Source organism: Glandiceps talaboti, chromosome 8 (genome assembly GCF_964340395.1).
Source record: "Glandiceps talaboti chromosome 8, keGlaTala1.1, whole genome shotgun sequence".
In the NCBI taxonomy this organism is placed as follows: Eukaryota; Metazoa; Hemichordata; class Enteropneusta; family Spengelidae; genus Glandiceps; species Glandiceps talaboti.
The window spans coordinates 26,958,079-27,085,084 of record NC_135556.1 but is presented as its reverse complement, the minus strand read 5'-3'; the positions used below and the strand labels follow the sequence as shown (position 1 = coordinate 27,085,084).

General features: G+C 35.5%; 10 protein-coding genes across 14 annotated transcripts; 7 read left to right on the top strand and 3 right to left on the bottom strand.

The window, feature by feature from the left end:
- The first annotated feature begins 10,768 nt into the window (after window positions 1-10,768).
- LOC144439448 (fucose-1-phosphate guanylyltransferase-like) lies at window positions 10,769-14,783 on the top strand. The gene is made up of 3 exons (XM_078128735.1): window positions 10,769-10,841; window positions 11,744-11,911; window positions 13,240-14,783. Exons 1-3 carry the CDS (start codon window positions 10,769-10,771, stop codon window positions 14,781-14,783), a joined length of 1,785 nt encoding a protein of 594 aa, XP_077984861.1.
- A 6,352-nt stretch (window positions 14,784-21,135) lies between these two features.
- LOC144438845 (transmembrane protein 131-like) lies at window positions 21,136-58,582 on the top strand. Its single transcript, XM_078128034.1, has 35 exons — window positions 21,136-21,271; window positions 21,546-21,613; window positions 22,031-22,086; window positions 34,270-34,350; window positions 35,501-35,624; window positions 36,196-36,309; window positions 36,764-36,886; window positions 37,700-37,780; window positions 38,454-38,610; window positions 38,896-39,014; window positions 39,809-40,020; window positions 41,000-41,153; window positions 41,558-41,725; window positions 42,406-42,507; window positions 42,844-42,966; window positions 43,494-43,685; window positions 44,146-44,304; window positions 44,728-44,803; window positions 45,247-45,364; window positions 46,008-46,143; window positions 46,579-46,694; window positions 47,109-47,172; window positions 47,650-47,822; window positions 48,444-48,583; window positions 48,767-48,959; window positions 49,603-49,962; window positions 50,560-51,220; window positions 52,612-52,823; window positions 53,353-53,480; window positions 54,341-54,475; window positions 55,347-55,637; window positions 56,134-56,346; window positions 56,741-56,931; window positions 57,193-57,357; window positions 58,039-58,582. Exons 1-35 carry the CDS (start codon window positions 21,151-21,153, stop codon window positions 58,171-58,173), a joined length of 5,661 nt encoding a protein of 1,886 aa, XP_077984160.1. The 5' UTR covers window positions 21,136-21,150; the 3' UTR covers window positions 58,174-58,582.
- Window positions 58,583-60,408: 1,826 nt separating this feature from the next.
- On the bottom strand, window positions 60,409-64,715 carry LOC144439447 (peroxisomal N(1)-acetyl-spermine/spermidine oxidase-like). Its single transcript, XM_078128734.1, has 5 exons — window positions 64,553-64,715; window positions 62,928-63,829; window positions 61,828-61,960; window positions 61,128-61,318; window positions 60,409-60,898 (listed from the first exon to the last, which is right to left on the bottom strand). The coding sequence occupies exons 1-5, from the start codon at window positions 64,713-64,715 to the stop codon at window positions 60,782-60,784; spliced, it is 1,506 nt and encodes a 501-aa protein (XP_077984860.1). The 3' UTR covers window positions 60,409-60,781.
- Window positions 64,716-65,050: 335 nt separating this feature from the next.
- Window positions 65,051-70,540, top strand: LOC144438891 (spartin-like). 2 transcript variants are annotated; one of them, XM_078128111.1, is made up of 8 exons: window positions 65,051-65,130; window positions 65,696-66,026; window positions 66,081-66,510; window positions 67,340-67,710; window positions 68,356-68,534; window positions 68,772-68,952; window positions 69,410-69,500; window positions 70,253-70,540. In XM_078128111.1, exons 2-8 carry the CDS (start codon window positions 65,702-65,704, stop codon window positions 70,533-70,535), a joined length of 1,860 nt encoding a protein of 619 aa, XP_077984237.1. In that variant the 5' UTR covers window positions 65,051-65,130; window positions 65,696-65,701; the 3' UTR covers window positions 70,536-70,540. The 2 variants fall into 2 exon arrangements, with proteins under 2 accessions (XP_077984237.1, XP_077984236.1); XM_078128110.1 differs by having other exon boundaries at window positions 65,696-66,510.
- Window positions 70,541-73,460: 2,920 nt separating this feature from the next.
- LOC144439446 (alpha-N-acetylgalactosaminide alpha-2,6-sialyltransferase 6-like) lies at window positions 73,461-78,408 on the top strand. Its single transcript, XM_078128733.1, has 4 exons — window positions 73,461-73,487; window positions 74,500-74,888; window positions 76,757-76,864; window positions 78,144-78,408. Exons 2-4 carry the CDS (start codon window positions 74,605-74,607, stop codon window positions 78,406-78,408), a joined length of 657 nt encoding a protein of 218 aa, XP_077984859.1. The 5' UTR covers window positions 73,461-73,487; window positions 74,500-74,604.
- Window positions 78,409-80,200: 1,792 nt separating this feature from the next.
- On the bottom strand, window positions 80,201-89,511 carry LOC144439443 (alpha-N-acetyl-neuraminyl-2,3-beta-galactosyl-1,3-N-acetyl-galactosaminide alpha-2,6-sialyltransferase-like). The gene is made up of 5 exons (XM_078128732.1): window positions 89,503-89,511; window positions 83,156-83,461; window positions 82,154-82,545; window positions 81,670-81,777; window positions 80,201-80,438 (listed from the first exon to the last, which is right to left on the bottom strand). The coding sequence occupies exons 1-5, from the start codon at window positions 89,509-89,511 to the stop codon at window positions 80,201-80,203; spliced, it is 1,053 nt and encodes a 350-aa protein (XP_077984858.1).
- A 128-nt stretch (window positions 89,512-89,639) lies between these two features.
- LOC144438873 (coiled-coil domain-containing protein 169-like) lies at window positions 89,640-103,314 on the top strand. 4 transcript variants are annotated; one of them, XM_078128079.1, is made up of 9 exons: window positions 89,640-89,735; window positions 90,649-90,731; window positions 91,731-91,882; window positions 93,089-93,187; window positions 93,893-93,946; window positions 95,603-95,623; window positions 97,448-97,513; window positions 100,637-100,725; window positions 101,168-103,314. In XM_078128079.1, the coding sequence occupies exons 1-9, from the start codon at window positions 89,656-89,658 to the stop codon at window positions 101,250-101,252; spliced, it is 729 nt and encodes a 242-aa protein (XP_077984205.1). In that variant the 5' UTR covers window positions 89,640-89,655; the 3' UTR covers window positions 101,253-103,314. The 4 variants fall into 4 exon arrangements, with proteins under 4 accessions (XP_077984205.1, XP_077984207.1, XP_077984208.1 ...); XM_078128081.1 differs by lacking the exon at window positions 95,603-95,623; XM_078128082.1 differs by lacking the exon at window positions 97,448-97,513.
- A 1,406-nt stretch (window positions 103,315-104,720) lies between these two features.
- Window positions 104,721-106,996, bottom strand: LOC144439078 (NADH dehydrogenase [ubiquinone] 1 subunit C2-like). The gene is made up of 3 exons (XM_078128330.1): window positions 106,839-106,996; window positions 105,558-105,701; window positions 104,721-105,151 (listed from the first exon to the last, which is right to left on the bottom strand). The coding sequence occupies exons 1-3, from the start codon at window positions 106,951-106,953 to the stop codon at window positions 105,102-105,104; spliced, it is 309 nt and encodes a 102-aa protein (XP_077984456.1). The 5' UTR covers window positions 106,954-106,996; the 3' UTR covers window positions 104,721-105,101.
- Window positions 106,997-107,238: 242 nt separating this feature from the next.
- LOC144439442 (protein arginine N-methyltransferase 9-like) lies at window positions 107,239-118,158 on the top strand. Its single transcript, XM_078128731.1, has 11 exons — window positions 107,239-107,330; window positions 108,512-108,861; window positions 109,659-109,895; window positions 111,204-111,371; window positions 111,490-111,613; window positions 112,059-112,135; window positions 112,647-112,842; window positions 113,278-113,470; window positions 114,647-115,973; window positions 117,023-117,179; window positions 117,769-118,158. Exons 2-11 carry the CDS (start codon window positions 108,527-108,529, stop codon window positions 118,120-118,122), a joined length of 3,168 nt encoding a protein of 1,055 aa, XP_077984857.1. The 5' UTR covers window positions 107,239-107,330; window positions 108,512-108,526; the 3' UTR covers window positions 118,123-118,158.
- A 1,561-nt stretch (window positions 118,159-119,719) lies between these two features.
- LOC144439116 (microsomal glutathione S-transferase 2-like) lies at window positions 119,720-125,019 on the top strand. The gene is made up of 5 exons (XM_078128382.1): window positions 119,720-119,863; window positions 121,385-121,484; window positions 123,083-123,153; window positions 123,772-123,853; window positions 124,459-125,019. Exons 1-5 carry the CDS (start codon window positions 119,794-119,796, stop codon window positions 124,607-124,609), a joined length of 474 nt encoding a protein of 157 aa, XP_077984508.1. The 5' UTR covers window positions 119,720-119,793; the 3' UTR covers window positions 124,610-125,019.
- The last annotated feature ends 1,987 nt before the right edge of the window (window positions 125,020-127,006 follow it).

The following is a 127,006-nucleotide window of genomic DNA, read 5'->3' as shown; positions in this document are numbered from 1 at the left end:
TGTTGATTGATTGATTGATTGATTGATTGATTGATTGATTGATTGATTGATTGATTGATTGATTGATTGATTGATTGATTGATTGATTGATTGATTGATTGATTGATTGATTGATTGATTGAAGGGCGAGTGGGTGGGTGGGTGGGTGGGTGGGTCGGTCGATCGATTGATTGATATATTATCAATAGATTACTGACGATGATCATGATAATTATGGTGGTGATGGTGATAATGATAATTATGATGATAGTGGTTGTGTTCTTCGTGGAGTAATAGAAACGACGACGTTTGTATGTTGATGGTGGTAGTAGCGTCACTTTGACGACGGAGGAGGCGGTGACGCTGATGGTGACAGTAGTCATATGAGTATTACGCAAACTATGTATACTCTAGGCGAGTTATCTAAATTACTGTAAATCAGTTTGTCTACAAAGAAACATCGGTAAAGCTAGATGCATTTTGTTTGTGAAAATGTGTAAATGCACTGTAATATGAACTCTATCTTATTTTGCCCTTTATATATATCAGTCGCTTAGAAAACAATTAATATAATTTTGGATCAGTAACCAAATTGAATGCTTATAAAGTTTCGTTTGTCTTCTATTTTTGTCAACAAACTATTTTTACACAGAGATAAGACATAACTATCTATTTGTAATATGTAATTCAATATTATTTTTACATGTACTAGTATTCCAATAGTTATTGTGTTATTTATATTTTACATTGCAGTATCAAGGATGGGGTCCTATTCTTATGAAAAAAAATAAACGGTTTACAAAATTGGTGTAACTAAAACGAGACGAACCTTTAATGGAAGACCAAAGAAATGAGTTAAAAATCGAGAAAACGAAAAGTTTGAGCACTACGTAAAACTTTTGTTGGAAGCCTGGATGACTTGTATAATTTACGCTTGACTTAGCATGGACAGATCATTTGTGATGACTCATGTTAACCATATCTTTAAGTTCTATATGAATTATTTCATTTCCTGTCTATTGTCCTCAAATAACCTATTCAACCCCTGCAAATTACACTCTTTGCTCAACTGGTGGGCTAAACTTGAAACTTTATATTTGACCGTTAGTAATAGACGATATACTAATAGAGTTGTATGTTACACAAGAAATACACTGTGCACCGTGTCTTGACAGAGGCTATGTATCACATCTGTCTGCTACAATAATACTCTGTTCTTATTCGACATGCTGGAGTGTAAATAAAATAGAGGAAGTTCTTCCCTTTGTTTGCCAGTAAACCTTGAGATGAACAATAGGGGATATATTTGTATAGGGGTTGCAGGATCATGTGATGTAACATATACACATAGAATTCGAATGTAATTGGGAATCTTGAAAGGACAATATGGTGATGTCTTAAAATCTCAATGTCTGAGTATCACTGGATAGGCTTTATAGTGGCCTTGAATAGAATACACAATTCAGAAACTCAGTGGTTCTTATATGTGGGTTGATGATGGAAAGAGTAAAATAATCTTTGAATCCGATTTCAACCAAGTTTGAAATAATCTATCTAATCGCTAAAATGTTATCCATGGGTGCTACAATAATTAATGCGTGGATATTTACATTCTAAAGTGAAAGTTTGGCTGGTACATGTGGCATAAGATAATGCTGACTTTGGTTTCAAAACCTTTCATTTATTGGTTGTTACAAAGGTGCTATTCTATAAGCAGGATATATGCATACATATATACGTGATGGTCAATCTCTCTCTCTCTCTCTCTCTCTCTCTCTCTCTCTCTCTCTCTCTCTCTCTCTCTCTCTCTCTCTCTCTCTCTCTCTCACGCGCAAATAGAAAATGTATATAAATGTGTTTTTATCGATAAAGCGTATTGTTGCAATACAACGTAAGAATCTAAAGTGCAGCATGACTAAGTGAATTTGTGTTTTTTTACCCTACTATGTACACACACACACACACACACACACACACACACACACACACACACACACACACACACAAGAGTTCATGAAACCGTAATCTGCAACCTTGTGCCAACTTAGACAAGTATGTAATAAAATAAAATAAAATGAAATATTTCAAAACAGGGAAAATACACAAATAGTCGAGTCGTAACTGTTTATGTATGCTGGATCCATGGAAATACATGTAGTGCTGTAGTACTGACTCAAGGTGCGGGTTTTTTTGGGTTTTTTTTTATCTTCTAACAAATTATGTATGCGGGTAACACATGTAGTACTGTATCGGTAAACTAACACTAATTGAAGACAATATTTAACTTAACAAGTTTATCTTCGACTCAAGGTGCGGGGTTTTTATTTTTTATTTCCTAACAAAATACTGTACTCTCAAGATGTATCTCATGGTTTTATTTTTGCTGTGTGAGGTTATGTTGCTTTACATCAACCATTTTGTATATTAGTCTAACTTTTGTTGTTTTATGACCGAAATCTTGCTGGATTTGTTTCAGTATTTAAGTTATGCGCGATGGTGAGATTTGAGATGTAATTCAGATTCGATTATTTTTATTGGACCAGTTACATATATTCTGCTTTGCAAACTTTGCAACTTGGTATTTAGTAAAATGTGTAACTTCAGCCAATCCAATACATGCATGTATGTGACACTCAGCTGACGTCAATGTTGCATTCACAGACAGCAATGGTCCAGGCTGTTCCGCTGTGACGAAACACAGTATTAACGCAATATGTGCGGGCAGGAAATAGTTTTCCGCTTTTCTAGGAATTGTAGGCATCGATTGGCGTGAGCAGTTTGTGGTTTGTTTTAGTATTTCAACTCATTATGTCATTGACAACGCGACAATGCATCTGATTGGTCGAACGTTCCACAAGGGTCAGTGACTTAGCCCTGTAGATTGCTAAATGGAACGTAGTAAACGAATGTTATGGTATGTGTTTTCACTTTGGAGTATTGAAACAGGAACAGAATTTGGTATTATTGTGAAGTGGCATAGTAACTTAAGCCTAGATTTAGGAGTAGGATGGCGTCAATCGTGATCTTTGAACTTTTGTAGCTGACTATATTTGATTTATGAAGTTTTCATAAAATTGGCGTCACTTTTCATGTCATATTATGGGATACCAAGTCATATGAAGTGTCAGAATTCATTATTAGCAACTTTCTCTCATTTTTTTCTGACACGTCACTAATCATAGTTGCTCATAATTCAATATAAATGATATAAATTATTACAAATATGGCACTTTTTGTTATGATTTATAATAAAGTATAATGAAATCTAAAGAAAAATGTATATAAAAAGTCATGTTTACGTGACACTTGTAAATGTTTACATTATATCTTTCCGGCCATATGACTATAAATCAACAGAAACTTACTAGGTTTATAAAAATATATGGGGAGCACTTAACTTAGCAATATAGAGTCCTTGGTTTTATGAGGTTACTTTGGTTTTGGTCCTATATCAATTTAAACCTGTATTAGCGGTAACTGGAACAACAATCAGACAACCAACAGTATATTCACTGTAAATGGTTACATCAGCAATAATTTAGACACTGCACGTATAATAACAGGTCTGTTTTATCCAAAGTAACAGGATGAAATTTTGATTGTATTTGACACCTGATTTTAGGGTGCGGACTCAAAAATCAATTTAATAGGATTTATTGTACCATTATATACATATAATGGTTTACCTAAATGTAATTCAATACTGTTGACAATGTACTATAAAGTGATTATATCCACAAAACAGTTTCACAACAAGTGACAGTAGCAGCTAGTGTAGTTATGGCCAGTAATGACAGTGACTATCTACTGTTGCACAATACAACGTAAAAATCAATCAAATGTACCAAAGTAATTTACATATTAAATAAACAACCTGTGACTCCACATGCACAAAACATCCAATTTCATATATATGTATATTACGACCTAATTTACATATTGTGAATGTAAAAACCTTTATGCAACCTATTTTACATCAGCTTATGTATACAATGTTTACTTTACTTCCAGATATCACTGTCTTTCAAATACGTTTTGTTCATCCCATCCTCCAGTTATTCAACTGGAAAATTAAAATTTCAAAGACTGATGAAATAATAGGGTTACATCTCGGGATGAGGTTTGCATAAATACATTTCATTCATATACAGTAATAGCACCTTCAAAGTGTTGTAAATATTCACACACACACACACACACACACACACACACACACACACACACACACACACACACACACCCCTTCCCATGCCACACACCCCCTCCCATGCAGCACCTCCTCCCATGCCATAAAAAACAAGGATGTATTTAGTACGCTATCTCCCAATCCAAGACAAACATTTCCATTTTAGTTTAAGAGATCGATTGAATGGATTTATTGACCATTTCATCAATCTCTACCCCCCCCCCTCCGTACTCCCCCATCCCCTCCCCCAACTGATTGAGTTTTGCTAATGCTAATACGATATATCAACTATAGACGAATTATTTAATTCAGTAACCACATTTATGAAGCATAAGCATAACTAAATTTCGATCGCGAAGGGAAACGTTTGTCTTGAATTCAGAGTTATGGCGTTAGGAGTGAGATCAATAGTTCAATGTAGGATAAAAAAATAAATTCCTTTACTGGGGTCTGGGGTTGGGGTTGAACCATTTTTAGTTCTCATCCTACAAAATCGATTTTACTTTTAAAATTGATGTTTTGTACACCTAAATACAAATATTTCTCTTAAAAATGTAAAATTGAGAAATGGAAGATTTTTCGCTATAGTAAATGACATTAAAATAAAGTAAAGTGTCAGCAAAAGAATATTTTTCACTCACTACATACTGGCTTTATACACATAGCAAAACATGTTACTACATACTGGCTTTGCATTCATAGTACTACATACTATTACATACTACTACATACTACTACATACTGGCTTTGAATTCATAGCACTACATACTACTACATACTGGCTTTGTATTCATAGCACTACATACTACTACATACTGGCTTTGTATTCATAGCACTACATACTACAACATACTGGCTTTGTATTCATAGCACTACATACTACTACATACTGGCTTTATATTCATAGTACTACATACTACTACATACTGGCTTTGTATTCATAGCACTACATAGCACTACATACTGGCTTTGAATTCATAGCACTACATAGCACTACATACTGGCTTTGAATTCATAGTACTACATAGTACTACATACTGGCTTTGTATTCATAGCACTACATACTACTACATACTGGCTTTGTATTCATAACACTACATACTACTACATACTGGCTTTGTATTCATTCACTACATACTACTACATACTGGCTTTGTATTCATTCACTACATACTACTACATACTGGCTTTGTATTCATTCACTACATACTACTACATACTGGCTTTGTATTCATTCACTACATACTACTACATACTGGCTTTGTATTCATTCACTACATACTACTACATACTGGCTTTGTATTCATTCACTACATACTACTACATACTGGCTTTGTATTCATTCACTACATACTACTACATACTGGCTTTGTATTCATTCACTACATACTACTACATACTGGCTTTGTATTCATTCACTACATACTGGCTTTGTATTCATAACACTACATACTACTACATACTGGCTTTGTATTCATAACACTACATACTACTACATACTGGCTTTGTATTCATTCACTACATACTACTACATACTGGCGTTGTATTCATTCACTACATACTACTACATACTGGCTTTGTATTCATTCACTACATAGTACTACATACTGGCTTTGTATTCATAGCACTACATACTACTACATACTGGCTTTGTATTCATAACACTACATACTACTACATACTGGCTTTGTATTCATTCACTACATACTACTACATACTGGCTTTGTATTCATTCACTACATACTACTACACACTGGCTTTGTATTCATTCACTACATACTACTACATACTGGCTTTGTATTCATTCACTACATACTACTACATACTGGCTTTGTATTCATTCACTACATACTACTACATACTGGCTTTGTATTCATTCACTACATACTACTACATACTGGCTTTGTATTCATAACACTACATACTACTACATACTGGCTTTGTATTCATAACATTACATACTACTACATACTGGCTTTGTATTCATTCACTACATACTACTACATACTGGCTTTGTATTCATTCACTACATACTACTACATACTGGCTTTGTATTCATTCACTACATACTACTACATACTGGCTTTGTATTCATAACACTACATACTGGCTTTGTATTCATTCACTACATACTACTACATACTGGCTTTGTATTCATTCACTACATACTACTACATACTGGCTTTGTATTCATTCACTACATACTACTACATACTGGCTTTGTATTCATTCACTACATACTACTACATACTGGCTTTGTATTCATAACACTACATACTACTACATACTGGCTTTGTATTCATAACACTACATACTACTACATACTGGCTTTGTATTCATTCACTACATACTACTACATACTGGCTTTGTATTCATTCACTACATACTACTACATACTGGCTTTGTATTCATAGCACTACATACTACTACATACTGGCTTTATATTCACAGCACTACATACTACTACATACTGGCTTTATATTCACAGCACTACATACTACTACATACTGGCTTTATATTCACAGCACTACATACTACTACATACTGGCTTTATATTAATAGCACTACATACTACTACATACTGGCTTTATATTCATAGCACTACATACTACTACATACTACTACTACATACTACTACATACTGGCTTTGTATTCATTCACTACATACTACTACATACTGGCTTTGTATTCATCGCACTACATACTACTACATACTGGCTTTGTATTCATAGCACTACATACTACTACATACTGGCTTTGTATTCATAGCACTACATACTACTACATACTGGCTTTATATTCACAGCACTACATACTACTACATACTGGCTTTGTATCCATAACACTACATACTACTACATACTGGCTTTGTATTCATCGCACTACATACTACTACATACTGGCTTTGTATCCATAACACTACATACTACTACATACTGGCTTTGTATTCATCGCACTACATACTACTACATACTGGCTTTGTATCCATAACACTACATACTACTACATACTGGCTTTGTATTCATCGCACTACATACTACTACATACTGATTTGAAATTGATTGTATAGTTTAAAGCAATTTTCGATTTTGGCCAATTAGTTAGTTAGGGAGTGGGGATGGGGTCTGAGGCATAAGTATTTAGTTTTTTTTATCCTCATTGAACATTTACTATGGATCTCCCAACGACGATTTTGTAACGCACACACAATTTTCTTCCTGAGCACCAAAGGCCAACAATGAATGTAAGACTTAAAAAATAATCACACGACAATATGAAATACAGCTAATCAATAATTGAAATCTAGCTGGTTCCTACATCAGACTTGAATCAGATTGGGGAAGTAGGTTATATTATTATATTTCATAGATTTATGGCCAAACTCTCACATGAACAATGGAAAGCCACACAGTGTATTGAAATGAATATGGTACCAACATACTATACATCTGAGTATAAAAACATATGGTATATTTGACGTTCTCAGTGTCTTTACGTCAATAAAGTAACGGAGACACTGCGGAGAGTTCTGGGCAACGATTTCGAGTGAGCATGCTCTGAGAGTGGGCGATGTACGAACAGGATGTCAATTTCCGCTCAGGTCACATTGAGGTCAAGCCCCGGACTCAGGACAAAATTGAAGAACGTTATTATTGAAAGTCTAACAATTCCGGCACTCCAGCAGGAAAAGACCAACGCTAAAAATAACCCATTTCTTTATACAGACACGTAAATAAAATCTACAACACAATAAGACTTATTGAATAATGATAGACGTACATTCTTTACCAGCCTCTTTTTACCGGGACTTTGTTGCGTCAGTCACGTGACTGGGTTAATGTGCCCTGAATACTTGGGATTGGAAGCATTCTGGAAGCATCCAGTAACTTATGATGGAATCTTTCTGGAAGCATCCAGTGTCTATTATCATTGTTGAGGAAGGAAAAGTGTAGGTGACCATGTCAAAGTAATTGATGACAAAGAAATTAAAAAGTGATGTGAAATTTTGAAACTGAGATTTTGAGTTTTGATGTAATTCGATTGCAAGCTTTAGCTCTGATATTCAGACGACATTTAGTTGTCTCAAAGTCCAATGTTGTAGTTGTGAGCTGTTGAAATCGGCAGAGAGAGAGAGAGAGAGAGAGAGAGAGAGAGAGAGAGAGAGAGAGAGAGAGAGAGAGAGAGAGAGAGAGAGAGAGAGAGAGAGAGAGAGAGAGAGAGAGAGAGAGAGAGAGAGAGAGAGAGAGAGAGAGAGAGAGAGAGAGAGAGAGAGAGAGGGAGGAGAGCCTCATTGAGGGGTGATTGTCAATGGGAGATAATTATAACCAATGCAACGAACATTTTGTGGTGAATGTTTGGCCTAGCGCCTAACGGCCAAATAGGTGTGAATCTCTGTGGGCTCATAAGAATTAACTTCATCAGCACTTCTGTTTATTAGTGTTTTCCGTGTAAAACTTCCTGTTTTTCTTTCAAACAAGTATCATCATATGCAAGAATTCAAACAGTAATCACAAGTGTTTGGCAACGGCGATCAAACTCAAATATATGTATACGTGTGTATGTGTAGAATGCGATGAATAACAAAGAAGAAAGGATGAGTGGTATGACCGTTACTCAGACACCGATCTGAAATAATGCATTCCTTTGTCTGTTGTAGGGAAAATGTACATGTACTTTTTTTAAAGATGACGAAAACATTGGTCCACAAACCACTTGTTATGGATAGCCCAGAGAATATAATTACGTGGTCTTAGTATCTCAAGCTATGGTTTACATATAATTTTGGATAGTGAGACTACGACAAGCCTGTGGGCTATGTTATACTAGCATTCGCACGGTGCGTCTTGGATGGTGCCGTAAAAGAGGCTGTGATTTTGATTTACGACAATATGTTATAGGTTACAAAATGCCTCCCAAGGCTTTATAGAGAAAGTAGTTGTAATCATGAAATCGGAGATATTACACAAACTCTGTTATTTGTATGTGTTTTAATAGGTTGATTCTCCGACAATTTATATTCTTCTCTTTTTCCACACCAGGTTGGTTGTTATACATTTGATGTCATCATGGAAAAATGGTGTGCCTAATTATCGTCACGGATGACTCAAACTTCGTACAACCTTTTAGCTTTGAATATTACAGCATTCTTGTTTCTAATAATGTTATAGAGTACTGTATTCTGTTCTGTAGCTATACAGGTACATAGACTCACCGCTGGTGGCTCACTCTTCTGCTTCTGGCCGCAGGAGTTTGTCAGGTTAACCGTGACTTGAAATTGTATATGACTGACATTTATACTATTGTTGTTTTGTAGTCCTCAAAGAGAATTCAGAGGAAAAGAAGCTGTTTGTTCAAAAGCGCTATTTATTTTCAATTTTCAGGTGGGAAGGGAGTGGCAGAGGAACATGACGTATCCCTGGCCATGAATTTATAGCTCAGCCGTGTTTGTAAAAAAAAATGGGGGGGGGGGGGGCATTACCGTAGAATGTAATAGAAACGGTCACCTTGAAAAATCCACATTAATACTGCTGAAGTGGGTGAAAATTATGTTAGGGAGAGGAAGATTCATGTCGACAGTGCGGCTAGAGGGGAGATTATAAGGCCGCCTTGGCGAGAGAGGGCAGTATGGCCACGTTTTGCGTATCTATTAACATTTGGGAGGCTGAAACAAGCAACGTTCATTTTCCTTTCAGAACATAACAAAAATATGTGATGATAATTTCTGAACGAACAAGCATTTTTCCAGTAATAACTTCGTAAGACTCATTACGTATACAAATGCTAGATTAATGAACCTTTCTATTGGCTGGGAGCGCCACAGAATCAAATTTGACTGTTCCCATTTCATTTTCATTCTCTACGTGTATATCACTGTGCAGACTGTGAACGGTGTCATTATCCCATGAATACTTGCCAGCATTTGATTTCAAAATGATTATTAATATTATGTATTTTTTCATTCAAAATGAAAATTCTTAGATTCCAACTCATCTCAAGATTATGAATAGTAATTATATCACCGTAGAGGGCACTAAACTATGAAGTGTACATGTTGTGTACTGTTCCCTGTCTGTACAGCGTATGACCGATCTAGAATTTGATTTGATTGTATTATATATTTACTACTTTGTTTAGCACCAAACACTTATTGCAGAAAATCCAGTGAAGAAATGTTGTTTTCTTTACAACGGATGCAATAAATTCTGTAGCGGTTTCGCTACGTTTGTTTTTAAATTAACAGTAAAACGAATAATGTTGAGCCACACAAAATAAAATATAAAAAAAGAACAAAAAAAAGTATTGTAAATAAAAACTAATCTACAAATTACAATTATTGTAACGCATGTGTGGCCTTCCCATATCACAAAGTGTAAAAACGTTTCTAGCCGTTGGTGGCGCTCTAACTGAAAGTACATGTGTAGAACTGTAGAACGGGCCATCTCTAATCGAGCTCGTCGTCATGTCGTGATAAAGTTGGCTGGAACTACACATGTATTATATCATGGTGAATGCCCTGTACGTATGTGCAATCATTAATATTTTTAATCTGGCCGAGTACCTGGACATGCGCAGATCAAAACTACACGTGTGAAACAGTTAAATATGGCTTCCTCCCTAGGAACTAACCTCGCTGAAGCTACGGGTGAAAAATTGGCGAAATACGAAACAATCCGAGGTAAGAACTGAGAATAGTAAGACTCTTGCCCACATTCAACACATTACACATGTAAAGTTGTCGAGATGAATAGTATGTATCATGCCATTATTTCGTTTACCACTACCGTGTCGTGTATACTCGACGATAGCGTGAAGGGGGGGGGGGGGGGGCTGTTATTACGTACCTGGGCCCACCCACTGCCTGTACGGGTTGGTTGGCTTGGTCCCCTTGGGGGGGGGGGAAGGGTTAAGCAACTGTCTAGGGACTAGGGTATGTGAGATTCACCTCTGAGGTGTCAGTAAATCTCTTTCTGCTATCAAAATGGATTCAATGTATTATATTTGTGCCAACAAAACGATTATGTTACTATTCAGATGTATTATTGCTGTTTGTGTTATGGAACGATCAGAATTTATGGCAGGGTGGCCTGAGGAGAAAATGGGGAGGGGGGGGGGGGCACAAAAAAATGGGGTGTGAAGGGGGGGGGGGGGTGTGAAGATTCTGATGGTCTGAATGAGGGGGGGGGGCACAAAATATTTTTAATTGTAAATGGATAATAAAAGATTGTCAATTTTTGAAAAGAAGAAGGTGGCTCCAAAATTCTTTTATAATTTGAAAAGGGCCAGAAGCAAGCTGCTACATGGCAAAGTTTGAGAACTTTAATTTTCTGTAAAATTTGTCCCCAGGCACATGCACATTCTACTATAACTCCTTGAAGTACTTTGTGGTTAATGTTTTCAGCCGACGTTACCTGAAGACTGTATCTTAGATAGATAGTACACTTTTTTCTACCCTATGATTTCTTTTTAAAACAAGGAGTGAATTTATAATTTTCAAAATTTATCATATTTCATAGGGTTGATCAGAAACAGTTTTTCTATTTATTAATTCTAAACTCTTTATTTCTTAAAATATTGCAGGGAAATTAGTAGGTGGATTTCCATTCTGGGATTTGGTAGTGATCAGTGCAGCAGATGAAGACCAAGCTAATGCATTTAAACTACAAATTTATGATAAACTGAGTAAAAGGCAATTACCAGATGGTATTACTTATCATGTATTTGCAGACCCTCAGGGTTATAAGATAGGTATGTATTATTGACAAACTTGTCTTAGAAAGTCACACATTTTGTCTACAAATAAGATGATGCACATATGTACATGATATATACCTAATCAAATTAATACACTCTATATAATATTAACAAAATTGTGTTGTTTTTAAAGTGGCCATATGGATGAGAATTTGGTATTTGTTTTGGATTTTCATTTGATAAAACAGCTTCACTATGCTTTTTTACTTGAAAAAATAATGTGAAATAACATATACCAAGTCCATGTTCGCAACTCAATAAACTGCAAAACATTAAACAATGTGTAAAATGTTTGTTATTGTACGTACAATAACAAACTTTTTACACTTTTTGCATCTATTGGCACTGTATTGAGTTATGAACATGGACTTGGTATATGTTATTTCGCATTATTTTTTCAAGTAGCAAAACATAGTGAAGCTGTTTTATCAAATAAAAATCCAAAATAAATACCAAATTCTCATCCATATGGCCACTTTAATGAACATATGTAGACACAGAACCCTTAGGATGTGTAAGTGACATAGTATACTTCTGTTATTTTCATTTGGGCTTGCAGTGTTTTCTGCTATACTTATAGCCACAGAGATCATTACAAGTACTCCTACTTATACAAATAGCCTAAGTAGCCAGCACAGCATGGGTTCTAGGATAAGATGTCATATTAAACATCATCTGAGCTTTGCTGGTTTAGTTTTGAAATTACTTATATGCTAGTAATAGGTTTCTTGCACTGTAGTCTGATCAGCTCAGTTGGTTAGCCATACATCCTCCACCAACGTTGGTGGAGGGTCTCTGGTTTAGCCTAGGAGGATCCACAATTCGCTGACCCAGGATCCCTTGAACTAGTAGGCATTTTACATTGTACAGTAGTCAATTTGTAGTTAATGAAACAGGTTTATTATGAGAAATGTATATATCAACAATCATCTGAGAACATTGTTGAAAATCTTACAGTAAAGCGGCCATATGGATCATGGATGAGGATTTGGTATTTATTTTGGATCTTTGATTTATCATGGCTTCCTACCTGAAAAATCAGTGAAAAACAACATATGCCAAGTCCTTTTTTGTAACTCAATAAATTGCAAAATATTACTGAATGTGCAAATTGTTTGTTATTGTATATTGAGTTATAAACAAGGACTTGGTCAAATATGAAGCTATGATAATTTTTTTTATAAATTAAAAATCCAAAATAAATACCAAATCCTCATCCATATGGCCTCTCTAAAAAAACAAAGAGAGTAATTATTAGAGAGTATTTTCTGATTGTGTAGACTTGTAGTAAATACTGAATTGTCTTTGTTGCTGTGTTTTAGGTAATGGCGGATCAACCTTAGCTGCATTGGCAGAATTAGAAAAGCTACACAAAGAAGCCTTGGTGAATTACAAAGTGTTATTAATTCATGCTGGTGGTTTCAGCCAACGTCTTCCAAATGCTACAGTTCTTGGTAAAATATTCACAGCCTTGCCAATTGGTGATCCTATATACCAGATGTTAGACCTAAAACTTGCCATGTATATAGATCTACCATCTCGTATGAATCCTGGTGTGTTTGTTACATGTGCTGATGATATTGAGCTGTATGATATCCGCGGTGATGAGCTTGAGTGGTCATTTCAACAGACAGGCTTCACAGCGTTAGCCCACCCATCTCCTATTGAGATTGGTACGGGTCATGGCGTGTTTGTACTTGAAGAGGGAGGTGATGGGCCACATAGTGTCAAGGCATGTATGTCACAGTGTTCAAAGTTCCTACATAAACCATCAATTGAAAGAATGAGACACAGTGAAGCAGTTATTGGTGACCATGGTGACAATGACAAGGAAATGGTCTATACAGACAGTGCTTTCTACATGGATGCTGGAACAGCTAAGAAATTAGCAACATTTTATCACCAAGTTCAACCAATACAGTGTGAAGTAGATGCTTATGGTGACTTTCTGCAGGCATTAGGAAGTAATGCCTGCATAGATTACACCAATAATATCAGCAATGTTGTTGACAACACTGATACACTTATTCACACCAGAAAGAAAATATTCCAACTTTTACAGGGAACACCACTTCATGTCCTTATCATGCGACAATCACGATTCTACCATTTAGGAACAATGAGGGAATATATCTACCACTTTTGTTGTGATCCAGTATTTGCTGAGGAGCTGGGTATCACACATAATGCATTCAGTGTATGTACAGGGAAAAAGTCAAGTAATGATGAACCCACAGCCAAGGTAGCCAGACTCTCACATGGTAGTAAAGCCTGTATACTTCACTCTGTTGTCAGGAGCTGTTTTGATGATGTACAACCAAGTGTCGTAGAGTATTGTAATTTTAGCAGTCAAGCCAGAGTAAACATTGGAAGTAACTCTATTGTCAGTATGTGTAGTGTCAGTGGTAAGAAAACAGTAACAATTCCTGATAATACTTTCCTTCACACAATATGTGTGCACACTGACAAAGATCCCAAATATGTTACTATAGTCCTCAGTATCCATGACAACCTGAAACAGAAAGTTTGTGATGATAAGATTGGAGATTTACTGTTCCTTGGTAAACCACTTAGTCAGCTCTTCCCAGATTTCTCAACCAGTCAAGCCAAATGTCTCTTCCCTGAAAACAGAAAGGAATTCAACATATGGGAAGCAAGGTTGTTCCTTGTCTGTGATACCATGGATGCTGCACTGATGGCCGCCTTACACTTAGTAGATTTGGTGAAACAAGGCAAGAAATTTGAAGACATTCCAACTTTTTGTCAAGATCGGTTTTCGATACCAGACTCAGTCACTAAGAAGAATATTAACTGTATGTTAGTATACAGAGAAAGTTTGTACAAAAGTATTATGAAAGGAAAGTAAAAGATATGTGATAAATTGTCAGATTGTTGCATAAGCTCAGCAAGAAATATTCCTCATATGAAATTAAAATTTCATACCCTTTTCCATGTATGAAAGGTCACAATCAAATATTGACATGATGTACTCCCAGGGTATGTCATCTATACTTGCACACTATGTCATGTATACTTGCACAATGTCATCTATACTTGCACACTATGTCATCTATACTTGCACACTATGTCATCTATACTTGCACACTATGTCATGTATACTTGCACACTATGTCATCTATACTTGCACTATGTCATCTATACTTGCACACTATGTCATCTATACTTGCACACTATGTCATGTATACTTGCACACTATGTCATCTATACTTACACAATGTCATCTATACTTGCACACTATGTCATCTATACTTGCACACTATGTCATGTATACTTGCACACTATGTCATCTATACTTGCACACTATGTCATGTATACTTGCAAACTGTGTCATGTATACTTGCACACTATGTCATCTATACTTGCATCTATACTTGCACACTGTGTCATCTATACTTGCACACTATGTCATGTATATTTTCACACTCACAGTGCCATCTGATCACAGACAAACTATCAATATTTCCAATTTTCAATTTTTTATTTCTCACAGCAGCGCATTTATTTTTGGTTACATATTTAGTACTTATGTAGAAGAAGGGCAGCAATATAGTGAATGTGTTTGTTGTAATCATTTTGACAAAATGTATTTCAACAAAAGGTTTCATGAAGTAAAAGCAGAAGTGAAACTGAACTTTTCACACCCTTACAATATCCCCAACCTCAAAACAAACAGATTTTCTGTCTAAGCCTATGAAAAAATTGGAGACAGTTCCCAAGTTCTGATGTGTTTTCACTCATAAACATGTCATCATCAGAATTTTAAAACCAAATGTTATATGTAATGGTTTATGTTGTTAATTCTTATATGGATGACTATTTACCGTTTTTATAGTAGTCAAACATTGTGATCAATACAAAGTAAAGTCTAAATAATGTTACAGAAACCTCTGATGTTTGAGTGTCAGTGTGGCGTACTCAGGGTATTTGCATAAGTGTTTGCAGTGTCCTCTGCATCCGTACTTTCACGAGTGCAGCGAGAGACAGTGAAGCAGAAAACACTGCAAGCGCAATTACAAATACCCCCCTGCCGAGTACCCAAACTGGAACTCACACAGAATGGGGTTCCAAATTATGTTTAAGTATGAACTTAATAATATTTACAATTTGAGATAGATTTCTTCCAATTTTTGTCGTACATTTGTTAGTAATGTAACAACTGGATATATGGAATTTATGTAGGTTTCATTTGCATGATTTATGGTTTTATCTTTATTTGCATGATTTATGGTTTTATCTTTATTTGCATAATTTATGTATTATACTTATTTGCATAATCTATGTATTTATCTATATTTGCATAATGTATGTATTTATCTTTATTTGCATAATCTTTCATGAACTTTCCTTCATTGGTATTATGAGATAAATCCTACACGGAATGTTATGATTAAAATCACATTAAATGAATGTTTTGCCATACAAGGGCTGCCTTAATAAATTGTATATTTCTCGGGACCTGACAAACCCTCTATTTCATCAATGTGGGAAAATAATTTTTCAAAAATTGACACCCAGGCCCTATAGTAGGATTTTTAAAAAAATAATGCCACTGATCGTAAGATGGCGACCCTATGAGTGAAAATGTGAAAATTATTGGGAATTTTACTAGCGGTTCAATGTTTCATTCTGGCTTTGTCATTTGTAAGTCATTCAGACTGTTAAAGTTCAATTATAAACTGAAAGTACTCGTACACTTAATACTTTATAAAAAATTTTAATTTCTTTTTCACCAACTAACTGATCCATCATTTTAAAGGTGTTTGAATACAATGAGAAACATAGAATTAACTAAGCCTACCCCAGTGTGTACCATGTTCTTTGTGATATGGAGGTAGCCCAGTGTGTACCATGTTCTTTGTGATCATATGGAGGTAGCCCAGTGTGTACCATGTTCTTTGTGATCATATGGAGGTAGCATGGTTTGATTTTTAAATATACTCATTTATCATCAGTTTCATACCAGTAACATTTGTGTAATATTGGCAGGTAATATTATGTTATATATAGAGAGGATTTAACTGTTGTCTCTGAAGCTTTGGTTGAATGTTACATGGGCAGTGTAAGCCTGTATTTACTGTGTCAATCTTACAACAATATTATAACCAGAATGTTGTTTGCATTTTGTGCACATGTTCTCTATATGTATTCCCCAATGGGCACAGCATGGTGTCTATGTGTACATGTATGTTTACATCTGTTCTTTTATCTATTTACTCCTTGTTCATAACTTTGACAGTTTTGCACAAATAGACACACAATATAATAACACCTGTACTATCAGAAATTAACTTTCTGTTCAGAAAATGACCTTTGACCTTGGTCACCTATCACCAGAGGAAAGTTTTAGGGAGACTGAGGCAATGACCATGTCTCATACATGTATATATCAGTGTCATGTACTATGTCCATTTTCTGTACGGAATCATATAATATGTTATGTTTCAGTCAGACAAATGAATAATGGTGTTAACTATTTATACTGATGAATATATTGTGACCTTATCATGGACAACAATCAACAAAACATTTAGTTTTAGGGACCATGTGTTCCTAAAAAACTTTAATTGTTGTTTTTTGAGATTAGAAGACAGTTGTGAAATTTTCATGTGCAAAGCTCACTGTCTGTGTGAACATAATCAGTTATGTTAAAATGGCATCAGGTGTGCTTGACAGCTTTTACTGTTAGATAACAGGATAGAAAGTATACAGCTGTTAATCTTGATGGCTTGAGGATTTGCAGCAGAGTGAAGAGGCTGGCATTGAGTTGGTGTCAAGATGTAAAGTTTATTGTTTCATCAGTCTGTTATTTTTGGAGTTGTTTACTTCATTATTGAAGTCATTTTCTATTTATCTTTGGTGAAGTGTGACTTGAATTATAAATTTGTATAAAGGTATGGAATAGCAGTCATGTGTCCTTGTGATTTTTAGCACAACTGAACTTAGGTATTAGGTTGGTTAAGTAGTGCTATAGGCATGGTGAAGTACTGTGTGTGTGTGTGCATGTATGTGTGAATGTAAATACTGAAAAATGCCACAAAAAGATACCAACAGGGGTGAGTATGAATCTGCATCAACTCACAAATGAACAGAATGAACATGATGTGCACGGTTTGCTGGTTAGCATTTCATCATGATCAATCAATCAATCAATCAGTCAGTGAGCAATCTATCAATCAATCAATCAATCAGTCAACAAATCAATTGGTTATCAATCAATCAATCAATCAATCAATAAAGCAATTCATCAGATCAATCAATTACTGAACCAAACATTAAAGTGGTTGGCCATCAATCAAAGAACTAATAGCTGGTAAATCTGTCAAACAATCAATCCATCAATCTAATCAACTGCTTGCTTATCAAGTTAAACAAATACATACAAACACTCTTGTTATCTTCAGACTTTACAATGTAACAAGTGAAACAATCTCACAAATAACACTGTCTTCTCCAATCTATTGCAATATTCAGGACAAGATCAGTGCTGTTACAGCCACAACATGGTACTTGTTAGTTTTACCGAGTAAACAGAAACAAAAACAGAAAGCAATAAATCAATTGACAATTAGTTTGTAGTTGATCCATCTATCAACGAATCAATCTTTTCATGGTCAATCAATCAATACATCAATTAATTAATCAATCAATCAATCAATCAATCAATCAACCAATGAATGACATTCTGGTCAATCAATCCATCAATCAATAAAATCGAGGAAAATCAATCGGTAAATGGAGGTCAGTTATTCCAATCAATCAATCCAATCAATTGGTGATCAATCAATCAATCAATTGCTGGTTAATCAATCAATCAATCAATTGATTAATCCCTCTATCAATTGGAAGCCAATCAATCGGTAATCGGTAATTATTCCAATCAACCAATCAATTGGTGGCCAATTAATGAATTGATGGACATTCACGAGATCAGTTATTGGTCAATCAATCAATCAATCAATCAATCAATCAATCAATCAATTGGTGGTCAATCAATCTGATCAATTGGTGATCAATCAATCAATCCAATGTGGCTAATCAATCGTTTAATCCATTATTCAGTCAATCAGTCAATCACTTGGTGGTTAATCAGCAATTAGCAATTAATCCATCTGTCAGTCAATCACAAAATCACAATACTGTTAATATACTTTCTCTCTCTCTCTCTCTCTCTCTCTCTCTCTCTCTCTGTCTCTCTCTCTCTGTAACCATCGAAATGAACTTTATCCCATTGAATAACTAATTACCTTTATTTGACACACACACACACACAGTGACTTGTTGATTTCCACTTTGTACAACAGTGATGTTGCAACATTTTCTATACAATTCAAAGATGGCACAGGCTTAGAATTACAGGGTTATTATTTGTATAAAAATGAATAGTATTGGAGTATAAAATGCTACCAAAGCCTCCTGAAAATTGACAAAAACATTCTTTTAATTGCCTGCTTTATACCAGTACATACTTGCCAACTGCTGATTTTGCTGGTTATATGGATAGATATTAAAGAAATGAGTATTTATTCTGAATTAACTGTGTTTGTCTACTTGAAACAACAATATGAAACGACATAGATCAGGCCCATGTTTGTAACTCAATAAGTAAAAATATGCATAGAGAAAATGATTTATAACAATTTATAACAAACAGGTAAACACAAGAAAAAAATCCCATGAATCACTAAAAATCGCAACAAAAACAGAAACTTGTTTTAAACAAAGTAGTCTTCACATGAAATAAAATCCTATGAAATACAACAAATAAATGGTTTTAAAAAAAACTAGTCATAAAAAGAATATTACTTCTGGCCTTTACAACTTGCCATAACACTACATCTAGTCAAATCTGTACATATATGATGTTGCTTCCCTGTGTCTGACACATCACCATGAATAGAAAGTTTATTGACTTATCTTTACTTGGGATTACAAGTGATTATTTTGTTTACCCAGTTTGTTCACAACCCACTTCTTGTACTCACAATAACAATATTTTTCCACATTTGTTTCACTCTTTACTGAGATATAAACGTGGGTTTTGGTTTATGTTTCAATTTTTTTTTCAAGTAAAAAATACTATCAAAATCTATCATATATATTTCTCATTCATATGGCAATTTTAAATTACTGGAATTTTATCGAACGTTCTTCTCTTCCTTGTATATAATAATAATAATAATAATAATAATAATAATAATAATAATAATAATAATAATAATAATAATAATAATAATACTGCACTGAAAAGAAGTGTAAATCTTTCAAAAAAGAGAAAATAACGAGTATTATTTCACAAGCAGCTGGAAATCAAATAACGACATTATTATTGACATTGTGCCAAGTTTTTTTTGTAACTCCGACTACAACATCGACAGTGCCACTGAGACACGATCTTACATTTGATACTCTGACATGTAGGTGTCAGACAACTCATTTCACATTTTTATGTGTCAATCAATGCACATATCAAAAGAAACACAGATGGCCGGAAAAGGTTTGTTTTCCGCGTGTCAACAACCATAGTTCGCTGTTCCCTACAAATGCAAACATTAGGTTTGGGAGAAGGTTGCCAAACTGACTACTAAATATACGCTTTTCACTTCTTCGTTCTCTTCCTATAAATAATGACACAAGGCCTATGTATAATGGCTCACCTTTTCTGACGTCACAAATATTCAGCCATTTGGAGGTGTGACTTCTTGCAGTATGAAACGCGCATTTTGATTGGCGTACAATAGGGTACATAATTGAAGTAACAAATTCACTTTCCCTACAACAGTTGTCGATACGCTTACCCATCTGTTACAGTATAAAGTAATGCGTATCAACCTGTTATAATACAGAATTTACGGCTGGGGCCATGTCCCCATCTTTGCAATACATGTCACTTTTCCGGAACGTACTTTGACCAATCAACATACATGTTGCATTCGTGCGTGGATTTACTGGTACGCAATTGTGTTTTTACAAATATATATAGTTGTACATTTGTAGTATTCGACTCAAAGAAATTAGCTAGTTGAGTTTGCTAGTTTTGGTAAATTATACATAATTAAGCATATTACAAACCTTTATAAATTTACTGTCAACAAGATTTGACTAAATTAATAAAAGAAATTATTCTACAAGTGCTATTTATTATCGAATTTGCTACTATTTCTGATAAAATTCTGTTGTTGCTGTGTTGGTAATGGGACTACGAGACAGCGAGCATGGCGGGTTATAGTGGCTACACACAAAATAATAGCCTTATTCAGATGTGGCTTACGGTATTATTAAGCCTTCTACAAGTTATTCCAACATACAGACACCTAGCTGAAGCCCATGGCTCAGGTATGATATATATTATAATGCGTTTTGGGTATTAACAGGGGAGATCTCCGTCAAAAATGCATGTATACTCGTTACGAGTGTGTGAACTCTGTGGTTGGAATATATGCAAATGTTCGTAAACACTAGTTGATAAGCATTGTCAAATACATCGTATCACGACAAGATATACTCCTATCAGTAATTCCGAATCCTTCCCACATATTGTACCGATATATACCAATATTTCATATAAAATGTGTAATTCTTTTGCTTATCGTTTCGTTTCAAATAACAGCATTTGTACAAACTACAGCGACGACGAAGGGGCTTCGTGAGATCAAACTGGACGGAACGCACATTCTAGTGAGTGTCAACATCTACTGTGTTTTCAAACTCTGTTACATATATAAATAGATGAAATACCCACATCAGTTGCCATAGAAATTGAAGAATGACAATAGTTTAATGTCAAATGTGACTAGATCTGGAGTGAAACGAGAATTTATCCGTGTTGTTATGGGCTGATAACTACACGTCATTTTAAGGAAGTGAGCGAAACAAAACATAGAGTCATAGACGGCTGGCCAGAACAGAACAATTCAGTGAATTCACTCGTCCAAAAAAAACCGCATAGCGATCTGGAATTGGGGCGAAATACATGTTATCTACATTCCCATGCAAATGTTTGATGTGTCAAACGCAAGCTGCTTTGGATGGAAATGTCTGGTGTTGTTTTTGTTTACACTGAATTAATTTAAATTAATCATGTTCTTTCAACAGACTCAGGATGGATTGGGACTCCCAACAGGTCAAAATATAAGGGTGAACGACAAAAAGTAAGTGTATTATTGCCAAATTTCTAAACAGTAACAATAACAATTCTGTTTGAACCTATTATCTGTTTATATCTGGTGTATGTATTTTGTAATTTTCCTCTGAGATAGCTGCCAAAAAGCCATGTCTGTGGATCACATATTCTTTTCATTAAAAAATAGATATATGGTAATGCTTTGATACAAGAGTGAGTATACTCTGTGTGATCTGTTGTGTAGGAAGTACTTGAAATCCTCCATTTATGTGACAAGTTTCACTTACGTAAAGGGCCATGTCATCCTTGGAATTATCACGACATCTCTTGCGCAAGGACATTTTTTTTGTATTTGAAGTGTTTTATATTACCCACATACCCAGTACACACAAGGTGATTTTGGTAAATTACATACAGAAAAAGAAACTAAAATAATTTGACTTTCAAGACTCCTGCTTGCAGACAGTGATCACAGAACTCAATTCTGACTGCTGTTCTTTTTATAATTCACTGTCTTTAAAACCATCCACAGAAAACAATAGTTATGCTTTTAAGATCAGATCATACCACTCCAATATTGGCATTGAGTGACTAACTGAATGGTATTGCATTATTTGAAGTCAAGTTGTCTAATGGCTAAACAAAGGCCCACAAATATTGGGAATGTGTTTGGTATCCCTGTAGTATGGGTTATCCATGATGGCAGTCAGCTAAATTGAGGTGTTGAAATTATTTGGATTTCTGGAATTTAACTGTTCAGGTTATAACTTGCTATATTTGGCATTGAACAGTGTATTATTTGTCTGAGGTCGATCAATACAAATATTTGAGTGGCAGAAATATCATTTGTTGTGTTTTCAGGTGCACCTATGGATGATCACAATGAAATTCATTCATTTAGGAGGGAAGGGGGTCTGGCATCAGTGCAATTGCTGAACTTGATTTTCACACTTCCAACCAAATTTCAAACACTTTCACGCCTTCAATGCTAACAAATTCTGTATTTACTACTGAGATGTTGATAAGATGATTAAAATTACTTCTTATGTGATATACAGTGCTGGGTTTCCGGTTGTATTTCAATATGTTTACAATCATGCATCAATCGTAGTGGTGTGTCCACTACGATTTTCATCATGGTTTACATTAAACATAAAATGTCAATGTCACACTTGTGAATGTTCGATTTGGGGTGGGGTGGGAGGTTCTCTTAAATGAACAAAGTTCATTTATTGAGCTTGTGTGGCATTGTACGATCACCCCTTACGATGTTTGTAGGCACAACTATCATATGTGTATATTTTCAAGGGGATTACATTTAGAAATGAGTACTTTAATTATCACTTGTATGTAAACATGACTAATGTTACTTGTATTATCCCATGCATTCATAGCTAAAATAAAAACAATTGTAACATATTCAATAGTGCCAACTTCTGGAGGTTTCATTTCATGGCAGACACCAATGTGTGCAAAGTTGGATTGTGTTGGATATGTTATGTTGTCTTCATTGTGGGAACAATCTAAAGGAGAAAGTGTACAGATCCTATCATATCAGTGGTGAAATAGAGGAGGTTGAGTCCTCAATCCATTGCATGGTTAGGTATTGTGAATAATTCAATTTCTCCAGATGTCTCATCTACTGCTTATCACAAATGACTGTATTTTTGTAAGGTGTTCATGTTATGGGATTTGCTATATATTTGTGAGCTGAATAGGATGTGGGTTGTACAAATTGTGAAACTATGAAATTATGTTAATGTCAGTTATGTAATATTAATACTTAACACACCCAACTGGAAATTCAGTCATTTTTACTTTCTCTGTATATTGTCATGTTTTGTAGAGATTTGTATTTGTCATTTAACATGGACACAAAAGTTATTTTTGGTAACGTGTAGGTTATTACTGCTACTGTAGTAGTCCTTTAAAGGTGTGAATCAATCAACACTGGTATTGTCAGAATATATGAACAACAGTGGTCTTAGATTGACAAACAGAAGTGTAGATTGTACCACTTACCACTTATCATCTTCCATGTACATGTACAAAGCAGACAACATGGCAGAGAAAACTGAGAAAGGAGGGTGGTAGAAAAACATCACATGTGCCAAATGTTGTGTTCAGAACAGGCATACACAGACATATTTTCATTAGAATGGCTATTGTCCTTAAAAAAACAAACAAACACATACATACACACGCATGCATGCACATATACATACATACATACATACATACATACATACATCATACTTACACATATACATACACACTAAATAAATACATACATACATACATACATACTGTTTACATACATACATACATACATTAATGTAGACATACATTAACAGACATGCGCACGTACGCACACACACACACACACACACACACACACACACACACACACACACACACACACACACACACACAGCAATGTTCAGAACCCCTTGAAAACCAACCAGTCTATTCTGTATACCAATCCTGCTATCAGTCCAACCACTATTATTCATGCTGACTGACTGACCAACTGACTTAGCACTGATATCCCTCTGAAGTCAGACAACAATGTATTCAAATCGACAGCTCAAATGATATTTGACAGGCTTTTATGGATTGTATGCTTCCCAGGGAGTTAGGATAGTTATATTAGACAGCTGTACTGATATAGGTCTGTGCCAGCCAAGGGAAGATTAATTATACAGCACTATGATCATGATAGTCAAATCAAGTTTGCAAATATCTACATCTGTTGATTTCTTTCCTCAAATCTATGTCAATAGGCATACATCGATGTACTAAAAACTGTCTTGAAAAAATGTCATTGCCAGACTTGACATCACTCAGTCCTATCGACTGCTCCTAAGTGTTAGTATACAGGGATAAGTTAGCTAAATGTTGATATTTTGAATATCCCCATCCCATGCATGGATCTATTCAGTCAGTTATTTAAGAGTAATGCACAAATTTCCATCTGGTAAAGTAGGTCATGTACATCGTATGCATTTGTAAATTTTCTGATCTCAACACTGTGTGATAAGAGCCATTGATTGAACAGTCTATTGAGTTTAGATAAGGTCTAATAATTGCAATCACTGAATTGCCTTTTTGATATTTTCTTAGTTGACTTTATTGATTTTTAGAAACATGTTATGGTTACACCCCTCCCTTGTCTGCTGTACGAGGTAAAAGAGTTTGTATTCATAAAATGAGAAAATAGAATCATTTATTATCATATTTAAAATATGTTTTGAAAAATCTTCCATGTGAAGCCAAAATATTATTGAAAATAAAAAAAAAATTCTTTTTGTTTCCTGGTAGAATTTGCTGTTCTGAATTTATTGATGTTTACCTTTGTAGTCAGGGGTCAAAGACAAGGTCATTGAAGTTGAAGTCATGGCATATCAGCCTGATGTCATTGGTGTTAGTTGAGAGGTGAACTTGAAGGCATGTCATGTCAGCCTGTTGTTGTCACTGGTGTCAGTTGAGAGGTGAACTTGAAGGCATGTCATGTCAGCCTGTTGTTGTCACTGGTGTCAATGGAAACTTAAGATAATTAATTACTTTTCTTGTAATAATAAGATATACATTGGAATATTTTGAATAGTGCAAGTAGTTGTACTTAAAATCTATGGACAATATTGATATCAGAGTAAGGGGTGAGATCAATAGTTCAATGTAGGATAAAGCAACTAAATTCTTTTATTTTGTGGGTCGGGAGGGGTGGGGGTGGGGGGTTGAACCATTTTAGTTTGCATCATGCAAAATTGATTTTACTTTTAATTGATGTTTTGTAGGCCAAAATACAAATATTTCTTTAAAAAATGTCAAATTTGGAAATGGAAGAATCTTTGCTAAAATAAAGTGTCCACAAAAGCACTATTTTTTACTCAGTACATACTGGCTTTGTATTCATAGCACTGCATTGTACTAATACTGATATGAAATTGATTGTGCTGTCTGAAACAATTTTCAATTTTGGCCAATTTAGTTAGAAGGGGGTGGGGTGTCTGAGGCCTAAGTATAAGAATTTAGTTTTTTATTCTACCTACATTGAACTATTGATCTTGCCCCTTAGCTGAAGTCTGGATGTCAATGTCATCTCTAACTAAACCAGTGTAAATCGTAAGAATACCATATAGGAACTAGACTGACTGGGAAAGCCTTGACAGTTCCACAGCAACATGATATAGAGCATGCAACATAGCCCTGTCACTTAGTCCCAAACCTGAATGGATCTCTGTAGCATTATGTGTGATTGTGTGTATATGTCTGCATAACAGAAGATCGCTGGGAGCAATTCCCCACACACACACACACACACACACACACACACACACACACACACACACACACACACACACACACACACACACAAAAGAACAACAACAACAAAACTAGACTTTAAGTAAGCTGCTACTCAGCAAATCTATTGTTGATATTTTTGTCAAACCATGCTCACAAATTACATAACAGCACAGCTAGTTTGCATACTGTTTTGTTTGTATTCCTTTGGTGTATAAGTTGCTGTTGTTTTTTACTGAAAACACTTCTATAGTGTGTCCTCTAATCCAATTTGACACGCCATTACCGCACACAATTTCTAGTGACGCACCAAAATTTGGTGTTCCCCTATCTCTTTCTATGTGGGTGACTCATAAGAAATGAGAATTTTTATCATTTTGGCTCAAAACAACAAAATTTGGTTATCGTTAGAGGGCACACTGGTGTACACCATACAGAATGAAAGAATGTGGTGGGAGTGCCTTGACCTCATAAGCAATCAGTAGTCAACCTTCTGTTTAGACTATTTACAAAATGATAATTTTGTGTGTTGTTTTGAAGGTCTAGTTTTGTTACACCACTGATGATGTAACAGATAAGCTGGAACTTAACACCTTGTAAGGTGTTTACTTATTACAATATAAATGCATTTTGTAGTGACCTCTCATTGACATTAACAGTTAAACTCAAATTAGACACTTTTGCATACAGGACATTCTGTTGTTCTGTATTATGTTATATATTGTAGCTGCAATAATTGTAGTTTATGGTTTATTGTGATTTTGTGGGTTTTTCTTCTGTTTTGGATTCAGGACGTAGCATTGGTGTAACATTTCATGACCATTATATTCTCAAGAAGCACATCTCTTTGACATGTAGATCAGATCTTTTTCCCCTCCAAACAATAGGTCGCATGTGCCAGTACCTTACAAAGGAAGTTTGTCAGAAACTTGTTCATGCATTTATATCATCGAAACTTGGCGATGCCCTTCTGTATTGGCTGCCAGCTAAAGACATTATGCCCCTTCAACATGCCCAAAATACAGCAGCTAGGATGTGTCACGTACAAAGAAAACAGATCACATCACATCGGTTCTTTCTGTGCTTCACTGGCTACCTATCTGTTGCAGGATTCAATACAAAGTACTACTGATCGCCTACAAGGCACTCATTAACACTACTCCTGGTTGCATCGCTAACTTGATTAATGAACAGTAAACCCATAACTCATTCATCACTTCACTCAAATAACAAAAGTCTACTTCATGTACCCCGTTGTAATACAAAGTCATACGATGAGTGTGCGTTCTCATGAGCAGTGCCAGTCTTATGGAGCAGTATACCAATGGAACTTCATTCTTCATCAACTGTCAATGAATTCAAGAAGGATATCAAGACACTTTTGTTTGCAAGAGTTTCTAAGTTTTTACATTGATCTACTATTGTTCTTGTTCAGCACCATAGAACATTACATCATCGATTTTGGTGCTATACAAATTCTTTTGAATGATTGATTGATTGATATGTACACCAAAGTTATCGCCCCAATAACATGCCTTTTATCAACACTGGCATTTCTCCGGTTGTGTTTATGGTCTTGAGAATTTTGAAGTTAAAGCATGTAGTCAGGTTCATAATATCGAGAATCTGACTTACATTCCCCATATGCACATCGTTTTACAACCATACTATCATATACTATATAATACATGAGATGATATTGAGAACAATAATGTTGCTAAGCATTTGACACTTCAGCTTGACCACCCTCATATGGTTGCTATGGACTCAATGGCTGGCGGGGGGGGGGGGGGGGATCTTGTGGAATCTGCCACCAGAGAAAAAATGACTTATTATCAGGTACTCAAGGTCAGAGAGGCTGAACATATTATATGTTGGTTTGTAATTTTAATTGATACTGGAAAGACAACATTAGTGGATATTTCATTTGTGTTGTCCTTGAGAAGTGTATAATAGTTTTACTTGGCCTCCAAAACACAACTTTATTGTCACCACAGATAGAATCTAGGTCAGCTGTAATGCTTGTAATTTCATTGTACACATAAGGATGTTTAACTTGAAAGCAATTATTGATGTGCATTAAAATAAAAACTTTCTTATCAGAAGCAGACTTATACACAATCAAGTCTAATGTGTGGTTATTGAGTTAGATCAATAATTAGGTAAGACACTAAACAGTCCTTGAAGCATATTCTTTGAATGTCAACACTTTTACTGTGTAGCTACTCGGGGCAAAATGGAAAAAAGAAGAGTATGAATTATTAATACGTTATCATCATCATTGCCTATTCAGTACAAAACTGATCAATTACTTTAAGTGTTGAATTGTCCAAAACCTCCTTTGAGTTTATTCAAGCAGAAATAATATGTGAAATGAATTAGTTTGATGCAAAGCAAAGGACAAATGATTTATTTTTGAGTTCAAATTGTTGGCATACGTGTACATATTCAACAGGTAGAATGTCTCTAGTGTATATTCTCAATTCATTTCATTTACATGTATTGTGGTGTTCAGTTACATTAATTTCTTTGAAATCTAATTTATGTGTCACTGCTGCTTTTGAGATGGCGTCTTAATTCTCGGGTAAATAATGAAATTAACAACGTTGTCATTGTTGTAAAGGGTAGCATTCGTCTAAATCACACAAGTTTGCATGGGTCCCTTGGTACGAAAACCAGGGCAGTGACAAAGGGACACTCCAATACTATATTTCCATTATTGCAGCGAGTGTCAATGGTGCTACAAGAGCATTTCCATTGCCCGTAGTATGTAGTATAGAACACTTTCCTTTACAATGACAGTTATAGATTAGTGTTCAAATTCATGTCAGACCAAGACTGACACACTGTCATATTGTAATATAGAACACTTTTCTTTACAATGACAGTTATAGATTAGTGTTCAAATTCATGTCAGACCAAGACCGACACACTGTAATATTGTAATATTGAACACTTTCCTTTACAATGACAGTTACAGATTAGTGTTCAAATTTATGTCAGACCAAGACTGACACACTGTAATATTGTAATATAGAACACTTTCCTTTACAATGACAGTTATAGATTAGTGTTCAAATTCATGTCAGACCAAGACCGACACACTGTCATATTGTAATATTGAACACTTTCCTTTACAATGACAGTTATAGATTAGTGTTCAAATTCATGTCAGACCAAGACTGACACACTGTCATATTGTAATATAGAACACTTTCCTTTACAATGACAGTTATAGATTAGTGTTCAAATTCATGTCAGACCAAGACTGACACACTGTGATATTGTAATATAGAACACTTTCCTTTACAATGACAGTTATGCAGTGATTGGGAAGTCTCAAAACACCAATGTGACAATGGCCCCATTCCAGCAAAAATGAATGGGCCATTTTCAATTTGAATGGGCCATCCAGAAATTCTAATGAGCCCAAGTTAGCATTCATGATCCAACAATAAAGCGAAATAGTTAAAATGAAGTAACCATAATAAGTAAAGTAATATTTCTGCTTGTTATTGTTTGTACAGTAGAGAAGCATGTTCAAGTCGAGAACCGTAAGTCTGTATCGTATGAAGCCATGCAACCGTTGTAAGCCTGACATGGCAGGGTTCGACACTGGAGTCAAAAAGTCACTATCCCACAGGACTAGTAAAATTGATAACGTAGTAGTCCTGCAAAAAATTTGCTTTCGCTTGTTCACTTGGGCTCTTCATCTCTCTTAGTATTTGTTCTACTTCTAATTCACTTTTCCGAACCCCATATTTATTTCAAACCCTGTGTTGTAATTGAACTGTCTATTTCTTTGTAGTTGTTTGTGCATCATCAACTCCTTACTATAATTTTGTTCTCTTTTTTATGTTTTGGAGCTTCTTTTTTTTTTGCTTTCTGTGAGTAGTTTGTCTTAATTGGGGGGGGGGATAATAAGATATGATGTGGTCTTATTTCTAGCTTAAATACTACATAACATTTCTGGTACACATTGATCTAACTAATGCATTTTTAAAAGACAAAAAATTACCTTCCCATAGAGCAAGTCTTTATAATGTTGTCCTCAGTGCATATTAGTATGTATTTACAACATAAAAATAAATAAATTTGAAGGTTACCAGCAGTTAGAGTAAAATTTTGTTACTAATTACATGTACAAGTCACTTCGTCTATTTTCGTGTCTATGTACTTCCGGGTTGACATAAAGTCAGCCCTATAATTACTAAGAAATGACAAAACCGTTCGCAAAAAAAGTTCAGGATTTTAATTTTTCAAACTGAATATCAATATCCACTACACATTCAATAACTGGTTTCGTGTATTCAGAAATGTCCCCTAATACACGAACACGGAATCGTGTCAGTGTTACTAGCTAAGTTAGCAGTACGAATACCATGGTTTCATTGTAGGCTGTAAGTTGTACCGGTAAAAAATACGATCATCACATCATGTAGGAAGTACAAAAACATAGAACACGTTATTTTCTTGCTGAATAAACTCACTGAAATAACAACATGGTCAAATTGCGTCTTCGATTTTGACAGCCACCATTGTTATGATTGAGCTTCATTCCGTTGAATGTGGCCGGGCGAACGCTGACATTCAATTTGTACAGCGTTTTTACAAATGGGGGTCGTCAATAACATACCGAATAATTAACTCAGAAACGTAGTTTAAATACTAACTGATCTAAAAATTACTGTCTAGAAAGACTACGCATCCGTACATAATTTTAAATACGAAGTCATGCGACAAAGATTTCAACTTCACTAATTTACTTGTTACAGTGGACATCGCGACGGTAGTTTTCTGTGGTAGCGATTTGAGTTGTTACCTACAAGATTAGTAATTGTGTTGATAAATTTATGCTTCAAGTATTTATTCTGAAACATCGGTGATCATAATCACTGATCGTAACATTCATTCAAGGAGTTGACGTCTTTTCTCATGCATGATGAACGCAGTGACGGTCAGGCGAGGTCATCAAAGGGCATACTAATTTGAATATCTTGAATCGTATTGGTTTGATCTGTTTCACTATACCCGGGGAATGGTCACGCGTGTATCGTGTATTAAATAGTCAAACATGGATAGAGGGACATGAAACAGTATAAGTATTCAGATTTGCTTTGCAAAAGACGACGTGTGGGGGCATCATTTCAAACAGCTGACATGAGTTGGGTTTACAATGTACTTCCATACTTCGCCTCTACCGAATCGGCACTCCATTACTGAAGTGTCTAAATTTCACTGTTAGCCACAATGCGCCTTTGTGGGCGCCAAGAAGTCGATTTCAGTGTGCCAATTTTCAATTAAATGCGACTATGGCGCGGGGCGCGTTGACTTCCCAATCACTGGTTATAGATTAGTGTTCAAATTCATGTCAGACCAAGACTGACACACTGTAATATTGTAATATAGAACACTTTCCTTTACAATGACAGTTATAGATTAGTGTTCAAATTCATGTCAGACCAAGACTGACACACTGTAATATTGTAATATTGAACACTTTCCTTTACAATGACAGTTATAGATTAGTGTTCAAATTCATGTCAGACCAAGACTGACACACTGTAATATTGTAATATTGAACACTTTCCTTTACAATGACAGTTATAGATTAGTGTTCAAATTTATGTCAGACCAAGACTGACACACTGTAATATTGTAATATAGAACACTTTCCTTTACAATGACAGTTATAGATTAGTGTTCAAATTCATGTCAGACCAAGACTGACACACTGTAATATTGTAATATTGAACACTTTCCTTTACAATGACAGTTATAGATTAGTGTTCAAATTCATGTCAGACCAAGACTGACACACTGTAATATTGTAATATAGAACACTTTCCTTTACAATGACAGTTATAGATTAGTGTTCAAATTCATGTCAGACCAAGACTGACACACTGTCATATTGTAATATAGAACACTTTCCTTTACAATGACAGTTACAGATTAGTGTTCAAATTCATATCAGACCAAGACTGACACACTGTAATATTGTAATATAGAACACTTTCCTTTACAATGACAGTTATAGATTAGCGTTCAAATTCATTTCAGACCAAGACTGACACACTGTAATATTGTAATATAGAACACTTTCCTTTACAATGACAGTTATAGATTAGTGTTCAAATTCATGTCAGACCAAGACTGTAATATTGTAATATAATTTCTTGGAGGTGTACACACATATGAATATTACTATAATGTCGATAATTACTAATGAAAAATTATCTTATATTTTATTAATGAAATATTTTCCTTTAATTAGTCACGTCTTGATGAAGTAAACCTATTAACAAAATTGATATACTAGTACCAAATTGAAATCAACCTTTTTAAAAAAAGGTCCTGATGTTTAACATAGACAAACTGTAGGATTGTGTTATGGATTCATTCACACATATTGGCATACATAATTCAGTATGAGGAGGTCACACTAAATTTCATGTGGAATTCACCTAAAAAGATATAGCCCTTAGGAAATGTACCTGCTAACCTGATCATTTTGGATCTGTTGTCATTGTCTGTAGCTGAATGGGTACATTGTTACAGTAATTCTATAGTGTATGATAGATGACAGACTTTAGTGATCTGTTTTAATTGTCTTTATTTGAAAAGATAGACTGTAGTGCTGTTGTGTCTACAGTGTATGATGACAGGTTTGAGTGATGTTTTATTTGTCTATATCTGAAAAGATAGTGTATGGTGATAGACTTCATTCATATATCTATGGTAATTATCTATATATGAATAATACATGTAGGGTGTTACGTCAGATAGTCATTGACGTGTGATCAAATGTATGGTGTAAATAGACTTTTTCACATTGACAGGATATTTGATGGCCCTGAACATGAATGAATTATCATTCCATATGCTTAAAGTCATTACTTATCATACCAGTGATGACTTGCACCGATGTGCACACATACTACTGGTATTTGCAGTGCAGTGAGATATCGAAAACATTGCATATATACATATAAAGGAGGGCAAGATTGTTCCTTGCACACAAATCGTATACAGTATAATTTTTATGGACATTTACTGTTTTGATAAACATATATGTTATTATAACAGAACCCCATGCCCAATTAGTGCTGGTGTGGGTACTCAGTCAGGGTTATTTTTTTCACTGTGACACTGTGTTTTCTGGTGCACTTTCACTTGCTACACTTGTGAAAGTACGACCACAGAGAACACTGCGAGTGCAAAGACAACCCAACGTATGTGTGTCTCTGTCATTGGCTTATATACTTGCAAGCCAGTTTATACACAATCAAACAGAGAGTACAGGATACATACCTTCAGGTTGTTGAAGACAACCCAAATCTGTTTCATTGGCTTATATACTTGCAAGCTTGCTTACACACATTCAAACAGTGAATGCAGGATTTATATCCAGGTTGTTCATGACAGTGCAACCTATGTTTATTTCATTGGCTTATACACTTTCAAGCCAGCTTATGCACATTCAAACAAAGAATACAGGATTTATATCCAGGACAAAGCAACCTATGTCTATGTCATTGACTTATACACTTTCAAGCCAGCTTATGCACGTTCAAACAAGATACCTATTGGACATGATTATATAATTGGTGTTCATCTAATACATGTGCATGTCTGCAGACTCCCATGAGGCAGTGCTGGACCAATGCACAGACAATGAATATGAAATAAGTTTCAATTTGATGTTTCTTGACACATTCTTAAAATTTATGTGATGTGAAATCATGAAATGACACTCCAGTACACTAATTTTATGAAAATGTCTTTATTTCCTTGAGTAGTGTTTCCTCTCATCGTAGATAAACTGTTGCAACATACAAGTTATAGCATATACTTTTAGAGTTATTTCATCATTTTGTAACTCAGTGTATTACTTCTTTTGTAGTAATGGAAAAACCGATAGTATTAAACAACCTGGTAGTGGAGGTGTTTTAATAGAACCACCCATGTTAGACTTTGGTGAACAGTAAGTATTAGTTTGCATTATATAACCACTGAACCCTGATGCATTATTTATCAAATTGTGATTGTGAAAATTCAAAAGAAATCGTCCTCAGAGTATTGTGTACAACACAAATTTGTCATATCTGTTTAATATGTACTATTGAGTTACCATGAAATTTATTTTTGTGGGAATTTGGGGAAGTATTTAATTTATAATTGTCTAATTTCAGTATGATTAGGAGAAATCAGCAATACATTATACTTTTCATAGACACTGATATACCAAGTTGGATGCTGTATAGTCTGAATGCAATAGTTTTAATTTCTATTCTCTACTGCAAAATAACGTTATATTAAAAGTATACATTGCACAAGGTTATGCCTAAAAAAAATAATTGTTTGGTTCCGGTTGCCCAACCCCACCTTTTTCACTGCCGACCTTAAACATTTTTGAATCATTCAAGAAAAGAAATTGTGAAGTCTCACGATAAATAGTGGATGCGGAAACTGCCATCAACTTAAAAAGGCAATTATATAAAACTGTTCGTACTATCTGTAATGGCTGTACATCTGATGGGAAGAAATAAATAACACAGAGACCATTTGGAAAACAACGGAAAACCTGAACTTGACACTCACACATGAAAAATATATATAATAAAATAAGATTAAAAAAAATCTACCTACCCCACCTATTCTAATATTTAGCGTAATCGGAACCACACAATTTTTTTACTAGGCCTGATACAATCAATTGTCAAATCACTATCTTAGATGTGTTTGTGAAAACAAATGTATTGTTGACTGATTTGAAGATCTGGCTGTCCTCAGTGTTTGTTAAGGGCTGGGAACCTCCTCAGTGTTTGTTAAGGGCTGGGAACCCTGGTAATAGGAAGGGGGAAACCCTGGTAAACTTAACTTTTCCCAAGCACTGTACCATAATTTTGGGAGTGAACTCTGGTAAAATGAAGATTAGGAACTTGGTTAGATTTTACATACTTACCATCCATTAGAAAAACACTTGTCACGCATTTGAGAATTTTACTGTGACAGTTTGTAAAGGGCAAATGTAGACACAGAAAGTACTTCCATCTCGATATGTTTGACTCTTGTTGGAGAGTCTAGAAACTACACTGTACACCAGTTTACTTTATATCTGTTTTTATCCACAGACCTATTGGTATGCCAAAAATAGAAACAGTTGTTATTCATAATCCACATTCAGAAAATAGTATTAGAATGTTATCTATATCTGGCAGTACGCCGCATTTTCATTCATCATTTTTTCAAGACAAGGTATGTACATGTATAGCACATGATATGTTCAAGAAATGATTCATAGCAGCCTAATAATTGGTCAACAGAACTGTATAATTATTTTATGTCACATGGACTGATAGGTATCTTCTAATTGGTCAGCAGGATTATCTTTTAGTCACATGAACTGATAGCTGTCTTCTGATAGGGCAGCAGGATTATATTTATGTCACATGAATTAATAGGTGTTTTCTAATTGGTCAATATGACTCTTCATCATTCATGTTGACATGTTTTATATATCAAGGCCAGGTCAGAATAATATAAGCTATATCTAGTGGTATAAAACAGTTGAAGATAAAAGGCATTAAACTTGTTCTTTAGTCTGGTTTCTAACTTTTGGGATGGCATATTCAAAAGAAGAGCTACTCAAATGAATACATCCTTCTGTGCCTACTAGAGACATAGCGTTGATTTGCTTGACTTGATGGCCTATGCCACAAAACACAAAGGATATTTACTGTGTTATTGTGTAAAGTATAGAAACATTATGATTTCAACAAGATGAATATTTGTCTGAAGTTGTAACATTACTGTTTGTTATCTGTAGGTTGTACCACCAGGCACAAACACAACATTTGATGTGGTGTTCTTAGCAAGGGTGGTTGGAAATGCAGAAAATTCTTTATATATCCATACCAACAGAGGACTATATCCCTACCAGGTACACTCTTTTTTTACTTGTATTTAAAAAAAAGGAAAAAATAAGTATTCCTGGAGTGAAGAGAGAATGAAGCATGTTAATCAGAACATTTTATTAGTAGTACTGTTTCTGATATTTATTTCGATGTAGTGATGGATAACTTAGTTTCACTTGCTTGCCTGTTGCAGTTTCTATCTCTTTCACTATCACCATAAATGTGATATGTCATCAGAAATAAACTTAGACTCATATTCTAGATTATATGTTGATTTCTAATGATACAATCTCATTTTAATACCGTCCAGCGCTTAAGTTACAACTTCCAACATATGATTTACAGTCACAAACTTACATTAACAAAATTGTACAGCATCAGCCCCAAGACAAACTCCTGAGATAATTTTTCAATTGCTTTAGAGATGCAGTCGAAGATGTCATGTATGTCATTTTCTGACATGTTTTCTTTTTATAACAGGTTTTTGGAGTGGGCATACCCAATCCGTACAGACTGAGGCCCTTTTTAGGGGCCAGAGTACCTGTAAATACCAGTTTTTCACCTCTTATTAATATGCATAATCCATACAGTAAAACAATACAGGTAGGTTCCCTTGTACTGAGTATGAGTATGTGTGTGTGTGTGTGTGTGTGTGTGTGTGTGTGTGTGTGTGTGTGTGTGTGTGTGTGTGTGTGAGGGGTTAGTTTGTGTGTGAGTGTTTGCATGTGCACATACTTTGTGTGTGTGTGTGTGTGTCTGTGGGAGTCTTTATGTATGTGTGGGGGTATGTGCTTTTATGTGTGGGGTATGCTTGTATGTGGGGAGGATGTGTGCTTTTATGTGTGTGGAGGTGTGCTTTTATGTTTGTGGAGGTGTGCTTTTATGTGTTTGTGTGTGTGTGTGGGGGGGGGGTCCTTTTATGTGTGCAGCCAGTGTACAAGCCTTGGCAATGATTTGGAATTACTTTCCCTGTACCATGTTGGATGCCAAATCTGAGTAATTGAATTCATGTATGTGTGTATGTACACATGTATGGTATGATAGATAGTTCTGACTCAGTGAACAGGTAGAAAAGTTTGTATGTAGTATGTATATATATACAACTTTCTGAGCTATGCATGAATCAAATGAACCACTGTACTTTAATTGGTCATACGTGCACTCCAATGTTAGTTGTTCTGTAGAGATTACAATACAAATGCACAGATATGCTATGCTATGATTGCTATGCTATGCTATGCTATGATTGCTATGCTATGCTATGATTGCTATGCTATGCTATGCTACGCTACACTACACTTCACTATACTACACTACACTACACTACACTACACTACACTACACTACACTACACTACACACAATTACATGTGATATACTGTGATTTAAAAAATGTATGTTTAATTGTCATACACAGGTAAAAGAGATCTATTCCAGTGGTGGTGATTTACATCTAGAGTTACCAACTGGTGAAAGAGAGGCTTCACAGTCTTTTTGGGTGAGTTTTATTGACAAGGTGTTATTGCTACATGTGTGTATGTCTGTCTGTGTGTGTGTGTATGTCTGTATGTATGTATGTATGTATGTATGTATGTATGTATGTATGTATGTATGTATGTATGTATGTATGTATGTATGTATGTATGTATGTATGTATGTATGTATGTATGTATGTATGTATGTATGTATGTATGTATGTATGTATGTATGTATGTATGTATGTATGTATGTATGTCTGTCTCTGTCTCTGTGTCAACTCTGCCTCAACCAGACTGTATTGCCTGAAGTGTGTTTGTCTGTTTGTCTGTGTCTGTGTCGACTGCCTCAACTAGACCTTATTGCTACATATGTGTGTCTATGACGTGACTGTGAATCTGTGTGTGTCTATGTATGTGACCTGGATTTGATAAGATTTTCTTAAGCTGATGTAATCAACATTGATGTCATTGTTAAATATAAATTGTGTAGTTGAAAGAAGGCATTTGAGGGTCATATACAGGTCATATTGTGTAAGAACACTGTCTCACTGTGGGTCATATATAGTTCATATACACGCATGGCTTGATATAGTATAAGAACACTCACCGTGGGTCATGTATAGGTCATACATACGTATGGCTTGATATTGTGTAAGTACATTCTCTCATTGTGTCATATTTTTTATGTTACAGGAAATTCCACCTTTTCAAACCAAGTCGGTGATGAGAGCCAGTTTTGTGGGACGTGTAGAGAGTAACCATACTGCCTTTATAAGAATAAAAACTAATCAGTCTGAGGAAGAAATGGAAGAGTTTGTGATTCTCCCAGTTGAAGTCGAAGTATCAGCAGGTTAGTACTCACAATAAGAAATGAACCATACACCAATAACCAGCATTGATAAAACTCCAGTATGATTATAAACTTAAGATATGGATAGTCAAACAACTTTATCTTGGATTCTCTGCTGTCTGAAAACTTGGCAAACTGTTCTATCATGTTGAAAAAGTTGTTAGAATGTCATAAATATTAAAGTTTAGACTATTCATAATATTGTAAGTTGAAGCTTTGACCTCCAAAAATACACGCTACACTGACAGTACTTATAATTATCATATTATGTCTGGGTTTTTTCAGCACCTGGTATTTATTCATCTTTGGAAATGTTAGATTTTGGAACCTTGCGTTCTCTAGATGAAGAAAAAACATTACAACTTTATCTGTTGAATACAGGTCAAAAGGCTGTACATATTTCGGTAAGTCTCTTTGTGTTCGCAAGTTAGGTTACTGTTTCAAATAGTTTGATCATGTATGTTACTAAATGAACATAAAACTGTATAGTTTCATTATGCATATATTACTACATGAAAATAGAACTGCATATCATTTGATCATACCTGTCACTATTAAAATGAAAGTAAAACTACATATTTTAATATCCATTTGTACAGTGAGTCATTAAAAGTATTAGTATATCATATAGGGTAGTTAAAGTACTTAGAGACGACCCATTTTATTTTATCTTTCTCATGACCTGACCGACCCTATATTTGTTCAATCAAGTGAAACGATAACACAAATTGATGCCGTCTCTGGCAGGATTAGAAAGAAACTCATGATGTCACGTATGGTAAGATAGTGACCGTACAAACATGTATCTCAATGAAAATGATCATTTATAGTTGAAACTCAATACCTTTGATAAAATGAATTGTTCATGGTGTCCTTATTACATGTAATTGCTGAGTCATGACTTGAAATGTTAAAGAATGATTATAAACTGAAAGAATCACTAACATGCAACATACACTTACTTTTTATAACTTTTTATTTATAACTGACCTACCTTGCCATCATTTTAGAGGTGAGAAAGATAAAACTAAAAGGGTCACTCTAAGAATAAGCAATATTAGTAAAGACAGTACATGGAAATAGTATATAACACAGTCAGTGTGTTTGACGAGAGTAGATAGCTATATCATTGAGTTTGTGATATCTCCTATCTGGTACACAAACAGCAAATCACATGTTTTGTATCTCTACTATACAGAGTGTTTCACTGGTGAGGGCCAACGAAGCAGTGACTATTGGATTTAAACCATTGGTAATAAAACCTGGAGAAAAACATGCCAAAGTAGCTGATATCACTTTTCATCCATCAAGAGCAACAAGTCCTCGTCATTGGTTTGGAAAAATTGTGGTTAAATCCAAAGAGAAAAACTATCGTCTACAGGTTCCATATCAAGCACATGTTTTACAAGGGTAGGCCATTTGAAACTCTTGTAGTGTTAAGATTTTGTGAAAGAGAACCACAAGACTGAAGCTAATCATGTTGTGCTGAAGTCTCGGAATTTGTTAGTTTTCATGTTGAAAAGTTTATCATTAAAACATACTATTATAATAATACAGTGTTACATTGGAACAGAGACAATGTTTAGTAGCAGTAAAGCCAGCAAATGGAGAGTTTGACAGAGCCTGTCGACATGAACAGGCAAAATGTTATCTTATCTGTCGACCTGAACAGGCAAAATGTTATTTATAACAACAACAACAACAACAACAACAACAACAATCTTTATTACTTAACAACATGCTGTGGAAAGCATGGTATAGTAAACACAATACAATACTATACAAGACAAAAATACAATACACATTACTTGTTTGCTGAGGATATCTTTCGAGATGTATCTAAAAGATATAATATATAATAATAAGAACTAATAATTATATATAATAAGATAATAATAATAATATAATAATAATGTATAATAAGAACTCTTGGTCATGGTACAAGAAGTTATCATTACAGTGTTTGATATCAATTAGATATGGGAAATATTTTGTCTTATGAATACACTTTGTGTAGGATATTAGAAGTTTTTTTTTTGTATTTAACAAGATTTTCATTGGAGTATAAAAAGAGATACATCGCAGGTTTTTTTTTCACAATATCTGGATATTACACAAACATTACTGAAACTCAGACTTAGCTTTCTATTTCCTATTTAATGTTGGGTCTTGGACAACGTGTTTCAGATAACTCCCCCATTTCTTTATGTGTGAGTTGAGCTTATGCCTCCTTTTTGCAATGTTATACTCAATTTTCTGTATTGACTGTACATAATTCTTATATGCTCTAAAGTCCATTGACTCTTTCTTACATTGACAGATTATCTCTTGCTAAGCAGTATAAGAAAATTTACAGGGTTTCAATAATTTCTTATCTTTTTCATTCCAGTACTCTTGGATACAACAAAAACGGCAGTATGTTTTACATAGGCAAACCACCGTATGAAGCAACAGTGAGAGATCTAACCCTCACCAACCTCTTTGATTTTGCTTTAATTATTTATGATGTCAGCATAGCAGATGATGTCGGCCAAGTTTTGTCTGTAAGTACCAAATTGTTTTGTTTGTAAAAGTACTAAAGTGTTTTGTCTGTAAGTACCAAATTGTTTTGTCTGTAAGTCTACTAAAGTGTTATGTGTGGAATTACCTGAATGTTCTGTTTGTAAGTACATGTAACAGTGTTTTGTCCACAAGTACCAGATTGTATGTATGAATTGGCATGTTTATCAGCAAGTATTTGAGAGTTTTGTCTGCAAGTACCAATGTAAAGTACAGTAAATACCAGAGTGTTTTGTCTGTAAGGATCAGAGTGTTTTGTAAGTATGCACACTGCAAAGTTTCCACATTTGTAAATTTACTGTGAAATGGGCTTATTCTCTCTTGGACTGTTTTGAACTGTTATTAGCTTTGATAATCTGATTGTTGATGTCCCTCTTTTTACCATCAGATTGAAAACAACCTAAGTCCTATTTTCATATCAGCTGGAGATAATGATGTATCTTTAAAACTCCGTTTTGATCCAAAGACATCAGAAGCTGTGTCTACAACTATACAGCTAAATACAAATGCATCGTTATTTTCTATTCCTGTACATTGTTATAATGGATCATTAAAGGTAATGTGCATTCAGTGTATTTCAATATTTCATGGTGATAACGTACACAGACCTGGCAGCCAACTACATGCAAAGAAATGTTTACCATAATTATTCCAAATGTCTATATGGATAATGTACATACATACATATGTATTACATACCTACCTACCTACCTACCTACCTACCTACCTACCTACCTACCTATCTACCTACCTACCTACCTACCTACCTACCTACCTACCTACCTACCTACCTACCTACATACATACATACATACATACATACATACATACATACATACATACATACATACATACATACATACATACATACATACGTACGTACGTACGTACGTACATACATACATACATACATACATATGTACGTACGTTCATACATACATACATACATACATACATACATACATACATACATACATACATACATACATACATACATACATACATACATACATATGTACGTACGTACGTTCATACATACATACATGCATGCATGCATACATTCATACATTCATACATACATACATACATACATACATACATACATACATACATACATACATACATACATACATACATACACACATACACCCACACATTCATTCATTCATTCATTCATTCATTCATTCATTCATTCATTCATTCATTAACTCATTTTGAATCATACTTGTTTTACAGTATGCTGTGCACTCAGCAGAGAGTCAGATCAACTTTGGTACCATGGGTATTGGTGATATCAGAAGTATGACATTTGCAATCATAAATAAAAATCCAATAGAGGTAAGTTCTTGTTACAAGGTACCAGTAGATATTGTTTATGTTTTGTATGTTGTCTGTTGCATACCTGGAGAATGCATCACATACAACATACCAGGGTGGTGATGGACTCAGTCGGGCATTCTTTGAATCCTTTCTCATATGTGATCAATAACTTTTCAGACAATGGTGAACTTGATAAGTCAAATTAGTAGATGAATTATGTGATTGGTCATTTAAATTATGTACATGTCAGTCCATAGGGTCAGTGGTGTTTGTTGATACTTTGCACACTGGTAGACCAATAGTGTTCTTGTATATCAAATATTCTTAATATGCATTACTTTGTTGTATTTACAGATACCATTATTGGAGTGGGGATGTAACATGGCCCATACAAGAGTTGATTTGTTAGGTGTAGAGGCAGGTAGTGGACCCTACCTATCCAAGGAACATAACGTGTCAAAAATTGACACTAACCCTGTAAGTAGTTTTAGTTCCAAATCTATGTTCACTGATCTTATTCCAAGAAATTCAAATCTTCTGAATATCATAGCAAACTGAGTGTTTGATTGGTAAATCATTAAAGTAAGGATGTTACTGTACAAAGTAATTATATACTTTGTTAAGTGTATATGACTTAGTAGCTTCTATCTGACATTGTCTGTGTTTGGTCTCATAATACACAGTAAACAGCTAAATGTACTTTTGATAGTGCTCTCAAGTGTATTGCCCCAGTACACATGATAGTTGGGCTTCCTTCAATGTTATTGCTAAGGGTGATAAATATAGGTAAGGGTGATAAATATAGGTAAAATCTACCTGAGTTCGCCAATCACTTTACCAGAGTTTCAAAACAAAAGTGTAGTAGATTGTATGGTGAAACTGTTCTTCCTCTCTGTTACTAGGGTTTCTCCAAACCTTAGCAGAAACACTGTACTGTGTATTATTCTTAGTGTATATGAGTTTATCTGACTTGTATTATTGTGTGTCTCTATATCCTGTTATAGTTGGTGCTGCCACCTCTTCACTATGCAGTTTTTAGAATAGAAGTGATTGCTCCCCCTGAGGAAGGTCAGTTTGTCAGTGAGATGTTATTAAAATCACCATATGAAGTCATCAGTATTCCAGTTATTATGAGAACTGCAGATGGATGCTTACAAGCCAAACCAGACCAAATACGTTTCAAAGCTACCTTTCCTGTAAGTAGTATTATAATAATTCATAGTGTGTGATAACAAATATGTCTGGGGGCATGGAAACAATATAGTCAGATGAATTATAGTTTGTTATCATGACCATGCAAGGGATATATTGTCAAGCTACAACCTTGCTGTGGATTTGACTAGACATGGCATGGCTGACTTTGCCAGTGCCCTCATGACCTTTTCTGACTTTGCCAGTGCCCTTCTACGGGGGCTGACTTTTCCAGTGCCCTCCTGCAGTGGCTTACTTTGCCAGTGCCCTCTTAAAGTGATTGACTTTACAATAATAGTAATTTTGCAAGTTTACGTTTGACAACAACTGCCACAGACAGGCTGATAAAGACCGTGAAAGGTTTAAGCCATTCCTTGATAAGGTGTTATATGTATTTATAGTTCGTACAAAGAATTCATTTACATATAACTGCAATAACATTTCATTGTTTATTGTTCTCCTTAGGGGCGGGTTGTATATCAAACTTTAACTATGTTCAGTTCTTTTAAACATCCCATGACACTGGAACATATAAGACCAGAGAAGCAAGATGATAGATTTTATTTCAAAACAGGAAAAAAGAATGGTAGTGATGTTGAGTTAGAACCAATGAAAAGAACAAAGGTGAGTCAAGCTTTGGAAATGTTCAGTGTTTCCTAGGTTCATCCATTTATTACTGGAGGGTTTTGCTAACTTGGAATTATTGTCTGTAATCCTTCTCATAATTGGCCATTCTGCATTTCATCTTGCCCCCAAGTCTCTATTTAAACAAAACTCAATATTTCAATATCATTGAAAACAGCGTTGGAGAATGAAATATTCCACTGACTGAGAAACATTGATGTTCTTTGGGTCCTGTACTGTATTTCTATTATTATTGTGTGAGAAAAATAGAAAACAATTTAATTATCACATATGAGTCATCTAATATGTAACGTAAACCTTTATATGATAAATACTTCTTAGAACATTGAGAAAAAAACATGTCATCATTTTATTAGCACTGTCTTATAACATGAAGTGTTTTTTTGTGTGTTTTCTCTACAGGTTGGGAGAGTTTATTATGATGCTAAACAGAGTTGTCAGGAGGCATGCTATGTAGGATTACCTACCACAACAGATGGTGAGTGTATACAAACTTAAACATATCAAATCTAAGCTACCAATATTTACAATATCAAATGTACCCACCAATGTCTATAGAAAGGTAAAGGTGGTGAGCGGTACTATTCCTGTCAACTCAGCTGTATAATATGGGGACCTGGTAGGATAGTGGTTGGAATGTGAATGCATTAATCATATGGGCTTACAGAGACTGCAATGGATTGTATGCTCACTAGGGAGTTGAGGAAGGGGAATTGTTCCATTATAGGCCTTTATCAGGGGTAATTATTATTTGCTGTGAGCACAGTGTGTAACAACTAACAGTGCTATTATTGTTATATAATATAATATAATATTTCATGGTGAATTTGATGATGTCACAGCTATACAACAGTTTGCATTATTGTTGACAATGTAGAGATATATGTGAACTGAATGTGTGACTATTGGTTTATGTTACAGAGGGGCAACTGTGGATACAAAGCTTGTCAGTACCACCAGACATTGTTGATCTAGACACTGAGTTATATCAGACATTCCGTCAGCAATGGCATGAAATACAACAGACAGGCCAAGCCATGTAAGTTATTAACTGAGAACTTAGAACCAGTGGATCATACAATGTGAAATTTGTGAAGTTAATCCATCTTATTAAGAGTTGATGGTTGTGATCTTTAGATATATGAGATTAATACATAGCTATCTGCTTCATTATCGTGGTCGAAATATTGGCAATATACATCTCGTAATTCTTCTAGGAATAATAATAATAACAATAATGATAATATTTATAGAGCGCCAGTATAACAAATAGGGTTTGCTCAAAGGTGCTGAACAAAACTAAAAAGGTGAAAGGAAACAAATTAAAACTAGGCATACGCCTTCTTAAAAAGATGAGTCGTCAGTTTTCGTTTTAAAATGTCAATAGAGTTACAAAGTCTAAATTCTGTTGGCAAACAATTCCAGAGTTTAGGAGCAGCATGTGAAAAGCCACGTTGATCGTAAGAACACAGTAAATAGATCTGAATTGTTTCAGTAAATACAGCAATAGGTCTTACAAACTTTACTCCATGTACTCTGTCCTCTGACCGACCAAGTCCATATAATAAATAACAAATTAATAATATAATGTATTCTAGCTTGAACACTGACCCATTCCATCTTAACCTTTGACCCAGTCCATACATCATCATGCTAACAATATTTTGATTGTTTCTTTTCAGTGCTAACATCACTTTAAGATTAAATACCAATTTAGTAAAAGGGTTTAGTATACCAGCAGAAGCACAGTTGATGTGGCCATCATTACTAAGAAAAGATCATATTCAGTTCCCATTAACTCAAATTGGAAACAACTCGGTAAGTACAGCCATTTATTTTTACTTGAAAATGTGTGTATGTCGTCGCATCAGTGCAGAAAGTTTGTATCTGCTATGCAATTATACAGGCAGATATGACCTAAATGTACTGACGCAACGATGTGTAGAATCATTTGAACAATGTTGATATGTATTGTAATACCTAGTATGGTTACTATGGTTACAACTGTAAATATACTTACACCTTAATACAACTCAATATGAACCAAGGATGTAAATACAACTATAGTTCCAACTGTGAGTATGAGTACAGTTTTCTTCATGGTGATAACCATAGCAACTATTACCTGTTCAGAGTTATCAATATCATACACAATTGCATACCTCATTCTACATACTTATATAAATATATACATTGGTCATGTTGATATGATTAACATGTTGGTTATTACTCTTGTCTATTTTGTATAAACAGATTGAGGAAGTCAAAATCTATAATCCATCAGATGGATTTCTAGTGGTGCAGTTATTACCAATAGCTCATTATCCCAACCCACAGTCAGTTCTAGATCTCATAGTGGACAGAGAAAGGTGAGACAAATTTCATTTCAAAGACTGAAAGTTATTAGGGATAAATGTGTCTTTTACTTGTTTTCTGTTGTGTGTTATTTATGTGATAAGAACCTGTCTGTCTGTCTGTTTGTCTGTCTGCCAGATAGTAGTGGTAAGAATTAGTGGTAAGAAATCTCGGTGGTAAGAATGTCTGTTTCAATGTATTAGCTGTGTTGTATGAACCTGTCTCTCTGTCTATTGTAGTGAGCAAGCTCTGATAAGAATCTGTCTTTAGCAGAGTGTAAGTTCTGCTTTTATCTAACTGTGTAAAAACCAAGTTCTGAACACTTCAGTTTATTATTCACCCATTACCCCTGTTTTGCATGACAATAACTCCCTTTGAGTTTGATAGACTGTTATAGTAAGTAATTAATGTTTTACGTTCTGTTACAGGATTGATCCTGATAGTATTGAAGTAAATGATGAAGAGGTATTTTTCCTAGCTGATGTACAAAATGTAAGTATTGGGTTTACAATTAATAATAGATATTTATACTCAGAAATAGTTGATTTCATAAATGAATAATTCTAAGAGTGTTAAAAAGCTATGCATATATAGTGTACTGGTTTTTATGACATATATGATTCATAGACTTCAACAGTTGAAAACCAGTTTGAGAGGAACGCAAGGAAGAAAGGCTAATTGATATGTTTTCCCAGACATCACAAAACACCTTTTTTGAATCTCACTGTATGCATGTAAATCCCATAGGAATAAAATACAATAGCAACACTTTTGACACATTTTGGAGTTTTTTTTACACAGTATTGAGTTACAAACACAGACTTGGTCTATGCTGTTTCACATTGAGTTTTCAAGTAGGAAGCCATGATGAAATTATTTTATGAAATAAATAACCAATCTTCATCCATATAACCACTTTAAGTCTTTAAGTATGAACCCAACTGATATATGTACTATGCTTTTCTCCAGACATCATCCAGTGCTCCGGCAGTCAAACATCGTAACAGTATTGAAAGTCTGTTTGGTGTTGAAAGCAATAGCAGTTCATTGGCTTTGACTCTGAAACCCAGATCTAATGTGACTGTAAATATAGGCTTTGTACCAGTGGATGAACTGATTCGTACTTCATTAATATTAATAAGGTCAGTAATAGCAATAAATCTCTCGTTTACTGGGTATATTATTAACATTTAATTAGATAATATCATTGTCTCATTAATATTGATTATTTGAGTACTGTATTGTGATATATATCATTATGATTTTAATAAGTTATTATATTTACGGTACTTCACTTCGTTGTTAAAGCCATTAGTAATAGATCTTGTCTATTTGCTTTGTATGTTATTATAATTTAAGTGGATATTATTAGGTCATTACCATAATTAAGATCAATATAGCAATAAAGTCTTTCTGTTTTTCTAGTATCTGTGTTGTTATAATGAATTAGGTGTTATCACCTGTTATATCATTGAAATATTTCCTTTGTAATCTGTACATAATTATGCAAATTTTAATAAAAATAGCAAAAATAGAAAGTATGTATTGCATCCATTGAATTTTATCTAGATTATTGTATTGAACATGTGAACAATTTCAAAGAAACATTCCAGTTGCAACTAGCACAGTTTAAGTTACACAATCTGATTGCTTTTAGTAGGAAATTCTTCATATATTCTGTAATGTTTGATATATCACATTTACCTGTACATACCAGTTTGGGTGACATTTTGATTAAATGTTATATGAATTTCTTGTTATAGGAACAACCTAACAATATTAGATTTTCTACTGGTGGAAGGTCAGGGTGCAAGAGGTGAATTCAGAGTCAGTGGCAGGAAACCTGGAGCTAACAGCACTCTATTATTTGAACTGAAACAAAGTCATTTGCAAGATTGTGATAGTAAGTACTTGGTACTTGTCATAGTCAGTACTGTACTTCTTATTAGTAGAAATTTCAGCTCACAGAGTCAGAAAATTTCTTGGAAGTGAATCCCACATTTTTGAGATATGTGGCAATAGCCCATTGTAGTACACCCCTGACAATTTGTAAACATAACACTTTATGTTTTCATTCCTTCTACAGATACATCACCTAAAACAAGAACCCCTAATTTTACAGTCAAAAGAACATTTACAACAAAAAACGTCGGCCATTTACCTATCCATATCCAAACTTTTGAAGTGAATGGGTACGAGTGTGAAGGCTATGGCTTCAAAGTACTCAACTGTAAACCTTATATAGTAAAACCTAACCAGACCTATAAAGTTGACATAGCGTAAGTATCTTTTGTTCAACAGCTGTATTTAATAATCTTTATTTATACTGGATAGTTCTTTAAGCATATAAACACTTGTCTCCCAAGAAGTCCAGTGAGGGCCATCCCTCATGGGTTCAGTGTTAATGCAGGAGGAAACCGGAGTACCCGGGGAAAACCTGTGTTGTTCTGTAGGGTCAAACTGAACGACACTCTTCTTACTTACAGCGTGGTAAATTTAACCGGACCCTGACCGCAGTGGTAAGGGGCAAGTGGTTTAACCACTCGGCCACGGACAACCCAAATTTTTTTTTCTACCAGGGAGTATTTGTTTCTACAAGTTGGGACAAACAGTTATTTTAAATTGTAGGGTAGTCATAAATTACAGACTTAATAATCCTTGGTATGTCTACACCAAGATACAAATACAAATGACTGAATGAAAAAAAAAATATCAGAGAATACTATACCTTAATGAACTTAATATTAGAAGAAATAGGGGAATATAAAGGTGAGTCTGAAACTTATGACTTATGGTTTGAATACAACAGAACCAATGAGTAGATGTGCATTATCATGATGTAAAATAATTAGGGTGTAAATGTTTTGCTCACCCACATGGTAATACAGAATTATACTGACCTATCGTATTCTTCATCGCCAGTTTCACACCTGATTTCACCTTGGCAAGAGTGACTCGTCAGCTCAAGTTTATAACATCTAAAGGTCCAGATATGGAGTATACATTACTGGCAACCATTCCACCCAACATGTTACCATACTGTTCATCTGCTATACCAAGACCAGCCTGGGAACACCTCCTATATGCTGCTACTATCTGCTTGATGATAACATTATTTATTGGTGTACTCATGGTATCCTACCTAGAGGCTATGAGGTTCCAAGAACCCATACACTTGACTAGAAAGAAAGTACTACAAGACCAGGGTGTCGATAAAACTAAAAGATTTGATCTCAGGAATATTTCTGGTATGAAAGTCAGTGCTGAGGAAAGTAAAACAAGGTGAGAATCTTTGTACTGATTATATGAGTTGATATGGGTATGGTGATATTGAATTAATATCATGGGTATCATTCCCCCATGTACTGGCAAGAAGTCATCTGTAACTTTACAGTACCCACTTATAATGATATCAATCAGTTACGAAAATAACAGAACTCTGTCAAATATGCTGAACATGCATAACATGGTTAGTATAGTCTTGGTGTGATAAATATCATATGACTGAAAACTAAGTGTCATTGAGAAAAGTTGTTCTCCCATTCTACATATGTGAACACAAAGTGAGGGTTTGGGAAGTGTTTAAAAGACATCTTCACTACAGCCATGTGATAAAATTAGTAAAAGAAAGAAAATTGTATGTTATAGTTACAGTCACGTTTCTAAGCTTTCAATACAATTGGTAGCCTCTATTCTTCAACAGCTTCTATAAGTAATTCCCTGCTGACATGTATAGTGTATTTTTACCTATTCCACATAATCCAAAATATTAGCATCCCTTCTCACATCACTTCTTACTCTACCCCCATCATCTCCACCATAATTATCAATGTACCAATCACTAATACTAGTTTTATGTGCTCATTATTCGTTTCACAGTTCGAGTGGTTTTATGGCAGGTATTAGCAGCACACTTGGTTTCAGGCAGAGAACACCATCGCCACCACAGAACAATCATTCCAGCTTGGCCAACAATAGCAAAAGACCACAAGATAGCAGACACCTTACTGAGAAAAAATTGTCTCCAGAGACAGAGAAATTTAGACAGAATAGTTGGAGCTCCAATAATAGGATATCTCACTTGGAAAATCTCGGCAAAACGTCAGTTACTTTATCATCATCAGATCATTCACCACCAGCTTTGAAAAAACAAAACCAGGGAAGGATGACCAACAAGAGAAGAACTTGTATGGAGCCTGAACTGGAACAGAACAGTATAAACAACACAAGACTGTTGGATAATGAGTATGAACTACAAAAATACAATCTGGTAGAAAATCTACAATCTTGTACAACTGGTATGGATGGACCAATAGAACAAACAAAGCAGACTAGTAGTATCATGAATGATTTAGATAGTTGTAATGTTAGGAAGATGAAAAGCAAACTACACAAGTCCAAAGCAACATTAAAACGTGAAGACAAAGACAGATTATTAAGAAAAGAGGAAGTGAACATGTATGATTTAGATGATGACTCATCTACCACTACAGAATGTTCCAATCCAGAGATTGACTCAATTGAGAAACTCACTAAGCAAGTAAGTGTTCTAATATAATCTCTTGTCCAAGAGATTATCCCACAGCCATGATACATGTGGGTTTGAACTATAGATGTGTACATGCACAATTTCTCTTCTTTCACTTTTTGATTGCGAAACAGATGTGTTTTGAACAATTCTCAATCTTATCACATGTCCTTCTTCGGTGTCTAACTGGATCTGATAGAATGATACAAATTTACTGAAGGTGTGGAGTAAACTAGAGGTGTGAAAAGGTTAGCTTCAATATATATAAATTGAGGTGTGAAAGTACTTGTCAGTTTATGTACATCTAACTGTCCACCTTCTGTGATGATGTCACTGTAGAATGGTGGAATGTCATATTTTCCTATATTGGCATTAAAGTGATCGATTGTTGACTTTGACGTACAGGGCCTCCAATAGTTTTTTATCGATTGTTGGTTCCTATCAATGATCTCAACTGATTTTGGAGGTAGTTGTGGAGGTTGATGGCCACTTTTAGTAATGTGTTGGCAAATTGCTGGTTTGTCGTTCATCCTATGTTCCACAAACCACTCTTTCAGATTTGTTTCAAACATGTCTGTTTCTCAATCAAAAGTGGAAGAAGAGAACTTGTGTATGAATCTTAGTGCTTCTATGATGAACATACATAGTTTATGTTGTAATACATCGTAGTGTCACTGTTTCAGTAAAGTTTGTCAGTTGAAATTAGTCAAATATACTAATATTTATACTTCATGTAAGACACAGTGCAATTTTGGGGGAGTGTTCAAAAATGAGTAATTAGTATAGAAGTGTGCCCCCCCCCCCCACCTGTGTCAGTCAACTAGACATCCTTTTCAAACTCACCCTGCGAATTAGTTACTCACACCACTACTCGTGAAAGTAAGTGCCCCCCCCCCCCTTTGTCAGTCAACTTGACATTCTTATTCAAACTCACCCTACTAATTAGTTACTCACACCACTACTTGTGAAAGTAAGTGCCCCCCCCCCCCCCCCCCCACCTGTGTCGGTCAACTTGACATTCTCATTTTACCTCACCCTACTGATTAGTTACTCACACCACTACTCGTGAAAGTAAGTGCCCCCCCCCCCCTGTGTCAGTCAACTTGACATTCTTATTCAAACTCACCCTACGAATTAGTTACTCACACCACTACTTGTGAAAGTAAGTGCCCCCCCCCACCTGTGTCAGTCAACTTGACATTCTCATTTAACCTCACCCTACTGATTAGTTACTCACACCACTACTTGTGAAAGTAAGTGCCCCCCCCCCCCCCGTCAGTCAACTTGACATTCTCATTTAACTTCACCCTACTGATTAGTTACTCACACCACTGCTTGTTGTGAAAGTAGTCTCAATATTACATCTAATATTGATTATTTCACTTTTGTTATATTAAACTTAGCCCTTCAATGTAAAGAACGATTACGACGAAGACAATGTTGGTGTCCTGTACTCAGAACTAACCACCAAACACAAGTCCAAATTGAAGAAAGATGACATTCTTGATATTGATGACCTTAAAAGGTTTGAAAACGTCAAAGTCAAGTCCAAGTCACGAAAGAGTAGCAAAGTGGACCCTAAATCTATCTTTAATGGTGACGTTTTACGACCAAGGTAAAAATAAAAACTTGTTGTGCTTCAGAGATGTGACTGAATCTGTGACTTGAATACTGTATTGAATTAGTTAAGTCACACTTGGCATGATTTGTCACATACATGTCAATACACATCTAGTATACACATAACAGATTCATTGATGTCTTCAGACATTGGGTAGTTTTACAGTGCTTTACAAAAGTGCTACTTAGACAGCTCGAGAAAAGTAGATTTACAAGAAAGGGGGGGAGAGATGTTCATAATGTGTACTTCTGTCATTGACTTGAGGTTGTTCTTAATCTCAAAATATTTTCAATATTAATTTAGTTATCGGGTTTTGTTTTTTAGTGTCTTAAGTTTCATGCATTTTTCTCAATATCATGTTTTGATTTGTTCCTATCTTAAAATTTATTAAAATTGATTTTGTGAATGATAAATGTTAAGTGTTCAAATGTCGTGCATTTTTCTCTTGACATCATGTTGTTCTGATTTGTTCTCTTAAAATTCTTGAACTGATTTTGTAAAATGATGACTTTAAATATTGCAGTACTTTAGAGCTGCCTTACACCACAGTGTTGGAGGCAGGACGTAAAGGACGTAAAGTGAAAGGACCAACCTCTCCTCATTCAGTTGCTGCAGCTGTTGCAGCTAAGGCCATGAAGAGGAATATTAAAGGTAAATATTGATCTCCAGTTAACTTAGAATCCAGTCATGTGGTAGGTTTTGGCTCTTACCTTTATCCTACCATACCTGGTATTTCACTAGTGACGGCTTACTTAAATAAATGTTCAGCCACAAAGAATGCACAAATTCTTACCGAGTTTTAAATTTTCCCACTGTGAGATGATGTCAGTAGTGTCATCATGTGGTTAGAATGAAGTTGAAGGGTTGGGCTATATAATATATAAACATAATTATCATTTTGAGTGGGGTTGAATGTCGCTGCAGTGAAATCTAGCAAATATGCCAGGCATGATATTTGGGAAGGTAAGAGCCAAAGATCTCTACAGGCTAGTCCTCAGTGTATGATACACCTCATGATATGTGAGTGCTACTGTGGCACACTCAAGGTATCATCCATACAGTGTTCTCTAGCAGTACTTTCATGAGTGAAGTGAAAACACCCAACATAAGCACTGACACATCATGGCATTATGTTATTATTATACATATTTATCTGAAGCAATAAATATGGAAATACAAGTCTGTCTTTCACTTACATTGAACACTGTATGTATAGTTCATTACATACATGTATACAAAAATGTTTTCAGTATTGCACTGCAGTGTGTACACCAATATAATGTACATACATCAATGCAAGTAATTACATGTATGTATGCGATACAATGGAAAAGAATGCATTACTAGAAGACTATGTAACATGTGTAATAGTATATTATATTGCTGTACTTCGTTGACCACATTGGAGTGTTTTCATTTTATAGGCTGATTTTGAGTATCAACATAATTAGGTTCCTGATGTGTTGACTTGCATTTAGTAAATATGTGTATTATCATTGTTTATTTTTTAGAAACTACCGCATCACTGTCTGGTTTTACTGTTAAGTCTGTGGATGTTAGTGAAAGTAGCAGTGATAGAAGTAGTGATATTGACAAGGAATCACCACCACCATTGTGGGATCAACCCAAACCAGTACCTAACAATGGTAAGAAATCTAATACTTCTTTGGTTTTATTAGTATATTTTTGTGCTGTAATAGTGACAGGTGGTAATTTCAACCAAGATCAATATCACAGACTTTATATAGAATCAATACTACCACAGTATACTTTCACACTTCCTTCAGTTGACATATTCACTGATTACATTTGTCTTCATGACTAGCCTATAAACATTGTCATGTCATGTTAACCCTATGGATAGTTAGTACAATTCATTTTGGAAGTTGGCATTAAAACAATCAATAATTAATTTCATATTTGATATAACCATTTATATGTAACACCACAATGATTATAAGCCAATAGTAAGTATAACAAATTTGTTCCAAGATACATGTTCATTTTATGTTTCCATTGCATGTTTATTAATAATGTAATTAGTCCCTCACTAAATTGAGACCTTCACTAAGTCATAGGTTTTTTTCACTCCCCTTGAGTCTTACAGCTTAGGATATTTTTTGTGTGAGTTGAAGCATGTCATTCCAACAAACTTACCATGGCATGCCAACTGAACAAACAAACTTACAAATGATTATTGTTAGGGGTATAGTCTATTAGTTCAAATTCAAAACCTGAGATTTAAATTTTATATACAAACTAATCTAAATACATGATTGTGGTGTTTATGAATTAAGCATTTTTGCACACTGGTCCTGTGTACAATCTCAAAAACCATCAAAAAAGCATCTGAGGTCAAATCTTATATAAGGACTAACCACAGATATATTTGTCTTGAAAGTTTTTGCACTTGTAACTTGCATGTCAATATTTGACTTACGACTGTACTTACCGTATGTGTGCATGATGTCCACTATAATATACTGCATGTGTTCACTCTTATCATCCTGACACTAGATGCCTTACAACAGTTAGCTATCCAAACACTGGAAGCTGACCCTCTGCTAACTGTTGACAACTATTTCTACAAACCCTCTCAAGTCCATCCTACTGCAATGACAGCTGCAAGTACTGCATTGAGTGGCAGCAGTCGCAGCAGCAGCTACAGCAGTGTGGTTAGCAGTACCAGCAATGCAGACATGACTGGCAAGACAAAGAAAAAAAGTAAAGTGAACAAGACATTGGCAGCACCGGGTAAAGCCTCCAAGTCAGCTTTCACTGCAGTTGGTGACAAACATAAACATCCGGGTAAGTTATCACACTTTTTGATGTCATGTCTTTTCTTCTATTGGGAAATTACTATACTTAGTCATTTTCACGGTCCTTGGTTACTCCAGAGGTTACTTCATGTGTTTATAGTTGCTCATTACCATGGTTACTTCATTGTTAACGGTTACTCATTACCACGGTCACTTCATTGTCAATGGTTACTCATTACCATGGTTACTTCATTGTTAATTGTTACTCATTACCATGGTTACTTCATATGTTCAAGATTAGTCATTACCATGGTTACTTCATGTGTTAAGCATTAGTAAGTGAGAATCATACCTCTATCAATCATGTCTGTGATGAGTAGATTGTTATCAAATATGGTAAGGGATTCCTTTATGAGATAAAGTATGTCTGTCTCTTTTGATATGACATAGACTTGAAGCTGCTGTCATTGTAAATGAAACGTTTGACAAGATAATATTGTTTAGTATTGTTAACAAGATAGTATTGTTGTATATATGTTACATAGGTACCATTGGGACTAAGAATAGACCACTTATGAAATCATGGATGGGTGCAGAGTTAGATTCATCTGATACTGGTAGCAGTGGATCTTCACCTAACAGTCCAGGTGGTGTGCCATTGACACCAGGTACCGATACCAACTTTAACAGAGTTCGTAAACAAACACCCGCCATGTTTAGCCCACTGGAAGAACACTCTCGTTTCACATTCACTGATGGTAAGTGACATAGGCTGAGTGATCAGTTTGATTGTACATTCACTATCGTAAAGAATTATTTCAAGTGTGTGTGTGTGTGTGTGTGTGTGTGTGTGTGTGTGTGTGCGTGCGCACGTGCGTGCATGCTTGTGTCAGTCCATCTGTCTGTTGGTACATGAATATCTCTCAAAAACAGCTGAATGAATGAATGAAAATAAAACTTATTACCTATCATATGTGCTGGTCATGAAAATATATTCAAAAATACGAACATGAATACTTCAGATTTACCCAAATTTTATACACTGTGCCTTTAAATATTGGTTATAATGTCAATAAATATTCACTTGTTATATGACTCAAATAATCCCAGTTGAGAGCTCTGAAATATGTGTATTACATTTTTAATTTGTAGATGTTGGTGCATCGTCTATGTGGGAAGCTAAGAAACCTGATGGCACAGCTGGTCATGCTAGTGAGTGGTTTGGATTTGGTGTGAGTTCTAGTAATGGTGCCAGTGCGCTGTGGGATCCTACCACTAGCAGACCCAGTCCACATCCATCAACCCAGGCATGGCCTACACAGCAGTCTACTCCTAACAAACCAGTAAGTTATCTGATCTGATATTTTGTCTCCCTATTTCATCAGAAGAGAAATATGATATGATTTGAGTGATCTGACATGACTTCATTGATTTTATATGATTTGTGTGATATGTAATGAATCTATTGATTTGATATTTGAGTGATCTGACAAGACTTCATTGATTTGAGTGACAAGACTTCATTGATTTGAGTGATATGTAATGAATCTATTGATATGATTTGAGTGATCTGACAAGACTTCATATATGTGATATGATTTCAGGCATTGTTTCAAGGAAGTCAGTTATGGGATACACCCAAGGCATCCCGTGATAACAATTTAATACCTTCAATCTGGACGTCTGATTCTATCTGGACAACTGGCACTAGCAGTACTGATAGTTCCCTGCTGGATATCAGTGCTAACAGCTCGGCTCAGAAACCAGAGGTTGGTCAACATTTCAGTACAAACGTTCGGGTCTCTCTTTAGATCTTATTCCCTAATGTTTTGCTTTGTTCAGCCGAGAAAAATAGGAATCACCTAAGGAGTCTTAGTCAGAGGTGATCACTGACAAATCTTCATGTCAGAAGTATTTTCTGGATGAATTAAGAAAAATATAATTATACATGAGAAAGTGTAATTTATGAAAAATCAGGGGAAATATTTGTGATTCTGAAATTTTTTACTAATATTTCAAGCACTGGAGAATGAATTACATAGATGTGTGTTATCTTGTATTAGATATATAGTGAACATGGTATAAATCTTGTATTTTCTGTTCAAATGTGTACAGCTTGGCATGCACTTGACAGATCATTTATTATTAACCTTTTAACATCTGTCTAAATGAGAGAGAATATATTCAGTCCATAAGCATATCATCAAACACAGTTACATACAACATTTGTACCATCCAGTATGTGATTGGGCAAATGGTATAGAAGTATGGATTAGTACTAGTGTTAATTAAACCCAATGTTTCAATCATATCATGCATCATATCAGTTGACCTTAAGGATAACACAGTACCATTCATTAGTTGCATGTAAGTATTTTCTATAGCTCTGCCACACAACTGTATTTCACACTGAAATTCTAATCCTTACCAATTTGTTGTTGATGTTACAGGTGTCTGGGACCTTTGATCCGTTTGATTCATTCCGTACCAGTATCTGGGGACCATCTGGTAGTGGTAACCAGGCCATGAATGGATCAGTGTGGAATACATCTAACCCAGCTGATGACCTAGATAATCCTAACTAAGACACGATTGATATGAACCCATGATTAAACAACATACTACTGGTGTAGAGCAAGGCGTGTTTGCAATGACAATAATATGTACAAATGTGATTAATTTACAAACAGAAATTATCGCTATGCCAACCATCTATATGTTGGTAATAAATTTGTTATTTGGCATTGATTGATAGAAATATAACATGCAGTATATTATGTAGGGTTTGTCCTAGGAGTTTTTAAAATCCAATGCCCCCAGCCACCTATATAATTGATGCATTAACTTTTTAATACTAGAATTATTACTGTCTTGAGTTACTAACTGTTGTGTTATAGTAAATGCTGTATTCTGAAATTTAATGTCAAAGGTTACCCTGGAAATGACAAGAAGAATTGTGGTCTCTGAGGGTTGTCAGATATGACAGGGTATGTGATGGGGGGGGGGGGGGGAATCTGTTTTGTCAGGGAGGGTGCTCAGAAATGACGAGGGGATGGGGGGGGGTTTCAGTATGTCTGTTCTCTTGTCAAAGGGGAACACTGTCGTGTCATACAATACATCAGAGTAGATCCTTATGAATTCCAATATGTAGTTATAGTCACTGAAATAGAGACAGTAATTAATGGTGTTACACAGCTGTAGTATGTTGTATTACTACTTTAGTCATGGGTTCATATTCTTTATACTGGACTTGACCTTAATATTCAATCTCTGTCACAGGCTGCACATTGTTCTATTTGCACAGTGACAGTGTTGAATTTAGAACCGATTATGTCATTTATTTTTAAAACCTGAGAGTTGCTAAGTGAGTTTTAAATGATTATTGGTAAACTCTGTTACTGAGTATGAGTTGGCAGTTTCAGAGTCGATTATGTTTTTGCTTTGGTTGATGTTGCTTTGGACTTTTTAACCTGTTTGAATTGTTAGGAAAGCTGAAGTGTTGAATGAAGTATGATGGATCACGTTATACACTAACTAACCTAAGAAAAGACTTGAAAATTGTTAACTGTTATCTTGACAAGTACTTGTAGAATGCTAGTAATTTAGTGATTTTGTACTTGAGTTGGTCAACTGGTGAGAGGAAGCTGGGATGTGAACATGAAATTGAACTCTACAATTACTTCATGTTGGTGGTGGTATGTAACTCCCAGTGCTCTGTGTTGGTGGTGCCTACATCAAAGTGTTTGATGTCAGTGGGACCTACATCACAGTGCTCTGTGTTGGTGGTGCCTAAATCAAAGTGTTTGATGTCAGTGGTACCTACATCAAAGTGCTTGGTGTTGGTGGTGCCTTATATCAAAGTGCTTTAAGTTCAAGAACCCCGTGTCAGAGTGTTTTGTATTGATAATACATAAAATCATGTCACAGCCCAGTTTCCATCACCATGTTCACCATCGTTTCAACTTGATTTTTGCAATATTGAAGTGTCAATTTTAGTTTTTAGCTGCTTTGGTTGTTCAACCGTTATCCTAAATGTGTAGTCAACAATAGAACAGAAATCATACAGCTGTTCCAAGTTGGTTTTAATTGTTTAGCCAAACTGCAATGTGGACTCTCTCAATATACTGACACAACTATAAACTTTGGACTTTATAAGTGAGTATCTAGGAACTCCAAATCTACAAGTATCTAGGAACTACAAATCTACATACTGTATTGACTGAACAAGAGTGATTATCTTGTACTCAGTTTTAATGTTATTCTTTGCACTGCTGAGAGCCGAGAGCATACCGGGTGTAGAAGGGGACTTACTGACAACTATGCAACACATCTCAAGGGAAGTGTGAAGGACAACAAACGACCACCACCAATCACTACCATCACTGGTCTAATCATCTACACTTTTATTGGCTTGGAAATGTTCCACCAAAAAGTAAAGAAAAAAATTCACATGCCTGACATTGAGATGGCGAAAAATAAAATAACACTTTTCAAACCACATATGTCATTGTTTGTGTATTCCATTGTTGACTGTGTATTACTATTAGTATGTAAGAACACATGGTGTGTATTAGCATGGAGGTATAAGGGGACATTATACCTCCATGGTATTAGTATATAGTGCATGACATTCTATTTCCTATTTATACAGCATGTCTGTTTACAAATACCCCATGCTGACAAGTTGTTAAAAGTCATTATCTTTCCCGTAGCCTCAGAACTATTGCAACAACAAAATATGAAAAAACATTAATTTAATTTCATACGTTATAACGACCATTTAGAATATTAACGCTTTACACATGCCCTGTAATGATTCAATCATATCTAGTGTTCATGGAACAGTTTATTTCAAATAGAACATACACACAGATGGGTTATAAACAAATTCTGTGAGCCAGTTTTCAATGCCCTAGGACTGTTGTGACTTTCAGTCCAAGTATTCTATACGCTGATTCCCATGCTGTTGATTTTTCCATAATTGCCAGGATTTGTTGTCGTACCATTTGTCCATCCCCGATGTCGTAAAACAAAAACGTCCTGCTATCATGAATATGTACTTGTAAATGACTGCCTTTGTGCACATATGCTTTGAAAACTATAAATACAATGCATGTGTATTAGTGTGTGCACCATACACATAGACATAAGCTGGATTTGTCAATGACCTATGACCTATGACCTGGTGACACACTAGCTCTGGTAATGAGCTATGATTCTATCAGCCTCTCTTTCACCAGACAGCAAGGCACCATGTGTAGTGGAGTAAAATGTACGATGTGTTGCTTCACCAGCAAATAGTACTTTGAGCTGAAACACAAACAAAAAATAACTATGTCTGACATCCTTCAAAGTTACCAGGGCTAACTTGTGACAGAACTGTCTCAATAACTTCAATGTTTGGGTTGTCTCTATACCAACACAAATTACAACAAACTGCCTACATAAAGTAATATGTCAAGAACTCTTCTAGACATTTTCACTACCCGATATGGTGTGTTTTCCTGTTATTCAGAAACAAATTTCAAAGTTGACAAACCTGTTGTGTTTTGTCAGAACCCTGATCAATGTAAGGCAATGGTTTTGCAAGTACATCAATATCTTCCCCAGTTGAATCTACTGCCACATAGGAGTAGCTCCCCCTGGTGTACGGGTTACTGTACCATGATGTCTGTATTACCCTGTTTGGTTCTGGAATGTCTCCTTTGGATAAGAATTTCTTCAAAATGGCTAGATAAAAAAAACATCAGATAGTTCTGTCCTTTAGAAATACTGTTATAACTATGTAACTAAAACTATTGTTAATTCTTAGTGATAAATAAGACAGAAGATTGGGTTATGGGAAAAACACTAAACCTAATATGTATGTACCCTAGTATCCCACATTGTGCCTAATGTGTATGTGGTGTACCCTAGTATCCTACACACTGTGCCTAATATGTATGTGGTGTACCCTAGTATCCCACATTGTGCCTAATATGTATGTGGTGTACCCTAGTATCCCACATTGTGCCTAATGTGTATGTGGTGTACCCTAGTATCCCACACACTGTGCCTAATATGTATGTGGTGTACCCTAGTATCCTACACACTATGCCTAATATGTATGTGGTGTACCCTAGTATCCCACACACTGCCTACTATGTATGTGGTGTACCCTAGTATCCCACACACTGCCTACTAGTCTTTGGACTGTTACCAATATATTTAAATAAACAGATTGATAATGACTCTCATACCTGTACAAGTTGTAGCAACTTCTTGTTGTGACAATGTCTCCATGTGTTGACACTCCTGGCCTGCCATGTATGCGTACAAGGCATTTGGACAAAATGCATTAACAGTGAATTGATATAACTTATGGTACCACTGCTTCCATTAACCATCAAGTAGTATAGATAAAAGAAGATGGAAATGTCTGGTTACTGGAATTGTCAGGTTGAACATCAAACAGAGAGAATATTAAGTTACAACAAAGTTCCAAGTCTTCAGATTCATCTCTACTTGAGTAATAATAATAGTTTTGAGTACAGTGTTCACTGCAAGAAATATTACATGGTATACTGAATATAAAATTGTGCTCAGTAGTGACTTAAAACTATATATTATTAGGAAAAGAGAGATTAACATAAATTTTGTTGTAATTTCTGGAATTTGCCACTGTCTAGGCAATGTTGTGACTACTATTTAAAGGCTAAATGTATGTCAATGTATTAGAACAATATCAGTAATGTATCAATATGTTGCAATATTTCATTGTTCATTCAAAGTATTGTGTTGCACTGAAGACAATTCTTACTTGTCTGTGATTGCACTGAAGACAGTGCAAGGTACTCTTGAATTCGTAGTGTGTATTACCATGATGGGAAATAACTTACAGAGAGAAAAGTCCAGTCAAACTTCATCTGCCTTTAGTACACTCACTTGTAGTGATTGCTGCTATCAACTTACACAATATTAGGTAACATAATCATCTCGTAAAAATCTTGTAAAGAAGGCCTCCTGCACTTTACATGTATAAGGCCATTTTGGGCACGTGTTTGGCCATTTGAATAATTCCTGCTATGGGTTTATGGGAAAACTTCCTCTGGTGATGACATCACATCTACCATGACAAATACAAAGAGATTGTAGTAAATGTGATGTCATCATCAGAGGAAGTTTTCCCATAAACCCTTGTGAGAAATCTGCAAATGACCAAACAAATGTCAAGTGCAGTATGGCTTGATTGACTTGACTCTTCTTGTAAAAACTACCACATAGAATATGAACACAAACATTAACTAAATCTCCATATCTAAAGTAACATGTAAATTGCCATAGTTACAATAACATATACCTTTTGTTCACTTTCCTCTCCTGAAAATACATCAATCGTTTTATCCCAGATTATACGACAACCGGAAAAGTCTTTATCCCACCATATGTCTTCATATTCCAGGAATATTTTACCAGCAGTTCCATAACCTAATGCATGAATTGCATGCAGTTTGTCTGCTGGCAGTTGGGGCTGGAATAGTTGGTGGGCATTGTATTTCAGGAATCCAAGTGAGGTAGTTACAATGACATGATCTGCTGTGACGGTTTCATTATTCTTGCATTCAAGTATAACTGGTTCATATTCTTTCAGTATTGTTGCATCATCATTTTCAGAAATTAATGCATTTGTGGTATTTGTACAATTCCATTTGATACATCCTACAGCTTTATTCATCAAGATATTCTCTTCTGGAATGTTGGCTTGAATAACTTCAAGCAGTGACTGATAGCCACCAGGTAATATTCTATCTCCTCCCCCTAAGTCTGTATATTCTCCAAATGGTTGTAGAGCCACATCATCCATGGAATGACAACCACTAATACAACATTCCAGATTTATAAACCAATGGAAAACTGCTTTCCGTAATTTATTTTCCTCATCAGAAAACTTAGTATTGTCATCTGACTTATTAAATTGCTTCCACAAGAACTGTCCCACACTGCCACCGAGGGCGGTACAACACTCAGTATCATTTGATGAACACTCTTCAGCCATTTGATAAAATTCATGATACACCTTTCTCACTGACTGTGCTATCCATTCATCAATCTTATTTCCCTGTGTTGTGTAAAAATGTTGAGCGCCGATATGTGAGCGTGGATTTTTTCTGTCAAAGAGTTTGTTTTCCTGTGCAAGGTTAAAAATAGGGTTTTGAAATACACCATGGATCCAGTTGGCACCCATTTCAATAATGCCATTCCCTGCAACACAATACAAAATTATGCATATACTCAGATGACAACACTAAGTTAACTTTGTCATTTTTACATGTGGTTCACTATAAGGTACTAGTAATTGAAATCACAACTAAATACATATTCAATGTAGCAACATTACAACATTATTATCTACTGAAGATTCTAGCTCTCTCTCTCTCTCTCTCTCTCTCTCTCTCTCTCTCTCTCTCTCTCTCTCTCTCTCTCTCTCTCTCTCTCTCTCTCTCTCTCTCTCTCTCTTGTAAAGTTATGCACTTGTACCTTGTTTGGAAGTTACAAGTTGTAACTTGGAGTTTCACATTTTTGCAATTGATATCACTAGAGAATGAAACTCTGAGTTACAACAACTTAATGATTCCTTACTTTATGTGTGTGCGTGTGTGCATGCGTGTGTGTGTGCATGCGTGCGTGCGTGCGCACGCGCGTGTGTGTGTGTGTGTGTGTGTAAATTGAGACATATGTAAATGAATGAATAAGACTTAGTTTGATACAATGACAGATCATTTTTATGCATGTACATAGTACATGAAAATACCACTATAATTTCAAAAACTGCAACTTAAAACTGTTAAATAATCATGTTAGTGTTAATAATGGTGTTTATATAACTTTCATATAACGGTATGTATATAATAAATAAACATTTTCACTCTTGTAAGTTATAATTTTTTAAATATTAATATTGCATATTTATTTATTATTATTTACCAAGTTTCTGAGTCTGGATTCTTCCTCCAATGCGACTTGTGGCTTCCAATATTTTAACATTTGTTATTCCATTATTGATGAGTGTCTTTGCCGCTGATAGACCCGCTATTCCTGCTCCTATTATGACGACTTTGGGAGTTGGGTTCACCTTTAAACTGGCCATGACCAATATACCGTATTGTGAAATTTGTTGGGAATCACATTGATGAGTCAGCTGAGGGCACACCGTCACTTGTGGGCTATACTTACCCTAATTTTGCTATAATTATTATTATTTTATCGTCTTGTCATCAAAATAGTATCTTATAATCGCCTTATCTGTATTTACGCATAAAAATTGGTTCATATGCCAGCTTTCAACTTACAACTTACAAGACTGCTGCTGACATACGTAATAAATAATAAAAAATAATATTATATAATAGCCCACAAGTTACAGTGGTTTTTGTGTTCCGCGGTCAAAGGTTGCCTCTAGCGGGCGCTCAACCTTTTCATACGGAGATATATATACACAGGAGAAACTCGGGGTGCGTCAGGTATTTTGACGACGGAGCCGTTGTCTTGAAAGTGTTATCAAGGTAAGAGGATCATTTGTTATCGAAAGAATATTATACAACACAGAGTACTGCTGTCACCGATAATATTCATATTATTACTAGTCGTTCACCATACGTTCTGAATGATGCCATTGCCAATGATTGTCCTGCACACCACAGACGGACTGTACGGGACTCCATTCTGATATGATAAGTGATATTACCAGAATGTCTCTTTTAAAAATTTAAAAAGAAAGGGACATTGTCAGAATCGTCTCCATCTGCAAGTAGGACTAACATACTGACAGATATAAATACTAGTAACAATGTATTTTAGATCCATGATACATATATCCACCATGACGTCATTGCTAGATCATGTGATGATGATGAACCTACTCTATTTAAATATATCATACAGCAAGCTATGAATTTAACAAAACCTACAATACATTTACCCCTTTCTTGGAAGACTGAAGGTTTGTAGACTTTGGGTTCATAGTTACAAATGAAAAATTTACTCACAGAGTCACACAAATTTTGGATGCAATCAGAATGCTGGTTTTGTTTAAGACAAAATTCCAAATTCTCATCATTTTTTGTTCAGAACAGTATGGAGCAACCAACAGCAAGACCAGTGGTATACAATGGACAAACCAGAGCACGAGTGACTTCTGAGGGTGTAGATGCAATCAAGAAACACCATGATGAAGCCTACACTCTCATTGAGCATGCATTGACATATGATGAACAGGGAATGAATGATCTAGCAATAAGTTTTTACTCCAAAGGACTTAGAAGTTTAATCAAAGGGTTAGAAGTACCGTCCAATGGGCCACAATGTGTTGGTGACAACTGGAACAATGCTAGGGCCTTGCAATCTAAAATGAAAAAAACAGCACGACAAATGAAATCCAGACTTGAAGCTCTAGAGTCTGGTGAGAATTCAGTTGTACCACAGCAGTCAGCACAAGTTGCACCACAGCCACAAGGTGCAGCACGTGGAGCATCAAGGAATCACTATGACGACTCATATGTGTCGCAGTTAGAAGCTGAAGCAACACTTGCAGACAGTATACTACAAGAAGATGAACCTCCATCTTATGAGGACTCTGAGGCCAATGCTAGACAAATACTTTCAATTGAAGAAGGAGTTCAACTATACTTTCTTAATCCCCATGGTCATGTAAGTGCTCCCAGTGCACCAGGACCTCTCAGAATATTTCAGTTTGTGGATGGGCAAACAGGAAGAGATAGCAATAAACCACCAGCATTCATACAAGTCAGTGACTGGGTCTACCCATTATTACCACGTCAATCACCAGCATTGAAAAGTTTGGAAGGTGCCTATCTCTTTCCAGACATCAATACACCAGAGAAAGGGTCCTATGTTGGTGTCATTCTGTCTCCTCATGTACACAGGTAAGTATCAATTAATTCTATCTACTGTTTTTTATGCACAGCTATTTATGATGGATGATGATTGGGTATATATTTTGGATTTTTAATTCATAAAACAATTTTATTGTGGCTTCCTAGGGGAAAAATCAATGTGAAACGACATTGACCAAGCCAAATTATTTACACATGTTTAGCATTTTGCAATGTATTGACTCAGAAACACAGACTTGGTCACCATTGTTTCACATTGCCTTTTCAAGTTGGAAGCCATGATAAATTAAAAATTAAAAATAAATACCCAATCCTCATTCATATGGTCAATTGTAATAGTTTAAAAACCACTCAACTTTGCCCGGTTGTTATAAAAAGTTAAAATAATATTTTGATGTTGTCAACAGACTAGCATGAGCAGCCAGAGGCATTTTAAAGAAATATTTGTGACAAGTACAAATTATGTATCCTTATTGGTGTGACATTTTACTGTTATTGCCTTATGGACAAGGACACAGTCGACATCTACCTCACACATGTCATCATGACTGCACTAAAAAAAAAAAAATTATAGTTTTATTAGAAACACAATCAAAGGATTTCCATCAACTATAGTAAATTTATAATGTTATAGAATGAAATTCAAGGGTGATACAAATGTAAGGACATTCAACCAAACTGTTGATATCAATATTAATGTAAGAAGTCTTTCTATCATGACTTTTCCATAGCTTGGATCCATTTTTTCCTACTATTAAACAATGTAGCTATATCTCCAGTCAGGAATCCTGTCTTCTGAATTTTGTGGTCTTTATCTCCAATTTATTTAACTTTGGAATGTCTGCTCTATTTCCCATAGTTCACAGGTACAAATGTTTGAAGATGTTTTGACTTCTCTGGCTGCATTGAGAATTCAACATGAAGATCAACCACCAGTGCCAGCTGTACCAAGACGTCCAGAACCACCAACAGTATCAACTGTACCGAGACGTCCACAACCACCAAGACGTCCAGAACCACCGACAGCACCAGTGGTGCCAAGACAACCACAGTCACAAAGTTCAGCAATAGTTGCACCACGAAGTACCACTCAGACTGATCCTGTGGCCATTCCGATTGGTACACGACAAAGTTCAACCAATTACAAAATTACAGAATTCGATGAAGAAAAACCAGCAGAAGAAGATCTACCACAGTGGAGCACAACAATATCAAAGGGGCTTTCTACAGGTAACTACTATGTGGGTATTGTTGTCTACCATGTAAGCCATAATGTTGTATTGTGTACTGTTAGATTTATCTATTGGATAGGTATCTACTGACACACACACACACACACACACACACACACACACACACACACACACACACACACACACATGCACACACACATACATAGATACAAATACACATTGACACATTAGTAATGAACTGATGATAATGGTAATGTCTGATTTGACAGGCAGTAAGTTATGCTGTGACAGCGCCCTCACACAGTCAACCCGTTTCAAAGATAGCTAGAGCAGGCCAGTGAGGGCAGAGTGACGCAACATATTTTACAGTCTGATTTGACAGTCACTTTGAGCTTCAAGGTAAAAGCCTAAAGACCTTTCAGGGTGATATGTATCATGACAGCAAACTCTAGTACTTTATGACAGTGGTTTGTCTTACAAGGGTTGTTTCTTGGCAGTGTATACACTTTATAAACACATAGATGATTGGAAACCTGAAAACTGATTGGCTAGTCCGTTGTTATTGTTACTATATTTACGTTATTGTTACTATAGTTATGTTATTGTTACTATAGTTACGTTATTGTTACTTTACATCGTATTGGATTTTGCCACAATACAAATTCTTTTGATTGATTGATAGGAGCAGAATGGATATCATGGGGACTGGGTAAGGGAGCAACAATGACTGGTAAATTAGTTCATAAAGGTGCTTCCAAATTACGACAGCAATTACAACCAGAAGAGAAACCCACAGAGGTTGACCCCAAATATCAGCAAGGTGTTGAATATGCAAAGCAAGCTACAGGAGTGGCTGTTACAGTAAGTCAAGTTTTGTTAGGTCTTTATTTCACTACAATCCTGTTACAGTAAGTCAAGTTTGAGCTCTGTTTATTTCAATTCCTAAACTTTATATTCTACAGTTATGTTCTAAAGACTTCCTTCAGTCAGGTTGTATATATTTGGAGGATCGCTTATGTCATAGTTTATTGATTTGTATTTTTGAGGAGAGTGTGTATCATAGATTTTTTGTTATTGAAATGTTATCTATTGTTCTAGGTGAGTAAATTTTTGGTTGATACGTTATGTGACGTAAGTAAAAAGATTGCAGACAAAGTTGGTCCAGTTGTCCGAAGAGAAGGGGAGAAATATCTACCAGAGTCCTGGAAATCCTCAAGTGATGGGGAGGGTAATGATACAATTGATGGAGTAATCCATGTGGCAGCCAGTGGTTTCAGAGGTAAATATTAAGCCTCCTCCCCTCTCCCTCCACTTATGAAGTCAGGAGAGTTGTAGGAAGGGATTCTGTCCATGGATGTATCTGTGCATGTATGAAATCTTCAAGTGATAGGTGGGGGTGGGGGTGGGGGTGGGGGTGGGGGGGGAATGAGTTACAGTAATTCATGTGACAGCTAGTAGCTTCAAAGGTAATGTTTATCCACAATTAAACCAGTCAAGAGGGGGTTATAGGACTGGGGCTGTAGGAATTGTGTCTATCCATGTGTGCATCTGTGCATGTACATTCAACCATATCTCTTAACCATTTTGATCTTGACTATCACGAAATGAAATTGTTTGTTCTCTCTCTCTCTCTCTCTCTCTCTCTCTCTCTCTCTCTCTCTCTCTCTCTCTCTCTCTCTCTCTCTCTCTCTCTCTCTCTCTCTCTCTCTCTCTCTCTCTCAATTTTATTGTTGCAGGTTTTGGTACTCTCTTTATAGGCCTTGAACAAGCTGCCAAAATTTTGGCAAAAAATGTATCTGATGCAACAGTTGAAACAGTAGACCACAAGTAAGTTGGTTGTATGGTTTTGATAATATAAAGTTATTTACTTTATTTAATATAAGCCTCTCCCCATGACACTGCCTTTAGGAACTATTGTGACTTTGATTATTATTAGCTCCCCTCCTCCTCCAAGGCACTGACGTTATGTACTATTTGTATTTAGTAGACTGACCCCCACCCCTCCCAAGTGCCTGCTTTTAGAGACTTAAAATTTTTATTAGCATCCCCTCCCCACTCTCTGGTCACTGCCTTTACACCTTTCTTTAGCCCCTCCCAAAGTACATACTTGGCAAGGCCCTCCCCCAGCACACACACTGCCTTTAGTACTCGTGATGTGTATAGTACACTGAGGAGGGAGTTTATGCATAGACCCTAGTCAGGGTCTATGATTTATACACATGATAATAAAAGTACTTTTATAATGTAATGATCATTAAAGTACAAAAGAAGACATCACATCAATCTGAGAAACAAAACATTCATTTTTAAAGTTGTAGAGGTTGTCTTTGACCTTCTGTAAGGTATTCAGAAATATACTAAACTTAAAAATATTGTCTGATTGAAAAAATAATACCCCAGTTACAGCACAGCTTTAAAACTTGAAAATTTAATGACAATATATTTACTGTTGCTAGGTGTGAATGACAATATATTTACTGTTGCTAGGTGTGAATGACAATATATTTACTGTTGCTAGTATGGATGACAATATATTTATTGTTGCTAGGTGTGAATGACAATATATTTACTGTTGCTAGGTATGGATCTGAAGCTGCCAAAGTAACAGAGGATGGTCTTAATGCTGGATTGAATGTTGGACTTACTGTTGTCAACATCAAACAGTTTGGAATTAAGGCCATTGCTAAAAGAGCAGCCAGGGACACAGGGGAGGCTACAGCCAAAGATTATGCCAGTGAAAGGGAGCGCATTAAGAAAGAGAAAGATGAACTGCAAAACAGTGAAAGTGACATACTTCATGAAATGGACAAAGATGGCAGTATACAGTCAAACAACACTGGATGTGTTAAGTTTTCAAAATAGGGGGGGGGGGGGGGACAACACTGAATGTGTTAAGTTCTCAAAATAGGGGGGGGGGGGGGGCAGTATACCGATAAACAACACTGGATGTGTTAAGTTTTCAAAATAGGGGGGACAACACTGGGTGTGTTAAGTTCTCAAAATAAAGTGGGGGGGGGGGGTAGTATTCAGACAAATGACATTGGATGTGAAGTTCTCAAAAAAGGAGGGCAGTATACAGACATATGATACCGAATGTTTTAGTTCGCAAAATAGGGGGGGGGGGCAGTATACAGACAAGCAACACTGGAGGTGTTCAATTCCCAAAGAGAAGGACAGTATACGGATGAACAACTCTGGATTTGTTACATTCTCAATGTAGAGGGCGGTATACAGACAATCCCAATGGCCACATTAAATTCTTGACGTAAGGGCAGTATATAATCAAACCGCATGGATGTATCCAATTCTCAAAATAGAGGGCAGTGTTCAAACAAACAGCAATGTGATAGAAGCCCCTGAAAATGGTAACTGATACTAATGAGTAGTTTTGAAGCTTGATAAAGTACTAGCATTGTTCTAACATTTACATTTATTTACGCAAACATAATTTTGAATAAACTGTGAAGGCCCTATTTTGAGAGTGTACAAGATTCTAAGGGATGATCACACAATATCGCACAAGCTCAACAAACGAACATTTTTCTTTTAGGTCAAAACCCCCTCCCCCCTCCCCTAAACGAATGCAACATCAAACATTTATATATGATGTAAACTATGATGAAAATTGTAGCGGTCACACCACTTTGATCGATGCAATGTAAATGCATGGCTGTAAACACATTAACATACTACCAGAAACCCAGCACCATATTTCATGTTAGAAGTAAATTTTTATCAACTTATCAGCATCTCAATTGGTAAATACAACTTTAAAGCTGTTCAATTGAAGGAGTGAAAATTTTCCGTCAAAAATGAAGTTCAGCAATTGCACTGACACCAGACCCCCCCCCCCCCCCACACACACACACACCAAATGAATGAAGTTTGCTTGTGTGACATTGTGTGACCGTCCCTAAGTGTCTTGAGGATTGAATGTTCTACAGGGAGTTGTCAAAGTATAACAACTTGTTTAATTTAAATATATTTGTATATTCTATTACTGCACTTTTGAGTACATTGATTGTGAGTGCTCTATAAAACGTCTATTATGAATTAATTTATGATCTCAAGGAGAGAAACATCAAAGAATTGCATACTTATGAGTAAGATACATTGTAAAACATACCATAACATTATTTAATTTAAGTCTATATCACTGATTTACAAATAAAAATGTTTTACTCAAGTTCAATTTATTAAAGTATTATTTGGCCTTTTGATCAATCACCATCACCAATCATCTGAACAAAATGAATATCGTATAAATGTTAAATACCAGTTATTTACATAGTGTACATAGCAACACAACTCGCATAAAGGATTTGTAAGATAATTTTTTTAATTTTCATGGATTTTTTGACAGTTGTATTCATTCTATTTCTCTGCAATAAAATAAAAGAACTCGTTTGCATAATTAATGATTTTTGGTTTTAGTCAATATCTTATGTATGCAAGCTTCAAATTGCACATGCATCAATGATAACAAAACACACAGGTCCAAGATTGCTTGGTGATGCAGTTGTTAATTCCATTGATCCATTTGCATGATTAATGATTTTTCGTGAATATCTAACTTTTAACAGTATATGAGTTGATGATAACTAAAGGATATAGGAACAACAGTCCTTACCGAAGGTATTACTGTGTACAAACACAGACAACTAACACATCTAGTTAGTTGTCTGTGGTGCAAATACTAGTACCAGGAGTACACACAGGTACACTGGTGCAAGCAAGTAATCTCTGGTGCATATAACACGACCTGATCTATTTTCGGGTGCTATTCTCTTTAATAGCAAATGTGATAAATTTTACAGCATGATCTTCAAATTTTGATTATATCTGTTAAAACCTACACATTACAAGTGACTGCAAAACAATAATTGTTATCCAAGATTCGCTGTCAAAAGGATATCACGGTGTCCAGAAAACAATATCAGGTCTGGTTTGCAGAATGCATTTTTATCAAAAAAATATCAAAAAAGGTAAGAAAATAAAAACACAAAAATAGATTGTGTTAATATGACATACAATACAACACAATGCAATACAATGCAATGCAACACAATGTAATGCATTACAAATCAATGCAAAGCAATACAATGTAAAGCAATACAATCCAACACAATACACTATATTATAATTAGATACAATGCAGTGTGACATAATTACATTACAATACAATACAGTTTGCTTCAGTGCAGACAAAAATGAATATCGTGGTTCTTATACCACAAATAAACGTATCAATACTCCATGTAGAATTCTATCTATATTCTGATTCAGCGCATACACGAGAACATTTGTACACACACACGCGCGCGCTTTTTCTCACATCCCCAGGGAACGTTTATTGATTACATTTACTAGATATAATTTTTCTCTTTTCATCCCCAGGGCTCGTTTATTGATATAATTTTTCTGGTTTTATTTTTTCTCTTTTTTATCCCCATGGTTCGTTTATTGATTAAATTTATTTGGATATAATTTCTCTTTTCATTGAAAACAAATATTGAATGTACGCTTCGTGAAAATAGCGGGTACCCAAACATCTGGCAATAATAGCCATTACAGGTTATTAGCATCCTTTAAATCAGATTGGACCTTGCATTTGTGCCTTTGTCCAACTTGCAGGACTTACAGCCTGTACTGTAAACCCAGTTGACGTTTACAACAGCAGTCATGAAGCGTAGAACGGTCTCTTTCTGTGCTCTCATTTGTGGGCTGTATTACTTTTACTTCATCTTGTTCACGGACCACCATGATCCTATAATGCAAGACCCATTTCAGTATGTAACGTTAGATGAACGAGAGGTATGTACCCATTTTATTATGATATTATATACATACATACATTATTAGTAATAGTATAGTATTTGATGTTCAGAGTTTACATGTAATACCTAAATACATGAAAGGGATAATTATCAACATTCCTTATCGTTGATTTTAAATATGAAATGAAAAGGCCGAGGATTTTAAATACGGGAAAAAAGTGATTGTTTGTTCTCTGGGGGCCGGGGAGGGGGTGCTTAATTGGCAATTTTACGTTTCTGTTGAAATGACCATTATATATCTATTTGAACCTCCAAATACAACCACTGTGTCTATGATATTACATTATAAATATAGCATAATTCGTATTCTTTGTTTTGTGATTCATTATGGTGTCATATGGTGTATAACGATAAGTCGATTATAATACTGTCTTGACAACATTTGAACATTTGTAAAAACCTAGTGGTAACAGCTGATGACCATGAATAGGAATTTACATGATATATCGAACACTGAAGTATGTCATTGTAACGAAATCCTGATATTTCAAGTAAAATGCTGTCACTGTCTGTCACCATACGTTAAAACAGACAATGTACCAACGTGATGATATCACGATAAAATAAAATGATAAAATAAAATGATAAAATAAAATAAAATTATATTTAGTTACTATGGTAATAGAGGATGTTCTACTGTATTACACTATGACTGGGTTTGTTATCTATTAACCGCTTTGTATATATTAACACATAATATGCGTAATATAGTCTGGTGATATGTATGTATGTATGTATGTATGTATGTATGTATGTATGTATGTATGTATGTATGTATGTATGTATGTATGTATGTATGTATGATCAGAAGAACCCAACGCTACACACACACACACACACACACACACACACACACACACACACACACACACACACACACACACACACAGAGTAAATTATTTATATACATGTGGAGGCCTACATTCCTGATTTAATATCCCAAGTCATATCCTAATATTGTGTAATGTTTCATTTGAACTACTACAAAGGTATTACAGCTCCACTGCAGTCACTGTGCTTTGGTGTCATCATCCGGTCGGCTACTAAACTCAGAAGCTGGTGGTGAAATTGATGCAACACAGTGTGTCGTTCGGATGAACCTTGCGCCCACTATTGGTTACGAAGCGGACGTGGGGACAAAAACGACAATACGATTTGTCGCACATTCCGCTGTCAATGGGTTGAGTATCGATGAAAAACTGTTGGATGGCATCATAGTACTTTGGGGCCCACCAAATGAAATGGATAGTTCCGGAGTCGTCTTAAGTACCGTTTCCAAACTTGCAAAGGAAAACCCAAATATTCCCTTTTATATGCTGACCAAGAAACAATATGAATATGTGGAACACACTTTCAAGATAGAAACTACTAAAGATAGGTAGGTTTAGTTTCTGTGGAAACCAAACTTTCAGCTGACTATTTAAGATACCTACAACATAAAACGATTGTTGTTCGATGTAGTAGATTGCATACTAGTAAGTGGTAGTGGTTGCCTTTGCTGTGCCGATATAAACCACCTCTAATATAAATAGTGGAAAATTGGAAGTCGCCAAAATATACACTGCAAGATCACGGAAGTCACTAGAAACGCCACCCTTAGATTTGTGAGTACACAATGTCCATTCAATAGTTTATATCAAGTACAGACAAGGAAGAGATTTCTTCTATGTTTGTGCTTATATCAACATATCACAACGTTTTAGTTTTAGTTTATGTCGATTTTGATCAGCTTAGAGAGTGGTTTCCACAGTAGTAATTAACTGTTTATGCGACACTAGTCTAGTTCCTGACGGCCGTTCCTGATTTGTGTGAAAATAACGTAGAGTAAAATCGGAACATGGTCGTCAGGAACTAGACTATTACATGTAAATACAACACCCACAATAGAAACCAATATTAAAACGTCCATCACTAGGTAACCACAAGAAAACAGTAGAGTGGCCACTAAGAAAAGCACATCAAAATATCATATCATCACTTGGAAACATTCATAACAGTCTCGCCAGCCCTGAGTCTCGCAAGCATTTGTGTTGGACCTAAGCACTGTCGTAAAGAGGCTATTGGTTTACGACGATGATTCAGAGTGTCAAGTAGCACTGCCGTAAAGAGGCTATTGGTTTACGACGATGATTGAGAGTGTCAATTAGCACTGTCGTAAAGAGTCGAGGCTATTGGTTTACGACGATGTTTCAGAGTGTCAATTAGCACTGTTGTAAAGAGGCTATTGATTAACGACGATGATTGAGAGTGTCAATTAGCACTGCCGTAAAGAGGCTATTGGTTTACGACGATGATTCAGAGTGTCAATTAGCACGGCCGTAAAGAGGCTATTGGTTTACGACAATGTTTCAGAGTGTCAATTAGCACGGCCGTAAAGAGGCTATTGGTTTACGACGATGATTGAGAGTGTCAATTAGCACTGCCGTAAAGAGGCTATCGGTTTACGATGATGATTGAGAGTGTCAATTAGCACTGCCGTAAAGAGGCTATTGGTTTACGACAATGTTTCAGAGTGTCAATTAGCACGGCCGTAAAGAGGCTATCGGTTTACGACGATGATTGAGTGTCAATTAGCACGGCCGTAAAGAGGCTATTGGTTTACGACGATGATTCAGAGTGTCAATTAGCACTGTTGTAAAGAGGCTATCGGTTTACGACGATGATTCAGAGTGTCAATTAGCACTGCCGTAAAGAGGCTATCGGTTTACGACGATGATTGAGAGTGTCAATTAGCACTGCCGTAAAGAGGCTATTGGTTTACGACGATGATTGAGAGTGTCAATTAGCACTGCCGTAAAGAGGCTATTGGTTTACGACGATGATTGAGAGTGTCAATTAGCACTGCCGTAAAGAGGCTATTGGTTTACGACGATGATTCAGAGTGTCAATTAGCACTGCCGTAAAGAGGCTATCGGTTTACGACGATGATTCAGAGTGTCGCATCTCAATCAACAATGTTGTCTCTTTCGTTTACTCGCAATTACAATTAACTTGTAATTACTTTACTCAGGCTACTATATGATAGTATATGTCTGGGCTAGCTTTAGTGTTTCACACACAAGCCTGCTAACCGCGAAAATCTCGACCCTGGCTGTAGAAAACACATTTTAAAGAGTTCACAGTAAAAGTAAGATAAGTGTCTCTTTTATCACTAATCTACATACCTGACAATCGCATATGTTTCTATTATTACCATAATATATTAATTGCGCTTGACTGATACATCTCATTCTGTATTTGTTTTAGAATTACTTCTGGTTCGTGGTTAACAACAGGATGGTTCACAATGACATTGCTTAGAAGAATATGTGACCATATTACATTATATGGTATGGTAGATGCTAACTTCTGTAGGTATGTACTTTCCTATCATTCATTTCATCATTACAAAGTACAAACTCTAACTATGCGACGTATTTCGATTGTGTTTTGACATATAGAGAGATATATCTCATATCAGACGGAGAATGTATTGTTCATGGTTAATACAAGCATCAATGTGACAGTACAACTTTACTTTGAAACGAATTATGTGGTCTTTAGATCTGTCTACTATGGACCTTAATCACGCAATGATCGAAATCATGAAGGTCCGTAGTCGACAGATCCAAACGTTGCATTCGTTTCCAATTTACCGTTTCAAAGTAACTATATTGTATAGTCCCTTTTCTATAGTGGTCTGAGGATACGTGTATCTTTTCCAGGCCACATTCTTCAGACAAATAAAACTAGTTGTATAGCTGACATGTAGGACAGTTTTTAAAGTCACACACACACACACACACACACACACACACACACACACACACACACACACACACACACACACACGCGCACACACACACACGCACACATACACACGCACACACACTATATTATATATATATTTACACTGCATATACTATATACTTACACTGTATATACTATATACTTACACTGCATATACTATATACTTACACTGCATGTACTATATACTTACACTGTATATATATTATGTTTGGTTAAATTGTACAACTGTAACTCACAAGCATAATACACACCTATATACATTATTTTGTAGTGATAATATCATTCATATCATTGAGCCCCACCAGCAAAACTGATGATAAATATAACTTTAAGCACCAGCTGCTTTGACTCTGGCTTTGACTAAGCTTCTGATTTGTCATGAAAAATACTGTATGTACTAGTATATGTATGTATGTATGTATGTATGTATGTATGTATGTATGTATGTATGTATGTATGTGTGTGTGTGTGTGTGTGTATGTATGTGTGTATGTATGTATGTATGTATGTATGTATGTATGTATGTATGTATGTATGTATGTATGTATGAGTGTGTGTGGGTATGCATGCATGTATGTATGTATGTATGTATGTATGTATGTATGTATGTATGTATGTATGTATGTATGTATGTATTGTGTGTGTTTGCGCGCGCGTGTGTGTGTATGTGTGTGTGTGTGTGTGTGTGTGTGTGTGTGTGTGTGTGTGTGTGCGCGCGTGCGCGCGCGCTCTAATCATCCTAACTCAACGTTATTTCCGGGTTTACTCTAATACCGTAACATGTACAACGTACGGTCTAAACCCGATGTATCATCTTTCACTAATTCTCGTGTTTTTTCTACAGCAACCAAACTAGATCGGACGTGCCATACCACTACTATGAGCCAGAAGGAGCGACTGAATGCAGTGTTTATAAAGAGGGCGAAAATGCTGTAAAGCATGGTCATCGCTACATGACGGAAAAATACGTATTTTCTCGATGGGGAATGACAACAGGCAATATTACATTTCGTTATCCATCATTCCCTGTGGAGAATTTACATTTAAATGAGAAACCACCTTTCCTTGAGAGGGCACAAGCTCATTTAGTGAATCTATTATTTAATTAAAAATACTTACACAAAACCACAAAACCTCGATTCAACTATTCTAGTAGAATGTTAATGTCGATACATAATCATGCCATCTATGATATTGCAATTCATTGTTGGAAATGTTTATTGCTGTTCAGGGACATTTTCAGACATATATTATACTTAAAAAAATTACAGCAAGCAAAAATTGGGCCCACGGATGTATAAATGTATAAACTCAGCTTGTGCAATCGGAACAGTGAGTTACTTTATTTTTAAACGAGGGCTCATCAATATGATAGATTTGGCATCCTTCATTTACTTTTGTAAGTTCCAGGAAAAAATGCCTAAACGTGTTTTTGTTGTCTCTTAGCAACGTTGTCATCAAGTTGCATGACATATAGGTACGAGATCAATAGTTCAATGTAAAAAATTAAATTTCTTTAGTTGGGCCCATACCCTCACCCCCTTCACACACACACACACACACACACACACACACACACACACACACACACACACACACACACTACATATATATATATATATATATATATATATATATATATATATATATATATATATATATATATATATATATATACACAGTAACACAACGAGTAGCTGACAGTTGTCTGATGAACGCATTGAGCGTGAAACTCGGAGTTACAACCAAGCACCTCAAGTTCCAACCAACCTACTTTGATTATATATATATATATGTATATATATTTGTTAGACAGTTCTGGGAGCATAACTCCAGATTTTTAACTGTAAAGAACCTATAACGTTGTCGTAGTATGCTGCTGTTGGATTCCTGTATGGGGAAGTTATGATCTCTGTCTCTGTTTGGAAACCCAATGTCTTGCTGGGACGGTGAATAATACAATGTTTGGAAACCCAACGTCTTGCTGGGACGGTGAATAATACATTTTATAAATGTAACTGCGAATTCCATCAGCGAGCAATCGTCAGCGGTGTCGTCTACGATTTTTGTGAGTGTGCTGCAGTTTACACAGTGCGTTCATGACCCAAGTCTGTGCTTCGATACAAGACAAAAGAGACGTTATGTACATCGAACATTGTGATTAGTTTTATTTGCCACAATCAGCCATCACTAATTTTCCAGTGTACTCTAATTTTGTAGATTTATGTTTTTCGTACAAGCATTTTGGTTGTACGGGTTTTGTACTTTTGTTATTTAGATATAAATTAGACCCGTTCAAGTCAAACCTGTGACACCTGTGTGAGTGTTGTTCTTTCTTATTTTTCCAGTCTTTGTGGTCCCTCCGCCATCCTTTACTTCAGAAAAACTCGACTTTCGTGATAGGGGTGTATTAAAAAAGGTATGGATGAATTTAAATGAAACTTTGTGACAGGATTAATTGGAGTTGTTGAGATAAAAAATTACCATGGTAACCAAAATAAGTTTGATGCACACAAAACTAATCTAGTATTGTTTACTGCAGATATTGTTATAAACACAGGCTTAAACAATGTTGTTTCACATTAATTTATCAAGTAGGAAGCCATGATAAAATCTTTTTATAAATTCAAAATCCAAAATAAATACCCTATCCTCATCCTTATGGCCACTTTACGTCATTTTATCTAACAAAACAGTTTCAAAAGATGATTCAGATGTAACTTTAAAGGTCAGTGACCTATGAAAATATCGAAATAAATAGTGTTCACTCGTGGCACTTATGTGAATCTTTCTCGATGAAACATTGTCGGCCTCCAGGCATGCATTATAGAAGACAAATGGAATAATAAATGAAGGTAATTGAAATAATAAATGGATTGTCAGTTCCCTGACATATCATGATCATGTATTATCCGAGACAAAAGGAGTTTCGATGGTTTTATTAAAATCATAACCATCCCATGACGGATACAAAAACGTTGCATTAACTCTGTGTGCCCACCTCCCAAGGACAGCTTTCTCCGTCAGAAATCGATGCGCTCCTTTTTTAGTTGTTTCCTTTCTGTAATAATACCCACATTCCGATCTATTTGCCCATGGGCCGTAATAATGGAAAACTCCTGTATCATTTGGATTGTCACTGCAAGTTAAACATATAAACAAACATATCACAGTAGGAATGGTAGGAATTGTGTTGTGTTGTGTTGTGTTGTGTTGTGTTGTGTTGTGTTGTGTTGTGTTGTGTTGTGTTTGGCTGTGCTGTGCTGTGCTGTGCTGTGCTGTGTTGTGTTGTGTTGTGTTGTGTTGTGTTGTGCTGTGTTGTGTTGTGTTGTGTTGTGTTGTGCTGTGCTGTTATGGAACTCATCGCTGAGTTTGCCAGTATTACTACTACAAGTATGTTAAAGGCTATATAACCGATGGGGGCGTACCTTACAGGAGGCCTAGGCCATAAAAGGGGGGGGGGGAGGAGCATCTAAAGCTGCTTGGTCAAAGTAAACGTTAAAAAAGAGAACTTGGCGAAGCCAGCGAGAGAAGTGGCATTGGCTAGGAATGGTGGCTCTTAAGGTAACGGTTAAGGCTAGGGCGACAGTTAAAATTGTATATAGAGACTTCTGATCATAAAAACCTCGTATCGAAGAAGTCACCAGAAACAATTTTTGACAAAGAGAGAGAGAGAGAGAGAGAGAGAGAGAGAGAGAGAGAGAGAGAGAGAGAGAGAGAGAGAGAGAGAGAGAGAGAGAGAGAGAGAGAGAGAGAAAGAATCTTCAGTAGATAATAATGTTGTTATGTTGCTACATTGAATATGTATTTAGTTGTGATTTCAATTACCTTGTAAGTTATAGTGAACCACATGTAAAAATGACAAAGTTAACTTAGTGCTGTCCTCTGAGTATATGCATAATTTTGTATTGTGTTGCAGGGAATGACTTTATTGAAATGGGTGCCAACTGGATCCATGGTGTATTCCAAAACCCTATTTTTAACCTTGCACAGGAAAACAAACTGTTTGACAGAAAAAATCCAGAGAGAGAAATCCATTCATATTTAGAGGCGCTGTCACAAGGGGTAAATATTGCAAGCTTAGACAGTTTTCTGTTTAACTAGGGGTTTTCTCCATTACATGTTCTACCGGCAGCTATCCTCCTAACTGTTTACATAGTAGTGTTAGTTTCAAATGTTAATTTAAGCCAAGTATGAGTCGGTCATTTTAACTGTTTAGTTGTAGCAATCACTATTTCATACTTTCATACTGTTGTACTATTGATTGGGAGTGTAACAGAGTTTCCGGAATACATAGTAATAGACCCATTTGCATGGTGTGTACATATACAATCGTCTGTCCTACAATGTTATTTTATTCGTGTACTTACTGACAATAATTTTCGTCAACCATTCCATAGACATTGATGTGATCACATACATCTGTAGCCATTAACATAGCGAATAAACCAGTCGACAACCAAGAATTAGTACTTCGGCTGGAATGGAACCGTAACAGTATGTGAGGTTGGAAAAGGCTACAATAAACACACTGTAAACTAAAACTTAGGAAGGTAAAAGCCAGATGGTACTGGATTAAAAACGAAACAGAAATTAAGCAAAACATGGATACTGCGATTAACAGAAAAGTAAATAAAAAGTAAAACTTACAGAGCAATATAGAAGTGTGTGTAGCTAGCGAGGGTTTGTCAAGTGAGATCGACGTTTGATTGGCGAGATTGGAGCCATGTAACCCCAGGCCCACGCCATGGTACATTGGTAAATGTAACTACATGTATAATCTGTTAAATTAACATATTATATATAAAATTATTGGCAATAGATATGTTTTTATACGATTGATTTGCATCTTACCGATCTGTCCCAGTCTCTTTTTCAAACATCTCATTCACCATTTCTTCCGTTTCAGGTCGAAAGAAGTAATAGTTAATATCAGTATATTCTTCCATAGCTTCTAATGCATGTTTATATGCTCCAGCTTGTTTCAATGGATGCACACCCCAGAATATTATATTTTTTGGGCTGTAATCTCCTGTCATGATATGGTCTCTCATACCAGGTGTCGACATAAAACAAATTACCCTGACCGTAGTCTTGGTCCCGTAGTCTTTTTCAAACCCTGTCACAGGGGCTACATTCATTCTAATAACACAGTCGTTGTTATCAATTTCCTCTCCAACGCCAAGTCCAAGCAAGCGACCAGAACTTGGTAGGTATGCACACGTCTTGCAGTGAAAATTGAGGCCCTGGGTGTATAAACAAAGTTATAGAATTATCCATTACAAATTGACGTATCAAACCTTTTTGTCCAATAGATAGCAAGCCACATGTATATAATAGTATTGTATATACGCCTATGATATGTATACGTCACAGGGACACGTATCATTGCTTGGACATTTTCAAACGAATCCTGCTACTACAAAAGTATCAATACATACGTTCTTTCTGTATTCTTTCCACAAAAGGTAAGGGAAATATATTTAAGTCAACATCCTATAGAGCTGACATGGAAAACAACAATCGAAGAAATACTACTACTGCTATAGTGTACGTTCTATCTCGGACTATAGTGGTCTGAGGTTCTATGTACGCTTACTTGATTTATACACTCGTACTAGTTCTATATACTCGTACTACCGGTAGTTCTATATACAGTGGTACGAGAGTAGCTCTGAAAGTTACAACTTTTAATCTGCAGTCTACGAAATGCCAGAATATCATAGCGCCCTCGCATGTAGTAGTCAAATGTCTTATTGACAAATGGCATGTCGCAGTCTCAAATTGCATGTAGTAGTTTTGGCATTGATTGGACATTATACCCTCACCCTTTACAGTACAAATGGTAGAACTTACCAATTTTCCATCGGGTGATATATAATATGTTCTATGATCTTTATCCGACAACGGTAGATCTAAATTTAATGGAATTTCAGGTTTCCCATGATTGTTAAATAATATTCCATCATTGTGTGCTGCATTAATTTGTTCATTGACCTGTTTTTGTTTCAGGTAAATTTCCTTCATGTAAATGTCATCTTGCTCGTTATCACCGTCAAAAGCCGATCGGATGGCTGAATTGGCACGTTTTAACATAATATATATACAGATTACAGCGATGCATTGTATCAACACGATGGCAAGAAACTTCTTTTTACGAACCTGAAAAAAAGGTAAAATAATTAGTTTGTTATTAAAGTTTCCCGCCAAAATTAGCAGCCTATATTCAACAGCATTTTGTTTGATATATGTTCATCGTCATAAAATGTACATGGTATGTTATTAGAGTAAAATGGCAATACACGAGTATTTTGTTAAAATTATTGAATACTAAGAACCCTGTTAATTAAACTACACTGTACGTGGTTTGCCTTGTGATTCGTTAATTTTATATAATATACATTTTCTCGTTCGACAATACTGAATAAAACTTACAGTGGCTCCTTTGTTTGTAAATTTTATTTAAGCATTGTATAATATAAATAAGTCCACATAGAACACCTTAATAAACAAATAACATTAAGATTCAACTTCATCGTTAGTCTGTAAGGTACACCGTGACGGGGTGCCCTCACATATCAGTCAATCCCTCTCTGCAGAGAGGAGACCAGTGAGGGTGGGACGACACGACGTATCTTACAGTCTACTTCATCGTGTATCCTTTGAGAAATTACCATAAGTTCATTAATTTGAGGACATGATATGACCTGGAATGAGTGAATTGCTGACAATGTTCATCAATACATTTGACATTATCAAGTTTGTTGTTGCCAGGAGAAACACTATCCTTTCCAGACCACCTTTAATATAAGTATATCACTCGAACTAACGGATAACAAGGCAAAGCATTAGTCAATCTCCTCTCTATTAGAGATGTTTGTGATGGTTTTATTTGCTATGTTAAAAGCTATTGATGTATGTGATGGCATCGCATATTAGAACCATGTTCACAGGTGGTTGTGGAATAAATCAACTCAGATCTAGATCTATCAGTGTGTTTTACTCAATTGGAGATGATACATTTCATCTGAAGAGACAATTAAAACGTAATTAAATATGAAATCACGTGTGGACTGAAATTACATTATGAAACAGCGTGTAAATAATCGTACCAAAATCTGACGAGTTCGTGAGATGTATACGTGGAGTACACACATTAAATCTATTATGAATGCAAAATGTTGGTTTATACAAGACGAGACTGTTCAAATGACTGTGATTTATTGACGTCAGTCAGGCAAGTGTGTGTGTGTGTGTGTGTGTGTGTGTGTGTGTGTGTGTGTGTGTCTGTCTGTCTGTCTGTCTGTCTGTCTGTCTGATCTGTCTGACTGACTGAGTATTTGTGTGAGTATGTATGTGGTGTATACAGTTTCATAGTGTTCAGGTTATCAAGTCATTACCAATACAACATGAATACACTTGATATACTTTGCCATATGCTTCACGGTTGCATTAGGGCTACAGTCCTAAAATAGAATTCACATTGCACCCATGTTCTGTCTTAGTGCCATTTGTGACTCGGTCTATTATATCCCATTGGTGCTATTTTCAACACCATAGTATCTTGTAAAGGCATATGTGTCTATATATACAATAGACAAGCCTATTAATTCTAAGCAGCTCAAATCGTCACAGCGTACAAGAAAGTCAACTTACCATACTGAAATCGTTGTCTTGGATAACACCCTGGGGCTTACATACAACAATATTATATTTTGGAAGCCATTTTATATCGTTAAACCATGGTTCAGAATTTGACCTGAGGACTTAGGCAAAGCATGCAAAGTAGGTGTCAACAATTTAGTTAATGATTGATATGCATTAATAATATTAATAATGTACTTCACAAACAATACGCATGGCGAGCGCACTTTTTCAAACTTTCATCCTAATCTTTGAAACCCCCCTCTTCCCCTCCCCTGGACAAAAGACAAGCCACAAAGTTAATCTATAATTTCATAAAGAAATGAATTCGGCGTTGCTGTAATCGTACGTACACAGAACAAAGTTTTGGAGTGCTTTTATGTTCACCTAATATGTATACCGTGTTATACCACGTCATACATAGCTTCACTCAAGTCAGTTCATAGGTAATTCAGATACACACTAAAATATCTACAGTTGTTGTGAAATATAACATTTGGGAAACAAAGTGACATACTAGTATACTATTATACCTTGAACCTTTCATTCCATAACCCACAATACAAACAACTTGGATTCTTCATATATGAGAATTCCTCTTTTTGAAAAATGGTGACGGGCTGCGTTTGAAATATGAGTTGAAAATGCTAAAGTTTAAAAGTTTTCAGTTCACCAGCGGGTATTAGCCTGGGTGAATAGTGTTAACGTTCTGTCTCACTGTAGGTGAATAACGCGAAATGTCCTGAGTAAAGCATGGATCCCAGGCTAAGCATATCAAGTAATAGTGTATGACCATATGACCGATCAATGTGAAACTTTCAACATTGTTTACTTGTTTTCTCCTATAATGTATATCTTTTTATGTAATTAATTCCATCAATGTAGCTGCCTACTGCAAATTGAAAATTTCTACTTCAGAAGTCAATCGACTTCCAGTACATGAATTCTAAAGGGTCGGATTTATGTTATTTCGAAAAGTAGACAATCGCCTCTATTGTCCTATGTATGTGTAAATATTGACCCTACTCTCTCAGCATTCTATCAAAAGAACCTTATATATGCAATTATACACTTTCTACAAGTTTGTATGTTATGTTGGTATCGGCCTTGGTAACATATTGAAATCTACCATCTTGGTGGAGATAGGTACCTGAACACACTCTCAAATCAACAGTCTTAATCTACCATACTGTTGCCGATAGTTAATACACTCTCAAATCAACAGTCTGAATCTACCATATTGGTGGCGATACTCTCAAATCAACAGTCTGATCAGCTGAATCTATTATACTGGTGGTGAAAAATCTCATCGTAGACATGAAGAGACTCTCACTCTCTGTAGATAGGCACGGCGACTCTTTCGATTCACCTGTCAAAGTGTTAGCTGCATCTTGGTCCGAAGGTCGTCCGGTATCTGCAAGGAGGTATATGTCATTGGAACCTCTCCTTTATGACGTGTCATCAGACGAGGTAAGACTCGATATTGTGTTGATGTATAGATGACAAGGTTTCATATGTACAAGAAGAAAGATGGTATTTTTAAGCAGCCGTTTTACCACTTGTTGGTATAGACTGCCAAACCGACCATCTTTGAAGTGTCACATGGAACGTCTAAAGTAAAATGTTATTACGTCGCCTAAAAGTTAGGTTTGAGCATAGACCAGAGATAATTCAGAATAAAATAAAATACCAATAGCATTGACGTATTTGATGACAATAAGTGAGGTGAAAGGGGTATAATAACATGGATTTCTAGGACCGAGTAATTACACGAACTGGCCAAGTTGAGTGTCTGTGGGTGTGAGTCTCATATTGTCCGCAGTCACTGAGTATACTAGTCAAACGATGCCTTACATTTAATACAAGTATGGTGGTAGGTAGGTAGGTAGGTAGGCAGGCAGGCAGGCAGGCAGGCAGGTAGGCAGGTGGGTAGGTAGGTAGGTAGGTATGTAGGCAGGCAGGTAGGTAGGTAGTCTTGCTGCTAGACGTTCGGGCTTTCTTTCGATGCTATAACTATAAGCGAACGAAGTTCGCATGTGAGGGCTTGCCCGTCCATCCTCGATAGCGTTGTTCGGCTGTGTGTCGTATTTTATCGGAAGAACATCCGAGGGCTAGCTGATAGACTAGTGGGTAGGCAGGTAGGCAGGTAGGTAGGTAGGTAGACCACTTTAATTATCTATTGATTGTGGGTGAATTAGTCGACCAACAGACCGAACTAATACATTGCTGTATTGAATGACTTTATTCTCAAGTTCCATTGATGCGAGTAGCAGAATACAGTAATACATCATTTAATGTAAATCCAAACCAAACATTATAAACAACAGTTCCAGATTTATTTTTCTATTTTTTCTCCATCGTCAATATATCGTTAATGTTTCACAGCATGACATGATCCGTCATATCTTTCACCCTACTAAAGACATGTACGGTTGTACTACTTGATAGCACTATACTTGTATCACTTCACATTGTTTTCCACATAGTTACTTCAAATGTAATTAAAGTGGTCTTATAGACATTACACTGAAGTCCACAATAGAATGTACGTATCACCGCAATACGGGAATGTGAAAAAACATTGTACATTTCATTCTCTGCAATGTTGTCTTACAAAAGGCCGCTCCTGTACAGGCGCTCGGTAAGAATATATTTATTTTACATGTATTATGGGGTATAGTATAGGTGATGTCTCTGTCTACCGGTCTGTCAACCTATTTGTCTACCTGTCTTTGTGACATACAAAGTTGCAAGGACTATGGCAGATATTGGTAGGAGAGAATAGACATGCGTCAAAGTCATTACATGAAAGATACTTGTAAATTCTGACTTTTTATTCTGACTGTCCAAAATATGTCAAGCATTGAAATTTCATGATGAAATGAAAAGTCATAAAGAAAACGATCCTAGAATTCAAGTTGTGATGAAGAGGGCAAACGTTGGTGGTTAAATAACAGTCCCTGAAAAGAAGGAAGGCCACTACATTTCGAGTAGAGATAATTTGTTTTTTGTTTGTTACATTAGGTTTAAAACTGAAACGTCCCCGATATCAATTTTTATTCATCGTCAACAGTCAACATTCAATATTTACATTCTTTGTCATTGAGCAGACTAATCGAAGGTCACGACCAAAGCATCGTTACATGTAAAATTTCAGCAGCCAAACGTATTATCCATTTCCTGTACACATCTTCAGTCTTTATGGTCCCCGAAAAGTGTATATACCATCTCTTCTCCTGTGTGTGTCTTTCTCTGTACGTGAATGTCGACTGTCTACACTGTGTTTTGATGTGTGTTGTTTCGCGGGAACTTGAACTTTTGTATTTCCTCGTTTTTCGGGAATAATGTAAAACATGTACAGACAGATATGCAGATACACACGCAAAGCTACTTCGGGAAACACTATATTTCGCAGGCCACGTGACATGATCATATTTCGTCATTTTACAAATTTACATTAAATTGATGTTTCGTTATTTCAACCAAGTCTACAGTAAATTTATATTTCTTTTTTTTTCAGATCTGTCAATTTATATTTCATTATTTTAGTCAAGTCTATTTCGTTGTTTTGCCAAATCTACTTTGTGTAAGTCGGTATTCTAATCGCAGACCATTAAGTTCTAATCCGTCATTTTCATATGCTCGCTATCGACGTAATATGCATACCACGTGATCAACCAACATCTATAATGGACTTATGTTATCTCGTGGTTGGATAAATTGTCAATGTAATCGTACAAGAAACCATTACTCAGAATTATTTGCGATTCCAGTTCCAGAGCGCTAGGGTGTATCGGAATGTTTGTCTTACCAAGGTTATATCGCGACTTTCCCTTGAAGTATGCTTATACTATTATAACTTGCAGACAAAAGAACCCATATTTATTTTCCGTAGTTCCCATTGGATGTTTACATATTACACAGACCGCTATGAAAAATTGAAGCCCATAGATTATAAAAAAATGAAATATTTCGTATCATCCCAATATTTTTTTATACTAAAAAGAAGCAGATACGAGAATCTATAGAAAATGACGGGGAATATGATAAAGTCATGTCATGTCATATAAAGGATAATCAATTAACTGAATAAACTTTGATATGCACACAACAATAACAACAACCCATAGTACAAACAATGGGCCTAGGCCTTGAACGATAATAGAACGATAAATGAATACATAAATACATAAATAAATAAATAAATAAATAAATAAATAAATAAATAAATAAATAAATAAATAAATAAATAAATAATATATCCAACTTCTTGCTTAAACAATACAAAATTAACATACATCCAGGTAATCAATCTATGACTGTTAACTTTATTCTAAGAATTACTCGATAGACCTTGTTACACTAAATAAGCTTACCATATGCATAATAAGCTTAGTCGAAACGTCGGAAGTTTTGGTGTTGTTCCATCGTCCTTTTTGCAGGTCATATCCCTACGATTGCATTTATCGTAACAATTTACATCTTGGATTTCAACCAAATGAAAAAAAGTCAATTGTTTTAGGGAAAATGGGGTTTCATTTAAAATAAGCAGCTCTTACGTGCCACATTGTGGATGTACATGTAGAGTAAAAGCGAGTAAACTCGGATTTCCTTTGCTTTGGGCGAACGATGACGTTGTTGTTGTGTTCTGTTTCTAATAGCAACCACGCTTGCGCAGTGATCGTCGAGGGTCGATATTGACGAGAAACAGAATGGCGATAGGAGACATGGACGACGATGAATTCGATGTAGATCGCCTGAGGGCTGAGGTACAACAAGAACGCCAAATGAAGTAAGTACAATGTTTTCAAAGTCTATTTTTCTCAAAGGCAGCAGTAATCTGCACGAGAGTCGAAAGTTGAGACGGTTCATTGGCTGCAAACTGCTGAAACGTTATTCAATCAATCCAGTTTGAACTAAGTTATCATGTCCGGGTTGTGCACGGGGAGCAACCGATACGGGCGATAGTGACTTTTTGTTGTTTTGTATTGACTAGTATATAAAACGCTAGTGTTTATTAAGACATAACATTAGTGGAGATAATCCAAACGACGCATTTCTAGTACCTATTGAGTGGAAACCGGCTGAGTTTTTCAACTACCCTACACCGTACACGTTATGTCGTTAGAAATTTACATACTGAACGAAAAGAGGAAGACAGTGTCAGTGATATTGATTGGGTTAGTTGGGGTCAGTGCAGTGTTGGTACAACGTGTGCCAACTTCCCTCCAGTTACCCCACAGTGTATTGTTGTTAAAATAAAACGAGAGATATATAAATATGAAACATTTATTCCAATAAAGTCACAATTTTATACAGACTGGCAGTATTTACCAAACTTCCCACGCCTTGTCATAAATATTTGCCATTTATTAGCATGTATTGATTATCAATACTGAATGTACTAATTGCACCATTTCAAACTGAGTCGTAAACTCAGGAACCCTTCGACTTGAAGAAAAAAATGATACCAATGTGTTATTTTTTTGACAGCCAGTAAACAAATTATACAACATTAAATAATTATATACAATAATATTAACAATGGGTTTATACTTATAGTGACAATAACTAGAATTTTGTTGTGTTGTCTAATGCCTTTATTATCATCATACTGTATGAAAATTGTTTTTAGCTTTGTTCAGAGACTGTGTGACCAGATGCAGATGTTCATTCATTGTTATTGATTCATATTTGGTTTTCAGGGAAATGTTGGAACAGTCAACAGGAGAATTAAGGATAACTGTTGCTGAATTGGAGAAGAGATTAGATGGAGTCGGAGAGGAAGGTATGCTACTAGTAAATGTTGTATTATTACAAATGGTTTATATTGCAGGTTTGTTGTACAGGAACAATTCATTATTAGAAAGTAAATGTAATTCTGGATGCTGTCAAAGAAACTTTCCTTTCATTGTCCATCTTACTAGAAAGTGTTTAGAAATAAGAGGAATAGTTTCTTAAATGCACATACAAGTATATCCTGGTTGCGGTATAAATGTTTTTTTCCCCGTACTCTGTACTATTTGTTAATTTTCACTGTAACCACAGACAAGGAAACAGCTTTTTCTTGTCTGTACTGGAACCTACTAGTATGTACATACAACAGTAATCATAATAATAACTTTAGTTTGAGTCTGGACTTGTCAGAACTAAAGTTGTCATAGTAACTTGCAGTTGTATGTAAATGTTAGAGATGAATAGAGGTATTCAAAATATAATCTCATAGACCATAGACCCTCCACCAACGTTGGTGGAGGGTCTATGCATAGATTATGTGCACATTTTGTAGATCTCTGTTCCACCTATTATGACTGACAGTATAGTACCCAATCTATGTATATTTGTTATACAGTCACACTCTTTGTATTAAACTTGTTTACACTTGAAACTATAATATTGACATTGTTTGAACTCACGTGGTGAATTATGAACAAGCTATACATATACTGGTACTTCCCACCAGGTGGCTTATAACCCAAGGTTTGTTGTGAACCACATCACCATACAGACATACACACATAGTGTGAGCCACATCACCATGCAGACATACACACACAGTGTGAGCCACATCACTATACAGACATACACACAGAGTGTGAACTAATTTATAATATAGCAAGCTAACCTTGGCGAGACACAGAAGAAAGCCTTTAAGGTTCATATAATCCAGGCCCTTGCATATAATATACAGACAACTTTTACAAAAACAGATATTTTCAATTTTTGCATTTTCATTTTAAAAATATCTAAATCTGATGTTCACTTTTATAATCCTTCTCATTTACAGGCAATGAATGGAAAACTCGTTTTGAAACACAAGAAGAACTTAACCAACAATTAGAAAAACAGATATTAATGTTTAGAGAAAAGGTAGATGAAGCCAAAAGAAATGCCAAAGGACAGAACACAGAAATGAAATCATATGATGAACTCAATGAGGTAATTATCATATTTTACAGTACTATGTTGTGATGTGATGTGATGTGATGTGATATGATGTGATGTGATGTGATGTGATGTGTTGTGATGTGATGTGATGTGATGTGATGTGATGTGATGTGATGTGATGTGATGTGATGTGATGTGATGTGATGTGATGTGTTGTGATGTGATGTGATGTGATGTGATGTGTTGTGATGTGATGTGATGTGATGTGATGTGATGTGATGTGATGTGTTGTGGTGTGATGTGATGTGATGTGATGTGATGTGATGTGATGTGATGTGATATGATGTGTTATGATGTGATGTGATGTGATGTGATGTGATGTGATGTGATGTGATGTGATACGATGTGATGTGGTGTGATGTGATGTGATGTGATGTGATGTGATGTGATATGTGATATGATGTGTTATGATGTGATGTGATGTGATGTGATGTGATGTGATACGATGTGATGTGATGTGATGTGATGTGATGTGGTGTGATTTGTTGTGTTGTGTTGTGTTGTGATGTGATGTGATGTGATGTGATGTGATGTGATATGTGATGTGATGTGATGTGATGTGTTGTGTTGTGATGTGATGTGATGTGTTGTGTTGTGATGTGATATGATATGATGTGAATATTCTTCACAAGTACATATGGTTACACTGGTTTTCAGTGAAAATAAGTTTGTTTATTGAGAAATAAATTTATTGATATATCAATTTCAAAGTACTGTAATCTTATAATTGATAGATCATAATTTTTTTTATATTCTTGTTTTCAAAATGTTTGCATTTAATGTACTATTGTAAATACATGTCAAGTTACTGGTTTGTGACATTCCTATAGGTATCCTAATTGGTATCAAAGTGTAAAAAGTTTTTTTTTAAAACTTTGATGACAGCATCTTGGTCACTTTAGTGAGATATGCCCAGTCATCTTACCAGTAAACAATTTGCTGTAGAGATTCCTCACAAATATTTATGCCAGTTCATTCTCTGTAACAAGGGTTCCCATACCATAGTAAATACACTGTCAATTTCATAATGTCAACAAAATTTTGCATATATATTTTGTCCTGTTATATACTTTCTGTGTCATATGAAAGAAGAGTTAGATAAATAATATAGTCAAGTCATCTGTACTTCAGTACTTTATCATCATAATATCAGACATTTAGAGAATAACAGTTTTTATTTTATTTTCTGTCTGACAGGCAGGACTTAAGAAACTTATGAGGCAGCTAGACAAAGACAAAGCTAGTTTAGAGAGTCAGCTAAGAGACTATGAATGGAGATTGGATCAAGAATCAAAGGTAAATAATAGCATTTTGAGAACTCTATAGCTAATTGCATGTAAGTAAATTTCCTGGTTGTGTTCTCCCATAACATGGGAATAGAAATTCATAGATATCTTGTGATTTACAATTACCCACTTACAACATGCTTAATACAACCCACAACACCAAAGTAAAGCATTTTCTGTTTGTATCACAATCACTTATAGCATCCATATCAAGTGTAAAAGTATACTGTATCATTTGCAAATTGACCACATTGGAAAGGCCACATGCCAGGCTTGTAAATACACCAGTTGAAAGAGTGTACTTTTACACTTGATATGAATGCTATAAATGAGTGCAGTGCTACTCATGCATAGAGAAAAATGCTTTACTTCAGTGTTACCCATTGTAAAATGGAAACTGAGCTAACTCTTGTTACATCATTAATACTGTCAAGACAGTCAACACAAGACTCCAGAGGCCATCATTCTAGATTCCAAATTATGAAATATCAATGTCTCCTTTTCCAGAAGGTATTGCCCATTCTGACCTTCACCAACTTCTGGGAAAGTGTCCTGTTTACCAAATCTTACCTGAGATCATATTGCAAGGGCATACCAATATATATACGTCATCTCCAGTAGGACAACACACATATGATGCACTAAGTCATCACCCCAGCCTATGTATGTGTCAATGAACAATATTCATGCTATTGAATGTTTTTATACATAACAGGCATTTCACAAAGCTAATGATGAAAGAAAGACATATTTGACAGAAATTGGACAGGTGAGTTTATTATATTACTTGCTTTATCAATGGGGAGCAGTTTTGTTGTTGGAAACGAGTGAAAACAATAAAATGCAATATTCATATGAGAAGTCATACTGAAGTGACAGTGATATTTACAACAAGTAGACGACAATATTTAGTGTTCATTTATTTTGCTTTGGCAAATGTAAGCATAGCTTGATCCATACATCCAGTAAGAATACATCGTTATCATCATTATTATCATCAAAGTTGGTAATCACTTTCATTTCAGCATACATTTGTATAAAATCACTGGTTTTGATCACTCAAATCTGTCACTGGTCATTGTCTAAACATAGTGTGTGGAGAATAATGTGTGACATGCCTTCAATACTCTAACCCCTCCTCTCCCCATCCCTGGGGTAACCCCCACTCCCATCACTTTGTCACTGTGAGAGTCACATACCGACTATTGTTACTTTTTACATTGCCATTAGTTGATGCTTTGCTACCGTAAGTATATATGTACCAACAGAGATTACTATATTCTGTGAGTGATTTCCAAGAGAGAATCAGCTATGTCATATAGGTCTGTGTTATAATAAACAGCTTACACAACCAATTTCACTTAACCTTGCAGAAACAGTGTGTCATAAATCTATTTTTATCTTGGTTTGTACAATACTGGTTGGTAAGAACAACACTTTAGACACTCCAACACTTTCCATTTTGTTTTCATTTGTAATGAATTCCTTGAGTTGGCATGTCTGAAGTGTTGTCTTTATGTGTATGAACCAACTTGAAGGTGAAAATACATTTGTGACACCCATTGTTTTGGTGAGGTCTGGTGATATTGGCTGTAGCGTAAGTAACACACGTGGAGGGTCTATGGTATCATGTACAAAGTACCAGGGATTACGTCTTATACCAGTATATATTGTTGTCAATCAATCCACTGCCAATGATGCATCCATATAATTATAGATCACAGAATACAATATGATTTCACATTTATTCTTTTCCAGTATACAATGCCCTACCATCACCCAAACCATCAAATACAATATGGAATAGATATTGAGAAGGGTGTTCAAATGTGTTTCTTGTTACAATGAATTAAACCAAAATATGGTCATGAAATACACGTTGCATAGCTAGCCAGATACCTATGATTTTGTAGTTGTACTTAGATTCATTTGGAAACCTCTTGAAGTGGATGTGGGGGTTTATGTAAAATTGGTTTATGTAATTACACAACAGATATTATGGTATGATTCTAATACAGCAAAATGCATCATGCACATACTACTATCAAACAAAACCTGCTGATCTAACTTTGCAAAGTAATCTTTAAAGATATGATATTCACCAATTTACATTGTTTTTATTTTGCAGTATACTTACCCCAACCTAACAATATGGCTGGTCATGCCAACCACACTTTCAATATCGCCAATCACCATACCAACCATCCAATATGGCTGATCACCATCCCAACCATCCAATATGGCTGATCACCATACCAACCATCCAATATGGCTGATCACCATGCCAACCATCCAATATACCTGATCATCACCAACCAGACCTTACTAACTTCTCACATTGTGTTGTTTTATTTTTCCATGTCTAATATTACCCGCAATGCTTCACATCTCCCTCTGATCGGTGTTATTGTTATCATCACATCAGGCACTCAAAGATCATCAGGATGTAGGTTGCTATATCATCTACTCTATGTTACATGTACAAGTCTTCAATTCATTCTATCTAAAGGGCATTGACCTTTCCTTTACACAACATAGCAAACTGAGAACTGCATTGTATCATTTGAACCAGAGTAAAGCTTTCTGATTGGATACCAATTAATTGAAACAAATATTCAGAGTACATAGATTCTGATTGCTTATCAATTGATCCAGAATAAAGGCATGTATTCTGATTGGTTGTTTATTGAAATAGAATACAGACATCAATTCTGATTGGTTGTCAATTAAACCAGAATACTTTGATAGGATCTAATTGGTTGTATTTTGTATAATAATGGTGTCACCAAAAGTATAGAAGCCAGGCAGTATTAAAATTAATATTCACTGTATTTGACTGTACCTATATCTGAATTATAAGGTCAAAAGTTTGTCTGTAGTTCTATCTCCCATTGCCATGGTAACTGAAGGTTATGATAATGCTCAGTAGATAAAATGGATGAGAGACTATACATGCCTTGTCTGACTAGTATAGTCAACGAATTGTGTTTGTACAGCTAGAGTATTGTATGTGTGTACATGTGTGTGTTTGTTTGTAATGAATTAGTCTAGTTTCCTATATGCATTATGATAACTACGATCATCTCCACTCATGTATAGTAAAAGTGGTTACTCTAGCACAGAAGTCTGTGCTACCCAAGACAGCATTGATATAAACATGATAACGTTATTGCGTCCTCATGTGATTTAGTTTCAGACTGGAGGTGCAGTTCAATAGTAAATATTATTTTAAATTCCCGCGGTGGTCAAAATAGCTGTACTAATTGAATAATAATGAGCTGTTGTCGTAAGGAAGTAACCAATTACAACTGCCTGTCAGTTTGTGATGGATTACTACTGACATGCACCATTCACCCTTGGTGCAGCAGGGAGTTTAGCCAGATTAACGTTTAATTTTGCCACTTTTACTAAATGTGAGTGAAGATGATCGTAGTATTGTAACGTGTATAGGAAAGTAGACTAGTTATAAATGTCCTAAAGTTGTTATATGTATAATAACCAAATCAGATTGCCATGAGTTTTCTTACTTCAAGTAAATGGTGTGGTTAGTATTGAAGTGAAACTTATAGGAAAACATTTAGATGGAAACTAAAAATTCATCAAGGCTCCCAATAAATGACTGTTAGTCCAAAATTTGGAGAGGAAAAAGTTATAAATTTGTGGGTACATGTACATTTGTATATATAACTTATAAGAACTGTACACTAGTAAGGTAAACAATAGTGAATTTGAAAGTGAGGACCACGTCATTTATTCTGAATATGCATGTGAAGGACTGTCCTTCCAAAACCTACACATGCCCCCTCTCAATCGGAAAAAGTAGATAAACCTTGGTCAAGAATTATTGTGTTTGTTTTTCCGGTTGAAAATATGACATCTATCCCCTTTACTAGTGTGTTATCTATGAAAGTAATGTGATGTAATCTTGTGGTGTACACTGTAAGCACATAATGTGGTGTTATCTAGTGGATGCTGAGAGCAAGTACTGCCATGTAATTTGTAGTCATGTACACTGTATGCACATCCACGTAATGTTGTGATGTACACATTAACTGCGTAAAGTCGTGCCACCAAAGAACACTTTGTCAGAATTCGGTGTCTGTAATTAGCACTTTGTTTGCAAACTGAACTTGACATTCAGTTTTTGTCATGTTATGTGTTGAGTCTATCTAACCCACACCATGCACTTTTTGTCTTTTTTCTGTGTTTTTATTTGACTATATATTACGGTATATATGTGATTGCATGTGGACTGCTTTAATATGACCAGCATGATCTCAATAGTGTTTCTCTGAATGTTCCACAACAACAGGCTATGCGAGTCAAACATGATGATGTAGGTGAAAAAACAACTTATTATGCCTTCAATACTCACCCCTTTGCTTTTTAATTAAAGCATCATGTGTTATTTGCTACTTTCATATTCGCTAATACTAGATTTAAGATTTGGGAGTGGCTTTGCTTTGCTTTGCTTCATTTAATTCGTCTGATGGTATAATTCTTATCTTTATTCTTTACTTGTTGATATGTAATGTTTTGTGTATTCCTGTAAACCACTGTAGTTACTTCATAGTTACTATTTAGGGTACCCAGTATCATTGCTAGTTTTAGCTAGTAACTGGTCCCAATTAAAGTGTGTTTCAACCATACCACAACGTTACTCTGCATTAATACACCTATTGTGGATCTGGCTAAATACATGAAGCACATATGACAAACATAGAAGTGTGGTATAGTATGTTATCACATTTCACATGACTGTTATATTTATCAGCTTCACTTACGTATCACAAGACTCACAACAGGTGTATTAATCAATCATATTAAAACAGACAATACTTATGTGTACCACATGAATATACTCAAGAGTTCATACACTGCTGCTATCTCTGTAAAGTTCCAATCAGTGTGAACTGAATATTGTATATATAAAGGGTTAATGGTTACCATGGTGATAAAGAACAGATTGGTATAAAGGGGATAACGTTTTATCTCATGTGATATAACTGCTAAACAAACAAACAAACACAGTAAACAAACCTTGTCATCACAACTTTTGTTCTATACTGTGTAATATTTTAATTTCTTTATACATGTTGTTCCTGTATTCTTATTCATAAAACTATAACTTCTGATGAGGCAAGAAACCATGATATAAACTTAAGATGTGTTTAAATACAGGTCATTCATTTCATTATTTGACAAAAAGAATCATAAACCTTTACTAGAGATTAACAGACTAAAACAGCCAAAATATAAGGTACATACACAAAAACAACTGGCAACTATAGAAAGAAGGGGGTGGGGGTTGGGTGGGTTAATGTTTGATTTACTAATTTGTATAGACAGTAATTTATAACACAATTAGTGGTTAATGGCATGTAATATAAAGTCTGTGTTTAACTATGTATGAAAACAAAGTCATCATCTACTGGGGGAAATTAAAAAAATAATCTTGAGTACATTACAACCCATTATACCTTGAGATAAGACTAGAGAAGACAATAGATTAACATAGAATTAAACACACCAACCTAGGGAGTTTTGACATAGAATTTAACACCAACTTAGGGAGTTTATAGAGATATCAGTGTATGAAGTGAACAATGAGTATGTCATTTCTTGAGGTTTTGTTTTCCAACTAATGTTCAGTTCAGTGTTGTCATGAAAACAGAGTTTGTTGACACCTGATTTTGTCATTTTCAAACTAATAAATACATTCCAGTGTCAATTACACCTGGAGTTGTAGACACTTGATTTTGTTGTTTTCAAACTAATAAATACATTCCAGTGTCAATTACCCCTGGAGTTGTAGCACTTGATTTTGTCGTTTTCAAACTAATAAATACATTCCAGTGTCAATTACCCCTGGAGTTGTAGACACTTGATTTTGTCGTTTCTCAACTAATATTTATGTGTCAATGTATATCTAAGGTCTGTAGACAAACTAATCCAAAATAACATTGTAGCTACTTAATATAGACAATGATATAATTTACCTATATGTAATATTTGAATCATAAAGTCTACACATTGAGATACACACTATGAAGAAATCGGGCCACTAACTGGAGTGGTTCTCATCACAAAGTAGTTATCATCACAACGGTTCATACAATTTATATTTCAAAGTTTTGAGAATTCATATTAAGACATGTGGCTGAATAATCGATGCTACTAAAAATTCACCCAGTAACTGTGAGTAAGCTGTCCATAAAGAAAATTGTCAACATAATTCTTTGTAAAGCATATTTATAAAATCAAATGTGTGTGTATATATAGACTCGATGGAACTCAAATGTTGCATATTCAGGTATATGTTACTTTCCTGTAACAATGTAATATTTTGACTGGTTTCAATCCAGGTTAACATAGACAGTGCAATGCAACAGTATAGCATGTTGGTCACTGCATTGTACAGTTGGCTGTGCAAAGATCAACATACTATAGTTTGGCATTCCATTGTACAATGGTTCATAGTACAGTGTTGTACTCCATTGCACAATGCAATGATCAACATACTACAATACATATTGCAGTGTTACAGCACATTGTACAATGCAATGGTTCATACTATAGTGTTACAGTCCATTATACAATGCATATTGTAGTGTTGCGGTGTATTGTACAATTTAATGGTTCACAATACAGTGCCGCAGTCCATTGTACAAAGCATTGTCCACACTATAATGTTGCAGTCCATTGTACAATGCAAAGGTTTATACTATAGTGTTGCTGACTTGCTGGTTTCAAGATGGTGTACAGGTCTAAGATGTTGTTTTCCAGGTTTGAAGGAGGAGTTACGTACAGCATGGGACAAACAATCAATTGTAAGGTATACATTCATGCTACCATCATGTGATAATTGAGTCAGAAAAGGGCCCTCTCATCACTTTCTCAAAGGGTCATTTTCATATTGTATGACTCAATTACTGCTCCCCTGAGTAGCTAGCATGTGTGTATAACCTGCAGACATTCTGTAATATATTTTACAATTTGACAACTCGCACTGTAAGAAGATAACTAGATGCACTCCATTCATTTCTATGGTAACAACATTGGGTTTATGGTTGATTTTAATTGAAAGCATGATATCAATATTTACTGGTCTGCATTCAAGGTAGACTGTGAGATATGTTGTCTTGTTCTGCCCTCATCGGCCTCCTCTCTGACTGTTGTGTGAGGGCGCCCTGTCAGGCTGTACCTTACAGACTACATTCAAAGATAATACAAAATGTGTATGTAGTGTGTATATTCCTATAAGTATGTTGTGACCATAGAAATGATGACTAGTAGATCTTTGCCTTTTTTATCTGTTTATTAGCAAAGGTATAGTTGCTGTTAGCGTCCCTACAAATACATAGTTTGTAGCTATAAGTCTTTGTAGTGTAAATCCTAGAAATAAAGAAGTAGGTTTTACAGGTTTAGCAACTAACTCTGTCATCATTCGTATTATCAGGCAAAGTACAGTCTTGAAGAGATGAAGAAGAGAAATGCTTTATCTGGAGTACCAGAGTCTTATAGCAGCAGTCCAAGGAACTATCAAAAGTAAGACAGAGGGATTGTCTTTGTTGTCAATAGGATTTCTTCAATTACTCAAATTGTTCATTTGTTAGATAGCATTTAGGTGTTCTGCACTTGACCAAAAAAGATAGACACAGATAATGAAAGGTGTTAGGGGGGAGGGGTTTGTACAAGTGGTGGGAGGATAAAAAGGGAGGGGTGCACAAAAGGTGGGAGGATAAGAGGGGGTCACACATGGTGCAAGGATAAGAGGTGGGGTTGTCTCAAATGGAAGGGTAATAGGGGAGTTGGCAAACAAATAGAGGATAAGAGGGGAGGGTTGTACAAATTGGAAAAGAGGGGAGGGGTCACACAAATGATGGGAGGATAAGAGGGTAGGTGTTGTACAAATGGGAGGAGGAAACCAGGGGAGAAGGTTGTCACAATGTGTGTAAATTGACACAAACTCTTTGTTTTGCTATTTCAGTGTACCAGACAATCAAAGAATATTAGACCCAAGGAAAGGTCCTATAAAGAAGACAGCAGCAGTCAAGAAACTCCCCAAAATATAATGATTAATGATTATGTACTTATGTACAACCATACACCCCAAACACAACGTTGATAGTGTCATACAGCTGTATGATTGAACCTTGTTGGTGTTGTGGACACACTACTTGATGTCACCATTGAGGATAGAGAGGGCGCCCTATATGTGTTCACCTGATGTAGCCTCAACTTATCAAAGTACAGCCACAATGTCTATAAATGGTGTAATTCTAGTGGCAGACACAAAAACTGGTTTAACATACCAATATATTTCAGATTTAGGTTGTTTAAAGTCAAGCCTTAACCCAAACATGCAGAAATGAAGTCGGTATACATCAACAAGTCTGAGTCCATTGTGACCCAGCTCTAATCTCTCCTTGTACACATTCAAAGTCTATCATAATAACTTTGCCATGGACTTGGGTTGTTACCATTCTAGGAAAGCCATTATGTAAAAGTTACAAGTCAAATCTCACAAGCAGTCAACCAAAACATAAAATATATATTCAGATCTGTGAACCCTTCACCAGGGTCTACTACTATGCATGCCTGTGACTTTCAAAAATTGCTTAAATGGATCCAGCTTTTCTTACATTGGCCAACCACTAATGAGAGGGGTGGCTCAATTTTGTGCCAACCAGCAGAATCAACTAAGGATATGAGAAGAGAGGCTAACTTTGGGCCAACCACCAAAATGAACATAATTTGTGAAAGGGAAGGCTGACTTTTGGCCAACCAGCAAAATGAATTTGATATGTGGGCAGGAAGGTTTGACTGGGCCAACCAGCAAAATGAATTTAATATGTGCGAGGGAAGGCTTGACTTTGGGCCAACTAGTAGTGAGAGAGGTCGCTTGACTATGGGCCAACGAGTAGTGAGAGGCGGCTTGACTTTGGGCCAACCAGCAAAATGAATTTAATATGCAATAATGGAGGCTTTATTTAAAGCCAACCAGCAGCAGTAAATTAATATATGATATCACTAGATGTTAATATACTTTAAGAAAAGACAGCATGATGTGTGTACACAACTCAATCTAAACCAATCTGTCTGTCTACAATCATTTCATCAAAATCAGACAAATCAACGTAGAGGATGTATTAATCACAGAATCAAGAGATAAAGATGATGACATGGTGAGACTAGACATATTACTGTCATAATCTCCTCCCTTACTTTTTTATAACTTGTTTAGCTATTAACCTCCATGACATTACTATGGCAACTACTTGTTTATCCTTGTGATGTTGCCATGGTGATGCCAAAGTACTCTGTATAAAGTTTAATCATTATTCAACTGTATGTGAAAGAGTCCATACCAAATTACACCTAATGTCAAAAACCCCTAGATATAAATATTGTTACTAGAAACAAGTCATGGTTTGTTATTTTCTAAAATGGCTGTGTTTGTTTTTATAAGATATACATACTGACAAATACAAGTTACTTTTAAACTCTTATTTAAACAAGAACTTTAAAAACTCAATGATATAAATATTATCTCCCTAAAAATATGTGTCACTGGTTTATGAGTATAATAAATCCATCTTTAATATGTCACATGTGATGGTATTGCTGTCATGTGACGGTATTGCTGTCATGTGACGGTATTGCTGTCATTTGACGGTATTGCTGTCATGTGACGGTATTGCTGTCATGTGACGGTATTGCTATCATGTGATCGTATTGCTGTCATGTGATCGTATTGCTGTCATGTGACGGTATTGCTATCATGTGATCGTATTGCTGTCATGTGATCGTATTGCTGTCATATGATGGTATTGCTATCATGTGATGGTATTGCTGTCATGTGACGGTATTGCTGTCATGTGATGGTATTGCTATCATGTGATCGTATTGCTGTCATGTGATGGTATTGCCATGGCTACCATTGATGTAGCATACTTTAATTATAAACTTTTCAATTCAAATAACCAAGGAAAGACTCCCTTTACAAACAGCCATTTCATTAAACAAAATGTAGCCATGGAATTCAAAAACCTTATACACATTTGTACATATGTAAACAAATGTTTTTGAATATGATAACCATATTAAAATGTATATATGATAAAATGTGTTTGTGTACAAAAATATATGTATTAAATGTTTTAGACAGTCGAGTTTTTAGAATATTGTCATATATATTGTATAGATGCAAGTAATGTATTGATACAGAGATGTGTCTTCACACTGTATATTGTTCATTAACACTGTAAAATTGGAATGATAATGCAGAATTGATTTTTATAATGCCCTTACTAGTAAGTGATGAGAACAGTTGATATCGTAGATTGAAGTGATGAGAACAGCTGATATCATTGACTGAAGTGATGAGAACAGTTGATATCATTGACTGAAGTGATGAGAACAGTTGATATCATTGACTGAAGTGATGAGAACAGTTGATATCATTGACTGAAGTGATGAGAACAGTTGATATCATTGACTGAAGTGATGAGAACAATTGATATTGTAGACTGGTGATGAGAACAGTTGATATCATTGACTGAAGTGATGAGAACAGTTGATATTTTAGACTGAATTGATGAGAACAGTTGATATCATTGACTGAAGTGATGAGAACAGTTGATATTGTAGACTGAAGTGATGAGAACAGTTGATATGATTGACTGAAGTGATGAGAACAGTTGATATGATAGCAGTTGTTGATGCTCTCTCATCCCTTTCCACAAACTATGAGGGCTGATAAGGATTCTCTCTGTGATGTATGTTACAATCTATCCATGTATCAATATCACTGAACAGTAACTAGTATACACTGTAGTAAGTGATAGTGTACACAACTCGGCAAAACTTGACGTAAATTGCATCAATTTCCAATTTTACAGTATTAAGCTTTGTTATGTCTTCTATAGTGTACATGGATTGTATATTTGTCACCTAAATAAAGAACAAATGTATTCATACATACTGCTAGTTGCAAGCTTACTTTTATACCTGTATGCATGTTAACACATTCACTCAGACACCATCTACATGTACTGGGTCTCAGACCACCAAACAAGTACGCCGAGACTGGGTGTAATAATTTCTTTGGTTGGTGGCACTCCATTAAGCACCACTTCAGAGGAACAACTGAATTTGTATTGCATATTTTTTTTACATGGATATCTTTTTCCACAACTTGGTAAGAGGCTGTCACATTTACCTTACTTTGACCTTTTGACTTCACTTTTTTGAGCAATGTCTGAACTGTTGCATCATTTGCCCAGATGCCAAACAATTCACATCACCCAAATCTCAGTACCTGCAATAACATTCTCCCTCATCATGCCTTTATGCCATAGGGTCAAATAGAACAAGGTCAACATATTTTTGTGTGCACCTATAGTAATGCATGTGTAGAGTGTGGTGCAGAAGTTTTGGTGTGAACCAAGAAATCAAATGATTATCTTTGAGACGCACCTAGGTGGTAGAATTTAATTTCAGATACCGAGAATTTTGAATCAATCATTACACAACAATAGCACTTCAATAATATCGGGAAACACCCCTCTTTATTTTACAAAGTTCTGCCAATACTTATACATTAATATAGTTGTCTAATCTGCAGACTCTTTATCAATATAAGCATGATGCACTTGGATGTTCAATCAGATATTTATTGACAAAAAACATCCCCTAAACTCTATTTGTACAGTAAACGCCAGAATTAGGATACAGAGATTTTCAACACATCCTTTAGGTGAAAGCAAGTAAAAAATCAGTTAGCAATCAATATGTCTGTTATATTTTTTTTTTACTGTACAACTTTGATAAGTTTCTAGTATTACATTGGTCAATAATGCAAACACAAACAGTCCATAGCATACAACAAACACCAAAATCTTCATATTACATCTGTTGAATCATTTGACAGGAACCCAAGCTTCAAATACATCTCGAAGATCCGGTTTCTCTGTTAAGGTGTAATAGCAGACAACACATAGTAAATTATTATGTTCACATCAAATACACATCAAATACTGCACAGATGTTAAATATCCATTGGCCAGGCTTTCAACACAAATGTCAGAGTTGAAGAACAAGATCAAACTGTATTTATGAATCACCATTTCATGATCATAGACAAAGATATTTCCTCTTGAAACAATCACAAATTTACTTCAATAGTGCTGACTTTAAACCATAGCAACTCTTACTACAAGCGTTCTTGGACATCTGATGATGGAAAGTCACAAAACATTTGTGCAAGAAAGTGTTAAAATACTTCCAAAATACCGTTTTAGATGTCATCAACTCTTTTAACATTGATACAAAAAAGTCTATTTCTGCCTAAGTTATGATTCTACTTCACAACTTACTTTCTTCTTTGAAATCTTCAGGATGTCTGCTGATGTACTCAGCAATATACCAGTCCCTTTCTGCCCAATGTCTTCGTTCGAATTTCCTCACAGCGTAACCTAAGGCACCACCAAGAGCAATTGATAGCAGATGTCTGTGGAATCCTGAAATGTGAGAAACAGAAACATCATAAAGACATGCATGTATGTTACCCCAGACATTGTGTTGGTTGTCTGAAGTGTTACAGTTACTAAGCACTGCACCTTGTGGGTGATGTCTATTTCATACATACCTTGAACTACATATATACACAACTCTTACATCTGTACTTACAAGATTTGTTCATGTATTATGTACACACTGACCAGAATCTGCTCTAGAGATCCAGAGAGACACTCAGTGTTCTATTGATCAGATGGTTCTAAATCTCTTGCCAATGTCGTATGATTTCAGTTAAGCCATATTTCTCTTAACTTTTTTTTTAATTTTTTTTTTTTAACTTTGTTTGACCCATTATGGTGCAAATTGTGAGAATATTGCCACAAGTCAAGTTTGTCACATCAATGTAGCACATCTACTCGGATAAGTACAGAAACATTCAAAAAAAGCAAAATCAAAAACATACAGACTGTAATACATTGGTCCAAAGTAGATCAGTCTGCAGAGGGCACACTATATCTTAAGACTCATGTAGGTTACCATCTTTCAAATACGACATAGACATTTAAAATGTCTCATTGAAATCTGATATGTATTAGCAGGTAAATCATTAAACACTTCCTATTACATTTGTAAATTCTATTGATGGAATACACATGGTATGCAAAACTTGGTAGTCTAGTAGTGGTTGTGTACCACTTACCAATGATATTTCATCAACACCTTTTACAAGTAACAGGTAATGTTTCTTTTCTTTATAACTAATAAAAATAACAAAACAAAAATATTAATGATCGAGTCCCGTACATCGTTTGCAAGCAGGACATCGACAGGTTGAGGCATTGACAACACTTCTCCACTGTCAATGCATGGTTGAAGTTAGTCCTGATCCTGCTCGCAAACGGGGTCATTTGGGACTTGATTCTGACAACTGCCCCTCCCTTCTCTCCTTTCCCTTGCTGTTGAGATTCATGTCAGCAATCTAGACTCATACACCGTCTGCAAGCAGGACTAGGTTAAGGCATGGATCTATTATCTCAATAACAGATCCATGGTTGAGGTCAACAACACTACAGACTTTTGTCTGTGACAACACGAAGATTACGTGCACAATATACATGCACTAAACAATCGAAACCTACCACTAAACACTGGTCTTCTTGTTATTCCATTGTTTATAATGGAAGTAAACAATCCAAGATATGAAAATGTCAAAACGTGGCGATTAAAAACGGGATTATCGTCTGGGACACCCATAATTCTGACGGGGTCGTCACCGGTGAAAGACAAACAGACGGACCCTGTAGCCTAGTGTAAAATATGCAGTTCCGTACAGGGTCCCGACAGGGTCAAACATTTATTTTTGAAAATTATTATTTTAGGCTATTATTTCACTTAAAAGAGTTTATAATTACTTCTAAGATTGTAAATCATCAAAGATAGACAGGGAAATGTCTACATTTGATTGTTTCTTATGGCTCAAGTAAGATTTCCAATGATGCTGCGTAGCTTTACCCACAATACACCTGAAATTAGAGTTCCTGTTTACAAAACAATGCGTCTGCTTCGCATATATATGGTTGACTTCTTCTGTTTTTCGTGCACCTACTAACATACACACAGGACGTCAGTCGGTCAGTTGATATGAAATAATGTTCCCCCTCTCTCAGTATTTGCTTATTCATTTTGTTCATAAATTATACATACCCATATCTCGTATATATACATACCTGCAATTATTGTAGCGTTTTGCTGCGATTTTGAGGGTTTTTTCGTCTGTTTTGGCGACTTTTTAAGTTTTGGTGTTTAACCCGCATCAAACTAAACACCAAAACTTAAAGATGTCGCCAAAACAGACGAAACCCTCAAAATCGCAGCAAAACGCTACAATTATTGCAGCGAATACCAGTAGTAGATACTAAGTACTACTGGGGAATATGGGTCCTTGCAATGTTCGTTGTAGTCCTGCTTACAGACGGTGCACGAGTATATATTACTGACTTGACTTGCATGCACAGATGTACCACACAGGGAGCCCTGGAAACGTGTTACAAACAACAAACAAAATATGCACGGGTAACTTTTAAACTCGTGGATAGTTATATTTATATAAAAAATTGTTTTGTCATTATTATTATTATTATTATCATCATGTTGTTGTTGTTGTTTACCTTACTGTTTTCGCTGATCATACAGTTGTGTAATAATGTTATTATAAACATGTATGTATATACGAGCCTATATACTATTTAAATAATATAAAATTTCTATATATACTATCTATACAAGTGTTGTTTGTATGGATGAGTATATATAGAAACATATATAGTATAGTATTTCAAAAGTATACATGCCCGTATAGACATGTATACATGTTTATAGGTAGTAATCCTGTGCTTAAAATGATATTTCATTTACCAATGCATATTTGTGTTTGTTTGTTTGTTTGTTTGTTTGTTTGTTTGTTTGTTTGTTTTCTTTTTTGTAGCACAGTGTCTGGGCTCCCTGTGGATGTACAAACCATGAATTGAAGATATTTCACTATGCCTCATGTAGATGTATGTAGTTCAGCAACATAACAACAGTTTCTAGTTGATGAGCGCCCTCTATGTCAGAATAGATCTCGGTTATCATTTTCTGTTGACTATAAAAAATGACCTTTCTAGTCGTTTTCCAGTTCATATAAATACATAACTGCCAGGAAGTATCATATTTCATATGCTTCTAATACATTTTGTATATAATTTTGTACTAAAGTATTAAAAGCATCACATTCCCAAATACTAAATGATCTATAAATCTTTGATTTTTGTAGTAGTATCCTAATACCATGGCAACAAACAGACATTCCTCATCAATTGGTGTTGAGGATGAGCAAACAGAAGTAAAAGTAGCTTTAGCGTTGCAGTCCCTTCACAGCAGTAGTGAATGCCTGGAGAGAAAGAACTATGGCAAGGCATTTGCACACTTTCTACTAGTGTTGAAACTTGTACCAGAGTGGAGAGTAGATGTACGCCATAATTTCTGCCTAGCCCTCACAGAATGGACAACGACATTGGAAAGACTTGGCAGAATTCATGATATGTTGGAATGTTATCAACAAGCTTATGAAGTTGACCCTGATAATGAAATTATACACAATGAAATGGGATCTGTTCTTTTCAGGTGAGTGGACACCAGGTTATGTCATATACAAACTGTGAAATACATTCCAAGAGTCTAAGCTGTGTGTGTGAAGCATAGGTCATTAAAGCACCATCACAGCCATAGAATAGTATAGAGGGCTATAGCAAGAATTTTTTTTTTTTAATGCATGGTGTTGATGATCTGTTAAACACAGAACTGCCCTATATAAAGAGGATTATGGCTAATCTATGCAAATGCAGGAAATTGAAACTGCTGTACAGAGAGCACTAGCTTCTGGGTCTTGTTTTCAACATTTTTCTGTGCTCCGAGAAACACACAGGTCATGTATTTTTTTGTTTTTATTTTATTAATCTTTCATATACAGACACCATTTCAGTGCATTAGCATTGTTCTCCCAATAGAACCTGTTAAATATACAAACTGTATCATGTACAAATTGTTTGTGAATGTCGTAGGATGGTAACTTGATACACAAATTAGTTGAAAATCAATCTGTTTGTTTCATAGAATGAAAAAAAACTTTCAAAATGAGACAAATTCCCCTGCAAACAGCTGTTTAGATTGTGTGTCACTCAGGATTATTCAAATATGTGGCATTTGCATGTGAAAAACCCAGATAGGGAATGTTTATATTTTGGTGATTACTTGCCAGTGGGTCATCACAAGTTCTCCACCTCCAAACATACAGTCAGTCCTATGCAAAATAGGGTCCCAGGCACAGGCAGTCGTGCCTTTAATAATGTTATCGATCCCCACCTCCAGCATGATAATAAAATCAATGTTAACTGTTTGTCCCTTTGTAATTTGTCAACCAGGTTAGGATTCAAAGATGAAGCAGCAGTATGGTTTAGGAAAGCTTTGACAATCAATCCAGACTTTGTATTGGCTAAAGACAACCTGAACAATGTCTCATCAGCATTAGTTGAAAGATGGCATTTCAAGATGTTGAACGATAAAGTCAGAAATCAAGCCTATAAGGTAGCCATAGAGAAAGCTGTACAGAATGGTTTTGATACTGTCCTAGATATTGGTACAGGAACTGGAATATTAAGGTACAGTGTAGTCTTTGTATTCTACATCAGCAATAATCTCATTACTATACGACGCGTTACAATTACTACCATCATCTCCACTCAGCAGAGATGGAATGGAGATGATGGTAGTAATCGTAATGTGATAGGAACTAGACTACATCAGAGATGGAGTGGAGATGATGGTAGTAGTCCGCGTAATGTGTTGTATAGGAACTAGACTACCATCAGTAAAATCAATAGTAGTTCAATAGTTTACAATTATAGATTGGATTAGATTAGATGAGATTAGATTAAATTAGATAGATTAGATTAGATCAGGTTAGATTAGATTGGATTAGATTAGATTAGATATAGCTTTATTACAACCGTATCGAAAATTGACAAGAATTCTATTTTGGTACATAAGTGTATTAAAGAACACTACGATTTGTTGATTAAATATTTTGACATGAGTTTAGATACCTACAGAGAGCAATTATAATCTCTTTTTGTTTTGATTGCATTATAGATTTAAATTGCTCTTTCTTTTCTATACAGTATACTACTGAAATCTGAATTAATATTATACATGACAGTAAATAATTTATCTCTTTACTTTGTATATTTAGTTTGCAATGTATGAAATAATGTTCTTCGTCATCTACTGTATTACAATTTGTACATAGTCTCTTTTCAATTGGAGTTGTGAGTTGTTTGTAGCATTCCTTAATTCTCAATTGCAAGACTATGGCAGCTTATCCTGAAGTGTGTCAATGTTTTGATGTGGTGTCTGTTATTCATAACTGTTACGTTTCTTTGTTCACATGAGGAACATAATGGGGCATACACTGTACTATCGCTTTGAGTCAAAAATGAGAAATGACGAACCCTTTTGTTGAAAATATTTTCTGGCTGTATGAAGACAGCTATTGATATGATTATACCTTTACAAGCTCAATTTGTGATAAATTGGTGAAAATAATGACGGATTTGATTGTTTTGACGTTATTTCAAGCACTGCAAAACAATGGTGTAGATGCATGTTGTAATGGTGTAGTTGTCATGGTGACATAGATGCATGTCTTCATGGTATAGCATGACCAGACAATACATCCCATATTTTTGTTTGAATTCTTTACTTGGATGTGGTCTAATGTATTATTCTAGTAAAATGCCACGTCAAGTCAGATACTAGTATATTTTTAAGAGTGAACAATTTTTACAGAATATTGTTAACTTTTGTGCAAACCAAATTTTATGTAAATTTAACAAAATGTCGACATTTTTGAAATATATATAGTAAATCATAATCAATATGGTAACCTTGTATATTACAAACTTTTACAGTATGTTTGCTGTCAAGGCTGGAGCTAAACGTGTCTATGGATGTGAAATGTCAAAAACTATGTTTGGAGTTGCCAAAGATGTACTAGTCACCAATCACATGTCAGATAAAATCCACCTGTTAAACATCAAATCCACTGATATTATTGTTCCAACACATCTCCCTGAAAGGTATGTACTATTCACCAATACAAATTTTTAGGATGAACCCAAAAGATTAGTGAAAATACATTTCGTAAATCCAGTGAAACTAGCTGATTTTATGATACAGCTTACCTTAACTTTGTAGGGTGTCCTTGGTTGTCACGGAGACAATGGATGCTGGGTTGCTAGGAGAAGGCATAATGGAGACAATGCAACATGCCTGGAAACATCTTTTAGATAACAAGGTATGTTGTGTTGGTTGTAGAATTGTAGGATACCAAAACCTATCTCGCCACAGGTGTCTTCTGTGGACTTAAGAAATCTGTGGCTTTCCATAGAACTGCAATGCCATAATGTAAAACATGTAATAATCTTTATTCGTCCAAATGAATTTGGAAATTTATTGAATACCAAAAACATGAGTGTGAGAGCATGTCATGATTGTTCATGAAATTCTTTGAAATAATTGTTATGTGAATAACAGATCCAGAACTCCATGAGGTCGTAGTGCTAGAGTGTATATTCATGTTATTTGCAAATATGCTTGTAGTGTGTTTTCTACTATATTTTCACTCACCTCACTCATGAAAGTACAACCTCAGAGAACATTGCAAGCACTTGTGCAATTTCTCAGAGTATGCCATACTGGCTCTCCCACAGTATAGGGTTTCATTCTGCCAAAACTTTCATCTTGATCCTTTTACTGTAATTCAGAATACTCAAGTCATTCCAAGAAGTGCAACAGTCTTTGCCCAAATCATTGAATCAAAGGAATTAAGGCAGCAACACAGGTAAACATTTCCTGAACACCACCAATTTTGTGTCACCTTTATTTCCAATTTTTCAAAGATAAACGATGTCCTTATAGGCTAAAAAGTCATAAATACGTTTATAGGAATGAAACTCTTTGCCACTTGACATTCACCAAGCCTCCAGCCTGGATCGTTTCAAAACAAAACTGAAGACTTATTTGTTCACCAAAGCATATGGTGTGCTTTAGCCATTCAGTGCTACTAAACAGAACATTTCTCTGGAAATTGGTGCTGTAGAAATTTGATTGATTGATTTATTGATTGAATAGAAATGACTTTTCAGAGTGAATCAATTTAATGTAAAACTAGAAAACAAAAACTAGGTATTTTTATTATAACTTATTATTTGCATACTATACATAGAAGTCATATTATTATTCAGCAATTCAAGAAAAAATAATTTTCAATGTAATTTTGTTTGATTCCTTTAATATTATTTTCTATAACAATAATCCTCCTATTCTGTGATACATATATTTCATTCTACTAGAGTGATACAGAAGAAGATTGGTAATTTAGATTTAAGCAAGAGTGAAATTATTAGCAATTGTATGGCCACCAACCTCAATGATGTTAGTCTAACTGAAGACCCATATACCAGTGAAGTACTTAACAGATTGAAAGGTGGTTACACTGCATTGACTGAAGTTTTCCAAGTTATAACATTAGATTTCAACCACCCACAGGTTAGTTGTTAATATTTCACCATACTATTCTTCAGCTGTCTAAGAAAATGTAGAAGAAAATTTATTTCAGCTTAGAAATATTTCCTAAAGATAGTGGTTGTTCAAAGCTGCAAAATGATATCATCACTCTGTGTACCAAAAGTTATCATAGTGTATTAACAATGTCATACTGTAGCTAGGTTCAAATGCTTAAAATAACTATTATTCAAAAAGTCAATTTCATAGTTAAAGAACTTAATATTTTTTATCATCGACACCTTTTATAATTTTTCAAACAACTACAACAATCATCGTCAGATACATAATCTTACAAGAATGTCATAAAGCTGTAAGAATCAGGAAATCAAGCTGTAGAATACATCTTCTCTGATTTTGTTAGCATGTCATTTCACTGCCAAAAATATTCACTTTCGTGTATTAATTAACACTTTCCAGGTGATGCTTTCCTCAACGCCAAACACTCCACCAAAGATCTATCATCTACAAACTGTGAAGACAGGTCAGCTTGATGCAGTTGTGTGTTGGTTTACTTTACAGCTGGATCAACATACACATCTGAGTACATCACCACAAAGTCAAAGTTGCTGGGAACAAGCTGTATATCCTATCTATATGGAGCAGTGTCATGGTGAGTTTGGAATTCTAGAGTTTCTATATATTAGCAGTATCATGGTGAGTTTGGAATTGTAGGGTTTCTATATGGATGTGTGTCATGGTGAGTTTGGAATTCTAGGGTTTCTATATATTAGCAGTATCATGGTGAGTTTGGAATTCTAGGGTTTCTATATGGATGTGTGTCATGGTGAGTTTGGAATTGTAGGGTTTCTATATGGAGGTGTGTCATGGTGAGTTTGGAATTCTAGAGTTTCTATATATTAGCATTATCATGGTGAGTTTGGAATTGTAGGGTTTCTATATGGATGTGTGTCATGGTGAGTTTGGAATTCTAGGGTTTCTATATATTAGCAGTATCATGGTGAGTTTGGAATTGTAGGGTTTCTATATGGATGTGTGTCATGGTGAGTTTGGAATTCTAGAGTTTCTATATGGAGGTGTGTCATGGTGAGTTTGGATTTCTAGGGTTTCTATATATTAGCAGTATCATGGTGAGTTTGGAATTGTAGGGTTTCTATATGGAGGTGTGTCATGGTGAGTTTGGAATTCTAGGGTTTCTATATGGATGTGTGTCATGGTGAGTTTTGAATTCTAGGGTTTCTATATGGATGTGTGTCATGGTGAGTTTGGAATTCTAGAGTTTCTATATGGAGGTGTGTCATGGTGAGTTTGGAATTGTAGGGTTTCTATATGGAGGTGTATCGTGGTGAGTTTGGAATTGTAGGGTTTCTATATGGAGGTGTATCGTGGTGAGTTTGGAATTGTAGGGTTTCTATATGGATGTGTGTCATGGTGAGTTTGGAATTGTAGGGTTTCTATATGGAGGTGTGTCATGGTGAGTTTGGAATTCTAGGGTTTCTATATGGATGTGTGTCATGGTGAGTTTGGAATTCTAGGGTTTCTATATGGATGTGTGTCATGGTGAGTTTGGAATTGTAGGGTTTCTATATGGAGGTGTATCGTGGTGAGTTTGGAATTCTAGGGTTTCTATATGGAGGTGTGTCATGGTGAGTTTGGAATTGTAGGGTTTCGGGAGCAGTACCATGGTGAGTTTTGAAGTCTAGGTTTCTATAGGGAGGATTATCCTAGTGAGCTTGATAGTCTTGGGTTTCTAGTTAAAAACTTGTTGTTGTGAGTTAAGAATATTTACATTCTCTTCACCTGGAATACTTCACTTGTTTATATTCAGGTAGTGCTACTGTAGAGACAGGAAACAAAGTTACAGTAAAAGTAACTTGCCAGCAAAACCACCTATCCTTTGATGTAAGCAGAGTGGATGATGTACAACAAGTTGGCACTGGCAGTATGCCATGTGATAAAGAAGGGACTGATACAGTGCCATTTGATAAAGTAAGGACTGATGCCATGCCATGTGATAAAGACAGGACTGGTACAGTACCATCAGATAAAGACAGGACTGATACAGTGCCATCAGATAAAGACAGCACTGATACAGTGCCATCAGATAAAGACAGCACTGATACAGTGCCATCAGATAAAGATGGTACTGATACAGTGCCATTTGATAAAGTAAGGACTGATGCCATGCCATGTGATACAGACAGGACTGGTAGAGTAACATCAGATAAAGACAGGACTGATACAGTGCCATCAGATAAAGACAGCACTGATACAGTGCCATGTGATAAAGACAGGACTGGTACAGTGCCATCTTATAAATACAGGACCGATACAGTATCATCTGATAAAGACATGACTGATACAGTGTCATCTGATAAAGACATGACTAATACCATGTCATCTGGTAAAGATAGAACTGATACAGTGCCATGTGATAAAGACATGACTGATGCCATGCCATCTCGTAAAGATAGAACTGATGCAGTGCCATGTGATAAAGACAGGGCTGATGTCATGCCATCTGATAAAGACAGGACTGATACAGTGCCATGTGATAAAGACAGGGCTGATGCCATGCCATCTGATAAAGACAGGACTGATACAGTGCCATGTGATAAAGGCAGGACTGATACTTTGCCATGTGATAAAGACATGACTAATACCACAGAATGCGCTAACATCACCCCTGAATCAAATCAAGTTGCTGACTCTAAGAAAGATATAACTCAGCATTTCACTCTATCATGTGAAGAAATCTCAGCAATAAATGACTCAACATATCAAACTGCCATGCAAAATGCCATATCCAGATGTGTTGCTAAGAGATGTAAAGACAAACAAGAGAAATCCCAGTGTGGTACAAAAGAAGAAGAGACACCGAGTCAAAACTTTGTTGCCATGGATATTAGCCATAATTTCTCTCTTGGTGGCATGTATGCTGCCCAAGCTGGATGTAGTAAAGTGTTGTATCCTAACCAATCATTAGACTGCCAGGCTATTTTACAGTGTCTATGTGAGTGTAATGATATAGCTGATGATAAGATTGAATACACTGACATAGAAACCAATGATAAGGTGGATCTATTGATTGTTGATGTAGTGGAAAGGACTGGTAGTATAAAACAACAGATTGTAGAAGATGTAGCTATCGCAAGGTCAGTATAAATGATACACAAGTTATTATATAGCACATGCAGGCTATTGTTGTACACATTTGAAAACAGAAAATATGGGATTTATATCCTGGTTGTTCTATGTCACAATAGTATATGTCTATGTTTGTTCTGTGGTGCATGAAATACGAGTTAAAATCTTTAAAATGTCCATTGTTGTTATTTATTTTTGCATAAATTATACTTGCACCTGTAGGTATGATCATACTATTGCTCAATATGTTCCTTCATTCAGCTGAAAATACTCATGATATGAAGTCACTACTAGTCTTTGAATGTAGACAAATACTGGGAGGAGAATATCTAAAATTTTGGGAATAATGTCTAAAAGTTGGACATTAAGGATTGGACATGTGTAAATATCTTTGCTTTAAATATCTTGGACTCATACCACCAAACTAAAGCATTTTCCCTGCTTGCCATAATTGTTGATAGTTTCCATATCAAGTGTAAGGTATACTGTTACATTTGCTTTATTAATTATCAGCCCAGTATTTTGTGTCTCTCAATCAAACAATGACACCAGTACAAAGCATTACTACTAGCAATCCAAATATTCTCTCAGAATTTTGATAATGTATGTGAATATGATAACATTGGAGGAGGGAGGGAGGGGGAGGGGAAAACATGATTTCCATTCCTTGGGCTAACATTTATAAGGCTGTGGAAAGTAAAATGTTGGTTCCAATTACCTGAACCTACTATATTCAGTTGCATTAGCGCCCTCACATGGGCAAGTGCCCAGTGCCTTTGTTTAGATGTCTATTTTTAGAATAGTTGCAGTTTGCCACCCACCCCCACCCTCCCGGCCATGTATTTACTTTTTTTCTGTTGACTAAACCTTTTATGTAGCTTGAGAAAAAATACTAGAAAATGGTATAAATTGAAATATTTTGTTAAAGCTACTCAAAAGTTTAGTATTGATTCTAGCTGATGTTGAAAGATATTATATCAAAATCACATATTCAAATTATTTTGCTTCCTTAGAAGTAAGTACATGTAACATAAAGTTGATCATTTGTGTGTTATAGAGCCAGCTATCTACATCCCAATGCCTGTATCATTCCATGTGGAGTCAGCATACATGGTATTTGTATAGAGTCGGACACATTGCTGGAAGAAAGTCGGGTTATGAATGATGACAACACCCTTGGCTTACACATAGCACCATTCATCAATATGTACAAGGTAAGCATTTTACATAACAGTGTATACAAGAAACCTTTAGGAAGTTATAATGGAAGGCTGGTGCTATGGAATGACACAAATGCAATGGTCATCATGGAAGGCAGTCAATATTGACTTTAGTCTAACATAGTGGAAGGCTGTCTGTACATTTTGATGTGGTGTATTTATATTTCAAATTTAACACATCTGAGTACATTTGTTTAGTTGGTTTCAGTGAATGGCATTCTGTGTCTCTAAAAATGGCTACTGTGAAAGCTTTAGGGAGTCAGATTCTTAAGTTTGCTATTCACTTGTCTGAAGTCCATTTCCATGGGAACTGTTAAAATAAGACCAAGGCAACAAGTTTCCCATTAGAAGTGATATACAAGTTAAAATCAAGCAACTCCGATTCAATTATTCCATGTCAATTTAATAGAGTGTGTGAAAATTTGACAAATACACATCCAAATTGTCACAACTAACCTCTCCTTTCAGATTACTTTCAGAAGCCAAAAGTTCAGCTGATGATTGCTGCATATCAGTAGACACTTTGTATTTATACTTACCATTCTCTTGTAATCTTTTCTGAATGTCTTATTTTCTCTTTCAGACCAGCACTCATATGGATATCAACTTATCCACTTTGCCACACCACAGCCTAACACCATCATTCCATATCATGGACATAGACTGGACAGCTGACCTTGACCTTGATTCACACCCACTTGATACTAAGACATGTCTAACAGTACCTGTATCTACAACTGGTACTCTCCATGCTGTTCTAATTTGGTATGATTTACACATGGATGAAGACACCATAATATCAACATTAGATGATGTAACACATTGGCAACAGTCAGCTATCATTCTAGAGGATAATGTCAATGTTGTCAAAGGAGATAGCGTAGAAATGAAAGTGACTCTACAGAAGAGTTGTATTGATATCAGTATTGTATCATGAAATCAGTAATATAACACAACCCTATATCAGTAATATAACACAACCCTATGATGTGCAAGTGCAAGTATGGCATATACTTGGGGTATTTACATGCACAAGTGCTTGCAGTGTTAAATTTCTGCAGCAGTACTTTCATGAGCATATATCCCTAATACCCACACTTGCACTCGTGTGTCATCGGTTCTCTTCATATTATTTGCATATGTTTATCCAAAAACAGCAAATTTCCGTAAAAATGACACTAATAATATAATGTGATCACACGATTTTGTGTAGAATGAACAAGATCTCATCCTCATCTGCTAATCATTTGCATGCAGGTATGCAATAGTGTTTTTAGTATAGCACTGCAGTGCAAATACCACTTGTATGCATGCACACCAGTGCAAGTAATCTCTGGTACATAGAACAAACTGATTTAACTTGGATCCCTTGTGTACAGGGACTGAATACAACACTGAAAGCAATTTGTCAAACAAAGTGTAGTTAGAGCATTGATCACTTTTGTATGAAGCATTAATAACATTAAATTAGAAGAATTATGCATATACAAGTATTGTACTTTGATCCTTTTTATACAAGGCATCTAACAAATATGAATTACACTCATTTTTACCTGAAATTCCTTCATAAAAAATGTTTGTGTACTGCAATCAAATTATCGGTTAAATACCATCGAATAAAACTTTGATCTGTTAATTTTAAACAAAATAGTTTACATGATAACACAATACACCTTATTATACCATGCACAAGCCATGTTATTGTCTTTGAACAGCAAATAAAGGCTATATGCCCTGGTCATCCACATCACAACAGCCTGTGTCTTCTTTGTCCATTTAGCACAGCACACTTGTTAGTCTATAGTCCCTGTATGGAATCATTACGATTTACACTTCCACTAACATTAGTGGTTTAAAGACCACGTTGACATCCAGACTTGTGAGATAATGGAAAAAGCAGAAGTATTTAAATTACAATTCTGGAACAATATAACTCTGTCAAATCTGTGCTCCTTACATGAAAATAACAAGTGATACTGATCGTCTATTTCATGATTGTGATTGATTGCATGTCTGTGACAAACTCTTTTCTTCAAATGTAATCTTGGGGTACATTTTCTTCATATTTCTATACCTTGATGATCTCTACTTATGATCACTTTTGATAGCCTAAATTTTGATAAATGGTACTGTTTTAATCTAATATATTACATAACTTAAGTAGTCATCAAACTAAATATGATAGTACGAGAAATAATTAGGTATATCTTTAATGGGATATTGAGCACCAAGGGCAGAAGTAACTTTCAACAGTCTATTTAGTAGTTTAGTGTAATCACTTGCAGGATTTCTGTTGTACATTATGATAAAGATAGACAACTTTATTTTTTTTGAAGAGCTTTGAACAATACGAAATGTTACTAGGTGCCTAAAATAGATATCTATACTGTGTATCCGTATTCGATTCGTACCTGTGTATCTGATGCTAAGTTTCACCTGAGTTGCCAGGGCCTGGGGTTAAAGGTTAATAATGGGCGGTGCAAATTGACATGATTGACATTAGATCTGCACCATATTCCATTGATTCTTTACACATCAGCGCAGCGTGTGACTGACCCGGGGTGACTGACTATTTTATATCATCCAGTGCCCATTAATCCATAGCAAGATGACTGCTATCGAGTTAGAAAATATCGTTTTCCCAGCAATAGTGTCCCTGTTGGCAGCCTATCAACTTGGTAAGTAACGTTACGATGAAAGACGGTGTGATCTTAAAAATGTGTCGCCACAGTTTTGCGGTTCCTGCATATCACTGCCTTATTTGTACATCACACACTGACGATGACCTCAATGCAGTACACAGCTGTCGACCACAGTCGCGTATGGGTTCCAATGAGCCTGAGACATGATTTGGCAATTACTTGATACTCACGGTCTATGAACTAGATGTGTGTAGGAATATGTAAAGAAAATTGGCAGACAAATGATAAATTTTCTGCCACGAGACGGCATCATCACAGCCCACAAGATACTCATCAAGATGTACTGTGGATTTGGCTTGTCTCTAGAGATTATGCATTTGCATAGTGAACCATCATCCCCTGAAATACTACCCAGACTTAAGTCTCTTGGTGGTCTGAGTTTCAGTGTTCATGCATGGAAGTCAAGGATGGTGGTGGTGGTGGTGGTGGTGGTGGTGGTGGTGGTGGTGGTGGTGGTGGTGGTGGCTGGGGTGGGGGTGGTGGTGGTGGTGGTGGGGGTGGGGTGGGGTGTTTACCGGTCGAGAATGTGTGCATGTCCGCAAGTTGACAATGTATTACATGTAACAAAGTTGTGTTTCATTCAATCATTGATTGATAATTTCAAGCCAAATGTACAGTACTTTGTCTATTACCAAAGGTACTTGAATCAATCTGTATGGTTTAAAAAAAAAATGTATGGTAAATAAGACACCATACATATTTATTTTTTTTAAAAATCGTACAGATTGATTCGAGTACCTGTGTCTTTACAGTGTGTGTATGCATCTTTATTTGTCGTTGTAATTACTATATTGCTAAGCAAGGAAACGGTTAAAAAAAGTGTGTACCAAAGCTGGTCATTGAATTACAGACATTCTGTTAATAATTACCAATGGTTTGTGAGTAGTGTATTCCATTGTGACACTCTATAGTTCAACTTTGTACTGAGTAAACTTTTATCTATTAAAACAGTCCATGAGTACTATGAGCAATATTGTTTATATGCCATAAAAGTATAAATCAATCCATCATTTTTGAGGTAGTCAAACACAAGTAGATAGTCTATAGTACATGTAAAATAGTGTGTAAAGGTACTCCACCTATATATGTAATACAATTCAATTCACGTGTATATCATAAAAAATTTCCATGGCTCAGGATATATTCTGTAGTCACCATGGCATCACCATTGTTTACTGTCGATCTGTGATCACTTTGTCACCATAAATGCATCAAATGGTAATCTCTACAATTTACTGATGTGTGACACTGAAACCACTTAGCTCAGTCTCTTGGTAAAAAATGATTTAAAAAAAATAAATGTATATTAATACATTTAAAAAAATCATACAGATTGATTCGAGTGCCTGTGGTAAAAAGTATAGTTCCAATACATGTACACCATCCCATAATATCCTTCTTAATGTGTGTTTTTTTTAAAAAGACTTCTACTAATAGAGTTCCACTCACTGCATATCATATTAACATTCATTTCATATAACTTTTACAAATTGACAGGTAATTTTGCCCTGGCTGTAGGTAAGCAGAGACAGAAACACAAAATCACCCCACCAGCAATAACAGGAGAACCAATGTTTGAAAGAGCCATTCGTGCACAGTATGTATCTACAGTAGTTTTTGTTTTTGTCGTAAAACTTATGAATATGTGTGCAGTATGATATGTAGAATCATTTATACCATACTCAAGCCAATTATCTTTGAACAGAAAATATGGAGTATATACCCTGGTCATTCTACATCATGACAAGCTGTGTCTATGTCACTAGTTTTGCGATGCTAGAAATATGAGTCAAAATGTTCCAAGTCACCTTGATTATTTTTCCTGATTTTTAATAAATTATTCTTGAGGAGGTATCATATCATTCCCAATATGTCATTTCATTCAACTGGAAAATATTCGTCACTACTCATCTAGTGGCTCATAGTGACAAGGCCCCTTAGGGACGATCACAAAAGCTCAATAAGTGAACTTTGTTCATTTAGGGAAGGGGGTCTGGTGTCAATGCGATTTCTGAACTTCATTTTCATGCTTTTAACCAAATTTCGAAAACTTTCACACCTTCAATGGTAAACAGTTTCTGTATTTGCTACTGAGATGTTGATAAGTTGATAAAAAGTTTACTTCAAGTTCTAACATGAGATATGGTGCTGGATTTCTGGTAATATTTCAATATGTTTACAATCGATCGTAGTGATGTGACCACTACAGTTTTCATCATAGTTTACATCATATATAAATGTTTGATGTCGCACTTGTGAATGTTTGTTTAGGGGAAAGGGGAGGAGGTTTGGACCTAAACGAACAATGTTTGTTTGTTGAGCTTGTGCGACATTGTGCGATCATCCCATAGGTCACTCATATTTTCCTTGCCGGAACCAAGAAAAATATTAATAAAAATATTGAAGTATACATTTTGTACACACTGATATGTGTATACATATACATATGTTACACCCAATCTGTGAAATTGCCCAATTCATGAAATGGGTCTACTAGGTAACTTTGCCCAGTTCATGAAATAGTCAATCGTGTTGCCCAGGTTATGAAGTGGGTATGGTAAGATATGCCCAGTACATGAAATGAGCATCTTTTATAGGACACACACAAAATAAATATCAATCAAACAACTTTATTATCATGTATTTACAAACTCATCATTTCACAATTCTTATTGTATTATAATTCAGTGTAGCTTGTGTTTTTAATAGAGTTCGATAATCAACACCCCAGTTCAAAACTCTTGCCCCAAAAATTTAATTTCGCCCTTTTATATTGTAATCTATACTCTCATTTGCATAAGGTAGACCATTTCATGAACTGGGCAAAGTTGCATGCACATTTCATGAATTGGGCAGTTTCACGGATTGGGTGTAACATGTACAGAAGTGTGTGTGTTTGTGTAGATATGACTAGTAGAACTGAAGTTAGTCTTATAGTTTACATCAGTTTAGCCATCTGATGAGTGCAATATCAGTTTAGCCATCTGATGAGTGCAGAAGTGAGGAACTCTGAGTCTAAATAAATAAATAAACCATTTGTTTTAAATTTTCATCTTAATGTGTATGTGATTTGGTAATCTGTAGATGACTGTAGCAAGGTGTTTATTTTTATGGTATTAAAAAAGTGATTACATAGCTTGAGAATCTCTATAATGAGAGATTTGTAACTGACAGTATTTGATTGAATTATAACAGACAGAACACTGTGGAATTTATGCCAATGTTCCTGGTTGCCCTGTGGATGGATGCACTCTTCTTCAACCCAAGTATGTATTTCGTTCAATATCATAAACACACAACATTATATAAACTTATATTGACCTTTGACATTGACCTTTGACATTGACTCTTTCAATTTGAAACATGTTTACCTTTGTTCATTTCTTTCTCTTTTTCAACTTAAACTTTTTTCTTTGAAATTTTGCCATTTTCATTGAAGGTAATAAGCACCTAGAAGTCATGAATATTCATTGTTCACCTATTGTATATACATTTCTGCTGATTCCCATGAGGCAATGTGGCCCACAGCAAAAATAGTCAAATCAAGCACATTTTCAAATTGATGTTTCTCTGAAATCGTTTGTAATTTAGGTGATGTAAAATAATGAAATGATTCTCCAGAAGTAAATTCATAAAAATGACTTTATTTCATGGGATGGTGTTCCCTTTAATGGTTATATAAAAAAAAATTGGAACTTTTTGAACGAATAAACATACATATGACAAGAGTGATGGTTATGTAGATTATTTCACTAGGATGCCATAGTGTCAAATGATGCTAGTCTTTCTAGTCATCATACCACCTATCATTGTGAAGTTTTTATATCGTTAATGTGCAAACAATGTCAAATATTGTCTACAAATGTATCTGTTTTTATCTCTAGTACCAGCATCTATTGTTGGTTTAGTATATCTACATGCAAGGAATGAGTATTTCTATGCTTACATTGAAGATGCAGAGAAAAGGTAAATAGTTTGCAATGCTCTTACTACTCTGGCAGAGTTACGCTATCAATGCTTCTTTTCATGCCATAGAACAACAAAATACATGAAAGACTATGTATGCATTTACCTAAAATACTATATATCTTGTTGGGGTCTTCAACCAGTTGTAAACTTCGAAATGGTTGGAAAATTTAGTCAAAAACATGTCGGATAGCGAGCAACTATCACTGAGTCACAGAGAGTGTGAACAACTCGGAAACGGACAAGGAATGCTTATTTAGCTTAATGTATGCAAACAAACATTGTACAATAAACATTTAGAGATCCTTTAATGTTTACCGCGGTTGCGTATCCTGTGGGTGGAGGGTCTATGGTTTCACAGTAGATCTCTGCTAAGGTTTCATGATCTTGATGTGTTCTAATTCCAATATTTACACCATCTTGATCACAGGATGATTATAGCTGCACAACAGAGACACTGCTATTACTTTTTCCTCCAAACAATCCAGTCTTTCATTGACAGGAATGTTGGATTGTTCAATTGTATGAAATGAACTTTGAATTCTGTGTTTGTACATTTCATAGATGTTAAAAAAATGGATGTTTCACTGTTTGTACATTTACAGAGTACCACCATTCAAGAGAAGTGTCCAGATGTTGAAAGCGTTATTAGTTCAAAGTTCACTGGGTATCACACAATGTCTTCTGCTTAAATATGCAGGCTTCAATCTGAAAGAAACAGTTGTTGGTGTGTTACCCTTCAAATTGCCAATCTAGTTGGTTTTTACAATGAGTAACACTGAAGTATAGCACTTTCTATGTGTGTTACACTTTTTTATAACATTCATATCAAGTGTAAAAGTATTCTGTTTCAATTGGTTTAATTAAAAGTCTCGCATGTGGCCTTTCTAATGTGGTCAATTAGCAAATGAAACAGTATACTTTTACTCTTGATATGGATGCTATAAACGATTGTGGAATATACAGAAAATGCTTTACTTTGGTGCTATGGCTTGTATTAGTCTATGATGCGGTTAGTTTTTCACCAAACCAACTTACAAAGTTCAATTAATTTTACTGATTTATAGTTTGTATGAAATATTTAGTAAAAAAAGGATCAAATATTTACTTTGTATGATGACTCAATCAAGTCTTGTTGATATTGTGATGATGTATATGCAATCTTGCTATGTGTGTCCTTTTGTAAACATTAAACATGAATAAAGTCTGTGTACTTAACACTTAGATTAATATGAATGCACTGGATGTACGTTGTGTCACATATTGTCAGTTTGGTGTGTATGTGTGTAGTGAAGTAGAAAAAAGTAAAAATAGAAAAATGTAACGAAAACTGCAGATTCTCAAATATTGTTCCTCCTGTCCCCTCCCCTTATACCTCCACGACAGCATGTAGAACGTAGAACAAGGAGAGGAGGCTGATGAGGGCGAGACAACATATCTTACAGTCTATCTTCCATGAAAAGTGATTGAATAACTATCAGGATCATTGATGTTGTTATGAAATCATGTTGTCATGACGATATCAGCTGTGATGATGATGAATAGTCTTTAACAGAGACAGTGTCATAAAGTATAATTTTTTACATTAGTCTATTATCCATGCTGTATATAGAAAGTCAGATTATTTCATATGTAGCATAGAAGTGTTCAACAAACAACTATCATGACATTAAAAAAGGGGTTTTTCCTATCGTAAGGTTTAGAGTACAGGGAACCTATGAACTGTGTTATAAAACAAAGACAAATGATTAAAAATTAACATACATAAACAAAATATGCATGAGTAACTGAAAATACCATTTTAAACTGATGGATATCTGTCTATAAACAGGTGGTGTTTATGGGCCTGTATACTATTGAAATAATAAACTCTGTTTCTCTAGTGGTTTTTGTATGGCTCAGTATGTATAGAAACATATTGTACTATATTTCAGTAGTATACAGGCCCATGTATACATGTATAAACTGTAATACATTAGTCTAGTTCCTATACAGTATCGTTATGATTAATACCTTCACTCACATGTGGTTAGACAACAGTTGGTATCCAAACTAAGCTTACATGTATGTATATAGGTAGTTTTCCTGTCTTGGAACACCTATTTTCATTTATTCGGTTATTTTTTGTTTTTTGTGCATGTTTATTTTTTTAAATTTATTAATTAATTTGTTTGTTTGTTTGAAACATGGTTCCTATGCTCCCTGTGCTCATGGTGCAGCGTCCACCATGGACCGTCTAGTTTTAATAGTAGACAGTGTAGTGGGCTTGATGTAGTCACAGACAAGTAGGTTCTTATTTATCTGTGATGTAGTGGGTGATTGAGTTTGTATAGCGCCCCCAACGGCTGGAATATCATATTCTGGTTCTGTATACCATTTGGGTCCCCTTTTTCCGCCTGAGAAAAACGGCCTTAGAAGTGAGTAAATATTTAGAACCCCAGGTGATACAAGTAAATAAAGGTAAATAAATTAATCAAGCTCTACTCCTACATTATATTTTAATGAATTTGGTACCTTCTTCATCTACATAAAGTTGAATAGTTTACAAACTGTGGGAATTCCTTGACAAGGAACACCATACTTAAAATTAGTCTGTAACACCAATCAATACAAAAACTACAGCCAGAAAATATTAACTGTTGTGAGATGTTGCCGCCTACATTTGTGATTCACCATGGAACTACTACGAATGTATTTTGGTCTAAAATTTGATCTTTTAAAAACCTGTAATGGTCTAAAACAGGGTATTGGCATTTGGTCTAAAATTGGGTCTGGGGTTAATTGGCAGTATTGGCCACACACCCATACCAGAGCTAGTCACTGGTATGCCCCCCTTACTAATAGTGTATTTCCGTTTGGGTGATTAAAAAAATAGTTTTATGAGTTGGTGTAGGCAAGGCTTCACCATTTTAATACATCTTCAAACCAAGGATTTACAAAGTTTGCCCAAAGGTTATAATGGTACATTATGTACTTCAGTGTACATATAGCCTTCAGGTAGTAAGTGTCAGATGACATCCTTGTCTACAACTATGAATCATTACACCCCCCCACCCCCCTCTCCGGTCATCCCAAACACTGTGTTTTTCGATCGACACTATTATTGTACAAGTTGTATGTTGTTACAGCTTGTACTAAGGTAATATTATTTCA

Coding starts and splice junctions, on each gene's coding strand:
- LOC144439116 (XM_078128382.1), top strand. CDS start 119,794: ATGACTGCTATCGAGTTAGAAAATATCGTTTTCCCAGCAATAGTGTCC. Junction 119,864..121,384: donor GTTGGCAGCCTATCAACTTG/GTAAGTAACGTT, acceptor ACAAATTGACAG/GTAATTTTGCCCTGGCTGTA. Junction 123,854..124,458: donor ATTGAAGATGCAGAGAAAAG/GTAAATAGTTTG, acceptor GTACATTTACAG/AGTACCACCATTCAAGAGAA.
- LOC144439443 (XM_078128732.1), bottom strand. Junction 82,546..83,155: donor TATCACCCGATGGAAAATTG/GTAAGTTCTACC, acceptor TTATACACCCAG/GGCCTCAATTTTCACTGCAA. Junction 81,778..82,153: donor AAAGAGACTGGGACAGATCG/GTAAGATGCAAA, acceptor GTTCCATTCCAG/CCGAAGTACTAATTCTTGGT.
- LOC144438873 (XM_078128079.1), top strand. CDS start 89,656: ATGGCGATAGGAGACATGGACGACGATGAATTCGATGTAGATCGCCTG. Junction 89,736..90,648: donor CAACAAGAACGCCAAATGAA/GTAAGTACAATG, acceptor TTTGGTTTTCAG/GGAAATGTTGGAACAGTCAA. Junction 93,947..95,602: donor ATTTGACAGAAATTGGACAG/GTGAGTTTATTA, acceptor TCATCACATCAG/GCACTCAAAGATCATCAGGA.
- LOC144439078 (XM_078128330.1), bottom strand. CDS start 106,953: ATGGGTGTCCCAGACGATAATCCCGTTTTTAATCGCCACGTTTTGACA. Junction 105,702..106,838: donor AAGAAGACCAGTGTTTAGTG/GTAGGTTTCGAT, acceptor CTCACATTTCAG/GATTCCACAGACATCTGCTA. Junction 105,152..105,557: donor TGAAGATTTCAAAGAAGAAA/GTAAGTTGTGAA, acceptor ACACCTTAACAG/AGAAACCGGATCTTCGAGAT.
- LOC144439446 (XM_078128733.1), top strand. CDS start 74,605: ATGAACCTTGCGCCCACTATTGGTTACGAAGCGGACGTGGGGACAAAA. Junction 74,889..76,756: donor ATAGAAACTACTAAAGATAG/GTAGGTTTAGTT, acceptor TATTTGTTTTAG/AATTACTTCTGGTTCGTGGT. Junction 76,865..78,143: donor GTAGATGCTAACTTCTGTAG/GTATGTACTTTC, acceptor TTTTTTCTACAG/CAACCAAACTAGATCGGACG.
- LOC144439447 (XM_078128734.1), bottom strand. CDS start 64,715: ATGGCCAGTTTAAAGGTGAACCCAACTCCCAAAGTCGTCATAATAGGA. Junction 63,830..64,552: donor AATCCAGACTCAGAAACTTG/GTAAATAATAAT, acceptor ATTGTGTTGCAG/GGAATGGCATTATTGAAATG. Junction 61,961..62,927: donor GAGAGGAAAGTGAACAAAAG/GTATATGTTATT, acceptor GGTTAATGGAAG/CAGTGGTACCATAAGTTATA.
- LOC144439442 (XM_078128731.1), top strand. CDS start 108,527: ATGGCAACAAACAGACATTCCTCATCAATTGGTGTTGAGGATGAGCAA. Junction 112,843..113,277: donor TAGATTTCAACCACCCACAG/GTTAGTTGTTAA, acceptor AACACTTTCCAG/GTGATGCTTTCCTCAACGCC. Junction 115,974..117,022: donor GAAGATGTAGCTATCGCAAG/GTCAGTATAAAT, acceptor TGTGTGTTATAG/AGCCAGCTATCTACATCCCA.
- LOC144438845 (XM_078128034.1), top strand. CDS start 21,151: ATGGCGGGTTATAGTGGCTACACACAAAATAATAGCCTTATTCAGATG. Junction 37,781..38,453: donor AGGCTTCACAGTCTTTTTGG/GTGAGTTTTATT, acceptor TTTATGTTACAG/GAAATTCCACCTTTTCAAAC. Junction 38,611..38,895: donor TGAAGTCGAAGTATCAGCAG/GTTAGTACTCAC, acceptor GGGTTTTTTCAG/CACCTGGTATTTATTCATCT.
- LOC144439448 (XM_078128735.1), top strand. CDS start 10,769: ATGGCTTCCTCCCTAGGAACTAACCTCGCTGAAGCTACGGGTGAAAAA. Junction 10,842..11,743: donor GAAATACGAAACAATCCGAG/GTAAGAACTGAG, acceptor AAAATATTGCAG/GGAAATTAGTAGGTGGATTT. Junction 11,912..13,239: donor CCCTCAGGGTTATAAGATAG/GTATGTATTATT, acceptor GCTGTGTTTTAG/GTAATGGCGGATCAACCTTA.
- LOC144438891 (XM_078128110.1), top strand. CDS start 65,702: ATGGAGCAACCAACAGCAAGACCAGTGGTATACAATGGACAAACCAGA. Junction 67,711..68,355: donor ATCAAAGGGGCTTTCTACAG/GTAACTACTATG, acceptor ATTGATTGATAG/GAGCAGAATGGATATCATGG. Junction 69,501..70,252: donor GTTGAAACAGTAGACCACAA/GTAAGTTGGTTG, acceptor TACTGTTGCTAG/GTATGGATCTGAAGCTGCCA.